The sequence below is a fragment of the Cimex lectularius genome, unplaced genomic scaffold (genome assembly GCF_000648675.2).
Source record: "Cimex lectularius strain Harlan isolate CLEC.00 unplaced genomic scaffold, Clec_2.1 scaffold44, whole genome shotgun sequence".
Lineage (NCBI taxonomy): Eukaryota > Metazoa > Arthropoda > Insecta > Hemiptera > Cimicidae > Cimex > Cimex lectularius.
The window spans coordinates 167,182-311,360 of record NW_019392639.1 but is presented as its reverse complement, the minus strand read 5'-3'; the positions used below and the strand labels follow the sequence as shown (position 1 = coordinate 311,360).

The following is a 144,179-nucleotide window of genomic DNA, read 5'->3' as shown; positions in this document are numbered from 1 at the left end:
GCAGGTGACATAGTACGTGCAAAAAACGGAAAAACGATCCTCGTCGAGGATACCGATTTCGATGCAAGACTGGCACTGGCTGACACCATGTCCTACGCTGGCAACTACAATCCAAAGGCCATAGTCGACATCGGTAAATAATAATTTTCAACAGAAATATCACTTTGTTAATATTTTTAATGTTTTTTAGGAACTACATCGAGCAACACGATTCACGGTTTAGGGCGTGGTGCGACTATCGGTTTCTCAAACAACGACATCATGTTCGAGTCGATGAGAATATCCGGAATGCACACTGGAGATCGAGTCTGGAGGTTCCCCCTCTGGAAATTCTACCAGTACAAACTGCAGAATCCTTTCGCCGATACGGCCGACACCTGGGTGAGCAGGAACTACAGCGATCCGTGCGCGGCGGCCGCCTTCCTAGGCGAATTCTTGCCGCTGGGCACAGACTGGATCCACCTCGATATTTTCGGCACGTTCACGACCGATAACGAAATCCCCTATTTGAGAAAAGGCATGTCAGGTCGTCCAGTCAGGACGATCGTGGAATTCTTAGCTCAACAGGCTTGCCAGCACAACGAGGCTGAAGTCCAGGCCACGGGCGGTGGTCATATGACTCTCTCTTGTGCTGGTGGTGAGAGTGAATCTAAAAAGAAGTAAAGTCAATCTACTCGACTCTTAATTGACCATCCCTTATACATCCTTTAGTTTTTGTGTCCCCTGCAAGATTTTGTAGCTTTGCTGTGTTTGGTAGCATTTTCATACTTAATAAATACAATAACAAACAATATCAGTTGAATTATTTAAATATTAAGAAAGACACAGAGTGTTTAAACTCACCAAAAAATATACTAAAATGAATACAACTATAAAACCTACCATTTGAAGAATGCAATCTTTTTTAAAGTGTGTGAGAAATTCTGTTACAAATAAATAAATTAAAATAAAAAATTAAAAAATAAAACCATAAATGCACTTATCCGGAGGTTGATTAACTTTCCGCCCTGATGAGAGGTTGAGAGGGCCTCTTCAAACCATTTCAATTAATCTCTCGCTAATTAATCGGCCGAATTTGGTGAAACTTGGCACAATTATTGGCCAGCCGTGGCGTAAATAGCTGGTTGAAATCAGTGGAGAGGAATCGACCAAAAGCCCTTGCATCACACTTTTCACTGGTATTACGGGGGCCTTTAACCACTGAGCGATCTAGCAGAACAGCCACACAAAAGGACTTAGTGCAATTGGGGTTTTCACTCTTGGAACTCTTGTTTTGCACTAAGAAAAAATATCAGTGCCAGAAAAGATCAGGTTTTTTTTATATTTGACGCACTTTCCCACTTTTCATCCCTTTTGGAGTAATAATCAGGGCTGTGTATTATACAGTACATTAAATCTAGAATATTTATCCACAGTACCAACGAAGTCAAAACGAGAGTCTTTGGTGGCATATAGAGTTATTCAAAAGTTAACGGAAAAAAAAATCAGTGAAAATAAAATATACTATAATAAAATGATAAAACAACTAAATGTTTTAAAATTCTTTGATTTTTTTTTACATTTTTGCGACACTGTGCGCCGATCCTGTCTAGGAACTATAGCTTTTTCCTTCAAAATAATCATTTTTAACTTCAAATTTAACCCTTTTAAATTTCAAATTAACCCTTATTTACTTAAAATTAACAGGTTTTTGTTTCAAGTTAATCTTTGTAACGTTAAATTAAACTTTTTTTTAAAGATAATTCTTTTTAACTTCAAATTAACCTTTTTTTTATATTTCAAATTTCCCTTTTTATCTTCAAATTCACCATTTCAACTTCGAAATTAACAGTTGGGGTAAGAAAGTCAGTGTCACGAGCGGAATTCGACCCAGGATCTTCTCGGACACATTTTTCAAATTTCGTGTAAAAATGTGTTGAAAAAGGGCAAAAAGGAGGGAAAGTTCAAAAGGTGGGGTTGAGATGGGAAGTTAGTGTCCGAGGTCACGATAGCTCAAGTGGTAGATCAGCGGCGTATCAAGCCGAAGATCTTGGGTTCGAATCCCGCTCGTGCCATTAACTTTTTTATTTCAACTAAAAACCTTAATTAATTGTAATATATTAATTGGTCAAGCGGACCACAAAATTAATGAATCTAACTAAAATATAGAATAGGTATTTGGGGGGGGGGGCTTCCGGGGTAGATAAGGGAGGAATGTGATTAATGGAAGGGATAATCTTTAGAGGAGATAGATTAAAAAATAAATAATTTTCACTTATAAGTTTGTACGAAATAAATTAAATCGATTTTGAATGAAAATAAATATTAATTTAAAAAAAACAACGTAAAAGTTGGTATGAAATATAAGTATTTGAGATTTTCATTTTATAGGTATAGAGGTCATATGATATAAAAACAAATGATTCTTCCATAAAGTTCAAGATTTTAAAATAATCTTTTTTTAGTTTTTTTTTAAATCTGGAATTAATAGATCCATTTTGTATATATTAATTCCATATGAGTTCATTTTAATTGTAATTAATTGAAAGATATTAATCGGTCAACGGATCACGAAAACTAGTGAATTTAATAAGATAAAATGAAGTATACCTTCACTAAAGCTCTCCGTGGCCATTTCATTTGTCGCCGAGAATCAAATAGATTACACGACATTTGAAAAATGGCAAAAATGGAAAATTCAAAAGGTGGGGTTGAGATGAGAAGTTAGTGTCCGAGTGGATCGAGGTCACGATAGCTCGAGTGGTAGAGCAGCGGCGTATTTAGCCGAACGTCGTGGGTTCGAATCCCGCTCGTGACACTGACTTTTTTATCTCAACTAAAAACCTTAATTAATTGAAAGATATCAATTGGTCAAGCGGACCACGAAAACTAGTGAATTTAATATTGTAATTAATTTTCACGTGCTATTTTAAGGAAGAACACATTTTATATTTTAAAAAATTCTGTAATAAAATATATTTTAAAATAATCTCGCATTTATAGAAGAATCCTTTATTTTTATCCTATATAATTTTAAATTTTAATTTTCTTATTGTCTTCTGAGGGTTCAATTATTTTATATTTAAGAACCATACGCAAATATACAGGAATTTTATTTTACATGTTGATATTTCATACCATCTCCTAAGTTATTTAACGATTTAAATAATGGGGTAATTTGTAATAAAAAATGGTTTAGTTGAAGATAAAAAGGGTTAATTTAACGAAAATCGATGTATGGTGTTTCTGGGTGCTTCGGGCGCTTTAAGTATGGCCTTTTCGCCATCAATTTAATTGTTGAAATTTTTTTTAAACGTGCCACTTTTAACACATCCATAACAAGAATGAGGGATCTCTATAAGGAGAGTGCCTGGTGCTTGTTGTTACACTGCTATTTCTCGAAAAGCACTCATCTGTAAACCAAATGGATTGTTCAGCGTGAAATCTGTAAATGCTAAGTGTACTATTAGTTTCGAGCTTTATCCATTTAACACGTTTAGAACAGTATGAGGAAAATATCACTTATTTATTCTGTCCAACCTAGACCTTTCTTAATCTCAAGGAAATATCAGGAGATATTAATTAATTCTAAGTAATAATATTTATAAAAAAGAGTTTTATTTACAATAAATTATTAATAAATTATTTTAGTAAATTATGGATTTGTTTCTTTGTCTTCTGCGTTTTCGTCCTTCCAGTCGCCAGTCCCGCCGGTGACGGTGCCTCCGTGGATGCTACCGGCAACAGGAGCTCCGTGCTCCAATTCACCTTCTGGCCCGTGGTCATCAGGATGACTGTGTTCTTCAGCCACTATTTCATGATGAACCGGGGGAGAAATATGACTGGCAGGGACCGGGGCCGGTTGGCCGGCGAACAGGCCTCCGTAGTAACCGCCGTCGTCGATCGGACCCGAGAATCGGTTCGGCTCCGTGTGGATGGGTCCGCAAAGCGGGATCTTGGGGTCGGTTGGAAAACAATTTTTAGCAACCAGTGTCGCAGTCACGGCGTGATCGTAAATCTTTTCGATCTTGGTGACCCAGATGGTTTGGGTTATATGATGAGTTGCTTTCAGAAGTCCCTTGAGGAGCTTCTCTTTTTCACTGTCTACCAGACGGTAGTCGGGCTCGCTTCGGACCTCCATCGCCATCATGGGAATCGGGTGTCTCACTATGTACCGTCCTTGTCTATGGTTAGTTTCTTCATTTTTCGGAACTTCTTTCGCTTCTTCCATAGTTACTTCACTTTCCGTTATACTACCAAGTACCCTTGTTGCTCTGGAAAAAATAAATAAAAAGAACGTAAGCAAAACAATAACAATTATAAGAGTAGTATTGGCTTCTTGCCATTTTGAAGTAAATGGGATCTGAAGGTCTTTGTGGATAGTAAAGTTAGATACGAAGAAGTGAGCTTGTGGAAAGGTTTTTGAACTGGATTGCCAGATTCTTTGGTGTTGAAACATTTAGGTAAATCTCACCGTCCAATTCCGCATGCACAGAAGTGGGTAGGTTTGCTACATGCAAGAGAAACATAGTAGTACATTTGAAAAGACGGGAAAGGATGAAAGATATTTACTGTGATTTGGTTTCTTTGAGCCTGATTTCTTGAATCTCTCTTCCAAATAGATCTTGGCGTTTTATTAAGCCCAGTACTGAGTTTGCCAAACGGTGGAGGTAAAATTTCAGATTAACTTATTTAACGAAAAATTAACCTTTTTTAAAATTTTAAATTAACCATTCTAGCATCAAATTAACAGTTTTAATTTAAAAATAATTCCTTTTGAATAAAATTAAGAATTTGAACTTCAAATTTAACTTTTTATTATATTTTCAAATTAATTCAAATGAACCATTATGGACTTTAAAATTAATCCTTTTTAACATCAAGATAACCTTTTCATTAAACTGAGGAGATATTATCAAATAAAAGCATATAAAGCAAAATTTCTGTTATTTTTTAATGTAAGAAAATTGCGCTTACCATATAAAAATTTATTTAATTTAAAATTGAAGATTCTTTTTAAATTTAAGATTTAAAAATAAATAAAATAATTGGCCAAAATATATAATGTATATTTTGAAAAAATCTCGAATTTAATTTTTTATATTTATTTTAATTGTAGTAAATTTTCATGTATTCAAATTTACATACGAATGCATTTTCTATTTTTTTAAGTTTTGATATTAAAAGGAAAATTTAATTTAATTTAATATAATTTTTAATTCTAATTATAATTAATTTTCAAATGGCCTTCTGAGAGCCAAATCATTTTGTAGTTGAGTAAAATCGCATGCATACAGGATTTTTACTTTTTATGTTTATATTGCGTACCATCTTCTAAGTGCTTAATACTTAAAAGAAAGGGCAAATTTGAAATTAAAAAGGGTTAACAAATTTAACTTTTTATTATATTGTCAAATTAATTCAAATTAACTATTATGGACTTTAAAATTAATCCTTTTTAACATCAAGATAACCTTTTCATTAAACTGAGGAGATATTATCAAATAAAAGCATTTATAGCAAAATTTCTGTTATTTTTTAATGTAAGAAAATTGCGGTCTTACCATATAAAAATTTATTTAATTTAAAATTGAAGATTCTTTTTAAATTTAAGATTTAAAAATAAATAAAATAATTGGCCGAAATATATAATTTATATTTTGAAAAAATCTCGAATTAATGGAAGAATTTATTTTTTATATTTAATTTTATATATCTTTTTATTTTAATTGTAGTAAATTTTCATGTATTCAAATTTACATACGAACGCATTTTCTATTTTTTTAAGTTATGATATTAAAAGGAAAATTTAATTTAATTTAATTTTTAATTCTAATTAATTTTCGAATGGCCTGAGAGCCAAATCATTTTGTAGTTGAATAAAATCGCATGCATGCAGGATTTTTACTTTTTATGTTTATATTGCGTACCATCTTCTAAGTGCTTAATACTTAAAAGAAAGGGCAAATTTGAAATTAAAAAGGGTTAACCTGGAGTAAAAAAGGTTAATTTAATATGAAGGTTTAACGTTTAGATTAAAATAGGTTAATTTAAAATTTTAAAAAAGGCTAATTTGACTGAAAAAGCTACAGCGTTAAGAAAGCACCCAACCTGCTTACACTCAAGTAAAGGGTTGATGATGTTTGACACTGATGAACCATATTTATTGAAATTTAAAATAGAGAAACCTTATATATCTTTGTCCTGAAAACATAATCCAACACCATGATCGAACACCTTTGGGACGAGATGTCAAACAGGGTAAAAAGTCGACCAGTGATGCCAAAGAATTTGCAAGAAGGAATGGCACTGTTGGAGGAGTTTGAAAACATTCCACAGCTCTACAATCAAAACTTCATAAAATCAATGTCGAATGCAATAGGTGATCAACGCAAGAGGAAGAAATACTGAGCTGAATTGAATATTTTCTTTATCAATATTTTTATGTAAGGTTTTGGCTGAAATAAAAAAGCTAGTGCCACGAGCGGGATTCGAACCCACGACCTTTGGCTGAATACGCCACTGTTCTACCACTTGAGCTATCGATCCACTCTAACTAACTTGAAAAATGGCAAAAAGGAGGGAAAATTCAAAAGGTGGGGTTGAGATGGGAAGTTAGTGTCCGAGTGGATCGAGGTCACGATAGCTCAAGTGGTAGAACCGCGGCGTATTCAGCCAAAGGTCGTGGGTTCGAATCCCGCTCGTGGCACTTGCTTTTTCATTTCAACCAAAACCTTATATAAAAATATTAATTAATTGAAAGAAGTAATTTGGTCAATATACAACTAAATATAATGAATTTTCTTTATCGATTCCTTATCAACATTTGGTTGAAATTGTTTTACTCAGTTTAATTTGTTTTGTGTAGTTATATTTTATGGTTTTCTTTACAAATCATTACTAAACAACCAAAAATAAAATTTATAACGATAATAAATATTTATTTTTAAAAAAACCCAGGGTGGCTACTATTTTTGCTTCTCAGTGTTGTTTATGTTCAATTATATTAGATGTATATATATATGTACTTACGGTACATGAATAGACGGTACTGGAGTCGGGGTTATTTGGTGTTTTCGTAGCTGATCCATGTTTTCTTCGAAATCATCCAACACCTCCCTTTCATACGACTCCCCGAGGCAGGGCGGTTGGATGCCGTAGGCCGTCACGCATATCGGGTGTCTCGTTACCCTTTTCGTCAGCTGAGAGGGGAAGAAAAATACATTATGTACGAATTATTCAGAAATCCAGTCTCCGGATTGGTTAAGAGAGGAGATTGAAAAGATTGAAGGAAGGAAGCACCTTTAAGCGGGAGCTCTGTTGAATATTTGATATAAAAGGGGGATGGATACCTTCATAAATACCTACAAGTGGTTAACCTCTTAAGTTCCCACGTATTTTCCTCCTTTCCTTCAAACCCTCTTTATACCATGCTTATTTTTATAGTCAATATTAATAACAACCAAATGCCAAGCCAGGCACTTTAATAAAAATAAAATCAAGGTAAGTTACTGTCGTTTTTTCAATTCGTTCTTTAAACATCAATTTTTAAAAAAAATATATTGGCCTTATGATCTTGCATATTAGCCTTAGTACGAATTCTTGTGTGTTCAAATTGGGGGTTATCGGGAAAAAAGGGCCAGGGGTCGACGGTGGGAATCGAACCCACGACCGCGGCGTGAGAGTCTCTCATGCTAACTACTTTCTTTAGTGTTTCTATTTAATCAATTTTGTACTGGTATTTTGTTCGTACGCTGCGTATTTTTGTGGTACCATACCTGGAATCTGTAACTGAACTGTGATACGGTCGACCAAATGTCCAATTTTTCTAATTTTTTACTATTAATTTAAAAAGAAATTACGAGTAACTTTATTTTGATGTAAAATGCAATGTAAATATTGCGCAAATCCGTGCCCCTTGCTTCTCCCTGCTTATAACCCTGAACCAGCACTGAAAATGGCGTCCAACTCTACTTTTTTCGTATTGATTCGATTGCAATTTTGAAAAACAAATATTACTGTTACAAATATTACGGCTGACATTTGAATGAATGAAAATTTTCAATTAATTAAGGTTTTTAGTTGAGTTGTGTGGTGATTAGTGACCGTTAATCGATATTTATTTAGAAATCGTGAGATGCGGTCTGGTGTGATGTAGGTTTCAGAAAAACATTTTCTTTATCTTGCCAACGTTTCGATCTTTATTGAGATCATCTTCAGGCCCTGGGATTTACAAACATTGTACGTTATGTAATTAGTACATCATATATGTAAACAATGTTTGTAAATCCCAAGCCCTGAAGATGATCTCAATAAAGATCGAAACGTTGGCGCGATATAGAAAATATTTTTCTGAAACCTACATCAGACCAGACCGCATCTCACGATTTCTAAATAAATGTTTTTAGTTGAGATAAAAAAAGTCAGTGTCACAAGCGGGATTCGAACCCGCGACCTTCGAATGGCAAAAAGGAGGGAAAATTCTAAAAGTGAGGTTGAGATGGGAAGTTAGTGTCCGAGTGGATCGAAGCCACAATAGCTCAAGTGGTAGAGCAGCGGCGTATCTAGCCGAAGGTCGTGGGTTCGAATCTCGCTTGTGGCACTGACTTTTTATCTCAACTAAAAACCTTAATTAATTGAAAGATATTAATTGATCAAGCGGACGACAAAAACTAGTGAATTTAATGAATGAAATGTTTAAGTTGTGTTCCTGAACCCAAACTTCTTTGACTCTCACGTTAAAAAGAAAACAACTACATATTTTTCGAAATTTCAAAATTGCTCGAAAAAGCTGTTTAAAACGCGTTTGTAGGTTCACATACTAACTATTGAACTTTTAAAAAGTATGTTTTGTTCAAATTGTATACGCCATAGAAGTGATTTTTTTTGTGTTGTGAAATATTGAATAAAGGAAATTCAAATGAAGTTGAAAGTGGTTTATTTTTTAAGGAAAGAGTTTGAAGTTCACTAGCTCCAGTAATTTCTGTCAAATAATTTGCCCGCCCCTTATGAAAAATTCCGTCTTGTAAAATAGGAACTCCCAAAGTTTCAAACAGTAATTTAAAAGTAAGGATAAAAACTTACCTCGACGTAAACCGTCTTGGTCGCTGTGACTGTTTCCTTTTTGAAATGGGCCGGGAGCTTGGTGAAGGTAGGTAGATGCGGCAGAGCCGGAAGATGAGGAAGATGTAATTGCGGAAATGAGACGGAAGGCAGCAGATGCTGGAAAGTCGGAAGATACGGGAATGTAAAGAACGGCTTGTACTTCTTCGGCGGTTCGTGGGCTTCCTCCTTCACGGGCTCGTTTGACGTCTTTTCCCCAGAAACGACGGCAACCAATATAAGAAAAAACACAGCCTTCATCCTGAAGAAGCGAAACAACCAGGTGAAAGAAAAAATCGAACGAAAATCCAGGACAATTGATGTGCCAACGTGGCGATTCGACGTTGAACTAAACCTTCCGTTTCTAAATCAACCCTTATATATAGACACAGGGGATAATCCGGTCGACAACCCTATGTCCAATCTCCACCGTTCACTCCGCCAGGTAGTCTCTCCCCAATTAAGTCCCCCGACTCAAATACCCTTGTTCATAGAACTAGCAAAATATTTGCAACCTTTCTGGAAAAAACAGGCCGACAGCCAGGGACCCGAAACCCCATGTCTCAGAGAGAAACGTTAATTTATGACTAACCTATTTTAAAAGTGAATGTCTCAAATAAAACCCAGAAAATCAGAATGCCAACAATTATTTATGGTATATCCTTGCTATTTTAATATCGATTTTGGGTCTGCAGCAGAGTACAAGAAAATTAGTTTCTCTTCGCAGAGTTTATGGTATAAATTATTTAAAAGCAAATGGTTTAATCGACATAGATTAAAAAAAATCCTTACAAAATCCCTACGAAAATAATTCGCGTTTATTATTCAGAAATCGTGAGATGCGGTCTGGTGTGACGTAGGTTTCAGAAAAACATTTTTTTATCGTTCCAACGTTTCGATCATTATTGAGATCATCTTCAGGGCCTGTGATTTACAAACATTGTTTACATTTTACAAATACGTATAGGAGTGGAAAAAATGAATTAATTACGTTACGCAGAAAACAAACACTTTAAGTGAGTACAAATACTTTGATTGAATATAAAATTTTCTAGCATTGTATAAAATCATTTTTTTCCACATCCTACATGAATTTGTTAAATTTAAACAATGTTTGTAAATCCCAGGCCCTGAAGATGATCTCAATAATATAGATCGAAACGTTGGCACGATAAAGAAAATATTTTTCTAAAACTACGTCACACCAGACCGCATCTCACGATCTCCAAATAATCATCAGTCACTAAACACCCCACATAAATTCAAAAGTTTGTTTTAGGCTTCATCTAACTTGCTCGTTATCATTTACTGAAACATTTCTTGAAACATGACAAACTCCTTCCAAAGATAAACAAACTTGAATTTTTCGTTCTGATACACCTGCGTTTTCTTTTTTTCGACAAGACAAATCATTAAGGAACCGATTAACTGAAATTTGTTAAATTAAATATTTCCATAACTCACAATGCAAGCAGTACGGATTAAAAACATCGACGATCCGCGTTTTCCAGTTTTTTACTCTTTCATTGAATTTCCCTAAATACTATGTACAAAAGAATATCGTATAAAATGTATTAAATAGAAAAGTTAAACTACGTTTAACTTCGACCATTTACCAAGGTTTGCGTATAAGTACAAGCTTTAATTAGATTAATTAGAATTAAATAAAAATATTAAATAATAAAGGATATGTCGTATGTTTTTACTTACATCATTTAACCAAGTATTCTGCCATTTTAACGAGTTACCAAATTGAAAACTACATACATTGAAGGTGACTTAATAAATAACGCAATTCGTTTTCAAAGTATCGTAGTAAAGTATGATTACTCTTACAATTAACAAAGGGAAAATTAAAAAACACTGATTTTTCCGTCTTTAACATTAAAACTACATAACAGCAAAACCTCTAAGAAAAAGTATGCGTCAATTTTTATCTAAATTAAAATTGACCGAGTAGTCTTGCTGTTGAATCGTAATTGCCTCAGTGAGCGTACAGTAGTTTATCCGGCGGACAGTGTCGCAATGCATAATAAATTATATAAATTATTCAAATTCCAATATTACCCTATAAAGGATTCATAATTTGCTTATACGATCAACGGAATAATATTTTTTTATTGTTTATTAGCACGATGTATAATATACAACACACCAATTATCTAACCGTAATAATTTACAAATAATGATTTACTTTAGAAGCTTAAATTAATGAGACAAATGGGAGGGGGAGAAAGGGTAAAAGTAAACTCGTCAGCTTTGGAGGGTTGTGTGAGAGGGGAGGGAGAAAGAATAGGAGAAAGATATCGATTGAATGATTAAGCTATTTATTTAATGTCGCAGGCTTAGGCCAAGTTTGGTCGGCGCCAGAGAAAAAAAGATAGGTACATAGAGGGAGAAAGAGAGAGAGAGAGAGAGAGAGAGAGAGAGAGAGTGCGGAAGGCATGAAAAGAAAGAAAGAGCGAGGGAAAAAGAGAGATGGAAAAAGAGAACAGAAAGAATAACGGAGAGAGTGTGAGAGAAAGAAGGAGAAACAGAGGGAAAAAGAGAGATGAAAAAAAAGGAACAGAAAGAATAACAGAGTGAGAAGGAGAGAGAGAGAGAGAGAGAGAGAGAGAGAGAGAGAGAGAGAGAGAGAGATGGAGAGAGAGAAGTGAGTGAGTGCGGAAGTCATCGAAAGAAAGAAAGAGCGAGGGGGAGAAACAGAGGGAAAAAGAGAGATGGAAAAGAGAACAGAAAGAATAACGGAGAGAGAATGGGAGAAAGAAGGACAAAGAGGAAGAGAGAAAGAGAGAGAGAGAGCGGAAGTCATGGAAAGAAAGAAAGAGCGAGGGGGAGAAACAGAGGGAAAAGGAGAGATGAAAAAAGGAAGAGAAAGAATAATAGAGAGAGAGAGAGAGCGAGAGCGAGAGAGAGAGCGAGAGAGAGAGAGAGAGAGAGAGCGAAAGGTATGGAAAGAAAGAGCGAGGGGGAGAAATAGAGGGAAAAAGAGAGATGGAAAAAGAGAACAGAAAGAATAACGGAGAGAGAATGAGAGAAAGAAGGAGAAAGAGGAAGAGAGAGAGAGAGAGAGAGAGAGAGAGAGAGAGAGAGAGAGAGAGAGAGAGAGAGAGAGAGAGTGAGTGAGAGGGATATTGTATTGAATTGGAGAATAGCGAAAATTAAGTAAATTTCAGCAGAAAACTATTGGAAGGGAACAAAGACATACAGACAGAGACTAGACTTCTAGACTTAGACTTCTTCAATTTAACTTTAGCTCTCTAATTAATATTATTGTAACTCGTGATGCATTCCTCTTCCGTGAGCACGTTCGCCAGGAGGCCATTTTGGTCTAAACCTCAGGACAATTATCCTGAAACGTGCGAGATCAGATCTATTTTGGTTAGGTTGATGAATTATTGAGTTTAACTGTTTATAATGGTTGATTCAAACAAGGATTAATCTATTTTGGACAATAGAAGAAGAAGTTTGGTGCCTTTGGGTGACAAAACCTTAAAAATCCACGATAATCCTTTGAAAAAATTTCATAGACTATGCAAAAATGTTACCATATAAATTATGCAATACTATCATTACTTTCTACACATTATAACTGGAATAATAATGTTAATTGTGCTTGTTCTTAAGTTAAACGCGTCTGGTTAAACAACTGCACTGTCTGTGGAAACAGGAATTACTATTAACGAAGGAGATATGAGAAGATATCATGGGAAAAGGACTTGCAACAACACAATACTAACAAGACTTCCTACAAACAGTTCTGATGTAAAAGAAATCCCAGAAAACATTCACCGTTGGTCATTTTGTTATGACACCCGCCGCAGAATCATTTATTGACTCGTATTGTCAAATAATAACAATGTATCTAGTCCAAAATACAGCGGGAGAACAATTTTTAAATAGTGAACAGAAGCTGCAAGGATTTGAAAGTATAATTGAACTGATGCCGTCAGTGGGTTCAATCAAGCGAGGTCCGACTAGATCACTGGCTGGAAAACCATACATCAAAACCAGCAAATCGGAAAATCCATATGATGGAACGAAGGTAAACTAAAAGTAATACAATCAGTCAATCGGTTATATTTATATTATAAGGAATTTGTCCAACTCACTCACTCTCTCAATGTCACTTAATCTCTCTCTCTCTCTCTCTCCCTCTCTCTCTCTCTCTCTCTCTCTCTCTTTCTCTCTCTCTCTCTCTCTCTACATCTCAATGTATATAGATTTTAATGCTCAATTGCAATGCGCGCGTTAGAAAGAAACCTACTGCCAAAAATCTTTTGGTAGATATTCTGCTAACGCCATAAGATTAGTCCAAGATAAAGAACAAAAACGTGCATCCAGAGCAAAATACAAAACCCTTTGGGATCTCGATGCGATGCCCAAATATATTAAAGCCTGACTAATTTAATTAATTATTTTTTGTATATTATTTATTCGTGTATTTATGTACCTATTTATTATTATCCATTTGTTCCAAGTTTTGATATGTGATATATATATATATATAAGTATTACACACAGGTTCTCCAAGCTGCGCCCACCCCATTTTTTTGCGGTTCTAGATAGGAAAAAAGATTATTCGAAGATCGTGAGATGCGGTCTGGTGTGACGTAGGTTATAGAAAAATATTTTCTTTATCGTGCAAACGTTTCGATCTTTATTAAGATCATCTTCAGGGCCTTGTATTGTCTGCATTTCAACAAAAACTTTCTCTGATTGATAGCTGATGCAAGTTTCTTCTAATTCAGTTCATTAAGGTTTTTAACTGAGATAAAAAGTCAGTGTCATGAGCGGGATTCGAGCCCAGGATCTTCGGCCAGTTACGCTGCTACGCTACCACTTGAGCTATCGTGACTTCGATCCACTCGGACACTAACTTCCCATCTCAACTCCACCTTTTGAATTCTCCCTCTTTTTGCCATTTTTATCCGCCATTTTTTAATAAAATTTTCCACCTTTTTTATTTCAACCTAAACCTTAATAAATTGAAAATAAGACCACGAAACCTAATAAAATGTAATAAGCAAAATAAAGCATACCTCAGTAAAGCTCTCTATGGCCATTTCATTTGTCGCCGAGAATCAAACAGAGTACACGACATTTGAAAAATGGCAAAAAGGAGGGAAAATTCAAAAGGTGGAGTTGGGATGGAAGTTAGTGTCCGATTGGATAGAGGTCCCGATAGCTCAGGTGGTAGAGCAGCGGCGTATTTAGCTGAAGTTCGTGGGCTCGAATCCCGCTCGTGACACAGAGTTTTTTATCTCAACCAAAACCTCAATCAATTGAAAAGAAAAAACAATTTTAATCTAGAGAATCTAGAAGGAATAAAAAACATGGAAAGCTTGGCGTAGTTTCAACACCAGAATTTTCTTTGGATCACATCCCCGATTCTACAAAACAAATTTTTGAATAACAGCTGGTCGATCACCAATAAAATCGTCGATCATCAATAAGAAATATTAGTGCTAGGGTTTTTTTCAGGTTTTTTTAGTACCGGTAGTGTAATATATATGTGTATAACTAAGTTGCCAATTAATTGTGTGGTGAATAATTAATTCCTGGGGACACTGTGCTTACACTTGTACTTGTTTCTTAAAATAAAAGAAATAAAATTAAACTCTCTCTCTCTCTCTCTCTCTCTCTCTCTCTCTCTCTCTCTCTCTCTCTATCTGACTTGCCTCACCCTGCTTCCGCCCCTTACCAACCACCAAAGTAACAAGTGGACAAAGTATGTAAATTAGCTAGAAAACGAAATGAAATAATCGATTTTAAATGAAACTAATTAACGCTCAAATAAAAGTCATTTCTCGCCCAATTTTGCATCTCTTTTGATGGAAATTGATTTAACAGAACTAGTCGGACGTACAAATACCAAATGCGGAAATGAAAGGACAGTCTCTCCGGTGGAAGTGATTCTCTTTGGGCCAGGAAGAGAAAAACAGAATCCAGCGGAAACAAATTGAAAATCGTTACAGATTTTGCCGAACGGCATGATGTTTAAGGAAATTGTTCGAGCGACAGCAACAATACAAATATCTATTCACACCAATTCGGTAAAACCATTCGACTATTATATAATAACTTTTCGTTTGAATAGCTAAAATGTTAGATAATTGTGCCGGAAAAACTAAGAAACATGTAACTCTAAGGCCTGAGTATCATAATCCATCACGATCAATTTTTTTTGTGAGAATTCTTAGTATCTTTTTGCTCTTTTTATTACTTATGTACTATAGTTGTTTTATAATCAAATTTTTAATTTTACATTAACTCTTTCTTTAGAAAACTACAAAAAAAAAACTTAGATGGTATGAAATATAAACATGGAAAATAAAATTCTTCTATATTTGAGGGTTTTTTTAATAATAAAAAATCTGGAATTTACAGAAGAAAATTTAGTTTAACATGTAATTTTATATAACTTTCAATTTTAAATAATATTCTTTAAAAAAATTCTTATGGTCTTATAAATATAAAAATGTAAAGTAAAATTCTTGCATATTTGCAATTTTTTTTTCATATGGGTTTTTGAAAGACCATATCAAAATCAATTAATATTATAATTAAAGGTTATATTAACCTGAATATAAAATTAAATGATTCTTCTATTAGATAAAGATTTTTTTACAATTGACTTATAAAATAATTTTTTACATTAAAAAATCTGGAATTAATAGAAGATAAATTTAGTTTTACATTTAATTTTATATAACTTTTAATTGTAAATAATTCAATTAATTAAGGTTTTAAGTTGAGATAAAAAAATCAGTGTCACGAGCGGGATTCGAACCCACGACCTTCGGCTAAATACGCCGCTGCTCTACCACTTGAGCTATCGTGACCTCGATCCACTCGGACACTAACTTCCCATCTCAACCCCACTTTTTGAATTTCCCTCCTTTTTGCTATTTTTCAAATGTCGTGTCATCTATTTGATTCTCGGCGACAAGTGAAATGGCCACCTAGAGCTTTAGTGAAGTATATTTCAGTTTAATTATTAAATCCATTACAGTTTGTGGTCCGATTGACCAATTAACATTTTTTAATTAATTAAGGTTTTAAGTTGAGATAAAAAAGTCAGTTTCAGGAGCGGGATTCGAACCCACGATCTTCGGCTTGATAAGCCGCTACTCTACCACTTGAGCTATCGTGACTTTGTGAGCTCGTGACAATGACTTTTTTATTTCAACTTAAAACCTTAATTAATTGAATGATATTAATTGGTCAAGCGGACCACGAAAAATAGTGGATTTTAAATAATATTCTTTAAAAAAATTCTTATGGTTTTATGAGAGCCAAGTACAAGATAATTTTATATTTAAAAATAAACTCGCAAATAAAATAGAATTTTGCTTTTCAAGCTTATATTTCACGTCATCTGTTAAGTATTTTACGGTAAAAATAGTTAATTTAAAATTCAAAAAGAGTTAATTTGAAGGTAAAAATGGTTAATTTAAAATTAAATAAAAGGTTACTTTTATGTTGAAAAGTATAAATTTGACGGAAAAGTTCAAAGTTTCATTTTAATCATTCTTTTTGTAAATTGTGTCACAAGATTTCGTGAATTTCAAGTTAATTTGGTTGATATAAAAAATATGAATTTAAAATGAAAAAAGGTTGATTTAAAATAAGAAAAGTTAATTAAAATGTTTATTAGGTTTAAAAGGAGATGGAGGGAAATGAGCATATAAATTAACATTACTGTGTATTTGAAATTTTTAAAGTAAAATAATTGTGCTATTAGAAGAACATATGAAAATCAATTACAATTCAAATTAAAAATTATACAAAATTAACTATAAAAATAAAATATTTTGGCCTTAATTTAAGAATTATTAAGTTAATGTGAAATTATTACTATTAATCTGTTATATAACTTCATGATATTCGTAAGGAGGTGCCGGGGCCATCTCCGTTCAATCGTCTTACTAGTTTTTAGGGTTGGGTCTTGTTGTACATGGATCGGGCTAATGGTTAGAATGTGAGGATAGTTTTTCATGGAATGTGGAAAATTTTGCGGGGCTTCATTTATTTATAAAGGGTATGAGGTCGTTGTGAAATGTGGTATTGGAGACAGTAGGGAGAGTTGACTGTGACTCTGAAGACTTCGGATTGAAAGAACTGAATTCGTCCGATGTTGGTAGATTTAGTAGTGTCTCACAGTTCTGGTCCATATATTCAAATCGTTTGACATGCTAGATTTCCGCCCAAGCAGTTTATCGATAAGTCCGAAGCAATCAGGTCCTGTCTTTGGGTATGTGTCGCTCCGAGGTTAAGCGTGTGTCATAAAACCCAAAATCGTTTTTGGAAGATCCTAATTTTTGACGGTAAAGTCCCTCCTTCCACCATAACTTATTTAAAGCGGTTTGCTGTTCAATTGTGTGCTATGGTGCCCAGTGCGGGGGTTTCAACGACAGGAGTTGGTGGAAAAATTTCAATGTTTCTTTATCAAGAAGTTGTTTGGGCTCCACTTCATAACCTCAAATTGCATGGTTTCTATTGAGACTTCACCCTATCTAGTTCATATTTTCACCTTCGGTCTCCATGTTAGATACTGCATCAAGACGTTGAATCTGCCTGGTCTCTACCTTTCTCGTTCTCTGGCCTTTGGGGTTATCAAGAAAAAAAATTCTGGTTCAAGCACTAGGTTAATTGGGCGGAAAGGTACTCATGCCATTTTGATTCTTACTTCCAGGATCGGGATAAATGGTGTTCCCAGTTGATGGTCATATGACGAATATTACCGAGAAGAGTGTATGCGGTCGGCTCGGCAGTCCAACCGTTTTCTTTTATATAAAGATCTGCAGTAACTCCCTACTTTGCTGTCTCTTAATTCAAGAAATACAGAACTTTCGCCCACGGAGCTGAGCTGGATTTTTAAATTGAGAGGCGAGTTGGTTTTTCTTAACTCCGTGGCGAGAAAGAGATTTATTCCTCTGTGCTCTCAAAGAAAGGGAGGAGGTGATCAATTTCTTGGGTATATGTCCCATCCTCTCGGAATTTAGGTATCCCCATACAGGTCACAGCAGGCCCAGAAGAACCCAGATAATTGAATTCCTTAATGGCAGGAACTGTTTGCGATTGATCGGATTGCACGACAAGCTTGGTCGTATCGTCATGATCTAATTAGGGAATTCAATTATGATCAATAGTCCTTTTCCTTTTGAAATTATTATTATATTATTATTATTTTATTTTTATAATTTAGTGTATTAAGAAAGATCCTAAATTTAAAATTGTTAAAATCAGTTTATTATGCTTTGGTTCAGTCTATAATTTGCTATGGTATTGTTACATGGGGTGAAACCATTAATTGTTATGGATTTAATACCAATCAACTATATGACATCTTTCAGGTTCTAAAATTTAAACAATTGTTTTTAAAATATTCTTGTATGTCTAATATTGTCTAAATATTGTTGTATGTCTTTAAAAATAACATTTTTGCTGAATCAAACTTTGAGTATCAAACAAGACAAACAGCAGTGACTAATATTTTTATATCCAAAGTAAACACTAATTTTTACTTTAATTTTTAATTAAATGTTGTTTTTAGGTTTCTTTACAATTATAAAATTAATATCTTTCAATTAATTAAGGTTTTTAGTTGAGATAAAAAAGTCATTGCCACGAGTGGGATTCGAACCCACGATCTTTGGCTAGATACGCTAGAAAACTAGAGAATTTAATAAGTTAAATAAAGTATACCTTCCCTAAAGCTCTCCGTATCCATTTCAATTGTCGCTTAGAATCAAACAGATTACACGACGTTTGAAAAATGGCAAAAAGGAAGGAAAATTCAAAAAGTGGGGTTGAGATGGGCCGAGTGGATCGAGGTCGCGATAGCTCAAGTGGTAGAGCAGCGGCATATTTAACTGAAGGTCGTGGGTTCGAATCCCGCTCGTGACACTGACTTTTTTATCTCTACTAAAAATCTTAATTAATTGAAAGATACTAATTTTTACTTCAATTTTTCATTACATGTTGTTTTTAGATTTCTTTATAATTATAAAATTAATTTTTATAAATTTAATTCTTATTATGATTTCAAAAAATTTATTACTGTAAAATTTTTAAATTTATAATTTGAACTTTCTTTGTGTATATTTGGCATCATATGGCAATTATGGTATTCTTTAATTTATATTTTATCTTTATTTGAATTTATTGCATTCTATTTTTTTCTCTCTTCATTATTTTTGTTTTTTCTTTCATTTATTTGGTCTTATACACCTTCTCAGTCCTTTTGATTTAATTTTTAGAAATTTTGTTCACTGATATAACTCCTGCCACTTGTTACAAGCACTGCTTTTAGGTGACAGGCGAAAATGTGCAGATTGGTTAAATGACTTACTTTTACTTATGTTTTTATTATTTTATCCTTAAATTTTTTCTCTCTGTAGCGTACTCTTCTACGTTGTACTAGTATAGTACTGTACTATACTGTAGTATTGTATATATACTCTACTGTAGTACTGTACTTTTCGCAAATAAATTTATTATTATTATTTGGTATGTCTTAGTCCATTGTAAAGTAACGTTTATGGGTTCGAATCCAGCGGACCTGAATTCCAACCCGACATACTTAAAAACTAGACCATTTCTTCATCGGTGATGCTGTAAAGCCGAAACGCAGACAAACCTTTATAGTGATTAAACGTAAGATCAGATTGAGAATTTGACCATTTTGGTCGGTAAATGCTTTTTATGTATGTATTAATGAAGGATTGTTCATGATGTAGCCTTGTAAAATTGGAGACTAATTGAATTTCTAACGTTGTTTAATTTTATGCCATTTTACCCAAGAATCGATGTGAATTCGTAATAATTGTTCAAACGAATTTCATTGTTAAAATAATGGACAGATTTAGGTAGAATGTGAGGATTATCGTCGGATTTTATACAGCCCTTGTGGTCCATTTGTCGAATGCAATCTATTTCCTATTCCGGTTGAAAACATTCAATTCAAACACCGGACCGAGTTGAAAAGCTGTAAATACCGGAAAATTTTTATTGATTTATTGTAAAAATGTAATAATACAAATATCGTCTCGTTCGATTTTAAATATGCCTGGACTTAACATCCAAGTTTTGCAACAAACTTTTATGAACAGATTCACTATTTTTCGTAGTCCGCTTGACCAAATAAATTCTTTTCAATTAATTAAGGTTTTGGTTGAGTTAAAAAAGTCAGTGTCACAAGCAGGATTCAAACTCACTACCTTCGGCTAAATACGCAGCTGCTCTACCACTTGAGCTAACGTGACTTCGATCCACTCGGACACTAACTTCCCATCTCAACCCCACATTTTGAATTTTCCCTCCTTTTTGCCATTTTTCAAATGTCGTGTAATCGGATTGGATTCTCGGCGACACATGAAATGGCCACGGAGAGCTTTAGTGAAGTGTACTTCATTTTAACTGATTAAATTCACTAGTTTTCATGGTCCGCTTGACCAATTAATATCCTTCAATTAATCAAGGTTTTTAGTTAGGATAAAAAAGAGCAGGTTAAGGATTACGAAATGTTGGTTTTGAGAAGGTCTTCGTAGTAAAAAAAAATAACCTTGTACTTACGAAGAAAGAATTTCTTTTTAATAAATCTTTATTTAAACAGATGATCGTGCATACAAAACGGATTTACAGACGACGTCAAACTAAGAAACATATCCTTGTCATATCTCGTATAAATAATACTTCCAGGCGAAGGTATTATACGGAAAATTCCTGTGACAGTTGAGCGGTTTAAATAAAGCTATGAAAAACGATCTGACTGTAAAATTGGCCTATAAATGCAATAAGCCTCGGTAAAAGGCTTGTCCCAGGTCCGAATGAGTTGCCATTTAAGAGATTAGGGAACGGCAGGGGTTCCCAAGGTATTTGGACGATAAACTTTAAATGCTTTAAACCTTAAAGCAAGCGGAAAAGGTGGATGATGTATAAAAAGAATATTGTTTTAATTAAAATGTGCTGTCATGGTAGTTTTTTTTCTTGTATACAAGCATAACATGATATAAAATTCATACTACTATACTAAGTAAAAGTAGTTAAATCTAGTGCCACTTTAGCTTGTGTGACAATTAAATTGATTTACATTGATATACTTTAAAAACGTTTAATTTAAAAAATAATCTAAAATGATTATTCGGAAATCATGACATGTGGTCTGGTGTGACTTAGGTTTCATAAAAATATTTTCTTTATCGTGCCAACGTTTCGATCTTTATTGAGATCATCGTCAGGGCAGGGTTACAAACCTTGTTTAAATTTAACAAATACACGTAGGATTTGGAAAAAAGTGAATTTATACACTGAAAAAAATATTTTTTATATACAATCAAAGTATTTCTACTCGCTCAAAGAAATACTTTGATTGAATATAAAAAATATTAAATCCAGTCCGATAGACCAATTGACATTTTTCAATTAATTAATATTTATGAACGGTATTGGTTAAGATAAAAAAGTCAGTGTCACGAGCGGGATTCGAACCCACGACCTTCGGCTAAATACGCCGCTGCTCTACCAATTGAGCCATCGTGCCCTCGATCCGTTCCGACACTAACTTCCCATCTCAACCCCACTTTTTGAATTTTCCCTCCTTTTTGCCATTTTTCAAATGTCGTGTAATCTATTTAATTCTCGGCGACAAATGAAATGGCCACGGAGAGCTTTCGTGAAGATATAATTCATTTTTATTATTAAATCCATTAAAGTTCGTGTTCCGATTGACCAATTAACATTTTTCAATTAATTAATATTTATAAAAGGTATTGGTTAAGATAAAAAAGTTAGTGTCACGAGCGGGATTCGAACTCACGACCTTCGTCTAAATACGCCGCTGCTCTACCACCTGAGCCATCAAACGACAATAAATTTTTTTTTTGCATTGTATAAATTCACTTTTCTCCACATCCTACATGTATTTGTTAAATTTAAACAATGTTTGCAAATCCCAGGTCCTGAAGATGATCTCAATAAAGATCGAAACGTTGGCACGATAAAGAAAATATTTTTCTGAAACTACGTCACATCTCACGATATCCGAATAATCATCGACTAACGATCACTAACCACCGTACATAATCTAAAATATTACTTAAAATGTATGTCTCATTTAACATAAACTTTTGAAAGGTAAATTTTTTTGGAATCTTCTTTTTTTCACCATTTTTAAATTTTTAAACAGGTTGAGGTGTATGAGCGTTGTGTCAAACTGGAATGATGTACATGAGTGTTTGTTACTGCAGCATTCCTTTGTTCTCGTGGATCAAAGAGTTTTTTCACTCAATATAATTCATCAAGGTGTTAAGTATAATGTTCAGAGTCGACGGGCTGTCATCTGTAATAAGCTTTGGGTGCAAAGCTCCACGCAACGCAAACTTCCCTCTGCTAACAGTTTACTTGAGTTATGACTTCTTGCTATGTCATTTGATACCACCAGACAGTGTTCAAATTCAAATAAAAAAAAGCAGGTCTTTGTTAGAAACTTTAGTCTAAAATTTCCACTTATTTTTGCCTTTATGTTTAGCTGTTTTCGTTTAAATTAACCTTTTTTAACTTCAAATTACCTTTTTTTTAAACTTTTTTAACCTTAAATTGACCCTGTTTAATTTTAAATTAACCCTTTTTTTTAAACCACTAAAAAAATTTAGAACATATATGGAAATATAAGAATGTAACGAAAAACCTTTCTATTTGCGATTTTTTAAAATTTAAATTTATCAGCCTTCTAGAAGACTGTTTCAAAATTAATTAAAATTAAAAATTATATAAAATTGAATAAAAAATAAAGGAATTTTTTTAAATTGATATAACGTGATATACAATTTAACATAACAACAAATGATTTTTCTATTAACTTGATATTATTAAATGTAAAATAATTTATTTATTACACAATTAAACCCATTCTACGATTTAAAAACTCTCAAAATAATATTAAAATTTGATATTTTTATATTAATTTATATAATTTTAATTGACATTGTAATTTATTTTTCTATCTTCTAGGAATTATTTCCAATTATTTTCTCTTGGAAGCACCCCGAGAATCAAATAGATTACACGACATTGGAAAAATTGAAAAATGGCAAAAAGGAGAGAAAATTCAAAAGGTGGGGTTGAGATGGGAAGTTAGTGTCCGAGTGGATCGAAGTCACGATAGCTCAAGTGGTAGAGGAGCAGCGTACCTAGCCGAAGGTCGTGGGTTGGAATCCCGCTCATGACACTGACTTTTTATTTCAACCAAAGCGTTAATTAATTTAAATTAATAATTAGTATTGTCCGGTAGTACTTTTAGTATCATTTATATTAGTACTTTTTACGTTAAAAGGTGAACGATTGTTTTCTTTGGTTCAATCCCATTGAAAAGGCCCCTTCAGACGAAACCGTTTTTAGAACTAGTCGATAGTTGATTTTCGGACACCGAAATAAGAGACTTTTGAATTACTGTTGTTACGGCTGAAAGGACCAAGGGATAAAGGATGGCTTTTACAGTTAGTTTTTCTTTTCTGATGAATGAAAGCGTGAAAGTCAGCCAATTTTAAGATGTGACATTTTTTAATGGGTTAAACTAGCATTAGAAAGTTGTAAACGGTAAAGTTATAACGTTCAAGCTAAAAAAAAATTTGAAAAAGTTTTAAGGTTTTGTTTGTTTTATTGAATAATACATCTGCCACCTGTGAGCATACAGAAATAATTTATAATTTTCTCACAAGGAATTCTCACGCAAATTAAGAAAAGAAGACACGAACCAACTCCTATTTATTTTTTTATAAACCAGACTTGTTTTTCTGCTAAACGGAATTTTTGTCAATCTGAACAGAGATAGTACAAATTCGTACTAGCCGACTGTATTCCGAAATAAGGTAGGCGAATTTTAAAAGGCAAAAATGTTGAGCTCATCGTTTCACGTCCCATAAAATATATGGTTATCAAAGGGTTTATATAAGTGAATCCACTTGGAAGACAGCTCTTATACCTCGGCTTTCCCGGATATATGGGAAATGAGAGAAGACGTCTGTCTCAAAAGGGCACTGAAACCTGTTTATTGGCCCTCAACATCCTCACTCCTTCGACACCGCTAGGGAAATAATTCAAGAAAATCCAATTCCTCAGGGAGGTGAAATTTACTATCTTCGGGTGAGAAAACGAAACGCTTTATTAAGCAAGTTTAAATTTAATGAATTGCCCTGCTTCAAGAATAATCAGACAATTAGACCGGTGACGTCAGGAGAGACTTAAGCGAATTAAAAAAAAATATTACGAGATTTCACCGTATAGTCTTTAGGGTAATGAACCTGAAATTTGATCGTTTTCGATCATCCTGGTCTGCCTATATTCGCTGGGTTGGCCCGTCAGACGCGTTTCGTAATTTTAACCATCTTGGTTGCTCGCAAAAGACGGATGCACTCACGTCTATTATGACCCATGCCGGTGCACTTGACATTTATATGGTTCATTTCACAAGGAAGGAATTTTGCCATCTTCAGTGAGGAAATCAGGAAGATCACACTATCCAAAATCTAAACGAGTCCAAGTAAAATAAAAACCTCGAGGGTAGACGGACTCAGTGCTTTGTATATTTATTTCGATCACTAATTAGTCCACATGATCACATATCTTGAGAGACAGATAAAGATAGCTACATAAGCATTTAATAACTTTGCACTTCTAATAATTCATCTTTTTATTGTAAATGAGGAATTTGTTTACTATCTATTTGCTGTCATATTGCACCGTGAGGCATCATTTAAACAAAAATAAACCGTATGCCTTATTCCAATGGATCGTTAAATATATTTTTTATCGATTTTATCATGTTGTGTTTTTTTAGAAATAGCATCATTAATACAATAAAAGAAGATAGATTTCACAAACTACGAACTGCGGTATTTTTGTTCTAATAAAAGATAAAAACGAAGTACAACAGTTTTTTCGACAGTCAACTAAAGGAGTGGTGCAATTGTGGCATTGTCCACTCCCACTGGCGAAAGTTATTAAGATTATTAATAAGTTCACTACTTTTCCTGGTCCGCTTGGACAATTAATTTTCAATTTAATTTCAATTAATTAAGGTTTTTAGTTGAGATAAAGAAGTCAGTGTCACGAGCGGGATTCGAACCCACGACTTTCGGGTAGATACGCCGCTGCTCTACCACTTGAGCTATCGTAACCTTGATCCACTCGGACACTAACTTCCCATCTCAACCCCACCTTTTCAATTTTCCCTCCTTTTTGCCTTTTTTCAAATGTCGTGTAATCTATTTGATTCTCGGCGACAAATGAAATGGCTTGACCAATTAATATCTTTCAATTAATTAAGGTTTTTAGTTGAGATAAAAAGTCAGTAATTTGTCGCCTAGAATCAGATAGATTTCACGACATTAGAAAAATGGCAAAAAGGAGGGAAAATTCAAAAATGTGGGGTTGAGCTGGGAAGTTAGTGTCCGAGTGGATCGAGGTCACTCTAGCTCAAGTGGTAGATCAGCGGTGTATCTAGCCGAAGATCGTGGGTTCGAATGCCGCTCGTGACACTGACTTTTTTATCTCAACTAAAAACCTTAATTAATTGGAAATTATTAATAAGAAATTATTGTGGATCCCAACAAGGAGGTCCACTAGCACTTCATCAATTCTATCAAACAAACGAACCAACATACATTTTTATTCCATTCGTTCACGGCCTATCGCACAAATTAAACACATTTGTGTCTTCTGATAATTTAAAATTGCATTCAAAATCTATGAAATTATTCACCTTCTTTTTTCCAAAATTAAACATCCTACCCTTGTTACAAATAAACCTGACGTGATTTACAAAATCAATTTTATAAATTGTCTGGCAACGTATATCGGAATTACATCCCAATATCTGGATAAGAGGGTAAAACAACATGTAAATTATTGAAAAAAATCTAAACAATATACAGCACCTGCTACCCACCGTTTTGAACACCAACACAATTTCAACTTCAACAATCCAAAAATATTAAACACAGAACAAAACAAACATAAACGTACCTTTCTAGAAATGGTTTAAATCAACAGAGATAAACACAGCATCAATTACAGAGCAGACAGATTTAAACTCAGTCGCAGCTACGCTAATATCATTAATCAAATTCAATATCCATAACGTACACCATCACACAAAAATATAATGTAACATATAAAACACTCATTACATTCCTCACATCAAACAATTTCTACATAGTCTAAATCTTTTCCCTAAAAATCTCGTCTATAATAATCCTGAAAGGCTAACCAGACCTGGACGATAAACTGTTACCCGTTTTTTCCATTTTCGCTCCCCTTCATTTTAAAAAAGCCGACTCCATAGAAAAATCACTTCTTCGTTATCCTCTCCTTCACAATCAAACTTATATAAACAAAAACATTAATATTTCACTAACACTTTCAACAGGACGCACAACAGTGACACATCTACACAGAAAACACACATTTTAAGAGAGTGCAAATACTTTGAATAAACCTAAAATTTCTATATTGCTTACATCATTATATAAATATAATCCAAACAATGTTTGTAAATCCCAGACCCTGAAGGTGATCTAAATAAAGATCGAAACGTTGTCACAATAAAGAAAATGTTTTTCTGAAACCTATGCACACCTGACCGCATCTCACGATCTCCAAATAATAATTAATTATTTAGTAAACAAACACTTTTTGTGGTCTTTTCTCCAATTTTAATCCAGTGAATTTATAAAATGCAAAATATATTTTATATATTCAATCAAAGTATTTTCAAAGTATCAACCCCAGGCCCTGAAGATGATCTCAATAAAGATCGAAACGTTGGCACGATAAAGAAAATGTTTTTATTTTCTATCTCACGATTTGTAAATAAATATCGATTAACGGTCACTAATCACCACACATTTTTCGGTATGTAGGATATGATGAAAAACGGTAATGAATAAAATATTTTTTTGTGTTGAAAGAGAGACCCATTGAAAAAGGAAAAAACATAATAGTTTCTAATAAATTTTATTGCAATTGATAATAAAAATTCTAGGGAAAGTAATACTACAAAATTGGGAATATCTCTATTCATTTTTGAGCAGTTTATTTATAGATATTTCTCTGTCTTGAAAAACTGTCTGTATTTAGGATGTGATGAAAAAAGGTAATGAATAAAATATTTTTTGTGTTGAAAGTGAGACTCATTGAAAAAGGATAAAACATAATAGTTTCTAATAAATTATAATGCACACTATTATAAAAATTCTAGCGAAAATAAATTTTATAAAATTGGAAATGTCCTTATTCATTTTTGAGCGGTATATTTATAGATATTTCTTTGTCTTGAAAGACTTTCTGCATTTAGGATGTGATGAAAAAAGGTAATGAATAAAATATTTTTTCTGTTGAAAGAGAGATTCATTGGCAGGGATTTTTGATTTCCAGATGACAATGCCAAACCTCACAAAAAAAAAAAAAAAAAAAAAAAATATTGCGTCCAAATGAATGTAAATACTACAAAATGGTAGATATCCCTATTCAGTTTTCAGCAGTTTATTTATAGATATTTCTTTGTCTTGAAAAACTTTCTGCATTTAGGATGTGATGACAAAAAGTAATGAATAAAATATTTTTTGTGTTGAAAAAGAGATTCATTGGCAGGGATTTTCGATTTCTGGATGACAATGTCAGACCTCACAAAACAAAATTATTGTGTCCAAATGAAAGTAAATACTACAAAATTGGAATTATCCCTATTCATTTTTGAGCAGTTTATTTATAGATATTTCACTGTCTTGAAAAACTGTCTGCATTTAGGATGGGATGAAAAAAGATAATGAATAAAAGATTTTTTGTGTTGAAAGAGAGATTCATTGGCAGGGATTTTCGATTTCTAGATGACAATGCCAGACCTCACAAAAAAAAAAATTATTGTGTCCAAATGAAAGTAAATACTACAAAATTGGAATTATCCCTATTCATTTTTGAGCAGTTTATTTATAGATATTTCTCTGTCTTGAAAAACTGTCTGCATTTAGAATGTGATGTAAAATGGTAATGAATAAAAGATTTTTTGTGTTGAAAGAGAGATTCATTGGCAGGGATTTTCGATTTCTGGATGACAATGCCAGACCTCTCAAAAAACTTATTTTGTCCAATAAACAAAATTACGAAATTAAAACCTTGTTTTTTGTTATTTTTCAAAATCCCTGAAAAAAATGCCTTTCACATAAAACACACTCATTCGAGTGTACATAATGAAGACATTTTCTTCAGGAAAAAACATAATAGTTTCTGATAAATTATAATGCACACTATAATAGAAATTCTAGCGAAAATAAATTTTATAAAATTGGAAATGTCTTTAATCATTTTTGAGCGGTTTATTTATAGATATTTATTTATCTTGAAAGACTTTCTGCATTTAAGATGTGATGAAAAAAGGTAATGAATAAAATATTTTTTCTGTTGAAAGAGAGACTCATTGGCAGGGATTTTCGATTTCTAGATGACATCGCCAGACTCACAAAAAAAATTATTGTGTCCAAATGGAAGTAAATTCTACAAAATTGGAAATATCCCTATTCATTTTTGAGCAGTTTATTTATAGATATTTCTCTGTCTTGAAAAACTGTCTGCATTTAGGATGTGATGAAAAAAGATAATGAATAAAATATTTTTGTGTTGAAAGAGAGACTCATTGGGAGGGATTTTTGATTTCTAGATGACAATGCCAGACCTCACAAAAAAAAAAAAAAATAATAATAATTGCGTACAAATGAATGTAAATACTACAAAATTGTAGATATCCCTGTTCAGTTTTCAGCAGTTTATTTATAGATATTTCTTTGTCTTGAAAAACTTTCTGCATTTAGGATGTGATGAAAAAAGGTAATGAATAAAATATTTCTTGTGTTGAAAGAGAGACTCATTGGCAGGGATTTTCGATTTCTAGATGACAACGCCAGGCTCACAAAAAAAATTATTGTGTCCAAATGGAAGTAAATTCTACAAAACTGGAAATATCCCTATTCATTTTTGAGCAGTTTATTTATAGATATTTATTTATTTTGAAAAACGTTCTGCATTTAGCATGTGATGAAAAAAGGTAATGAATAAAATATTTTTTCTGTTGAAAGAGAGACTCATTGGCAGGGATTTTCGATTTCTAGATGACATCGCCAGACTCACAAAAAAAATTATTGTGTCCAAATGGAAGTAAATTCTACAAAATTGGAAATATCCCTATTCATTTTTGAGCAGTTTATTTATAGATATTTCTTTGTCTTGAAAAACTGTCTGCATTTAGGATGTGATGAAAAAAGATAATGAATAAAATATTTTTGTGTTGAAAGAGAGACTCATTGGGAGGGATTTTTGATTTCTAGATGACAATGCCAGACCTCACAAAAAAAAAAAAAAATAATAATAATTGCGTACAAATGAATGTAAATACTACAAAATTGTAGATATCCCTGTTCAGTTTTCAGCAGTTTATTTATAGATATTTCTTTGTCTTGAAAAACTTTCTGCATTTAGGATGTGATGAAAAAAGGTAATGAATAAAAGATTTTTTGTGTTGAAAGCGTTATTACCAAATTGTTCTAATATCACTTTCTACGTTAATAACGAAACGTATTTACACACAAGCCTTTCACATAAAAACACACTCATTCGAGTGTACATAATATAACCATTATATTCAAGGGAAAGCGCTAATTTGTAGCTGATCCATGGAAATCATTTCCATTTCACTGTAAGTACATCTGACAGATGTATTTTAACTTGAAGATTCTGGGCGGCCTATTTACTTTGTTTGGCACAAAGAAACAGGATGTTCCACTACAAAAGTGCGGTAATGGATTCTCAAGGAAAAAGTATTGGTTAATGAGGCGCCGTTAAAAGGGGGAGAAAAAAAGTGCATTTCGCCCTGACGCCTTCCAGGGCGTCGGCAGTGGCGGAACGAGGGTTCCTTTTTACGGGCTCACGTGCCTTGGCTCCTCAATCAAGGTTTTGTCCTCTCTATTTAAAAATCCCAGCCGCCTCCGGGTTATAAAAATGGGGACTCTTAGCGTCTCGGTTTAGCGGGAACGTGACACTTTGCCGCCAGGCAGGTGATACAGTCTTGCATATGGCAATCAGAAGAAGGTCTTTCAACCAGAATTCGACCGATGATAAAGCAGAAAACCGAAACAAAACTTTTCTATTTTGCTATGCCTGTTACTTTCTGTACTGAATTTTAAAGTATACAAATTATTTCATCATAGCTTGAAATTTTTCTCACTGAAAACTCAATTGAACCTTAGTTTCCTTTATTTCTTCACATAATTCTTGACACTTGTAAAGGAAGACAAATACATTTATCTTTCTAAGTTGAATTTTTTAGTCAAATAAAAAAAAATTGAAATTTTGACTAACAATTTTTTCCTGAAATGTGTGGTGATTTGTGACCGTTAGTCGATAATTATTCGGAAACCGTGAGATGCGGTCTGGTGTGACTTACGTTTTAGAAAAACATTTTCTTTATCGTGACAACGTTTCGAACTTTATTGAGATCATCTTCAGGGCTCAAAGTGTTTGTTTTCTGCGTAATTATGCCATTCTTGTGTGTCGTGTTGAGAGTTTCAATTACGCTGAAAACAAACTCTTTGCGCTCTGAAGATGATCTCAATAAAGATCGAAACGTTGGTACGATAAAGAAAATGTTTTTCTGAAACCTACATCACACCAGACCGCTTCTCACGATTTATCCTGAAAGTTGTTAGTATAGCGTTACTACATTTATTCTTTAAAAAAAAAAAGAAATCTAATTTTAACCGTTCCAATGCCTAATTAATTGAGCATATCAGGAAAGTAATGTAATGAATTGATTAATTTCGTTTTCGTTTATAATTCATTGCGAAGAATGCATGTAGTTCCATGTTTTCTATTATTCACTACCTCCTAGTTTTTCTTAGTCGGTTTGTCGGTCCCCTTTCTTTTCTTTCCCTTTTTTCTTTCACACACTCCCTTATTTTTTCCTTTTCCTACCTTTCCTCAAACACAGTCTCAGTCATCGTTCTATCTGACTCATTTTCTATATCAATCTCTCTCCTCTTTTTTTTCTGTTTCTTTTTCTCTCTCAATCTCGTTTTCTAACGTTCTTTTCTCGCTCTCTCTTTTCTCTTTCTTTCTCCAATTTTTCTTATTTTTTCCTTCATTCTTTCTCTCTTCTTACTCTCACTTATTCTGTTTTTCTTTCTTTCTCTTAATTTTTTCATCTCTTTCTCTTTCTATCTTCTCTTCGTTCTTTTACTTTCTAACTCTCACTCTTAATTGCAAGATTTTTTTCTTCAATAAAACGATAATTATTCATCATTCTTTCTTGCGATTTTTCTCTCTTTCCTTGAATCTTTTGAATATTTCTCTCTAGTTTTCCCACTCTGTTACTATCTTTCTTTTACTTTCTCTCTCTCTCTCTCTCTCTCTCTATATATATATATATATATATATATATATATATATATATAGTCCTTTTTAACTTTCTCTTTCTCTAGCTTTTCTTCCTTTTTTCCTACGCGTTCCTCAAACAATCTGTCTCACTCTTCTTATCTATCTCTTTTTTTCTGTCTCTTTTCTCTCTCCCATTATCTCTCTGTCTTTTCCTCTCTGACGCTCATGCTGATAACTATCAGTCTCTGTTGCATTTTTTAAATATGTCGCTTTTAATGTTTATATCTATGCTTATCAACCTATTTTCTACCTTTTAAAGGTACACACTTTATATGTACCTCTAAAATAATGAAAATATATTATTTTATTAAATTGAATCAATGAAAGAGAATTTGAAATAGTAGGAAAATGTTTTTTTTTTAAACCTATTTAGCCTAGTATCTATTTATAGGTAAAATAGCCTTGTACATTTTCCAGTTAATTATAGACAAATTACATTGTAATTTATGCCATAAACTATGCTTAGTGTCATGTTTTTCAGAAAATCGCCTTTGGCAGGCCTCCCAAGCAGGATTTTTTAGAAACATTTCGTTATACTCAAATGAAAGGATAATTATTCTTTTCAAATAAGGGCCACTATTTGCCGCAATAGCCTAGGTACCCGGTCAAACAAAGGATCCACCTTTCTAAATCCCACCAAATTCGCAGCACGGCCATCTTCAGGTGAAGCCCACCTTCATTCTTTAAATTAAGGCTTATTTGGCTTTACAGGCAAAACGGCAATTTAATATAAGCTTTCAATCTCGTCGTATATTTACCCAAAATAAAAAAAAAGATACATTTTCATACGGAAAAATATTGGCAAACCAAATCTGGAAACTTTTCTTAATTTCATGCCTGGCGTATTGCTATGTATGGAAAATAACTTGTAAAAATAGACTCATTTGAGCTCAATATTTAATAAATTTATTAAGAATAAATCAAAACTGATTAAGAATTAAGGTGTATTAAAGTAAATTTAATTAATGCCAGTAATTCTTTTGAAATATTTTAAAATTTATTGTAAAATTCTTATATTTGTTGTAATATTTTGTTACTATTTTTCTCCGTAATTAGTTTTATTCTGGGCTTGTACAAATAAAACAACATTAATCTTCAAAAATCATTATTTTTGTTTAGTTTTTTTTTATAAAAATAATTAAGTTTGGAAAAAAATTCTAGTAGGCATTGCATTAAGGTTAAAAGCAGTTTTAATCAGGTTTCGTAGTCCGCTTGACCAAATAAATTTTTTTCAATTAATTAAGTTTTGGTTGAGATAAAAAAGTCAGTGTCACAAGCGGGATTCGAACTCACTACCTTCGGCTAAATACGCAGCTGCTCTACCACTTGAGCTATCTTGATCTCGATTCACTCGGACACTAACTTCCCACCTCAACCCCACCTTTTGAATTTTTCCTCCTTTTTGCCATTTTTTTATCTCAACCGAAAGCTTAATTAATTGAAACGAATTTATTTGGCCAAGCGGACCACGAAACCTAATAAATTATATTAAGAAAAATGAAATATTCTTCACTAAAGCTCTCCGTGAACATTTAATTTGTCGCCGAGAATCAAATAGTTTACGCGACATTTGAAAAATGGCAAAAAGGAGGGAAAATTCAAAAGGTAGGGTTGAGATGGGAAATTAGTGTCCGAGTGGATCGAAGTCACGATAGCTCAAGTGGTAGAGTAGCGGCGTATTTAGCCGAAGGTCGTGGGTTCGAATCCCGTTTGTGACACTGATTTTTTTATCTCAACCAAAAAACCTTAATTAATTGAAAAGTTATAAGCAGTTGTAACAACACCGAATCGTTTTATAATAATGCAAATCGTGCACATCATATGATTGATTTTTGTTGATAAAAGTCGAGATCTTTTGCTCGTAAAGCGCTTTGTTCATTATTGACCTATTTAGAAAGCTCCGAGTCAACAGGCTGAAAGAAGCCTTGAGTGCAAAACACGTTCTTAATTCGACCAAACCTAAAAGGTATTTTCCTCCGAACCGATTCCAGTATTTGTGGTTTTCAAAGCTTGATATGATCTTCAAAAATATCCGCTTTTCACTGTTGTAATTTTGTTTTAATCTGTCGTTTTTTCAATTTCTTCCTTTCAAAATGAAGCTTGCATTCAATGTTGCTTTTCAGGCCCATTATTTCGAAAATGTACCACGATCGTAGTCAATGTTTAAGGATATTATCATGGTCGGACACAAATAATCTAATTGTTTATTTTCATACAGAAATATATTTCTAAGAATTTCTCCTTTTGGTAATTAACAAGCTGAAAATATATCTTCAGAATTTCACGCAACCTAAATTGTTAGCTTGTTTTAGATTCTAACGTATAACTCTGACAACTGATGATCTGTCAACAAAATTTTTTTTTCATCTCTTTTAATTTTACTAACCTAAACATGAACAATTTTTATATTTATTTTAGTCAAAATTTGTAGCGAATTAAAAATGAGTGGAACAACATCGGGTTTTGATCACCGGCCCTCTGTGCTTTAAACGAAAATTGTTTGTTCGTGTGTTTTTATCATTCACTCTTTCATTACTTAAAGCTGTAATTTATGTGTAGTAAGAAAATACTGTAAAAGTATGTAGTGAAGTCCACGAGGTGATTAAACACTTTGTATTTGAGTACCATTTTAAACTTGAGTTAACTATGTAGTTAAATGTAACATTAATCTGTTTTCCATTTGTAGGGCTTTTTTAGTCAAAAGGAACTATAAGTTCCTTCATTTTTTTTTAGCATATAATTAGCAGGATATTATCAAAACGGCGTTTTTCTTTAATAATTTACACTAGTGTTTGCAAAGTGTTTTTTGTAAAAAGAATATTCGGAATATATCGACGAAATCGTTTTTGCCTTCAAAGTTAAATTGTATTGTTGTTTGCTTTCCTCTTTGTGTTTAAATTTTATATAATTTTTAGTGCCACTATTCGTTATGATCTGAATCTTACTTCATAGGCTAGCTTCGTAGCTTTTTTTGCTGATAATAATACAAACGTGTCCGACATTCTCGCCAATATCAGCGAAGAAAACTGGCTGTGCCGAACAGGGTGTGCCGAAGAAATAGAAATAACCCTGCCAGACCGTGGCAGGTTAAGAAAGAAGTCGGTCTCTGGTACGCTAAGAACGGTTCGAAAAGGGAAAAGGCCATACCGACAAGACTACGCATAGGTCATACAAGAATAACGCACGGGCACCTTCTGGCCGGAAAGCGACCGCGTAGGTGCCCGTTATGTAAGGATAGGATAACGGTCGAGCACCTCTTCAATTGTAGAAGGCTTGATGTACAATATATAGACAATATTTTGGCATATCATCGGACCTGTGCGTAGTCTTGGGGCACGTCAGTGGGCACAGATCGCTGTTCCGGTACCTCAGGGCTATAAGGATTTTTAAATATATATAGATTTGTTATGTGTGTTTGTATTGTGCCTGTGTTTGACTTTATGTAAATTTATTGGAATGAATGTAATTTATTAGCGTGAAAAGAAGGGGTGATTTAACCCCGCCTCGAGGAATAACGAGTACTCTGGGGTGAGTTTATGACGTCTGGAGAGTAAAAGTAATTTATTAGGGTGAAAGGAATGGAGCAGCTCATTACCCCGCCCCGAGGAATAACGAGTACCCTGGGGTGGGTATGACGTCTAGAGAGTGAAAGTAATTTATTAGCGTGAAAGGAATGAGGCAGCTTATTACCCCGCCCCGAGGAATAACGAGTACTCTGGGGTGGGTGTTTGACGTCTAGAGAGTGAAAGTAATTTATTAGCGTGAAAGGAATGGGGCAGCTTATTACACCGCCCCGAGGTCTGGGGTGAATGTATAACGTCTGGAGAGTAAAAGAAATTTATTAGCGTGAAAGGTAGGGGTTGCTTTTCACCCCGCCCCGAGAAATATCNACACTGGAGTGAGTGTATGACGTCTGGGGAGTAAAAGTAATTTATTAGAGTGAAAGGAAGGAGTTGCTTACAACCCCGCTCCGAAGAATATCAAGTACTCTGGGGGAGTGAATGTGACCTGACATCTATGTTTGTCGTGATGTATATATATGTATTGCATGTTTTGTTTCTATTCTGTACTTGACAACCTGAGGTACAAACGAGAGACTAGCATTCTAGGATATCAACGTAGTTTATATTTGAAATCAGGGAGTCAATGCCAGATCGAGACGCTCAAATGGCTGTAGTTTAAAAAAAATAAGCGCAAAAGAAGAGAAAAAGAAAGAAAACATGCAGAGGGCCTCAGCTGTTTGTCGGCCCATAAACTTCTCACTTTATTATTATTAGAACGATAGTCGAACTGCTGACTTCATTCTGCGGACCCAGCCGGCAAATGTGTAGACTCGAAGCAGCATAAACAAGCATTTTCAGACATTGAAGGAACAAGAATCAGCTGAACATGTCCTCTGTTGTGTGAAGGCCTATGCAAGTTGGTCATGGGAGAGGAAAAACCATTATTTGAATGATACACAGAGGAGACGTTAGCAGAATTTTGGGATCTGGTAAAAAGCTTCAAGCTCAGCAGAGAGTTCTAGATAATAGTGGCGTATGTACAATAGATGAATATTGGTCGCTGTACACAAGGTCGTAATGAAGCGTTTCATGTCATTTTTCCACAAAAACACTATTACAACTTTAAGAAAAGATTGAAACTGTGAACAGGACGATACCGCGGATGTTCGTACTTGCACAAAAACAAATACTAGCGCGGTGGTTTAAAGGGCAAGATTTGTAAGGTGTGCAATCAACTGTCTGTATTTTAATCGATGAATAATTTATTTTCAGTCTGGTTTTGCATATTCCATAGCAAAGGGTTGAGTGTATGACGTCTGGAGAGTAAAAGTAATTTATTAGCGTGAAAGGAAGGGGCTGCCTCGAGGAATATCGAGTACTCTGGAGGAGTGAATGTCATCAGACATCTATGTTTGTGGTATATATGACATATTGTATTTTTGTTTCTATTCTGTATTTGACAACCTGAGGTACAAACGAGAGACTAGCATTCTAGATAGAATATAAAGTAGTATATATTCGAAATCAGAGAGTCAGTAACTAGATCGAGACGCTCAAATGGCTGCAGTTTAAAACCAAATATGCGCGAAAGAAGAGAAAAGAAGGAAAACACACAGAGGGCCGGTGATGACTCAGCTGTTTGTCGGCCCATAAACTTTATTATTATTATCACCCAAGAAATATTTTTTTATATAGTTAATTAAATGTTTTGCCATTTCTGTAAATTAAAATACGGTCAATTATGACTACAAAATGTGTATTGGTTATTACAAATATTAGAAAAGGGAGTATTTGTATGTTTAAGCTACATATATTGAAAATTCAATTTGACCACTAAACATAAATGGATTTATACTGAGCTTTTTAGATTGATTTGATGTTGATTATGAAAGTCATCACTCTCCTTATATGAAAAATAAGCAGAGTAGGGCATAAATAAACTAATCTATTGTTTTGCATTTCTTTGATGAATAACAACTTAAAATAAATCTTCATATCAGCTTTTTTGTTATCTGGAGTTAGCAGTTTTGGTTTTTCAAGTTTAATTGATTCATTAGGATCTTTTCTGTTATTTTTTCCTTATCGTAATTTACATTTGTGTCCAAAGGTGTTTTTGTAAAAAGAATATTCAGAATTTATCGACCGGATCTTTTTGCCTTCAATGAAAAACCTGGAACACCGAAATGGAAAATAAGTTACCATTATCATTATAAATTGTGCTTTTTAATAAAGCGGTTCGAATGAACACACACAAAAAAAGGATCCCAACGCAATATTTCCACTTCCAAGTCATTGGCACGCAAATAATTCCGTGAGAGGTCGGTTTGCTTTTTTAACTCAAAAAGAGACTAGCGTTTATTTAGGAGACCGCGCTCAATAAAGATATAAAATCCTTAAAAGGGTAGAAATGAAAAGAACTTTTTAATAATTCACCTATTCCCTTTCATCAGACGTTTGCGGGCTATCAAATCTGACATCACCTCCCTGTCTATTCATGCTCCTCGCCCTCATTAGGACAGCAGATCCTTTGATATCCTTTGAAAATATTCCAGACAGTTTTTTGTTTGTTTTTCTACGTTTAGAATGATATTTATTATTCTTTACCCACGCCTTCGTTTCTTCAAAACCATCAAAATAGAATAGGTATAGAAATGTGCTTATTTATTCCATTGAATTAATATCTCAATTATCTGTATTAATTCAAAATATACTTCGGAAAACAATAATTGGGTTCAATAAATCAACTATACAAAATAAAGAAAAAGAACAAAAAAATAATGAAGAAGAAGAAGAAATGAGTTTATATTTGCAAAACTCATAAGAGTCAGGAAAGAAGCATTGGGCAAACAGGTTGAATTTTTTTCTTTAAATTTGCTATTCTACTTCCTTCCTTATTTATTTACAGGTGACTTAACAATTTAATTAGATTGTTACAGTTTCTACTTCTAGCTTGATAATCTTCGCATTCCTTTTCACTCGCTGCTAAGACTGAAAATCCTATCGTAAATAAAATTTGCTCGATATTATTTCAATTTTTTCAAAGGGTATGAACTTTTAAAGGACAAAATTAATTGTACCCGGCTTTGTTATAAGTTGCCGAAGAACTTTGAAGTAATTAATAAGGCCAGAGTAAGCCAGAAGGGAAATAGGGTTCACGCTAAGCTCAAGTTGTAGGGTCAATCTCTCCTTAATTAAGTCGGCGAATATTTCAATTTTCCTACTTATGCTAAACGTGCTAAAGCTAGATTTTTCGTGACGGCAATATATCATTTAGGATGTTATGGCACACACTATATATCCTACGAAACTTCCCAAATATATCTATACATGAATCAACTTTTTATCGTTGTTAATTGAAAATTGAAAGAAGACTTAAATAACTCTAAATTTAAAAAAANCCTGAAGATGATCTCAATAAAGATCGAAACGTAGGCAAGATAAAGAAAATGTTTTTCTGAAACCTACATCACACCCGACCGCATCTCACGATTTCTAAATAAATATCGATTAAGGGTCACTAATAACCACACACGTAAGAAATAATCAAACTATCAAATAGCGTTTTTTCGTCAAATTAGCCTTTTTTCCCCGTTAAATTAACACATGTTTTGTTCAAATTAACTCTTTTAAATGTCAAACTTTTTACATTTCCAATTAACACATTTTGCTTACAAATCAATTACTCAAATCATTTAAAAATTAACTACTTTTACATTCAAAGTAATAGTTTCTAACTTTAAATTAACTGAATTTAATTTCAAATTACAAAAAAAAAAAAGAAAAAACCTACGAGATGGTAGGAAAGAACTCTAGATTGTATGAAATGTAAGCAGATAAATTAAAACCCCTGCATTTGAAAAAGTTAAAATAATTGGGTCTTAAATATCGTATAAAAGTTAATTGGGATTAAAATTAAAAATTATATAATTGGTCAAGCGGACCACGAAATTAGTGAATTAAAAATTATATAAAAATAACTCAAATTCTTTAAATTTGCGGTAGATTCGATACCAAACGAGTCTAGTTTACTAGGCTAGAGTCTCATTCGTTATCAGAACTAACCAGACAAATCGTTCCACAAACTAAGTTCCATGCACCCACTGAATCAATCTGTCAATCATTCCAATGTCCTGTTCAGGTTTCCCGTTTTGAGTCAAATTAAGCCCCAGGCTTCATATCTGGTGGTGCACATCCATCAATTCCTTCAAGTTTCAGCTTTGCAACCATACTTTCCCAGGAAACTGAAAGCTTTGGTTCATCAAAGGATCATCAGCGGATTTCTTGATGGAATCATTTATGATTAGAACTGGTCCTGGGCGTTCGTTCCGTTACCTTGCCACCCCTGCCCCCTGGACACTGGATCTGCCATCCCTCGGATCGGTAGACATCACTTAAGAGTTGTTAGTCCAAAATAACTATTCCTGATAATTTCATTGCCTCCACAACCCATGGTTTTCTGCCTTAATAAAAACCTAATAACATTTATCAAATAATACATTACAATTAATTAAGGTTTTTAGTTGAGACAAAAAAGTCAGTGTCACGAGCGGGATTCGAACCCACGATCTTCGGCTAGATACGCCGTTGCTCTACCACCTGAGCTATCGTGACCTCGATCCACTCGGACATCAACTTCCCATCTCAACCCCACCTTATGAATGGCAAAAAGGAGGGAAAACTCATAAGGTGGGGTTGAGATAGTGTTGATCGTGGGTTCGAATCCTGCTCGTGCCATTAACTTTTTTTCATCTCAATTAAAAACCTTAATTAATTGTAATGTATTAATTGGTCAAGCGGACCACGAAATTAGTGAATTTAATTTATCAAATTAATTTATTTATTAACATTCAATTAATTAAGGTTTTTAGTTGAGATAAACAGTGTCACGAGCGAGATTCGAACCCACGATCTTCGGCTAGATACGCCGCTGTTCTACCACTTGAGCTATCGTGACGTCGATCCACTCGGACACTAACTTCCCAGCTCAACCCCACCTTTTGAATTTAGTCAGAACAGGTCAGAAATTAACGACAGAAATGTATTGGTCTGATTTAATTAATGCGTATTTAAGAATAAAAACACGTGTAAACAAAAAACAGGTGTTAAATGGTGGTTACCATGCTGCCATATTGGTTACCTACGCCCTAACGGATAGCATCGTGACTACATTTTCGACCTTACATCTAACATTGGCTTTGGCCTGTTAGATCGAGCAGTGTTAACTAGCCGATTCTTACAAGTCTAAGCCATTTTTCTCGATCTAGCACGACTTAACAGTTAACAGGGTTAACAAAAAGATCGTGAATACCCTTAATATTGGTGAAATATTGCTTTTGTTGTCATACAAGCTGTCATACCCTTAAAATATTGTTTTATTTTTCACAAATTGTTCTTAAATAAAAGTTGAATAGTCGAAATGATGTTAGTTGAAAAGTTGGTTTTGTTAAAAAGCTGTCATACCTTTAAAAAATTGTTTTATTTTTCACTTTTTTCTTAAATAAAATCTGAATATACCTATTAGTGTTCAAGATTAGGATAAACGATTTATAAAATCATTTATATTATTATAGAACTAGTAGACACCCGTCTGTAATTGATTAAACTGTGCACTCTGGGTCGTTCATCCATTTTCTACAACGTGTCATGCTTGTTTGTTGAGGTTATTGTGAAAGAAAGTTGATTGTTTGTCATGGTCTCCGAAAGGTCTTATATGTCTTTTTTTGCCTGTCTGACCTATGTATTTGTTAATTTTTTAGTATTTCTCTCTTTTCACTATATTTTGTATTTTAATTTGTAATTATGTACTTTTCCATGTTTAATCAGTAACAAATTGAATTTTAACATGTTGCATGATGTATCTATTATGAATGAGAGTGTAAGGACAATTCAGAAATTAACAAAAGAAATGTATTGATCTGATTTAATTAAGGCGTATTTATGAATAAAAATACGTGTAAACAAAAAAAAAGCTGTTAAATTCATGGCTGCCATTTTGGTTACCTACGCCCTAACGGATAGCAATGTGACTACATTTTCGACCTAACATCTAACATTGGCCCCTGCCTGTTAGATCGAGCAATGTTAACTATCTGATTCTTACAAGTCTACGTCATCATTTTTCTCGATCTTAAAGGACCTAACAGACTTAACAGGGTTAACACAAAGATCGTGAATACCCCTAATTCCCCCCCCCCCAAGATTGTTATCCGTTTTTATCGCATTAGGGTGAAACATCCTTCACAGTAATCATTCTTCTTGTAATTCCGAAAAATCGTCCCTATACAAATTTTATTGAAGTTAATTTAACTTAAAATCCGAGCGAAGTGTCGTATAAAAAGCCATTAGCCGACAACGGCTCTTGTTGAATAATGAATCTCAACGTTTGTAATGCCTAATTGCCGAGTCGTCGTTGCCCATTTCGCCCCCCCCGTCTGATGGGCAAAGTCTTGCATTACCTAAGCAATAATAAAGAAAAGACAATAAAGGCGTTTTATTTAATCTTAAACAAAGTGGTACAGCGCCTTAAGAAGGCAATGGACAGATATTTAAAGAAGATAACATTTATCGCCAACCTCGTTTCGCCTCTCTTCAGTCAACACCACCGCTTTCCTAATCTCAGCGCGGAATTACGCCCGTGTTTGTTGAACACTGACTAAGGGATCGCAAACATAAAAGGGCGAATAAAAACGACGAGGAATTTTTATGCCCTGCTATTTCAATCTATGGTTTTAATAAGTTCCGGAGATAAGAGGCATAATTGAGCAATTATCTTGCTTTTTAAGCTCACTTCTCGACAACGAACGTGGTTTAAACTGTTCGATTTTTTATGAGATGCTATTTCTACATTTATTTATTAAATAAATTTTGTATGTTTATTATGCATTTTTAATCGCAACAAGCAAATGTGATAATTGAAACAAGAAGACTATACCTTGTTACACATGATGGAAAAAAGATAATAATCGATTTTTGGACAAAGGTTATTAATAGCCCTATCTGTCGGTTTCTGAGGTAAACTGTCTATATTTAAAAATAATAAGATGGAATAATTTTGGAGGGAAAAAAGATGATAGAATGAATAATCCAATCTATTGTTTTCTGAGGTACGATTCCGAGACTATACAGGTTCACCTACGATTATTTTGGATGCGAATTCTGACGAAATTTTGTTCTGATGAGTTTGTCTGAACCAAAAAATACTTGTTTTTCAATGAGAGTGTTTATTTTGGCAGCGAAGTGCATGTCAGAACACGCGCGATGTAGTCATAACCATTCGAAAGTTCATACCAGTTTGATTTTTTCGTGCGTTCTGGCGTTCAATTTAGACAGTGTTGGTATTTCACCATGGATAAACTGATTAGTCTAGAGAATCCGTGTTTGTGGGACATGAACGACAAAAAATATCACAATAGAGATATTTCTAGGCAAAAGTGGGAGAAAATTTCATGAAATGTATTAATTAACTAACTGTATTAAATATTCTAATGAATAATTCCTTTTATCTAATGTTTTTTGTTGATATGAAAAATGAGTGACTCGAGCGGGATTCGTACCCACGACCGTACCGCTGCTCTAACCACTTGAGACCATCAGCCAACTTATAACCAAGCTTGACCAACTTCCCATCTCAAAAAATGGAATTCCATTGAAAAATGGCAAAAAGGAGGGAAAATTCAAAAGGTGGGGTTGAGATGGGAAGTTAGTGTCCGAGTGGATCGAAGTCACGATAGCTCAGGTGGTGGAGTAGTCGCGTATCTAGCCGAAGATCGTGGGTTCGAATCCCGCTTGTGACACATTTTTTATCTCAGCCAAAAACCTTAATTAACTGAAAAGAATTTATTTGGTCCCGCGGACCACGAAACCTAATAAAACTTAACCATATGCTGCTAAATACGCCGTTGCTCTACCACTTGTGCTATCGTGACTGCGATCCACTCGGACACTAAGTTCCCATCTCAACCCCACCTTTTGAATTTTGGCAAAAAGGAGGGAAAATTGAAAAGGTGGGGTTGAGGTGGGAAGTTAGTGTCCGAGTGGATCGAAGTCACGATAGCTCAAGTGGTAGAGCAACGGCGTAACTAGCCGTAGTTCGTGGGTTCGAATCCCGCTCGTGACACTGACTTTTTTAATCTCAACCAATACCTAAGATCAGATTAATTAATTGAAATTTTTTGTTTTTTTAAAATTAAGCTTTCACATTGGCTTCGATGGAATTATTGGATGTTTTTTGTTTTTAAAAGACATATATTTATTATTTTTATAAGTGATTATTACGATGATTTAACAAAAGAAAAATGACCAAAAGGAGGGAAAATTCAAAAGTTGGGGTTGAGATGGGAAGTTAGTGTCCTAGTGGATTTAGTCGAGCAGCGGCGTATCTAACCGAAGATTGGGTTCGAATCCCGCTCGTGACACTGACTCTTTTATCTCGACTAAAAACCTTAACTAATTGTAAAATATGTAATAACAATTTATTTCGATATAATCCAAAATTATGAATTTTTAAGAGAACAAAACAGTTATAAGAGAAAAGCTTTATGCTAATTGAATTCAAATTGTGTATTTTTTATCATAAAAATTCTTATTTAGCGGTTCAAAAGGTGCTTAAAATGATTGTGAATAACGTTTTAGATAAAATTCAAAAGGTGGGGTTGAGATGGGAAGTTAGTGTCCCAGTGGATCCATATAATCTATATTTTTAAATGTTTAAGTTAGCTAGAACAGAGATGGATTGTATTTTGTAAGACACGTTCTTGAATGGAATGCCGTAAGAAAAGAATTTTTTCGTTATTACAATTCTTGTGTTTTTACCGTTTCAAACGGGAGTAAAATATTTCCGTTCTGTAATGAAATCGAATCAGCGGAAAAATATTAGACGGTCAAAAAACCTATGCGGTCTGAAAATTGGAATACCAAATTAAAAATAGACGGACCGCATCACCGTTTCTCGACACCGATACACGACGGAATCGGAAAGAAAAGGAACAAGTGGCCTAATTTTTCGTAAGAGAGTAAATCACCGTGACGTCCATTTTCTAAATAGACAGACATTCCAGATGACATTTCTTGAATGGAAATGTATATAACATTACGTACTGAAACGTGCAATGTTCTTTCTCCAGTCGAATGTAATTAACGAAAAATAAATTAATTATACAGTAAAGAGACTTTTTATTATATATTCAGTGCACTGATTCGTTGTTATTCGGTCTTCATTTAGGAAGAAAAGGAATTAATTGCGTTCTAAACAAAGCATTATTTTTATTTAATTATGATGTATAAACTCAAAATAATAAGTTAACTATTGAAATATAAAATAATAATAATCAGACAATATAACGCCCAGAAAAATAATAATAAAAAAGCTTCCCCATCATGTACGTGAAGAAAATAACACGTTTTCATATTTTTAATCATTCCTTGTTTTTTTCTATTAGAAGTAATAAGGCTGTCTTTAAATTCTTCTGGGTCATCGATTTTAATGAAACCGGGGAAATACCTAGGCCAAAAATTATTGGACTTGTTTCCAAGCGTTCTTGCCACAGAGCCGTAGGAGCCTAGAAAAAAATATTTTAAATATATTTGTTGTGCAGGTACATCAAGGTTATTTGTTTCATAAAACGTAGGATAAGAAAAAAATATGTTGTACCGTATTAAATAAGATTAGCTANCCTTTAGCCATTTTTTCATTCTCATTTATTTGTTCAAAGATAAACCAAAAAGTTGTTATTTTTTAGTACTATTTCCTCAAATTTTATTTGGCTTATTGTTACAAATCAAATTATGTTTTACATAGTTGAGAAAAAGGATATTTTTAAATTAGGAGATTTTTAATTATAGGGATTTGATAAGATTTGCAAAATATAATTTTTTGATCAAATTTTACCCCTTTAAAAAAGTATTTCTTTATTCAATTAATTAAGGTTTTAAGTTGAGATAAAAAAGTCAGTGTCAGGAGCGGGATTCGAACCCACGATCTTCGGCTAGATATGCCGCTGCTCTACCACTTGAGCCATCGTGACCTCAATCCACTCGGACACTAACTTTCCATCTCAACCCCACCTTTTGAATTTTCCCTCCTTTTTATCATTTTTCAAGCGGACCTCGAAACTCGTGAATTTGAAGTTATTACATATGTTGGAAAGCTGTATTTTTAGAAATAATTTGATTTTATGTTGTCATATTTCTAATTTTAGGTTAGAAAAATAATAACGAAATCAACAAATCATCTCATAAGTTTTACTTTTATCTCAAGTTTATATTTATTTAGGGAGATTTCATGTGTTACTTCTAGACTATAAAAGTTTTTTCAAAATCACACGACATGTTTCAAAGTTATCACTATTTTTGTGATTTTCAATAAAATTGGGGGCCGAAAATAGGAGAACCAAAAAAGTGTTGTTATTAAAAAATAATTCCATTTCTTTTAATTCTCTGAAAATATGAATTTTTATAGTGAACAGAAAATATTCACATTTTTGGTATCAATCGTCTAGGTTTTTGTCTCCTGTCTTCTTTTTCACTGAAAAATCCATATTTTATTCAAACTTATTATATTGGTTGGGAAACTGTATTTTTCTTATTAGACTGTGTTAGGAATAGTTCCATTTAATCTTTCTGTAAGAGTGAAAAATAATGATTCAACCAACAAAAATTATCAAACGTTGTATTTTTTATCTCATGTTTACATTTATTTACGAAAATTCTGTCATTACTCGCAGTTTATAAGCTTATAATCTCCTGTAATGTTTCTTGAAAATCACATGACTTGTTTCAAAGTTAACACTATTTTTGTGATTTAAAAAAAAATTACAGGCCAAAAACAGGACAACCAAAAAACACATTCCGTAATCTAGGGCAAAAAAGTGTTGTAATAACAAAATAATTCGATTCCCTTTTTAAATCCCTTAAATATGAATTTTCATTGAAAAAAAATATCATTTTTGGGATCAATCGTCTAGATTTTTGTCTCGTGTCTTTTTTTTTTATTAAAAAATTCATAACTTCTCAGGATTTTATTCAAAATCAACGTTATTGTATTGGTTGAGAGGCTGTATTTTTCTTATTAGACTGTGTTAGGAATAGTTCGATTTTATCTCACTCCAAGAGAGAAAAATAATGATTCAACCAACGAAAACTGTCAAACGTTGTATTTTATTTCTTAAATTCACTAATTTCGTGGTCCGCTTGACCAATTAATACATTACAATTAATTACGGTTTTTAGTTGAGTTGAAAAAAAGTTAATGGCACGAGTGGGATTCGAACCCACGATCTTCGGGATTACACCCGATTACACGATATTTGAAAAATGGCAAAAAGGAGGGAAAATTCAAAAGGTGGGGTTGAGATGGGAAGTTAGTGTCCGAGTGGATCGAAGTTACGATAGCTCAAGTGGTAGAGCAGCGGCGTATCTGGCCGAAGGTCGTGTGTTCGAATCCCGCTCGTGCCATTAACTTTTTTTCAACTCAACTAAAAACCTTAATTAATTGTAATTTATTTCTTAAGTTTATATTTATTTACAAAAATTCTGTGTATGTCATTACTTGTAGTTTATAAGCTTCTAACCTCCTGTAAGGTTTCTTGAAATTTATCATTTTTTGTGATCTCAGAAGAAAAATCGGAGACATTTAGAAGGAGAAAATTGGTAGAGACAAATATTTTTTATTTTCGCCAAAATTTGTATACAGTGATTTTTTTTGTCTTCATTTATTTTTATCTTCAATCAGAGAATGGATTCCAATTTATGATTGTGGCATTACGGGGCGTTATAGAGAAAGCTACCCATTAATAAAATTATATTAATCATTTAAGAGGTCTCTTATTCATATTCTTTTCAGTCGCTTACGTGGTAATTGTGGGGAATGAAGTAATCGTATTTGTGTGTTGGTGTGATTTTGTAATTTACTATGAAAACCGTAATATATTTGAAAAAACTGTTGGCATATGAAGAATATATTTGAAAAAACTGTTGGCATATGAAGATCTCTGTGAAGTGTGTTATTGTTTATATAAAAAAGGGCAAAAATAATTAGCCTTAAATTTTGGATTGGAAACTTTGCAATCTTTGAATTTTGGATTATTTGGCCGATCCATAAACTTGGCATCCGTACAGCCAAATAGGTTTGAATAATTATATGTATGTTGAAAGTTTTGATTTTAATGGTAATTTTGATTGCCGGTTAAGTAGGTAATAAAGCATTTTAAATTGTTTTTTGAATGTCTGTCTTTTTAATTCTGTGTGTGCATTCCAAGTTAATCTTCTATCAGATGTAAGAACTGAATAGTTAACTTTGTCGGATTGTAGAACAGGTTCATTGTGAATTAGATGCTAGGACAAATCTCACGATGGAGTGTAAAGGTGATATGTTCTCACTTCGAGGAGTTAAACTTTATTTTCCAAAAATCCAATTTTTTATATATGGTTTTGTAACACGAGTGAAGCTTGTGTAGAAGAGAGATGACTTGTTAATATGGCGGTGCCATCTGCGTATGTAGCAGTAAGTGCATTCTTATTTATGGACATAGAATAAATAGAAGTAAAATTGTGTACAATAGCGGAGCAAGTATTGACCCTTGTGGCACACCTGCAAGCACTTCTTCCATCTCAGAAGCCTCTGATCCCTGGTTTACTGAGAAAAATCTCTCCTTAAGGTATGATTATATAATTAGTTATTACATCTGTGGTAAAAATAATTTTAATTTGTATAATAATCCCTCATGCTAAACTTTGTCGAAGGTCTGAGAAATATCTACTAACAATCCAGATGCGTACAATTTCTGCTCGAGACATGAAGTAACGAAATTTGTAACTATGTGAAGTTGATGAGTTGTGGAAAGGTGTGAACTGATTATATGGAAAGATGTTTGAACTAGTAATAAAGATAATTCTTTTGTAAATTAATTTGTTGAATAATCCCGCTCGTGATATTGACTTTTTTATCACAACTAAAAACTTTAATTAATTGAAAGATATTAATTGGCCAAGCGGACCACGAAAACTAGTGAATTTTTGAGCAATGTAGAAGTGTAATAAATAGGACGATAAGATGATGAGTAGCTAGATAGACTCTATCATCATTATATTCTATCCTGATTTTGATAATAAACTTTTTGCCTCGATCTCCGCTGGGCGGTTTGGATAAGGATTTTGGAATGGATCGCTATACGACGAACTAAAATTGAAGGGACTATGTCTTTTTTCCTCATAATTAATTCGATTTTAGGGATTTCCTCTATAATTTTTTAACTGTATTAATATGGATTTGTCTCTTAATAACTCTTCATTAGAGTATGGCTAAAAAAGAAGTTTAGACTTAAGCTGAATAGCTTGTTGTGGTATATGGTACCGGAAAAAGGAATCTTAACGTTTTATACGAAATATTTTTTTGCCTAGCCTAGTTTTCAAAATCTGAGACGCGCTTCGCGTTCTGAGATATTACAAATAGTATTTTCGAGGTTAGGGATTTGTATTGACTTAAAAGCGGTCGGATTGCCCCTAAGAATTTCAATATAGATTCTGGGTTATTTAGTTTTAATGTTGGTAGTCGGTTAATTTTATGTACAGATGATTTATGTAGTTTTGTCACTCTGATGAATTTTTCTTGTAACTGCTCGTTACGATGCCTTTTTTAATTTAATTTTTCAGAAATCGTGAGATGCGGTCTGGTGCGATGTAGGTTTTAGAAAAACATTTTCTCTATCGTGCCAACGTTTCGATCTTTATTGAGATCATCTTCAGGGCTCAAAGTGTTTGTCTTTTGTGTAATTGTGCCATTCCTGCGTATCGTGTTGAGAGTTTCTTTATTTATTTCAAAGCCATATTCTCTAGAAGAAAATTTAGGGATAAGTTGTACTCCGTATTTATGAGTTTCATTTTCTGATCTAGATCCTTTTTTTTACGGTAAACAACCTTTTAAGGGCAAGTTCTAAATCCTGCTTCTTTTCTTCCTGCTCTTCCTCTGAACTTGCGATATTTGTCCCTATCCTTTCCTTGTTTTTGATCGGGGTGGCTTTTACGATCGCGTAAGTTTTATTTGTTTTAATCGCCGGTAATATTTCTGATGACATGTCGGCGAATCGGTGTGTTTCTTAGGGAATTTTCCCAGACTTGACGAAATTACATGTTTGACCTTCGTCTTAATTAAATTTACAAATTCCTCAGATGGGAAACCGCGATTTTCGGCCGGCGTTACATTTTCTGTTTCTTTCTGAATCACTATCACCGTGAGAAGACATTTTAAACAATAGTAGTAAAAGTCTTTAAGGAGATTTTTTTTGTAACAAATTATGCAATAACGGAATTATGGCCGGAACCACGCTCTGATACGTACTTCGCCGTAGTTTGTAATTTATTGGTGTTAAACGAAGTTAATAATGAAAAAAAGAAGAATGAAACGAAATAATCTAATGTTACATTTTTTAAAACAAACAACTTAAAATGATCTCTTTTTATATAAAAACAGAATGAAATCTAAAATAGTAAAATTTGTAATTAAAAATAGGAAAATAGAAAGTAACCTCCGGGCCTAGAACGCCTATTGAAATTATTTCACTTCACTTTTTAAATTTTTTTTTGGGTTTATTCTCTCACGAACCAAATCGCATTCTCCAATCTTCCCGCTTTGGGCCCTTCCTCTGTAAGACCCGTGGCACAGTACTACCAACTTTACTCTTGTAACTGAACTTTGTGACTGGCCACATAATGGGTATGTAACACTTGTTTTGGAAGGATTTTTAAGATGAAAAACAAAAATCAATTTGGTCTTTACTAAAATAATATTTCACCTATTTCAGAAGAGTATTTCTTGCTGTTTTGTTGCTTCAGTTCTTCAGGAACCTCTATGGGACGACTTAATACCTCATAAACAAATGTGTGCGTAATATTTCCACATAATTTGCAAAACGTAATAGAAATAACATTTCTGGTTGTTTGGGTTAAAGGAGAACTTGAGAACTTCCGGGTTTTTTGGCGAGAGAGTAAACAAAAAGGCTAAATCGTTTTGGAGGGCGTAGCCGGCAGAGAAATCGGTGCGATGGGCGTCTGCCAAACGTGTCCCAGTTCCGGGCGGGACAGCCGGAGGTTCAAGGACGGGTTCTTCCTCTCCGGAAGCTGGGAGGCCAAAACATCCCGAACGAGGAGGAGGAGGTGCGAAGGAAGAGGAGTGGGAATCAGACCGCGACTCCCACTACAACAGGTGTTCCAGTCTTATCTCAGTACCAACTTGTGTTTATGCAAGGAATGATTGGATTAAACTGAGGTAAGAAATTTTTGAATTTAATAACATATTTATTTATTTTTTAAAATAAATTTCCATCCCGGATGATACTTAGCGCGATATGTTGCGACACTATCGTTCTCTCCTTTATTTCTGTACATTTTGACAAATGGCGCCAAAAAACCACGCCTTGAAGATTGATTTTATTTCTTTCTACTTAATAATCTCACAAAATCTGTAAAGTTTCAATTTTACTTCTTGCTACATAATCTCACAAAATTTGTAAATTTTCGGGTTTACTTCTTGCTACATAATCTCACAAATTTTGTACATTTTCGATTTTTATTTCTTGTTACATAATAATCTCACAACATTTGTAAATTTTCAATTATATGTATAGCTACATAATCTCACAAAATTTGAAAATTTTCGATTTTTATTTCTTGTTACATAATCTCACAAAATTTGTAGATTTTCGATTTTACTTCTTGCTACATAATCTCACAAAATGTGTAAATTTTCAATTTTACTTCTTGCTACATAATCTCACAAAAAATTTGTAAATTTTCGAGTTTACTTCTTGCTACATATTCTCACAAAATTCGAAAATTTTCGATTTTACTTCTTGCTACGTAATCTTAAAAAATTTGTAAATTTTCTCCTTTTGCTTCGTCCTCCGCTAAATTCTGTTTTATCTCAATGAAAAGCAGATTTCTGTTTCTCGTGAATTCTCAAGGAAAAGTGGGTCTGTGAACGACAATCACGAAACTTATAGGTAAAAAAATTTAATTACACGCATGCGCACTGCGGATAAAGGTTTTGGGTGTATTTTCATTTAAATACAGTCGAATATATCTACTGATAAGGGTTCAAAATTAATCATATATCGCATGTTTCAAGTGCCATTATCACTTGGTTTTTACAGACTGAACCCCTAGAGAAATAATATTTTCTACTTCATTTATCTATTTAATTATTTGTAATTTGTTTATTCATAGAGGAACAATCTGAATGAGGTACAATATAGACCACATAGCACATCGAAATAAATTATAATAAAATAAACAATAAATCGACTGAAGTAGCTATCGGTCCTTAATGTCCTTTTAGACGTCGAGGAAATTTCATTGGGATAGGATCGGGAGGAAAATTCTCGTAAGAGGTGATTCGAGTGGGATTGAAGGTTAGTGCAGAATTTTGCGTAGCTGGATCTAGGAACTTTTTTTTCAAAGGGAACATTTAAGTGGTGGGATGGTACAGTTGGAATTTAGATTTAAGGATTCGTGATTCAAGGGTTTGTTTCCTGCAAAGGGGCAGGTTTAGCCGTACTCCATGTGCCGTTTTTTAATTAATCGGTATCGACGTTTCAGTTCTTTCATTTTAAGTCGTGTATGTGGATCCAAGGTCAGTCCCGATACTGCTCAAGAAAGCAGATGGCGTCTTCGTTAGGTGAGGTTATAGTAGATCAGAGTTAGAGTGTGCGACGGAGGTCGTGTTTTGAATTTTGGTGGTTTGAGTTTGATTTGGCACTTTTTGAACAATTGTTCTTTCTGATGACACCAATGAGCTAAAACGGAGAAGGATTGAAGGGAAATTATATACTGCGAACAGAAGGTAGGACGTGAGGGACGCCTGTGCCTAATACAAAATAGTAAGATTATCCGACACATACCCTAAGCATCTGTCACCTAGGTAGAACTTAAAACCTAGGAAGTGTGATGGGTAGGATGCCAAGTTTTCAGGGTAAATCCAGGTACCATATTTGAAAGAAAGCCTGTATGACTTCTAGGGAGAATCGGACTGCATTTCTTTTTATCAAGATAGGAGACGATGATGTTCACACCACGAATGCGTGCAATTTTAATCCCAAATGTGTTTATAAAGGAGTTTTTCAAAAGGCTTACCAAGAATTTTCAATAAATTGATGGGGCTGTAGGAATACCAAGGTGGTGAGTTTTGTCTGGTTTAGGGATTGCGCGACCCTTGGTAAACTTTCATGGCGACTAGAACAGAGTGGTACGTAGAGTTGTATTTTAAAGGGTAGTTAGGAAAAGTTGGTTGGGTGTTTACGAGACAATGAGGTCAAATCAAGGAGATTTCTGACTTTTAATTGCCTCAGAAATCAGAAGGAGTAGTATCTTGTAAGGATTCTTAAAGTTAGGAGTCGGCCATGCCATGATGACGAGTCAATACTAAAGACAGGTCAGATGAAGATCTGTATAAGCGAAATATTTTTTGTATTGATTTATACGTTTTGGCACTGAATGCAACAAGTTTCATAAAATTCGAGCTTCATAAGTGCTTCTAAAAATGTTGGCACTCACGTATTCAGGTATTATTAACTTAGTAATACTCCATCCTTAACGTTCTTTGAGGATTATCAGCTTTTGCATTGTTTTAACTAGAACATCGTCTAGTAACTTTCTATGAGACATTCGAGCTCGATCTGCAAATCGCTTCTCCAGAAAATTTTTACTTTTTCAACTTTCGGTATACTTATATTATATTGATATTATATTATATTGAAACGTATTTTGCGTTTTATAGGGTAATAATAAGCAAAGAATCGTAGAGACACGTTTTTAAAACCTAAGCAGGACCTTAGGTGTAAGTTGGTTAGTGGTTGTTGCCAAAAGTTTTTTTATTTTATTTTATTTTTTTTATTTTTTATTTTTTTTATCATTTTTTTACGAGGGTTCGCAACAGCAGAGGTCATAAAAACCCTCACGATGCCGGTGTTTTTGAAAAAAAAACAAACATTTGTAAGTATGTTGAGTTCGAATGCAGAACCGCTGGATTCGAACCCGGGACCTTTACCTTACAGTGATGAGCGCCGTGTCAACGACTAAACCTTGCGGCCACCGACGCCCCCTTAAAAGTTTTTTATTAAAATCCAAACTGCTGATTGGTAGATTACCAAGAATAATATTAATTAGGAAAAATATTGTTTGTAATAAACCAAATAATTTTATGAATACTGTACAAAAAATTGGCAAATTGTTCCTGTGACGTTTTGATCTTGAAAAATTGCTGAAATAAAAGAGATTTCGGAGTTGGATACTTGCAAAAGAAAGTAAAATTTCTCCTGAACAGAAAACACGTATCAAAATTGAAGTCTAGGAAGTAAAAGTAGAATTTAAAAAATTAGGAAAGAAAAACGCTTGCTACCAAATAAATTCATCTAAAACTTGAAATATGATTTACTTTGCGTTATTAAGCATCTATCAATCATTTCATTTGAAAAAAAAAATTATGCAGGCTCCTTTGTTAGCGGTCGTTGTGTTGTTGTTGGCATGAATTTTGTAACATTACGTAGTATTTGTAGGTTTTGTATATTTAAAACTAAATGGTAGTTCACTAGTTTTCGTGGTCCGCTTGACCAATTAATATCTTTCAAATAATTAAGGTTTTTAGTTGAAATAAAAAAGTCAGTGTCACGAGCGGGATTCAAACCCACGATCTTCGGCTAAATACGCCGCTGCTCTACCACTTGAGCTATCGTGACCTCGATCCACTCGGACACTAACTTCCCATCTCAACCCCACCTTTTGAACTTTCCCTCCTTTTTGCCCTTTTTCAAATGTCGTGTAATCTATTTGATTCTCGGTGACAAATGAGATGATTTTTATCTCAACTAAAAACCTTAATTAACTAAATGGTAGTGTTTGTTGATGAAGCGATGGCAAAGACGTTAGAATAATTGAAAAGGATGGACTGACTAATAGAAATAAAACAGTCTACTCAAATCATAATTTACACAGTACTATTTCTTCAATTGTGGTCAACTAGATCATGAAATGGTGGTTATTGATTTATAAGCTGAGATTTAACATTTAACAAAATTGAGCAGTCCAGTTGATGCAAGATCTTTGGCTTTGTGATATACACAATTTTTTTAGCGTAATGTCGGATTTACAGGCCTGCAGTAATTTTTAATTTTGTTCCACCTTATTGCAAGAATACTATAGTAAGCTTAGGCGTGACTTAATTAACGAAGTAGCCTGTGATTGTCCCGGGATGTTATTCCACCTGGTCTGGATTTTTAATATTTTCCATTTGGCAATTGCGGTTTTAAGAAGGCAGTTGGGAATTGTTCAGAACGGTTTCTAGTCTTACTGTTGAGGACACCTACCTGGGTAGTAGCCTCAGCCTCTCCCAAGACATTTTGCTTGCATTACGCTTACATTTAAGTTCAACATGGTTTTACTTCCTGATTAACATTTGGCAGAAAAGGGGGAAGGTAGGTCTGAATATGCGTCACGAAACCTTTCGAACCGCGTTTATCAAATTTCTGTATTTTATCTCCATAACCGTGATTTTGGATTTTCTGTAAAATTCTTCGCTGTATGTGCAATTCTTCGGTTTTGAGAATAAAACTTTTTCTTGTCGCATTCATAATACCATGTATGTACATGGGTTTCTTCTTCTTATTCCGACAACCTATAAAGGTAGTTTTCTGCAACTCCTAATATTTGTGCCAGATGAGTCGGTGAGCAAACCTTCAATAATCCAGAATTTTGTTCGGTCTTGGTACAGCGGGCGTGTAGTAAGTTTATGACTTGAGGTTTGAACTGATAGCGAGTAGTCCTACGATCAAGTCCATTGAAAGTTGTGCGAACGACAAAATACCTACCTAGTCGATTCCAGAGTGATAGAAGCAGGTTTTATTCTCCATACAACAAAGTTTCGAGAGCATATGGTAATGAGGTAAATATATATTTTTAAAAGAATGAAATGTTTGGTTTAGGTTATCTTTGTAACGGATCGAAATCGTATAGTGCCTTACAATCTACATATTCACAAAATAAAATTCTTTATAGTTTTTATTAACTATTAGGATTGCGTTTTTTATTTAAAGACCCTGCACCATAATGGCGCCACATACCCTTTTGAAGAGTATTTTGCCGTTTAATAGGATCAGATTATTCCTTTCTGAAGAGGTCAGATCAATGGATTTTCCGTAAATCTTATAAAAATACTTACTCAGTTATATATGAATACAGTTTTGTAAATATAAAGTTGTAAGGAGATGGAATGTTTTTTAATAAAGATTTGAATGGAGGTGTGGGGGAATAAATCCAAATCAAGTTATGGCTGCACAGTTTCTCAGAAATTACATTAATAGGTAGAAACATATTTTTATTAGTTTGGGTTAGGCAGTATTTGTAATAGGGTGTCACATCCTCTAACGTCTTCTTCTGCTTTCTGAATTTCACTCGTTCCGATATTTCCAATCTCACGCTCTGGGCGACGGGCCCAAGTTTCCCCGGAGAATTCACCGCGTTGAAAAATCCCTAAGTTCTCCTCAGATAATCCACCGGAGAGCCGAGTAGAAAATCTAGTAGAGTGTTACCACTGGTTACGGAATTCGGCCTTTTTCCCATCGTATGCATATTTCCCACGATCGGGGTTATATAAGCCGGCGGGAAGGGCTAAAAAAGATCCCGTCCCGTTTGTCCTCCCGCCATTTCCTCTCGGATAGATTTTTTTTTGTTTTTCGAATTTTTCGTTATTTCAAAAGCCCGTAGACCTTGCCGGGGCAACAGGCCCACCGGGCAAACAACGGTTATGTAACGCGATAGCGAGGATAGGAGAAGATCGTAAACCCGACCGTATTTTTGGCCGGCGAAAATAGAAATCTCTTTTGTTACACAACTGAAAAAATTCCGCAGGCTGTTGAAAAATTTTTCAAAATGAATTAAGTGAAACGATTAAGACAATCGGTAAAAACACGTCAAGCTAACAATAGATCGGTTCTATTTAATATTTGAAGTGCAACCTTCCCACACACATGCCTTTAGATTTTCGCTTCATCAGCGGTAATTAGTTCACCGAAACAGTGACCTTAGAGAGACTAAAATTCCAGTCATAATGACATACAGTTAGAGGTACATCAGGCCGCAAACATCTGAACACATTTGATAGGGACAGAGGAAACTGTTTTGCAAAAAAGTTGGCGGATTAATAGACACAGAATAAAAAATAATTACGTTTATTTTAGAAGAACTGGATCGGGTTTGGTACCATGGTATGTAGAGATAAGAATGGATAGGATGATAGCTGATAGGGCCAAGGAAGCGTAGAGCGTGCGAGGATGCCAAGACTATGCCTACCTAGTATTTCGAGATGCGTTAAGGGAGTTGTTGGCTTCAGAGCTGACCTCGGACGTCAAGTGCTGCATCAGAAGCATCCTGTCTATACATATTTGTATATACGGACGGGGAGGGTGCATAACCATCTGAACTGCGGGGCAGCGTACTTACATTCCAAGTTCAAGTCCAGCGACATTACATCGCAGTGGATGAGCGGTCCCTAGCGTGTACCTAGAGAAGACACTGTGTTTCATTCATTGGCGTGGACCAGAGACCTTGCGTAAGACCTCTGAATTACCTCCCGACCTCGCGGGATTCGAAGCGATCGGACTGCCGAAGCGTACAGCCTACTAGGAGGCTAAGGCTAGGCTGACGGAGTCCCTCGAATTCGTCAGGGATGGTGGACGGGGACGGATGTTTTTCGGTGGTGCCTGCCTGGCTTCCTTTTGGCCGAAGGCATAGTCTCTTCTAGAGGGTGGTTAGAAATTCCACTAAAATCGAAATCTAGGCCGGAACGGATCCAAAGGTTTCGACGCCAGCGGAGCTTTAGTGGTTATAGTTTATTTTAACTTATTAAATTCACTAGTTTTCTTGGTCCGCTCGTTTTATCTTAACTAAAAACCTTAATTAATTGAAAGATATTAATTGGTCAAGCGGACCACAAAAAGTAGTGAATTTTTAATTTAAAATGAAGTATATCTTCACTAACGCTTTCCGTTTCATTTGTCGCCGAGAATCAAATAGATTACACGACATTTGAAAAATGGCAAAAAGGAGGGAAAATTCAAAAGGGGGGTTGAGATGGGAAGTTAGTGTCCGAGTGNGTATGAATTATGTGTTTTGACTGCTTATCGGTTCAACAATACAAATATTTCATAGATTCTTTATCGTGACAATTTACAAGTAACTATTTTTCACAAGCCTTGTAACGCGACAGACAAAACAACAATTCCCGCGGTGGGACGGCTCAACAAGGTCAACAGGGAACCATCAATCGGTTAAAAAAAGGAAGTAGAGCGGCTTTTGTCAAATGACAAACGCTGTTTGAACAATTTGCCGATAAAGTTTGAGAGGGTGTATTTATATGTGTGCTTTTGTATATACAAGTGTTAAAGGGTAATTTTTTCTATTTTTTGTTTAGCTTCCATTCTGTACGATTTGAACTTCGTCAAAGAATAAATAACTTTAAAAGGACAATTTTTTAAAGAACCGTTGGGTCACATCTCTAAATTTATAGATAAAGAATGAAAGTGAGTGAAAAATAGGTAGGGGGAAAAAGAAATTTTATCAGTCTTTACATGAGCTCTATTTCGTTATGAAAGGTTTTAAAGATATCAGCTCAGGAGATTTTCTTCAACGTGAAACGACCTCAAATGCTCCCCGACTTACATGTAGATTGAATAATTTTATCGCCTTGCTTTATAGTTTATTTCACACAGGGGATTTTATTGCGAATTTAAATATCTATAAAACAGAACCGAGAATGAGCTTATCTCCGAAGCCGTTTGGGCTTTACAGCCTGATTCAAATCGGTGAAATTTGTCCTTCTAGGGGGCTTTTAATGGATATTACCAATTGGGAGGAAATTTTATTTGCAATATGTTTCAAATGGGCTGTATTTACACGTTGAAATGAGGGCAATATATTAATGATAACTTTGGAATCAGAAGTTTCACTCTTCCCTTAACACCTTTTCAAAATATACGCCCTTCGTACATGAAGGATGTAAGGATTATTACAGGCGGTATTACAGAAACCATAAAAATAGAACGAGTTCAACCACGATTTATTTTTCTTTCCCCTAAAAGTTTTTTATCCTTCACAAATACATTTTTTCATCAAAAACCAAAAGCTTTTGGTTGCCGCTTTATAACCTCGACATCTCCCTAAAACGTTTCTGGCAAACCTTTATAACGGTGTCCTAGGTATACCGAGTCACATAAAATTGCGACGGAATCTTTAGAGACCGCACCCAACCCTAGGGTCATATTGGTCTATGATTGTTTATAGTGTAGGTCGTAGGACATTCACCACACCACCACAAGTTGTTTGGCTTCCGACCTCTGATTCAGTCCTGACCAATCGAATTTATATCTGCATAGTCAAACTGCACCTGGACTTCGATTGAATGATTTGATGCTGTAGGTATCAACACTAATCCTCTAGTGCCTCTCAGTCATCTTTGCTGCCAACAGTACGCCAAGATCATGGGTAATACAGCATGAGGTAACATCGCTCGAAACCAAAGTCCTAACGAGAAAGTACTATTGTGCCTCGATGTAGCAACTGTATAGTCGAAAAGCACAGAATAAGCTATAACACCGAAACTTGGTGGATTAATAGACAGAATAAAAAAATAATTACATTTATTTTAGAAGAACTGGCCGGGTTTCGTACCATGGTATGTAGAGATAAGAATGGATAGGATGGTAGCTGATAGGGCCAAGGAAGCGTAGAGCGTGCGAGGATGCCAAGACTTTGCTTACCTGGTACTTCGAGTTGCGTTAAGGGAGTTGTTGGTTTCAGAGCTGACCTCGGACGTCGAGTGCTGCATCAGAAGGGGGGTTAGGGTATTAGATCCTGTCTATATATTTGTATATATGGACGGGGAGGGTGCATAACCATCTGAACTGCGGGGCAGCGTAGTTATGTGCCAAGTTCAAGCTCAGCTACATTACTTGGCAGTGGATGAGGTCACCTTCATACCAGAGGAACTGTTTCTCTGGGTGGATGTAATAGGCAGGGTAACCCAGTTTAAGAAGCCGAGCATTTTCTGCTCATCCTCTTACAAAAATCGCAGGACTGTAATGCTCACCTCTTCAGAATACCCTGGGCTACTCCATTCTCCACATTTAAGATTTCGTTGAGCAGTGCCAAGTCACTTGTCCTAAAAAGCTATTATCATGGTTAACATGTGTGCGTGCGTAGGTTTATTTATTCTCATAGACACAATAGTACCACAATAGACAGCAACGCTGGTCAATTTGAGAATTTAAGCGGTCTTAAACGTTCTTTTAGGTGACGTGGGCAGTTCTCGGGATTGAAAAGTGAAAAAAGGGCTTAGGCAGTACGATTACGATGGATCAATAATTGATCATTTGATTGAAATTATTGATTGCATTGATATATCCAAAGTAGTTGCAGTGATGTCTTGTATATAATTTGCTGTGTTTTGATAGTCAATTATGGTTCTCTTTGTCTCCGCAATTGCCCAAATCTGCTATTAAGATGTCTGTTAAGTTTTATGTGGAAATTTCATACCTCTGCAGGCATAGTCCTGTCTTACGTATATGACGGTTGTTGATGTACATTCGAGGGCAAGTGGGGCCTACTTTGGTCTGTTTACATCGACAAAATGGATTTTAGGTGGAGTCGACATAATACTGGAAAAAACATTAACTGTCTAGACGTAACAAAACACTCAGGACTTCTTTTTATTTATTATTATTATTATTTATTTTTATTACAATCTGTAATTATTATTTACAATATGTAATTTGCGGATACATGAACTTATGTACAACTATTTACATTGAGGGGAGAAAATAATCAATGTTATCCTCCCTCTTCACTTTGTTTATGTTTTTTTTTTTACAGTTTACTCGGAAAGGAGGTCGCGGGGCCATTTCCTCTTAAGATGCCTTATGGGGTTGTAGGGATGGGTTCTATCGGACAGGGCAAGACTATTTGGATGGTGGGAGAGTTTTTTGTGAAACTTGGTAAATTTTTGGATATAAGGAATTTGAAGGTCGTTGTGGAGGGTAGCATTTGAGACATAATAAGGAGCATTTACAATGGATCTGAGGACTTTAGATTGAAAGGATTGGAGACGTTGGATATTGGAAAGTTTAGCGGTTCCCCACAGTTCTATTCCGTACGTCCAAATCGGTTGTAGTAGTGTTTTGTAAATTGTAAGTTTGTTTTATGTCGATAATTTAGACTGTCGTCCTATAAGTCTGTGCAGTAGACCATACCGTCTGTTTAGGTTTTGTCGTGTCAGTCGTATATGTTGATTCCACGTTAGTCGTGAGTCTAGGAGGAACCCAAGGTAGCGAACGCAGTCGGATTTGGGGATAGGAACGTTGTTGTAGTATATATTGAGAGGAGGTTTGCTTCGGAGTGTAAATGTGACATGGACGCTCTTGCTTTCGTTTATCTTCATTTTACATTGCCTGGACTAATCTGCTATAGATGTTCCTGCAGATCTTCCGAAGCAACCGCAGGATCGGAATTGGAGGAGAAGTATCATCGGTGAAGATGCAAGTAGGGTGGTAGGTTTAATGGGAATATCTGCAGTATAAAGGATGTAGAGGATTGGTCCGAGCACACTGCCCTGCGGTACTCCCGCAGCCAGAGAGCAGTATTCGCAGTAATCTGATCCTTGTCGGACCCGAAAGAACCGCTCTGTTAGCTAAGAGCGGAGGATTAAATAAAGAGATTTGGAAGGACACACTTTAATTTGTACAAGAGTCCCCTGTGCCCCAGGCGGTCAAACGCTTGTGCCGTATCAAGGAAAGCTCCCATACAATATTCTTTGCGCTCGAGGGGGGAGGATATACGGTCAACAACGCGAAACACCTGCTGGACTGTGGAATGGTGGGGGCGGAAGCCAAACTGATGATCGGGGAGGAGGTTAGACTTTAATTGTGTCAATAGCCGTTTAAGGAGAATTTTTTCAAATACTTTGGACATGATGGGAAGTAAACTAATTGGTCGATAAGATGAGGATTTTTGAGCTGGTATGCCAGGATTCAGGAAGAGGATATGTTACAATATTTCCAAATTAAGGGAAAATGGGTAGTGCGGAGTATACAATTGTAGAGGTATGTGAGGAATATAATGGCTTTTTTAGGCAGTTTTTGGAGAATTTGGGATGTTATCAGGTCAAAACCAGGAGCTCTGCGGTTCAGTAAATGAGACAGGATATAATCACGACTTCTAAGGATAATGGTTAAACCGACTTCACAACTATGAACTGGTATGCAAAATATGAACTTCCCTTATGGCTCATAGAAAATTAACCGTTAAACTTATATTTAAGTGTACATTTGCGTTATAGCTTTATGACTTAACTTTTAGAAAAAAGAAAACGACAAAGTATATGATATTTTTAACAAAAATTCTTCTAATACTACATAATATTGGCTTAAGAAAATACATATATCCAGGTTTCGTGTTATTCTTGATATTTACCAGTCATTCTCGCGAAGAATAAAATCTAGACGTGTTATCATATCGTCAGATAAGCAGATATTTTTTCTCAATATAGGCTAAAGATGACAATTTCTGTGCATAACGTGGGGGAATAGTTTTGGATATGTTATCCAAAGTGTCACCGGCCAGGCCACCTGTAAACGTCAGCGTCGACGTTTCGATAATGGAACAACACGGGAAAACGTATTGGGTTTTTGTTAACGCTGCGGCAACCCATTAATATAACAAATTGAATTTTAATGGGCCCGACGTCGCAGTGAGCCAGCCTTGGAATTATGAACAAGGGAAATTAATATTATTGACGTGGGCGTACGGACAAACAGTAAACAATGTGCATCATCATTTTGTTATTTAACTAACATCAATAAACACTATAAATTAATAAAGACTATATTTACCATTATTTACTTGGACAGTAGAATGTATTTAATTATTATTATCGATTATTTATAAAAAGTTTATTTTTCATATTTTTACAGCATCTGATATATTACATACCTGTTCGTTCTGATTCTTAGCCTTTCATCGTATTCGGAGTCAAAGGGCAGCGGTTTATGCTCTGAAAGTCTTTTTTACAATGCGTCCCACATTTGACCATTAAAGTTGAGGGCTGGAGAGCGTGGGCGATGGAATATGGGAGGTCGTAGAAAAATCGCAGAAAAATCGTCATACGAGGCCGCCTAAGAAAAAAAAATCAGTAAATATTCTTACGGGATGTAAATATGGGACAGGTATTTAAAAATTTCTCAAACCCGCTAATAAAAGTGCTAAATGGCCTTTATTGTTACAATGCTGGCCTTCTTTTCAATTTTCAACGCATCTCAATGATTTCTAGTGAAAGTAAAAATACAAGTCACTTCTTGTCATATCGGCATATTCTTTGGCAAGTCCCTTAACTTAATGTAATACAACATCACTTCTTCCAAACGATATTAAATTATGTCAAAATGTGACACATGTGATAAATAATTTATTGAAAATATTCAAAAATTTTCCCTGTACACATTTACTGATGACGACTGCTTACCTAGGTAAAGAACCTGTGAACAGGTAACTAACGATTTGTAAATATTGTACAATGAATTAAAAACGTTTAAAATAAAGAATATCATTACCTAGACTGTTTAAAAAAAATAGGCGATACAAGATTTAAATCGAATCAGAGAGAAAATAAAAAAGAAAGAAATGTGTGCACGCACGAATGAAAGATAGTGAAAGATAATAATTATAATAATGAATTCTGTAAAAAGAAAGGAGTGTGTAACTAAATGAATTGTCAAGCAGATTTATTTTTAATTAAAATTATTTTATAAATATGTACATATGTTTTTTCAAATAGATGTAGGATAATGACCAACAACCATGAAAACAATAATGTTCTGAGAGAGGGGGAGAATGAGTGAGTGAGTGAGTGAGAGAGAGGAGAGAGAGAGAGAGAGAGAGAGAGAGAGAGAGAGAGAGAGAGAGGGAGAGAGAATGCAACTGTAAAACTATAGAGAGATGGAATCAAAGAAACAGCGAGGCAGAGAAAGAAGAGTGAGATAGTGAGCGAACGAGGAAGAGAGAAAGAGAGAGAGAGAGAGAGAGAGAGAGAGAGAGAGAGAGAGAGAGAGAGTGATTGCACGTTTTATTTCTCGTGGACCTTTCTTCCATGTAACATGCCATGCATTTTCCGTTACAAATAGAATACAATTTATGCAGACTCTAGGGGTATTCACGATCTTTGTGTTAACCCTATTAAGTCTGCTAGGTCCTGTTAGATCGAGAAAAATGATGACTTAGACTTGTAAAAATCGGCTAGTTAACAATGCTCGATCTAACAGGCCAGGACCAATGTTAGATGTTACGACGAAATGTAGTCACATTGCTGTCCGTTAGGGCGTAGGTAACCAACATGGCAGCCTTTAACAGCTGTTTTTTGTTTACACGTATTTCTATTGTTAAATACGCATTAATTAAATCAGACCATAGGGAGGGGGCGTCGATAGCCGCAACGGTTTAAGCGTTGACACGGCGCTCATGACTATAAGGTAAAGGTCCCGGGTTCGAATCCAGGGCCGCATACTTACAAATGGGCTTTTTTTCAAAAGAACGACACCCTAAGGGCTTGTATGAGATCTGCTGTTGCGAACTCTCTGGGAAAAAAATATATGTTAATTTCTGACCGGCCTTATATTCTCATCCATAGTAGATACATCCCCTATCGTATAAATTTAGACGTTATGATAGGAATGTCGGCAAGAATTGTATCTTTTGTTAGTACTTTTCGAGTGCATAGATAGCATTTTGAAAGAAAGAGTTTATTAATTTTCCCTTTTTATCAACTTCTGGCATCTTACAATTTAACACAAAGGAAAACCAAAACAAAGAAGAACATGCCTTCAAGGCTCGTTATTGCTTTATTTTTGGTTCTACCAATCGCCACGCGCAGCATTGCGAAAAAATTAACTTCACTAGTTTCGTGGTCCTCTTGAACAATTAATATCTCTAAAGTAATTAAGGTTTTTAGTCGAGATAAAACGGACTCGAACCCACGATCTTCGGCTAGATACGCCGCTACTCAACCACTTGAGCTATCGTGACCTCGATTCACTCGGACACTAACTTCCCATCTCAACCCAATCATTTGAAAAATGGCAAAAAGGTTGGAAAATTCAAAAGGTGGGGTTGAGATGGGAAGTTAGTGTCCGAGTGGATCAAGGTCACGATAGATCAAGTGGTTGAGAAGCGGCGTATCGAGCCGAAGATCGTGGGTTCGAGTCCCGCTCGTGACACTGAATTTTTTATCTCAAATAAAAACCTTAATTAATGGAAAAATTATCGTTTAACGTACTAAGAAAAGACGGGGGCGTTCACGATCTTACTGGCCATTTCTCTATTCGAGTTAACACGAGTTAACATCTTCCAAATGTCGTGAATACGCATTCTTTGGTGTTGTCAATTTATTTTACAAATAGAATACAAGAAAATGCTTTGTACACATATTTTACTGAATAGTTCGTAGTACAAAAAATTTTTTATTTGAAATTTTTTTTCTTTATCTACGTAGAATACAATGAATAACAATCAAAGAAAAGCTTAACAATAAAAACGTTAACTCGAATTTAAAAAAACCGTATTTAATGCGCTTGAACTATTACGAAAAAGATCAACGTTTTCCCGGACTGATTACATTGCTAATAGATTCAACCGTTAGCTTTTTCACATCGTGCTTATTAAACCGATCAGGGATGCTTACTCGTTCGCTTTCGTTACTTTGGGCGTAACCTTAAACATTCATGAAAGTTTATCCGGCGGCATTCTTATCTGGAGAGCGAGGGAGAGATTAACAAATATACAGATTCCGTACGGTTTTACTTTCATACGTGTGTGTACAGCGTCCGGTCGGCTCTTCTCCAGCTTCAACCATTAAAAAAGTGATTAATTAATTATTGAACAGGTATTTTAAATCGATATGCAATTGTAAAAGTCAGTATTATTTAGTGCTTTTTTAAACATTTTTAAAATTCGAATTTTCTTAGAGCCTTTTAACTCGCCTAACTTTTCTATGTTTTAATTTTAATAACAGTTAAATTCAGAAATATCTAAAAATCAGAAAGAATTATTACTTTAGGAAATCAAGTTGACATTTTGTGCAGTTGAGGCCAAGTATACACCATTTTCCTAACACCTGGTTGTGAAATGTAACAAGGCCTAAAACAGTTTAAGCTCGAGTTTAGAGTTAAGTTGACAATAAATGTTTCTCTGGTAAAGTTTAGATTGTTTAACACGGCCATGAGGACTTTTCTACTGCCCTTTTTTTAAATTAGAACATTAAAAAATTAAATTCGTCCAAACACTAAATTTATGTGTATCTTAAAATTAACTTTTCCGCCTCAGTGACAAAGAAAATCGATGGTACAGTAAGTACATTTTCAAATCATAATATCTGTCAAAACTGATTAATTAATCAAGTCAAAGTACGCTAATTTTTGGAATATAAAAAAAAATAAAATATATGGATAGTTTCAATTAATTATTATTTTTATGTGAGGTCTTGGTAGAGATGAAATATTTAGTGTATTAGGTCTCATTGACCAAATTATTTCTTTCCATTAATTATTCTTTTTATTTAGGTCTCGGTTGAGATGAAAAAGTTAGTATCACGAGCGGGATTCGAACCCACGACCTTCGGCTCAATACGCCGCTGCTCTACCACTTCAGATATCGTGATTTCGATCCACTTGGACACCAACTCCCCATCGGTAATAATGTTTATTTAGAGATCGTGAGATGCGGTCTTGTGTCCTGTGAGTTTAGAAAAATATTTTCTTTATCGTGCCAACGTTTCGATCTTTATTGATATCATCTTCAGGGCCCTGTTTTGCCTTTCAACAAAAAAAGGTTCTCTGATTGATTGCAAATGCAAGTTGTTTTTCTTTGCTATTGATGTCCTTGAGAATACTCTTGGCTTGGTGTCTATGTGTAGTTGAAATCTGTTCATAGAATCCCATGTTGTTGTTCGTTCTTCTCGTGTAGAAATGATTATTATGATAATTAAATGGTTCCAATTCACTCCTAAAATTTAAACAGACGTCTGCCTTGGAAAATGATTAATTTTGACTTTCCCCACGATCACTACCGAACAGTTTATGTATTTTAGTTTCATACACCTACATACATTAATTACGATCAAATGGACTTTTGGACATTTTGAAAGCAAAACAGATTAATTCAACTTAACAAATAGAACAAAAAAGTATGTACAGTATTTACATCTTTTTCAATTGTTGTGATTATTTAGAGATTTTTAGACGCACAAAAAAGTTAATGTAACGTGCGGGATTTTACTACACTAACTTTTTCATCTCAACCAAAATCTTGCATAAAAATAATAATTAATTGAAATAATTAATATGGTCAATTCGACCACTAAACATAATTGGATTAATATATGTACTTCCCAGAAAAATGGCAAAAAGGAGGGAAAATTCAAAAGGTGGGGTTGAGATGGGAAGTTAGTGTCCGAGTGGATCGAGGACACGATAGCTCAAGTGGTGGAGCAGCGGCGTATCTAGCCGAAGGTCGTGGGTTCGAATCCCTCACGTGACACTGACTTTTTTTATCTCAACTAAAAACCTTAATTAATTGAAAGATACTGATCTACATTGTATCACAGAAATCATAAAAGAAATTAGGTTCTCGCCTACGATGGCAAAAAACCTAATAAAAAACGAATTTGTTTAAAAATGAAAATGAATAAAAAAAAAATAAGAAACCAATAAAGACAGAATAGTTAAAGATAAATTTTAGTCATTAGTGTTTTATTTTTGGTGTACTGTTTTTTCCAATTATTGCAAAAATTGAAGCGGCCGGGTAGCGAGGGATCGCTGTTTGTTTCTCATCGCCTATTAACATAGGATTTTTGTGAGTAACTATTTAGTAACTAATGTAACTAGTTATTGAGTCTTGTGTAATTTTCCGTTTTTGCAAAAGAAACAAAAAACATGAAAATATTTTATATGTGAACAATATGATAATAAACATTTCCTAGAATATGTTTTTATTGTCGTAGTAGATAGGAGATATATACAATAAATTTTTCTTTTAGTTACACCGCAAAAAATATCAGAGAGATATAAACCGATTCGCACAAACAAGTATGACCTCGTTGGAAAAAAAGACCAGCTTCTAACATTGATCGACTCCACAGAGGTTACCGATACCCACCGAACGATAATGGCCACATAAATGCCAATTTCTATTCTAAAACTGTGTTTCAACACCCACCAAAGTATTCACAAATCTCTTTCCTCTCGTCTTTACTCTCTTTCAAAGCGTATTCATTACAGCTCTCGAGATCGTGCGCGATATGAATGAGGACGTGTTGGAAAGAATGCCGTTAACCCGTTTTCGTTGATTTACGCCCGGACGTCTCGTCCTGATTCGAAAGTGTTCCGATTCACTTTTTGAATTTTTGATTTAAACGTAGGGCCAAATTTGCCAATGACCCAGATTAACGGTTCGACGGTCAGAAGCCGGTGCATACTTTCGCCGCGTACACAAATAAATTAAATCATTAACAATCACATTCCTGCGTACTTTCACAATTGTTGTGTTAGTTCAGCTACAAAGTGCTCTGCACTTCGGGATTAAAATACATTTTAGAAAAATAACTGAACTGTTGTTTCGTTACCGATAATTTTTTTATTAGCCTATCCTCGCTGATTTGGCCTATCAGGCTTTTCCACATATCGCAGTGTTGTGTCTGGCTCTGACAGACAAATCAGAAAGGATAGGTTGACCAAAACTGACCGGTAACGACCAAATTAAAGGTTCATCACCCCTCAGACCGCACTGAGAAATGTCACAATGTTAACAACTGCTCGACTTTTCCCGATCGTAATGGTCCAGTTATTCTCGCTTTTTTATGTATCACTTTCATAACCACCTACATTACACAACTATTGGAAAAAATTAATTTACAAACTGCTTAATTAATTACCAATCGAATGGTTCCAATTCACTCCTAAAATTTGGAGTCGTCTGCCTTGGAAAATGATTAATTTTGACTTTCCCCCCGATCACTACCGAACAGTTTATGTATTTTACTTTCATACACCTACATACATTAATGAAGGTCAAATGGATTTCTGGGCATTTTGAAAGCAAAACGGATTCTTTGAACTTAACAAATAGAACAAACACGTATGTACATTATTTACATCTTTTTTGAATTAGTTAAATTTTTGGTTGAGATAGAAAAGTCAGTGTCACTCCACCACTTCAGCTATCGTGACTTCGATCCACCCTCGAGGGAAGTTAGTGTCCGAGTGGATCGAAGTCACGATAGCTCAAGTGGTAGAGCAGCGGCGTATTTAGCCGAAGGTCGTGGGTTCGAATCCCGCTTGTGACAAAAACTTTTTTATCTCAACCAAAACCTTAATTAATTAAAAAGAATTTATTTGGCCAAGCGGACCACGAAACCTAATAAATATAAAAATAAATTATTTACATCCCATATTTCGTATGAAGAGAGACCCCGAATTTAACCCTTTTTATAGAAAAATCAGCTCATAGTATAAATGTAAAAATTATTTACAACTAAATCTGTCTATAAATATGCAAAGACCACTTATACAACTAAGCCTGCCTAGTGCTAATTTTATGACCATTTTACCAAAAAAATCGACGCGAATTCACAATAATTGTTCAAACGAATTTCATTGTTAAAATAATGGACAGATTTAGGTGCAGAATGTGAGGATTATCGTCGGATTTTATACGGCCCTTCTGGTCCATTTGTCGGATGCAATCTATTTCCTATTCCGGTTGGAAACATTCAATTCAAACACCGGTCCGAATTGAAAAGCTGTAAATACCGGAAAATTTTTATTGGTTTGTTGTTAAAAAGTAATAATACAAATACCGTCTCGTCCGAGAATATGCCTGGATTTAATATCCAGCTCATGCAACAAACCTTAATTAGTAGGTTATGAATTACGAAATGTTGGTTTTGAGGTCTCCATAATAATAAATAACTTTTAATTAATTACTCTGTATTTAATGTATTTGTTGAAATAAAAAAGTCAGTGTCATTCGAACCCACGATCATCGGCTAAATACGCCGCTGCTTTACCCCTTGAGCTATCGTGACTTCGATCCACTCGAGAGAGAGGTTAGTGTCCAAGTGGATCAAAGTCACGATAGCTCAAGTGGTAGAGCAGCGGCGAATTTAGCCGAAGGTCGTGGGTTCGAATCCCGCTTGTGGCACTGACTTTTTTATCTCAACCAAAACCTTAATTAATTGAAAAGAATTGATTTGGTCAAGCGGACCATGAAACTTAACAATATGTAATATGCAAAATGAAGTATATTTCACTAAAGCTCTCCGTGACCGTTTCATTTGTCGCCAAGAATCAAATAGATTACACGACATTTGAAAAAAGAAAGGAAAATTCAAAAGGTGGGGTTGAGATGGGAAGTAGTGTCCGAATGGATCGAAGTCACGATAAGTCAAATGGTAGAGCAGCGGGGTATTTAGCCGAAGGTCGTGGGTTCGAATCCTGCTCACACTGATTTTTTTTTCTCAACCAAAACCTTAATTAATCGAAAAGAATTTATTTGGTCAAGCTGATCACGAAACCTAATAATTATAAAAATAAATTATTTACATCCCATATTTTGTTATGAAGAGAGAGACCCGAATTTAACCCTTTTTACAGAAAAATCAACTCCTTGTATAAACGAAAACCATTTACAACTAAATTAGTCTATAAATGAGCAAAACTACTTATACAACTAACGCTGTTTAGTGCTAAGGAAATCAGATTGTTTATAAATCGTCTCAAAAATGTAATTGACACATAATCAATGTGCTCTGTGTGTAAATTGTTTGACGAGGAGAACTTGGAACATATATTTTTAAATTATCCAATTTACCAACCTCAAAGATCCTTTTATTTCAAGAAACACTTAGATACTTGCGTAAATAGTAACAATTTAGACAAACTTGAATTCTTGCTTAAATTTGAAGCAAACAACCAGGCAATTGATATGTTCAATTTTATTTACGAAGCACATAAATTAAGGGTTTTTATTGTCAATGAATGATGTTTTATTGTTGCGTCATGTAATTATTGATTTTAAGAAGCGCCATGTATTTAATGATGTATTTTGATGTGTGGTGATTTGTGACCGTTAGTCAATGATTATTCGAAAATGGTGAAATCCCAGGCCCTGAAGATGATCTCAATAAAGATTGAAACGTTGGCACGATAAAATTTTTTTCTGAAACCTACATCACACCAGACCGCATCTCACGGTGTATTTTGATTAGTTCTTACACGCTTTTATTATTATTGATTGCTTTTGTAAATAGTGTCGTCAAATTTAAGTTGGAAGATATCTTTAATGATGTGTATATATTTATTTTGCCATTTGGCTCCTCCCTGTAATAGCTATTGCAGAAATACAGTATTAATCTATCAATCTACCTATCTACATCCCATATTTCTTGGAAAAAATATTAGATATGATTAATAAGTCTTAGAAAATATGATTTTTTCTTCTATAATGAGTTGTGTTAATTTTCTGTTGATTATTGACAGAAAGACCTACATATTTTGATCTTCCCAGCCCAAATCTTTTCCGAATGGAAAGAAAAATTTAAGCTAGTCTCAGTCAGATGTCTTGAGAATACTTGACAAAATATGTAAAATATCAATTTTAGAAAGAATGTTCGCCAGCTTTAAGCCAACATTAGATCATCAACATTGATGAATGCCTGAACTGTACTGATTTCAGAATTAATCATTTTTGAAGTTGATATTTAATCTTATCCGTCCAATTTCCTTATAAGTCTAAAGTCTGATCGGTATGTATTTTTAGTTCCGACTGCAGTCCCATTCGCTCGAGAAAATAAAGCGAAATAAAAGTTGTGGCCTGAGGGCATCGGACGGTCGGTGGCTCTATTAGCGAGCAGGGGGAGCCAATTAATGGCAACTAGATAAAAGAAGGCCCTAATTCTTCGCTTGTTGTTTGTTACAAAAAAAAAAAAAAAACCTCGACAGCGGCTGATAGCACGGACGGGAATTGCATAACAGACATGAGCCAACCTTGGGTGCCATCTTAATTTAAATTTTGAAACGTTTTCACCAGTAAAGGCTATGGCGAACAGGACACATTTGGCGTTTTGACGATTTTCAGATAATTTGATAATATGCTATCATTTCATTATATATTTTAAAACTTACGTTATGGTAACATTTTGTTTTTACGGCAAACGACGTGTTTTAGTTTTGTCTCAGAAAAAAATCAATATTTTAGAGATAATAACAAGACTGCTCTTCAAAAGCATAGAATGTAAAAACAACAATAATTTAGCACCATAAGTAATCTTAAATTAATTGTTGAAAAGGGTGTAAAAATAATTATATTAGGACAATTACCAATTGTTTTTTAGAAATAACATTTTTTTCTTCTTTTTTTTTTTACAAATATAAAATAGCTCTCCTGTAGGAAGTCTGGCGATCTTTCTGGTAAAGTTTCTGGGACATTATTTCTAAAGGATAATCTAAATTCTAAAAGGATCTAAAACTCTAACTAAAAGGACCCAAATAGTCAATAATTTCCCAGCCTAACGTAAGGGTTTCAAAGTACTCTATATTCCGCTGAAAACCCGCCCTCATTCACGCTAATAAATACATTCATACTTGATGTACAATTAAAATTTACATTTGCACAATGAGTCTAAAATACTAACCTAGATTGGCGGGTTTATGGTGCACTTGATATTCCACGACAGAGGGAACCAAGCATAGACTACAGTCACTCTAATAAATACATTCACTCAAGCGGTACCCACTCATTCTATTCACAGCTAAGAATGGAGAGCCACTGGCGCATTTAATATTGCCACAGTGCCTTCGCCCATTCTTCTATAAACACCTAGCCTAATACTAACCTAAATCGGTGGAACTGTGGAGTACTCTATATTCCTGCACTACCCACCCATATAGCCTCTTTATTTTATTTAAAAGATTCATTTTAATTGGAAAAAACACTGAATCAGTCATTAGTTTGAAAAAGTTTTATTTTGTGATCTATTTAGTTTAACTTTTTTTAAAAACTGTATTTAAGGTATTGGTTAAGATAAAAAAGTCAGTGCCACAAGCTGGATTCGAACCCACGACCTTCGGCTAAATATGGCGCTACTCAACCACTTGAGCGATCGTAACTTCGATCCGCTCGGACACCAACTTCCCATTTCAACTCAACCTTTCGCATTTTCCCTCCTTTTTTCCATTTTTCAAATGTTGTGTACTCTATTTGATTCTCGGCGACAAATGAAATGGCCACGGAGAGCTTTAGTGAGCTTCATTTTAATTCATTAAATTCACTAGTTTTCGTGGTCCTCTTGACAAATTAAATCTTTCAATTAATTAAGGTTTTTAGTTGAGATAAATAAGTTAGTGTCACGAGCGGGATTCGAACCCACGATCCTTGGCTAGATACGCCGCTGCTCTACCACTTGAGCTATCGTGACTTCGATCCACTCGGACACTAACTTCCCATCTCAACCTCGCCTTTTTAATTTTCCCTCCTTTTTGCCATTTTTCAAATGTCGCGTAATCTATTTGATTCTCGGCGACAAATGAAATAGCCACGGAGACCTCTAGTATAAATATACTTCATTTAACTTATTTGTCTTTTTTATCTCAACCAATACCTTAAATGCAGATTAATTAATTGAAAGATATTATTTAGGCCACTTTTGTGGTCAACTCCACAAATACATGCAATATTGGACAAATTTGAAACCAAAAAGGTTTCTGTCTTTGTGTTTTTATCGATACTGGACAAGAGTTTGTCAAATTCTACAAGGTGTGTGGAAATCAAATCTATCAAAACAGAATAAAAGGGTGTTCATTTCAAAAACGTTTCATACATACTACATATCTTATTTATTAGGGAAAAATAAACTTGCGTTTTGACGAGAAGATTCTCTTTTTCTGACGGCTATCAACCCTAACGGTTAATTAAGCCATATCGATTAGGCTATTTTCTTTCAACATTCTATTTTTTACTTTATTCTTTTTTTCAAACACTAAATAATATTTTGTTTGAGTTTAAACTTCTCTTATAAATAATTGATATTGTTGAAATATTATCTTCATTTGCGTGGGTTTTTCGTATTTATTTGTTTACACGTGTAGCATAATATGCTTATACATGTTGAACGGCAACATGATGGTCAATCCCAACATCGTTAGGGATATAATGAGGGGTTTCTGTTCCGTGTCGAATTGCAATAAGACTCATTTGAAAACGGGCTCATCTCGTATACCTTTTCATTTCTCATTGCTTCAATTGATAACAAAAAACTTGCAAGCGTGTACGAGTACATATATATTTTAAAAGATTTATCGGCTTAGACTTTTTAAAGAAAATTTTAGAAAGGATTAGAAAGAAAAATAAGCCGGAGATGAGAAGAATTGGTGTATATATTGACGTAAACAGCACAGAAATTTAATAAGTTGAAAGTAATTCAACAATTTTGTACAAGGTAAAATCTGAAATTATATTACATATTTAGATCCACACATTATGGTTTTTTTATTATACATTGCATATGTTATACATACATACAATAATTTAAACGAATTCTAAGGAAGAAATTAAATTAAGTTGGAGCACATTACAAAAATTAAGACTCTATGAAAACAATTGTAAAATTAATTTTCCAATTAATAAAGGTTTTTAGTTGAGATGAAAAAAGTCAATGTCACGAGCGGGATTCGAACCCACGATCTTTGGCTAGATACGCCGCTGCTCTACCACTTGAGCTATCGTGGCTTCGATCCACCCGGGCATTAACTTCCCATCTCAACCCCACCTGTTGAATTTTCCCTTCTTTTTGCCATTTTTTCAAATGTCGTGTAATCTATCTGATTCTCAACGACAATTGAATTGGCCACGGAGAGCTTTAGTGAAGTGCACTTCATATTAATTCTTTAAATTCCCTAATTTCGTGGTCCGCTTGACCAATTAAATCATTACAATTAATTAAGGTTTTTAGTTGAGATGAAAAAAAGTTAATGGCACGAGCGGGATTCGAACCCACGATCTTCGGCTCGGACACTAACTTCCCATCTCAACCCCAACTTTTGAATTTTCCCTCCTTTTTGCCATTTTTCAAAATTCAAAGACCGTATCTCTCGATATCCGAATAATCATCGACTAACGGTCACTAATCACCACACATTTAAAATTAATAATTAACGGTTTAAATAATTTATACTGTCAGGTATCTGAATCTTTTATAATAACGTATCCAAATGCGGGTTGGTTTGAAAATAGTTCAAAATGGAAAACTAGAAAAAAATAAAAAAATACACAACTTTATTATTCTTTATTGGATATTAGCATAAGTAAAAAGGGTATATCTATGATTTAATACAACGCTCTGAGTAGAGACTTACCTGGTCACAAAGTTCCTCTTTGAAAAATGTCCACCGCACTGCTCAAAGTTTATAAACGGATCCCGTTATCTAATCAATTTCTAATGCTGTGCCATTCAAAAGAGAGCAGTGCCGGAGCGGAGAAGTCGATTAACAAAAGGAAATTTCAGTTATGGCCAACCGACCCTCCTAAGGCTTACCCTCGAGAGAAGCTTGCTCCAAGTTTCCTTGACACCACGGTTGATAAAGTGGACTAGACGTGTTTTCCCTTTAAAGCGGATCCAATATATCGGGGCGAGTGTTCATTTGGGAAAAGCTGTAAATTACAATGCTTTTAAATCAAATCCGAAAACAAATTTTCGGCTTATCTGACGTTTCTTTTCTAATCCGATTTCTCCCACCTTTTTGTAAAATAGAAAGGAATTCAATTTTTTGTTAATAAATTGTTCATTTCTAAAGAATATATACCTGACATAATACCCTTTGATAGAGTAAATATGAATACAAGTAAATATTTTAATGCCTTAATTGATCTGCGTTACTACAAGATGACATCGAAGAAAAATAAAGTGGATTCCCAAAGTATTATTTAATGCTTCATTTATAGAAAAATAAATATCTGACTATATTAAGGTTTTCAGTTGAGATAAAAAGCTCAGTGTCACAAGCGGGATTCGAACCCACGCCCTTCGCCTAGATACGCCACTACTCTACCACTTGAGCTATCGTGACTTCGATCCTCTCGGACACTAACTTCCCATCTCAACCCCATCTTTTGAATTTTCCCTCCTTTTTGCCATTTTTCAAATGTAGTGGGTTCGAATCCCGCTCGTGACACTAACTTTTTCATCCCACCCGAGACCTTAATAAAAAGAATAATTATCTAAAAGAATTAATTTGGTCAAGCGGACCACGAAAACTAGTGAATTTTTTTAATTGTTATCTTTTCAAAATATACCTTGAAAGATTAGTAATGAGCGTGTAATTTTTTCAGTCCACATATTTTTTCAGTCAATTTATCCCTCTTTAATTTCAAATTAACAATTTCTAATTTCAAATGAAACCTACCCTAATTAGAACTAACCTGTTTGAATTTCAAATTAATATTTTAAAACTTCAAATTTGAATTAGCTCTTTTTAATTAAAATTACCTTTCCAAACCTTTCTTTAAAGATACCCTTTTTTAAACTGTGTTTAATCTGAAATTAAACTTTCTTAATTCGAAATTAACAGTTTTCACTTCAAAATAACTCTTTTTAATTTCAAATTAACCATTTCTTTAAAATAGTAAAAAAATTAACATACGGTATGAAGTAAAAGCATGTAAAGTAAAATTATTTGTGAATTTTTTAAATATAAAATAACAGTGTTAATGCAAAATTAAAAATAAATTATTAATCCATTTATGTTTAGTGATCTAATTTACCAAATTACCTTTTTCAATTAATTATTTTTTTTTCTGTAAGGTCTCGGTTGAGATGAAAAAGTTAGTGTCACGAGCGGGATTCGAACCCACGACCTTCGGCTCAACCACTTGAGCTATCGTGACTTCGAACCACTTGGACACCAACTCCCCATCGGTAATGATTATTTAGAGATCGTGAGATGCGGTCTGGTGTCCTGTGTGTTTAGAAAAATATTTTCTTTATCGTGCCAGCGTTTCGATCTTTATTGAGATCATCTTCAGGCCCAGTTTTTTAACCCACGACCTTCGGCTATAAATATAAAGGCTCCTTTTTTGACATTTTGTATGAATTACTACATGAAAATTAATTACAATTACAATAAAAAAATAGAGAAAATTAAATGTTTCTTATATTAATTTGAGATTTTTGAAATATAAAATAATTATTACATTTATGATATGACTCCATTGTATATTTTAAAAAAATCTCAATTTAAAAGAAGTATCTTTAATTTTTAACTGCAAACTATTGAGCCCTTAAAAATCCACATGAAAACTGATTACAATTAAAATTCTATAAAATTAAGTATGAAAAAATTGTACCTATATTCTTTCAGTTATGAAAGTTTTGAAAAAATATTAAATTAGATTAATTCAATAAGAATTAGAAGGAATTGGAAAATATAGTGAAAAAAGCTGTTTTGGATAACTACCTAATTAGGACTAGTTAAAAATGGCAAATTTGTTTTTCGAAAACGATTCTTTTTATGAAGTCCTTCCTGGGTAATATAGATAAATAGGATCCTTTGTAGTAGTAAGTTTAGAATAGCAGTTCACCTTAAAATACAGCTATTTGCCTTTAAACATTGTCTTTTATAGAAGAGACTTCTTAAAAACGATAAATTTGCTATATCGTTAGTTTATACTTCGATGATTGTGATTTATGGCCAAATCCTATACTATAGTAAATCTTTATATCTTATATATGATAATTTATTTTTATATGTTTTACACCAATGGACTCAAATTTTTAAATTTTGTTAGAAAAAAGGGTCTATTTTGTTCCCATTAAGCAATCAATAATTAAATTAATCAATGAATTCTGCCCTTAGAACTAGTTATTCATGTACTATTGACATCTCTTCAACAACCCTTCACTGAGGTTATGCTTGTTATTCTTTTTTTCACTGAAGTTTGGATAAGAACAGTAATAAACAGACGTTTTAGTCTATAAAAATGGTTCTTACGTTATTCTGCCATCATAAGATTTGATTGTAAATAATACAATTTTAGGCTGTTTTCCACCAGAAAAACATATCGATTTTTTCACGATTTGTTCGGATATTTTAAAGACAAAAGACAAAACGAAAATGAATTATTTTGCAGTACATTGAATACATTATTCTGAGAAGAAAGTAAATGATCACGTAGAACAAAATAATGTAAAATTCACTAGTTTTCGTGGTCCACTGGACCAAATAATATCTTTCAGTTAATTAATCTGTATTTAAGGTATTGGTTGAGATAAAAAAGTCAGTGTCACAAGCGGGATTCGAACCCACGACCTTCAAAACCACGACATTTGAAGAACGGCAAAAAGGACGGAAAATTCAAGAGGTGGGGTTGAGATGGGAAGTTAGTGTCCGAGTGGATCGAAGTCACGATAAGTCAAGTGGTAGAACAGCGGCGTATTTAGCCGAAGGTCGTGGGTTTGAATCCCGCTTGTAACACTGACTTTTTTATCCCCACCAAAACCTTAATTAATTGAAAAGAATTTGTACAAGAATGGAATCCTATGTTTTCATAAAAGTTGTTTTGTTTAAATTGAACATCTCAGGATAAAAGTTCGTAGCCAATCGTTTTTACAGTTTTCATTGAAACTTTTGGATTTTTCTATTTTTTCACTGCATTTTTCAGCTTTAATTTTCTTAGAGGAGCAGAACTGTTCTTTCAGTGCATTACCTTATAACTATAAGAACATCCTGACATATTCTTAAATAGCACATTGGGATCACAAAAAATATCAATCGAAAACAAATTCGTACGATGATAAAAGGAAAAAAATCAAAGGCGTCAAAAAATCACTGTGTTTGATGATATAATAAAAGGTTAAGCGCAATAATAAATTTGCCACGACTTTAATATATCCTGATGCCTCCAGTCGTAAATCCAGATTATCACATTAAACCAAGGGGGGACTGGTCGATCGTTTCGAGGAATTGTACGGATCCATAACAGATGGCATTTAACAAATTTCGAGAGGAAAAAAAGGTATACATCGATTTATTTTTCACAACAATTTGATAGCGTAGTAAACAATTTGAGATAGTTTAAGAACTCGCCTATATTACGTCATTGTTTAATGCAGACAATTATCTTTTATCTACAAATTCCTACGCAAACGGCCTACAAAACTCCAAAATTAGTCCTAACGGAATAAAATAAACGTTCCTGGTATAGTTAAAAACAATAATTAAGAAAATTTGCTCGCAAATAAGAAAGTTGTACGGAAGTATGTAAAAACCTATCACAAATGTAATTGTAAAAGAGAATATTAACGATTTTATTCCTGAACTTTGTCAACTTTGATGGGTTTGACTATGTAAACTATGTTATCTCAGGTCGATGCCCTTGAGTAACAATTAACCAGTATAATTACATTAGGAACACATTCTCTATATAAGGAGTATTAGATTTTGGAAGAACCAACTTGATTATAAAAGAAAATAGTTTAATTTTGTGATTAAATAACACCTTGTTGAAAAGTTTTGTCTTTATATTTATTTCAAAGTCTCCCTTCCCAATTTCCTCTTATTTAAACTTTAAATGTTGTTAGCAAGTTTAAATTGTAAAATGAAAATTTATGGCGTTGAAGTTGATTTTAACCGGAATATAAGCCTTTAGAGGAGAAGTGACCACATATGCAATGACTATTTTCTCTTTCAATCAGTACATTCAATTATATATTTTGTATCTCATGAAAAATTGTATTATTTTGCGCAATATAAATTTGCATCTTTTGTGTTTACCAAAATTTCAATACTAAGTCATTAAGTTATATCGTAAATTGATAACCAATATGATGTGATAGAAAATCACCATTATACTCTCAAGGAAAGTCAGTAAAAAAAAAAATACTGTAAAAAGTCATTATTTTCTTGCTAACCCAATATATAAAAAATATGTTAATCATAATGTACGGTGTTCAGTGACCATTAGCCAATGATTATTTGGAGATCGTGAGATGCGTTCTGGTCTGACGTAGGTTTCAGAAAAACATTTTATTTATAGTGCCAACGTTTCGATCTTTATTGAGATCATCATCAGGGCTCAAGTGTTTGTTTTCCGTGTAGATGTGCCATTCTTGTGTGTCGTGTTGTGAATGCCACGGCAGAGAAGAATGACACATCAACATGGAAAACAAACACTTTGAACACTGAAGATGATCTCAATAAAGATCGAAACGTTGGCACGATAAAGAAAATGTTTTTCTAAAACCTACGTCACTCGAGACCTCATCTGACGATCTCCAAATAGTTAATTATTATATTAAAAAAATCGTTATGTCTATATTTAATCGTACGTTTTAATTTTTCTTGAAATTATTTCACATGGTTTTTTTACTCTAATTATTTATACATATTATTAAAATAGGAATTTGTTTTGATCCTTAATTTTATATAATATGTAATTTTTTATTTCAATTTTGGTGCAAAAATGATTAATTTTAAATTAAAGGTTCATTAGGCTTGACCAAATAAATTCTTTTCAATTAATTAATCTTTAATTAAGGTTTGGGTTGAGATCAAAAAGTCAGTGTCACAAGCGGGATTCCAACCCACGACCTTAGGCTAAATACGCCACTGCGATACCATTTGAGCTATCGTGACTTCGATCCACTCAGACACTAACTTCCCATCTCAACCCCACCTTCCTAGCTCAAGTAGTAGAGCAGCGGCGTATTTAGCCAAAGGTCGTGGGTTCGAATCCCCCTTGTGACACTGACTTTTTTATCTCAACCAAAAACCTTAATTAAAAATTAATTAATTGACCAGGGAATTAAATTGCAAGGCTTACTTGTATATGAAAATGGGTTAATTTGGCGCAAAATATTTAAATTCTCTATAAATTTGTAATGTGAACATAATAATAATTTGATCGGTTCTGATTTTCTTGTTTTGCCATCATCATTGTGAAGACTTTGAACGGTTTCTGTGATCAACTTGCAGCTTCAATTACTTGCACTTAATTATTTGAATTTGTATATTTTAAGAAAATGTGAAGAAATTAAAGAATATTTTAGATAAATGTACATCATTTCCGAAAAGAAAGGAGCGAAGAGGAAAAATTAATTTTACCAGGAAATTTGCCAAATATATAAAGGGACTGTTAAATTTATGTCTAAAAAAATTGGATATACCACCCATTTGGATAATTGGGTTATAACCCCATTATGTTAGAAAATTGACGATACCACATTTTTTGTAATTAACTAATAATTTTGTAAAATATGAGATATAATGAAAAAACAATCCCGTACATTTATAAACGAAAATGTTTCCTTTTCTTAAGAAAATATCTTAATATTATGTCTAAATTGAAAATAACCCACGTGTAAACAGATATTTATATTTTTAGGAGGCATTATGTCTGCTTATACTGTTGTGGTCTTTGAACCGCTTCTCTCTGTTCCTATATTTCTTTATAAAATGTGCTCGACTAAACATAACACACAGTCCAACCGCGAGACGAAAATATCGGACAGAACAAAATGATCGGAAACGACATATCTAAATTGTGGATGTTTTTGTCGTTTTCAAATTTACGTTTCGTTTTCCAAAAAAAAAAAAAAAATCACTTTTTAATGCAAAATTAAAATAGTTTCGGCACTGAAGATGGCAAGAAGCCCAAACGAATCTGAATCACAAAAATAGCATAGAAAGATAGTCCAAACTGATCATACAAAACTATATGTAAATAAACTAATTTACATAAGTGATCCTACATATTTATATTTCTTAATAACAAGATAAAAAATAATTCAAGGTATATCGATTAGGAAATGGACGAGACTCTCGTATTACAACTAAATATTATTCCTTTAACAGAAGCAAGGATATAATTGCCGTTCCGATGTTTGGCGTAACCCAATCGTTATGAAATTCATGAGACCGCTTTTGTGTTTGCGGTTTGCTTTGAAAGCATCCCGGGAACGATTAATTTTCTAGAAGATTAGGTGGCGAGGAGTTTACCGCTCAAAGAAATGATTGTATAAAGGATATGGTGATCACATAGAAAATAATTTAACGAGTTGGCATCCTTCTGACGATGTGCAATGTCACTCCGCAATCTCCGCCTACTTTTTTACGTTTTTCTTGTGAGATTTTTAAACAATTAAATATGAACATTGTGAGATTTCTGCCAGGTGATTTGTAAAGTAAAGGAATTTATGTAATCGCAGGCGGACGTCTGACTATCCGTCGGGTGTCATGGACGATAGGGTCAGAATCACCTTTGGTACTTTTGTATAATATTCTAAGTTAAAATTAAAAAAAAAAAAAAAACCGTTAAAAACCCGAACCGATTGATATAAAAACGGACAGAATGCACATGGCACAGTACATCCACTACCTTCACATTCCGCGTAATTTCTCATGAACTTAACCATAAGCAAAAAGTAGGGAAAATTCAAAAGGTAGGGTTGAGTGGGAAGTTAGTGTCCAAGAGGATCGAAGTCACGATAGCTCAAGTGGAAGAGCAGCGGCGTATTTAGCCGAAGGTCGTGGGTTCGAATCCCGCTTGTGACACTGTATTTTTTTATCTCAACCAAAACCTTAATTTACAGAAAAGAATTTATTTGGTCAAGCGGACCAGGAAACCTAATAAAATGTTAATAATTTTGAAGCGAATATATTTACCTACAGCAATTTAACTTTAACTGTAAAACTCAACAGAAATTTGGAACTTTTCAACGCGAATCGTGTTAAATGAGATTAAATATAAATATAAAGGTAAAAACCCAAAAATCAGTTTAACAAAAGAGGTAAAGGTTTTGTTATGAAAAACAGACACAAGGTTGGTCACTAAAAATAGTTTAATAGTACTAACTTTTTTTTTACGAGGGTTCGCAACAGCAGAGGTTATATCAACCCTCGGGGGCCGGTGTGTTTGAAAATAAGCCCATTTGTAAGTATGTCGGGTTCGTATGCAAGGCCGCTGGATTCGAACCTAGGACCTTTGCCTTACATAGCACTAACTTCCTTTCAAAAAAGCTTTGTGAGTTTTAATTCTTTGGATAATCGATTCTTTTTAATACCAAAAATAGAAGAGACAGCTATACAGTAATTTAAGCATTCTTTAAAATCCTTAAATTCGAATGGCAATATTGAAATTTTTTGACTGAATTACCAGCAATTTTTTGTAGTTTTTCTGCAAGCATAAAGTTTTGTTTAACAAAACATATACATTCCGCATAATTTCTCATGAACTTAACCATTAACAAAAAGGAGGGAAAATTCAAAAAGGTGGTGTTGAGCTAGGAAGTTAGTGTCCGAGTGGATCGAAGTCACAATAGCTCAAGTGGTAGAGCAGCGGCGTATTAAGCCGAAGGTCGTGGGTTCGAATCCCGCTTGTGACACATTTTTTATCTCAAGCAAAAACCTTAATTAACTGAAAAGAATTTATTTGGTCACGCGGACCACGAAACCTAACAAAACTTAACCATATGCTGTAACCTGACAACCTTATTTGTTGTGCTTTGCTTTTTAAAATTTCCTAATAAATGGTTAAGATGTTTGAATTTGGCAATATCTATGTGAAACTTCTAATTTCCTCGCTTCTTTGCCTGCGAATGATAAGCATTACTGCAGCGGCCTCGTCAAGTTCGAGGACGCGTTACGTAACTGCGGTGCCAATTAGCCGCATTTTTTAAACGCTTTTTATCACATAAAATCCAAAAAGGTATAATTTCATATTTTAATTCTTTAAAAATATTTTAAAGATTAACAGAAACAAGTGGCATTTGACACAAGTCGAAAATTCCTTTCGGCCTAACAGTAGGCACCGTAAACCGGGACAAGACGAGGTCAGGCGCTCCTCAAAATTTGCATCCCATTAGAAATTCTTATTAGTAATTTAACACTGGCTTCTGTGGGTGGACAACCGACGAAAATTAATTCATAATCAATAAGATGGAAATTGTTTTTATTAAGTATTCACCAAAACGTCTAAATTTAACATTCATTTTGTCCGTTGTTTTATTGGGATTTCTAACTTGCAAATCGGCTTTTTAATAGAGAATTATACAAATCTTGGCTGAAGTCTGTTCGATTTTTTTCAAAATTGCCGTGATCCAGGACGATATATAAATATGGGGAATAATTTTATGGAGGAAACGTGTTGACAAACAACCTTCTCAGCTGCCTGGGAGTATTCTCTTACTTACTTATTATTCTTTATAACCTTGAAACAACGAGTAACCTTGATATTTAATATTTAACAACCTGCCTTTATAATTTTGAACGGGCCAAGTACGTACAATCTTTAAGGAAATCACTTGGGAATAACCATTGTTTTAAACACCATTGAGTAATATTAGTAGAATTACAGAAAACAAGAATGAATTTTTGAATGAAACTCAAGTGTACTGTGCTATTTTTTAATAGAAATCTACACAAAAGAGCAAAAAGTGATCAAACATGATAAAAATCAATTTCATTCAAAACAATTTCTTACCCTTTTAACCGTATAAATACTGTATATCTGCTTCCTCTCCTATCTTTGGCATTAAAAAAAATCAATTATTCAAAAAATTAAAACTCACAAAGCTTTTTTGAGAGGAAGCTGCTGGGCCGAAGTTAGAACATACTTTTAGTGAGTACAATAATCTTTTAGCACATCGATGAATGAAATCTTTTTGTTCGTATAAATGTTTAACATAACATGCATTATCGAAAATCAAATTATCGTTGATTTTCTAAGCAATTGTTTAGAAAACAAAAACAATTTGTTTTGTTAAATAAAACTTGATGCTTGTAGAAAAACTACAAAAAATTGCTGGCAATTCAGCCCAAAAATTTCAATATTGCCAGTCGAATTTAAGGATTTTAAAGACTGCTTAAATTACTCTATATCTGTCTCTTCTATCTTTGGCATTAAAAAGAATCAATTATTCAAAGAATTAAAACTCACAAAGCTTTTTGAAAAGATGTTGCTGGAACAGGATTAGTACTGTCAAACTATTTTTAGTGATCAACCTTGTGTCTGTTTTTCATAACAAAACCTTTACCTCTTTTGTTAAACTGATTTTTGGGTTTTCAACTTTATGTGTTCATTTAATCGTATTTAATTTAATACGATTCGCGTTAGAAAGTTCGAAATCTCTGTGGAGTTTGATGTTGGTAAATAGACTCGCTTTAAAGTTATTAACATTGTATTAGGATTCGTGGTCCGCTTGACCAAATAAATTCTTTTCAATCAATTAAGGTTTTGGTTGAGATAAAAAAGTCAGTGTCACAAGAGGGATTCGAACCCACGACCTTCGACTTCCCATCTCAACCCCACCTTTTGAATTTTCCCTCCTTTTTGCCATTTTTCAAATGATTGGATGAGATGGGAAGTTAGTGTCCGAGTGGATCGAAGTCGCGATAGTTGGTAGTGGTTGAGTAGCGGTGTATTTAGCCCAAGGTTGTGGGTTCGTATCCGGCTCGTGTCACTAACTTTTTCATTGTAACCAAAACCTTACATAAAAACGATTAATTAATTAATATAATAATAATTCTTTTGAATTAATTAACCTTTAATTAAGGTTTTTAGTTGAGATAAAAAAGTCAGTGTCACGAGCGTGATTGAACCCACGACCTTCGGCTAAATACGCCGATGCTCTACCACTTGAGCTATCGTGACCTCGATCCTCTCGGGCACTAACTTCCATCTCAACCCAACCTCTTGAATTTTCCCTCCTGTTTGCAATTTTTCAAATGACGTGTAATCTATTTGATTCTCGGCGATAAATGAAATGGCCACGGTGAGCTTTAGTGAAGTATACTTGATTTTGCTTATTACATTTTATTATGTTTCGTGGTCCGCTTGACCAAGTAATTTCTTTTCATTAATTAAGGTTTTGGTTGAGCTAAAAATTGGTAAAATAAGCGGCGTATATAGCCGAAGGTCGTGGGTTCGAATCCCGCTTGTGACACTGACTTTTTTTATCTCAACCAAAACCTTAATTAATTGAAAAGAGGTTATTAACATTTTTGTGAATTTCGGACAAAAAAAAGTTTGGAATGCGAAAAATTCACAAAAACATGTTCGTTGAATTTTCCATAAAATAATAATCGGGGGGTTTTTTGGTGCAAAAATATCAATTTTATTTCACAGGTAAGGAATATTTTGACCTATTTTGCCAAAACACGAAAATAATCAATAATGATCAAAGAATCTAATTGCTCCGATTTTGTTTCCAAAACTCGCTAAAATGGAAACATTTTTAATGTCCCCACCAATCTAAAGAAAACGTCACAGGGAGAAAAATTGCTAGAATTGTGGATAACATTTTAGTTTTTCTCACCTACTCAAACAAACAAACCAAATTTTGTTGATGTAGGCTCAAAGAAGAACAAAACTGTTTTCCAATAGAAGTAATGACGTGAAAAACCTGTTACATTCAACGAAATTAGTCATCAAAGAAAAAAGTTTCATCCAGATAAAACGTATATTTTGTCGGCTGTCACTATTCATACTTTAAGACTCTTAGGGTGCTTCAGACGAATCTGATAAATAAGTTTTTTGTGGAAATTAATGATCAACTCTCTTTTCATAACTAATTTGTTATCGCCAGACCATAGGTAATAGAAGTGTTATGACTTTTCAAGCGAAACCACAGGACGAAAAATGTCAATTTTTAAGTTTCCAATAAAAAAAGCTTAGTTAAGTACGCCAACCGTCAATTCTTTTACATTCTTTCTCGCGTTTTAGCTCCTATAATTTCTTTTCCTGTTTTATTAAATCAATAATAAATTTTACGAATGAAAGGATTACCAATGGGGTCTCCATTATCCCCACTTTGTGCTGAAATATTCATGGATAATTTCGAAAAAAATCGTTTCAAATCAAAGAAGAAAATTAATTAAATCTGTTCATTTCTGGAAACGCTATGTAGACGATATTTTATGCATATGATCGGGAACATTAGAGGCTCTCAAAGAATTCCTCCAACTAATTAATTTTCTGCACCGTAATATAAATTTTACATTGGAAATTGGTGAAGATGGTTGTTTGAACTTTTAGACCTAAAACTGTCCATAATAAACAACCTAATAGAAATAGACGTATATAGAAAACCCACAACTACAGACTCTATGATACCAGCGGATTCTTCCCACCCATCGTCCCAAAAGGCTGCTGGTTTCATTTGGCTCATAGACCGGATGTTAAAACTTCCGCTAACACCTGATAACTATAAAAAATAATTAAAAACTATTAAAACCTTAGCAAAAAACAACGGGTATCAAGAAATATTTATTGATAGGTTGCTAGTTAAAAGAATAAAAAAATTAACTTTAAACGAATCAACAATAGGACTCAGCCACCCCACCACAAATGAATCATTAGGTTTCCGTTGTTTGCCATACATTGGTGAATTATCGGAAAAAGTTAGTAAAATTTTTAAACAAGGAGGTTTTAGAAGTACGGGTTCACTTAAAAACATTCTCTCAAAACCTAAAGACAAAGTAGACAACTTGGCAAAAAGCGGGGTTTACCAACTCAATTGGACTGATTGTGATATTAAATATATAGGACAAAGCAGTAGAGAAATAAAAACAAGAAGAAAAGAACACTTGCCTAAATCGAGCAAATTTTCGGAATTTACGGACCCTCTAAAAGAAACAAAATATAATTTCAATTCAAATCTAAATGCAAGAAAGAGTGTTACATAGTTTCAACAAAGGGAAAGAATTAAATTGATTTGAGACATTTGAAATTAAAAAATGTAAAATTGAACATGGTGATAAATGGAATAATAATAATATAACATATTTTGATCTACCTCCCATTTTAAATATGTACATAAATAATATCAAACATCCAAATAAATAATCTAATTATTTTAATTGTTATTATTTTTATAGTAATATTAAGTATTTATAATTCTAATATTTATTTGTGTTATAATTTCCGCGTTTCGCACGTTCAAATTGAGCGTCATTAAAAAAATCAGCTGATAATTGGAACGTCGCGTTGGCGGAGGCATCAGCGGGTTCACTTTGGCAAATTAATGTCGAAAGACGTGGTTGTAGAAGACCTTCAACCTGATGATGAGCTAAAAGGCTCGAAATCCGGATCGTTGCAAAACAACTTACTGTGAGTAGGAACTATCTTTTTAAAAAGGATTGAACACCACACTCACTCCATCATTTATCATTTCTATTTCTTTTCCTGTTTCTCATGTTAAGTTATGATATACGGGGACGGGCTCTCATTCGCGCTAATAAATTATATTCCGTTTGTATTCGTACTAATAAGTAACTTCCACTCGTCGTTTTTCATTCTCATTCCCCCAAAATACTCTATATTCCTTTATAAGATATTATTTTCTAATCCTAGCAAAAAACCAATCTCATATATACAATAATTTCGAAATACATGCGCAACATAGGCAGAAAAGAAGATTAAAACATGTGTAAATGACTTTTTTTCAGTTCTTAAAACTTATTGGGGAAGAACGGGCAAACACGTCTATTATTTTTCCATTTTTTTAGTGTCACGAAATTTTTTTAATTAAAATTGGTAAGCCCTTGCCGAAAAACCACCCTTTGTAAATTGTAAAATAGTCGTACTATATATCGTATTATTATCGTATAAAACTCGCAGTAATATTTATTAATTAACATGATTGCATAATTAATCAAATTCATCTATTTCTAATTGTAGCAATAATCTATATCTAATATTTATATACTCTTGTATAAATGTAACTTAAAAGTTATAAAACTGTAAACTCAACAGCAAGGCTAAATACAGTCCATAAAATAAAAATTTCTTTAAACATGTTTATTATTAATAACTTTTGTATATGTGCAAGAGGGGTTGCGGTTATGGTGTGAAACCGGATTCTGCTTGATAAACAAACAGGAACGCATTCGGACAAACATTCAACACGGGTCTCGCTTGCTTGTCAACCATCCAGCGAATCCAAATATTCACGCTCGGGAAATAAAATGTATGTTGTTTTACCCGTTGAAAAATTCCTGTTTTTAAATTGAAATGTTAAAATTAAAACAGATTTATCACATGATAATGCGTTTCATAAATCCCCCAATATTGCTTCAAAGGCTAAGAAGAGTTTACTTCCTTTTGACTTTATTTACTTTGATTTCACTGAAAGATTTTGCACAAAAAAATAGTTGAAAAGTTCTTGTTGATTGTAAACGAAATTTTCAAAGTAATATATGACGTTATAATGGATTTTTATAAAATTTTGTAAGTCAAACAATATTTATTCGAATGTAACAAGTGTTTGTTTAAGGTTATCAGTATTTTTTTAATACATAAAACATGAACCAATATTTTGGAAATCGAGAATTTTTAAGATAACATGTCTCCCATTATTAAAATAATTTGAATTGTCAATATAATTCAACTTTTCATGAAAATATTATTCTTTGTGAATGAAAGGCAAATAAAAATATTTTATTTTCATAAATTGATAAAAATACACTAGTTTCGTGACCAATTATTATATTTCAATTAATTAAGGTTTTTAGTTGAGATAAAAATTCAGTGTCATGAGCGGGATTCGAACCCACGACCTTCGACTAAGTATGCCGCTGCTCTACCACTTGAGCTGGTATATTTTATTTAAGTAAATGTAAATTTAAGTAAAGTAACTAAGTATACCTTCTTTAAACCTCACCGTGGCCATTTCAATTGTCGCCGAGAATCAAATAGATTACACGACATTTGAAAAATGACAAAAAGGAGGGAAAATTCAAAAGGTGGGGTTGAGATGGGAAGTTAGTGCACGATAACTCAAGTGGTAGAGCAGCGGCTTATCAAGCCGAAGGTCGTGGGTCCGATCCCGCTCGTGACACTGACTTTTTTATCTCAACTAAAAACCTTAATTAATTTATTGATAAAAATTATTATTTAATAAGTATACATAATAGACTAAGACAATTATACAATGTGTTCGGCTACTTGGGTTGCAAACTTTGCCAGTAGATTCTACATTCAAAATGGACCAAAAGGTACTAATTAATTTTGGCCCGAATCTCAACAGTTTCGGAGTTATTTCACTTTTTCTGATTTTTTAATATTTCATGACTTTGCTTCACATAAACAATGATAACTCCAAAACTAACAGGTTTTAGACAAATCCGTTGAGACCATTGAAAAGTACGTTAAATTTCTAATAAGATGTAATCAATATTTAACTTGTAAACGTTAGTGAAATAAGCGTTTTAATAGCGAGAACTTTCAATAACTATTTTTCAAAATTTACAAACAACTATGGTGATTCTAAACTACTATTTACAAACCTAAAGACCAGCCAATTTAAAAAAACGTACTCCATTCAATATCCTTCTTAGTGGTGAAATTGCTTTACTTTTTCAAAGATGAAGAAATTGATGAACGAAAAGAAAAAACTGTGGTCGAAAGATGGTAAGGTGCAAAATTAAAAAAAATTTCCACCTCACCAATTTTTCGACCACAGTTTTTTCTTTTCCTTCATCACTTTCTTCACCTTTGAAAAAATTAATTAAATATCCTTTGTATGTATATAATATTTTTTTAGTGGTGGATTGCTTTTTTAATTACCTTTTCAAAGATGAAGAAATTGATGAAGGAAAAGAAAAAACTGTGGTCGAAAGACTGGTGTGGTGGAAATTTTTTTAATTTTCCACCTTATCAATCTTTCGACCACAATTTTTTCTTTTCCTTCATCAATTTCTTCATCTTTGAAAAAAGTAATTAAATATCCTTTATATGTATATAATATTTTTTTAGTGGTGGAATAGCTTTTTTAATTACTTTTTCAAAGATGAAGAAATTGATGAAGGAAAAGAAAAAAATGTGATTAAAGGATTAGTAAGGTGGAAAATTAACAAAAAAATTTCCACCTTACCAATCTTTTGACCACAGTTTTTCTTTTCCTTCATCAATTTCTTCATCTTTGAAAAAAGTATTTAAAAAGCGATTGTGCCACTAAAAAGGATATTAAATGAAATGTAACACGAGTAGCCGAATACTATGTATACAGAGTGAGAGGCGATAAGTGTCAAACATTTCAGGAGGTATTTCTACTCACCATATGTAACAAAAATATCCTATAGGTATAGAAACTAGCCAAGTGCTAACCAATAAAACAATTAAAAAAGTACGAGTGAAGTGAGGCTGGCCAAAATGTAGAGATCACTACTTCGATAGGATGACTTTTCTGAGAGGGAATCTGGAACTTTTACTTCTTCTTTGGAGTTCTCTCAGGTTATGGAGTAAAAAAAAGAACGACCACAGTGTAGATATCATTACATTGATAGGCTAATGTTTTTGGATGGGGGCTGGAACTTCGCCCTTTTTTCACGGTTAGGTTGTTGTTGGGAGAGCTTTTTACTGTTACAAATTCCCTGTAGTTTTCAGAAGAGGCGATTTTCTAGCGATTAGTTATACATGGGTGAGCCTAAAGTGTCCTATTCTCAGTTGAATTAAGATTATCTCTTCCTGACTTGTCGCTCCGAAGAAAAAGATGCAGTATTCAGCATTATTTCACGTAATACATTGTATGTGGGATGTAGTAGTTAGTAATGTAGCACGTGTTCATCAATAACACGTTTGGCGGTAATGCGAGAGAAATACCGCCTAACCAGTTTCGAATTTCAAGGTTTGAAGCAAAAATCACTGATTTTGTTTAATGTCAAGACTTGGTTGTTGTCATGTATTTCACCAGCTATTTTCTTTAAACATCATTGATCAGGTTTGAGATGAACGACCCCGACGAGGTAACGGAAGAAGAGAGGGCATGCCTAGCGGCGAAAATAAATGTAAAAAGGGAAAACAGAGGGAAAAGGAGACGAGCCGAAAGTGAGCCGCCCTTTCAGCCCCGACGTACGAACAATGCTCCCACCGGGGCCATTATGATTCTGGGACAAATATAGTTATGAATAAGGGCCCAGGATTAGGAGGCGGGGCCCTTTCGTTAATGGCGATTCCAGGCCAACGTGAACAACTCCAAAACTCCGGGATTTTTCCATTATTCTCAATTGAAAAGTGAATCACTTGACAAATTTCGTAATTTAAATGTGAAACTTAAAGACAATTTTTACGCTTAATGTTAAACCTTGGAAGGTTTGCATATTTAGCCAATTTTTCCTGCCTTCTTTTTTAAGGCTGTTTTGCTTACAAGTCAAAAAATTAGTTTTCGAGCATTCTTGCCATTGGGTCTTAGGAGCCGAGAATATAAAAATTAAATTTTTGGCTTTGTGAAGTATGTATTTCAAGATATATATATTTTTTTTTTAAAGAAAATTTTAATATGAGGCAGATAGGTTTTTGCAGCTGTTTGATCATTGTGGCAGCATGTGCCCTATATAGTGCAGAATTATGGTGACTAGGTGAACTTGATAAAATCCAAATACGGTTTTTTTTAAAACTGAATCATTTACCCCGAAACACCCCTCGTTACTCAATAAATGTTGAATTTGGTATTGAGACTTCTAGTATTCAAATACTGCCAAAAATCTTAAATTGGTTTATAAGATTAAAGCTAGGCGGCGAGTGGTATCGGCGTATCTAGCCGAAGGTCGTGGGTTCGAATCCCTCTCGTGCCATTAACTTTTTTTCAACTCAACTAAAAACCTTAATTAATTGTCATGTATTAATTGGNCTATCTACAAATTTGCCGTGTATTTTTTTTAAATGTATTATAAACGAAAAAGAAACATTGGTTCATTTAATTATTATTTGCCCTGTTTACAAATTTTTGAGCTACTTTGAAATAATTGTCAAATTCATGACTTACTTTATTATATTAAGGAAATATTAACGGTCAAATCATTAGCGTTAAAAGAATAATGTTCTATATGGTGTATTTATTTATTTTACATTTTATTGCTGTATGGTAATAGTTATTTTGTATATTTATTACATTTTTGAGTGGTCATGAGGTTAATCTCTTATTTATAGTTTTTTAAATTTATTTTTGTTACAATTTTGTAAATTTTTTTTTTAGTTTGGAAAAATGTAATAGAAAGCCTAATGTATTCCCCCCCTTATACCTATTGTATTTACAATGATACATTGTAAAAATATAGTATACAACTATCTATCAATCCAGAAACAAGGTTGATAGTAGTTTTTTGCATTCATTTAATGGTTTGATTCAGTAGAGATAATGAATCCTATTCGAACCTTATACTTAAATTTAGATTTTGCCTGTCAAGATTCATCTTGCATTTTCGACTATAAGACAAGATTTATTTAGAAATCGTGAGATGCGGTCTGGTGTGATGTAGGTTTCAGAAAAACATTTTCTTTATCGTGCCAACGTTTCGATCTTTTATGAGATCATCTTCAGGGCCTGGGATTTACAAACGATGTTTACATTTAACAATTACATTTAGGATGTGGAAAAGTGAATTTATACAATGCAAAATCTATTTTATATTCAATCAAAGTATTTCTACTCACTCAAAGTGATTGTCTTCTGTGTAATTGTACCATTCTTGCGAGAGTGCCAGTGAGATTTTGCTGTTTTTTGTTTATATACGTTGGATTTTGAAGGGGTGGGGAAGGANCGAAGGTCGTGGGTTCGAATCTCTCTCGTGCCATTAACTTTTTTTCATCTCAATTAAAAACCTTAATTAATTGTCTGTTTTTACTTATTGTCCTAATGCTGAACTATTGTTCAAACACAAATATCAAATTACTGAAAAGAAGAAAAATCATATTTTTGCTTTACACAATGAGTTATGTTTAAATTTACAATATAACTCTTTTTATTTTTTGAAAATATTTTAATTATTCTCGGTGAAAACTACTTGCTCCAAAATGTACCTATTTTGAAACAAACATATTGGCTCAATTAAGACCTTCAGCAAATATAGAATTAAGGTTTGAAACCGAAGGGACTTTGTATATATAAAACTATCTACAAATTTGCCGTGTATTTTTTTTAAATGTATTATAAACGAAAAAGAAACATTGGTTCATTTAATTATTATTTGCCCTGTTTACAAATTTTTGAGCTACTTTGAAATAATTGTCAAATTCATGACTTACTTTATTATATTAAGGAAATATTAACGGTCAAATCATTAGCGTTAAAAGAATAATGTTCTATATGGTGTATTTATTTATTTTACATTTTATTGCTGTATGGTAATAGTTATTTTGTATATTTATTACATTTTTGAGTGGTCATGAGGTTAATCTCTTATTNTAAACTCGCGTAAATGTTTCCCATAATCGTGTTTATTTTTCTAACAAAAAAACAAGCAATAGACGTTGTCAGGAATCCTAAGGTAAATACGTGCCACACTTTAAAAAAAGTTGAATAATTATTTCAAAAGTAATGTAATTAATTACAAAACCCACGTTTTGTAATTATTTGCTTGATAGTAGTTTTTTAGAAGGTTGATAGTAGTTTTTTGCATTCATTTAATGTTTTGATTCAGTAGAGATAATGAATAATCCTATTCGAACCTTATACTTAAATTTAGATTTGCCTGTCAAGATTCATCTTGCATTTTCGACGATAAGACAAGATTTCACTTGATAAATTAAATTAAAATTAGTTTATTTTTTTGGTTGTGTCTGTGAACAGAATTGCCACCGTTGAGGGCGTAAACTTTACACTGTAACAGGAAAACTAATAATAGAGAGGTGGAAAATTAACCCTTGGGAAACTCCGACCGTTTGTCGGCCTCTTTGTTCGATATTTGCAAGAATGAAAACTCTTTAAAAAATTATTTCTACACTTTTTACAAACAAGTATAATAATTTGAAATGAAATNAATTAGTTTATTTTTGGTTATTCTGGTGAACAGAATTGCCACTTTTGAGGGCGTAAACTTTACACTGTAACGGAAAAACTAATAATGGAGAGGTGGAAAATTAACCCTTGGGAAACTCCGACCGTTCGTCGGCCTCTTTGTTCGATATTTGCAAGAATGAAAACTCTTTAAAAAATTATTTCTACACTTTTTACAAACAAGTATAATAATTTGAAATGAAATAAAATGCTCTTCATAATAAACTCGCGTAAATGTTTCCCATAATCGTGTTTATTTTCTAACAAAAAAACAAGCAATAGACGTTGTCAGGAATCCTAAGGTAAATACGTGCCACACTTTACAAAAAATTGAATAATTATTTTAAAAGTAATTTAAATAATTCAAAACCCACGTTTTGTAATTGTCTGCTTGTCTTCATTGTAAACCGGCCGGTTTTGTTCATCTGCGTTATACGTGCTACGAACAAGACGGGACCGCGGTAGCCGAGGGTCAGCTTGATAAAACTTTCGGCTCTAGACCCCGCGGTCGTGGGTTCGATTCCCACCGTCTTGGTCTTTTTTGTTGTACTGTTTCTAAGCCGTCGCCGGCTCTTTACAGTTTCTTTGGCTTGCTTTGTCTTGCTTTTTTATTATAGACGGAAGCTATAAGAACTTGTGGGACAGAAAGAAGGAACAGCAGAGGAAAGAAGAAAAAAAAATAAATAAAAATAATAATAATAAAAACGAAATAAAATAAATACTAATAATAAAATAAAGAAAGAAATCGCCCCATCGCCACGGGTCCCCCCGGGATACTGTTCCTTCAGCCTTTTCGGCTCCTTACAGCGCCCGGGTGGTCGTTGCGAAAGGGCAACGGAAGGCAAAAAAAAAACAAAAAAAACGATATAAAATAAATAATAATAATAAAATAAAGAAGGAAATCGCCCCATTCGGTTCGATTCCCACCGTCTTCCCAGTCTCATTTGTTCACGCATTATGATCGATGTCTGGTGAAGAATCTAATTTATTAGCGGGAATGTGAGGCATATCCCCGAATTCATTGAGGAACATAGAAAATTCTAGAGTAGAAGGAATAATAACTAGACAAATATGTTTTATTTATTAAGATTTTTGTATGTGTTTGTTATTTGTGTTATTTTATCCTGAGGTACTGAGAGGCTAGCAATAAAATAAAGAAAAGAGAGTCAGTTATCGTTACATAATGCAACGTTATATAATAAAATTGACTGAAGAAACATTGGAAAAAATTAGAAGGATGAAAACGCGAGAACGACGGGAAAAGAATTACTGAACAATGAAGTTTATCGGCGCTAAAAAATAAAATCAAAAATTAACGCATGTATAAATAAAAATATTGTAAGTTTATGGTCTATTTTAATCTATTGAAAACAAGGGAGATTTGAGAAAAGCGTAAAATTATTTGGCCGTTAAGATAATTTTTTTATATTTCTGTTTACTTAAGGTTAGATCGTATTTCTTAAGATCTTATTAGCACAGTGAATACAAATGAAGTACACAAATCAACATCAGATTTTAGCATATGTTATGTATTAGGGTTAGGGGTTAGGTTAGATTAGGCATGGATTAGATTAGTTAGGGTTAGCGTTAGTATTAACGTATCGAAGTCACGATAGCTCAAGTGGTAGAGTAGCGGCTTATTTAGCCGAAGGTCGTAGGTTCGAATCCCGCTCGTGACACTGACTTTTTAATCTCAACCAATAACTTTCATAAATATTAATTAATTGAAAAATGCTAATTGGTCAATCGGACCACGAACTGTAATGGAGTTAGTATTAGCGTTTGGGACTGGTCAGCTTAAATATTTATAAATTAATCAAGAAAAATCATCCAACCAATCACGAAAAGTCCTTATCAGTGAATCAATTCAAGAAGCGTAGAAAATATCTGTTAGAATTTTTTTATGTCAATTTTGTTATCAATAATTTCAATACGTTTACTACGTTCATTGACATGGTTCTGATTACTACCGATTATATTGACTTTTTTATACTTCACAGGACCACTTGAATTGTTAACTGTTGTATTGTGTGTCTTAAACGTGATGAAACTGATATTTTCTTAAGTAATACAATGGACCGACGGCATTTTGCCTTATCTTTTGAGTTGTTCAGCAAATTAATAAAAATATACAGTAAACACTCAAAGTTCAAGTCATAAAGTGGTTGGGTGTTCGACTCGTATTTACTGTTCTGAGTAAATAACTATACTTAGAGGTAAAATATGTAGTCACCCTCGTTTTTTTAGAACATACTTGCAATTGCTAAAATTGTTATGTTTTGTTGTTTACTGGATATTTAAAAAAATATACGATATAGCTAAATAATAAAAAATTAAAATGAGTAAAACAATTTTACCAAATATCACAATTAATTAAGGTTTTTAGTTGAGATAAAAAAGTCAATGGCACGAGCGGGATTCGAACCCACAATCTTCGGCTAGATACGCCGCTGCTCAACCACTTGAGCTATCGTGACCTCGATCCACTCGGACACTAACTTCCCATCTCAACCCCACTTTTGAATTTTCCCTCCTTTTTGCCATTTTTCAAATGTCGTGTAATCAATTTGATTCTCGGCGACAAATGAAATGGACACGGAGAGCATTAGTGAAGGATACTTCATTTTAAACTTATTAAATTTACTAATTTCGTGGTCCACTTGACCAATTAATATCATACAATTAATTAAGCTTTTTAGTTGAGATAAAAAAAATGGCAAAAAGGAGGGAAATTCAAAAGGTTTGGTTGAGATGGGAAGTTGGTGTCCGAGTGGATCGAGGTCACGATAGCTCAAGTGGTAGAGCTGCGGCGTATCTAGCCGAAGATCGTGGATTCGAATACCGCTCGTGCCATTGACTTTTTTATCTCAACTAAAAACCTTAATTAATTGTAATATAGTAATTGGCCAAGCGGACCACGAAATTAGTGAATTTAGTAAATATGTTCTTTTTGCCATTTTTCAAGGGAAAATTCAAAAAGGTGTGGTTGAGATGGGAAGTTAGTGTCGGAACGGATCGATGTCACGATGTGGTAGAGCAGCGGCGTATTTAGCCGTTTAAGGTGGTGGTTCGAACCAGCTTGTGACACTGACTTTTTTATCTCAACCAAAACCTTAATTCATTGAAAAGAATTTATTTGGTCAAGCGGACCAGGAAACATAATAAAATGAATAAAATATTCAATTAAGTTCTGAGTATTTCCTCCTCGTACGTCGTTTACCGCTAGCATTCGACGTGGAATTGATCTTATGACGTTTTGAATGTACAGCTGACGAATTCTTCAATTCAATTCGTACTCTTAATTCCTGCAAATTCTCTGGCATCACTGGGCGACGTTCACCCTCTTTGGCAACTCGTCCCAAAGGCTTTCGATAAATCGGGTTTACTTCCTGGCCATTGCAAACTTATTGAATTGAACCCAGTTCAAAGTACTCACCAAAAATCCTAGCTTGTGAGTACTTGCACAAAAATAAAACCGTCGCCAATTAGAGGTATATAAGGAACTTCTGATAACACATTTTCAGTGTATCGCGCAGATATTAGGGCACCCTCGATGAAGATCAACTTCGTGCGACCGTCCATAGAAATGCCTGCCCAAACCAAGACACACCCGTGCATAGCTTCTCCGAAGAGAAAATGTTGCGGGGGATATCGCTCTCCTGTGCTTCTGTCAGTAGTTGAACAAGGATGAAGCGCCAAAACAGTCCCCGAAACCAAATCTGCACCCATAAAAGTTTATGGTGGCTGTTTGTTGGTGTACTGCTGGGTTTATTCACTATAATTTCCTGAATTATGGTGATATTACAGTAGAGAAATATTGACAAGAAATTGACAAATTACACGAGAAACTGTAACTTCATTGTCCAGAATTGGTAAACCGTAAGGGACCGATAGTTCTTCACGATAACGCCAGGCCACATGTCGCAATGCCAACCCTGCGGAAACTTAAGTAATTAGAATATGAAACTTTGGTGGCGTCGGTGGCGGCAACGGTTTAGGCGTTGACACGTTGCTCATCACTGTAAGGTGAAGGTCCCGGGTTCGAATCCAGCGGCCCTGCAAACACCGGAACCCTGAGGGTTTTTTACACAACCTCTGCTGTTGCGAACCCTCGTAAAAAAGTTTTTAGAGAACGCGGTGAAGCCAAAACCTCCTTTTAAGTCTTTATTGTGAGTCGAAATAAATATTTTTATGCCAGCGGAATATAAGCTTATTACTCGTTGACAAAGATGTACCGATTGGGATGGAAAATATTTCGAATTATTTTCTATATTTTATAAAAATTATAATACTTTTGACTGTCTTTGTAAAACCTGAATTAGTTTTGCACCAGCCCAATATTTGTCATTTTTATTCAAAGGAAATGAGGCAGCCAGAGTCGATTGTCGAATATTTTTAGGTCTAATGAAAACACAGAGGCAAAGTTTTGTATTTTAAGCAAAGCTATAAAACCCTAGGTAGAAACATGAAGAGAGCACGAAATCCTCCTTTATTTCAAATCAAAGAGATATGTTTCTCTTTTTACCGAATTTCCAAAAATAATAACACACAGGTTTATCCAAGGCCTCGATCCATCGGACGAATTCCGGTGCAAACACGGGCCCGGAGAACGGATGCGGCCCGAATTGTTCAAATACAATGCTTTTCAACTTCCCGTCAAAACTCGATTCATAAGGAAATCGAACCGACGTCCTGTTCAATACGGCGCATCTCTTGTTTTTCAGCAGAAACAGAACTTCATAAATGATTATTGCTGACGATATGATCCTGCACCGTTAATCTTCAAGATTACTTTTTTCAACTGAAAAACTGAGATTTTTTTAATTATGGAAGAAATCAACGGAGGTTTTATGTTGAAAAAGCAAACTAAGCCTGAAGAGATTAGCCGCGTTCTGTGGAATATTCCTTAAAAATATTTAATCTGGATTAATTTTTTACCTATCTCACTCTCGTTTAGGATACACAAAAACATTTTCCTTTTCGGCGATTATTATGTAAAAGAAAGACAACAAAGCGTGTTTCAAGAAAAATAATCCAAGAAAACTGATTTACTCTAAGATGTGCTTGAGTAAAATTAAATCATGGTTAGATTTTGTCCTATTATACCCTTCAAATTTTAAAAAATACTACTATTTAATAAAATTTTTTTGTTGATAAAACAGATGGCAATTAGAGAATTAATAACTTATAGAACATGCAGGCTTTACGACCGGCTATTCCACTATTGACCATATACACATAATAAATTAAAAAAAGTCCAGAAATGCAGAAAACCCTGAAACTGAGCTGAATCGTGGAATGACGAAGTTGAAAGCCAAATTCTAGACCAGGAATTTGAATTTAATGTACCATTGACCGNAGGGAAATGATGACGGTGCCATCCGCATATGAGATAAGGATATTTTTGAAATGAGTCTGAAATTCTGATGTCTGGAATGTCTGAAATTAGGATGGAAACCTTCAGGTACCTCTACATTTTGTGATACCTGGCTGATAGTCAAGAGCCACTTATGCTTTGATAGTATCGGCCAGTCAAGTTGGATTTGAGGATGTGGTAGTAGGTAGAAAGAAAGACACGAATTTGCTGGTTTCGGCTGAAATGATGGGATGTTTGTAAAACAAAGGATCGCGGCATCATCAGCATAAGAGGTACGGATAGTTTTAGAAATGGTAACGTCTGGGGTGTATACTATGTGAAAGGTGGGCCCAAATATATTTCCTTGTGCTACATCTTTGTCTGTCTGATATCCGACTAATAAAGAAGAGCCACTGATTACTTGATATAATCTATCCGTTCAGTAAGATTTGAGGATGTGGTAGTAACTAAAAGGGAATACACTTTTACTCTTCAAATCAAAAATGGCTTCTCATTTAGGAATTCACAGAGAAATCCTTCTGAACGACTGTGAGCAGTGGAATGAGATTGTCTGAACCAAAACTGATGGTTGTGAGAATGAAGGATGGAAAAATATGCATAGGATTTTGCTTATTCCAGTCAATTGACTAATTAGACAGTATGTGATGATGTGTATGTAATTTCATGTCTAATTTGATCTGTGTAGTACTCATTATTTCGCCATGAACCAATTCACACATAGTCAAAACATTCAAGCTAGTAACTCTATTCCTGCAATAAGAAATAACCAATCTTACAGTTTCGGAAGTTACCATGTACAATCTGCTTATACCTAATCAATTTAACACTGCAATCGTAGCTGTTTTAGAAGTTTTTATACGCGTGAATAGCCACATCTTGTCCTGTGAAGGCAGATTTTTTACATTTAAATTTAATGCGCTGTACAAAGGGCATCTCCGTGGTTCTTTGTTAGTTAGAATATGCCCATTCGTCATCCTGGTGTGGCTTATTTATCTTATTCGAGACATGTTCATTCTTTTCTGTTCACTCACTCGATGGCCCTCGGTTTGACCAATAATTTTTTCAAATAATTTGTACATTATTCCTAAATTTTTATTTTTGTGTAAAATGGCATTGTTATTGCTCTTTTGGCAGCTCGTTCGGCTTTCATAATTATTTGTTAAATGTACACATACTATAATATATAAATTCTCATAAAAATCAATAAAAAGATTATTTATTAACTTTCAATTAATTAAGGTTTTTAGTTGAAATAAAAAAGTCAGTGCCACGACCGGGATTCGAACCCACGATCTTTGGCTTGATACGCCGCTGCTCTACCACTTGAGCTATCGTGACTTCGATCCACTCGGACACTAACTTCCCATCACAACTCCACCTTTTGAATTTTTCTTTCTTTGTGCCGTTTTCAAATGTCGTGTAATCTATTTGATTCTCGGCGACAAATGAAATGGCCATGGAGAGCTTTAGTGAAGGTATACTTCATTTTTACTTATTAAATTAATTAATAATAATTAATATCTTGGATCTCAACCGCACGGACACCAACTTCCGATTACACGTCATTTGAAAAATGGCAAAAAGGAGGGAAAATTCAAAAAGTGCGGTTGAGATGGGAAGTTGGTGTCCGAGTGGATCGAGGTCACGATAGCTCAAGTGGTAGAGCAGCGGCGTATCAAGCCGAAGATCGTGGGTTCGAATCCCGCTCGTGCCATTGACTTTTTATCTCAACTAAAAACCTTAATTAATTGTAATTACTGATTTTGTTTAATCTCAAGACTTGGTTGTTTTCATGTATAGTTCACCAGGTATTTTCTTTAAACATCATTGATCAGGTTTGAGATGATCGACCCCGACGGAAGAAGAGAGGGCATACCTAGCGGCGAAAATAAATGTAAAAAGGGAAAACCGACCTCGATCCACTCGGACACTAACTTCCCATATCAACCCCACCTTTTGAATTTTCCCTCCTTTTTGCCATTTTTTAAATCCTGCTCGTGACACTGACTTTTTTATCTCAACTAAAAACCTTAATTGATTGAAAGATTGGTCAAGCGGACCACGCAAACTAGTGAATTATTTATTAACATTTTGAATACTAATCCTGACATAAATGATGCTTATATTTTTTTAAAGAGTTTAAATCGATAAAACTATTTTATAACGCTGATTTTTAATTCTTAGCTTTAAGTTTGAAACTTTTTCAATTTTTCCCCATTCATATGCGTTTTCTCTTTTTCCGAAGTTTAAAAGTTTGCTTTTATTTCACGTTATCGGAACAATCCATAAATTACTTGTTTTATGGGAGAATCTTTGCTTATTTTAACAGCCCAATTGAAAGGAAAAGTACTACAAATTTGATGTATTTTTTGTTCATTTTACTTACAGCGAGAATGAATTGAAACTGAAAACCTTTCTCATAATAGATAAAAATAAATCGCAATGACAGTCATGTTCCATTTTAACTGGAAGTTTAATTCAACGCGACCATACGCGCTTTTTCTATTGTTATTACAAATTGTCTTCGTAAAGTTTTTAGACTGACTTTTGTTTATAACTTTTGATTGTCCCACACTGCTAAAGGGGATAAAATGACTAGTATTTATAGAACTTTATATTTACCACGTGTGTATTATACACATTGAGGTTATATGAGATCGTAAAATAAGAGTCTTGGGCCGCAATATTTCGCGACCTCAATGTTTTTACAAAACCACGAGAAATAAACGAAAACTATGTATATTTTATATTATCTTGTTGAAGTTTAATAATTTATTTTTCCTTTCAGATCTTTAATAAAAACGATCAGTCTAATTTATTTAACACCAAAGAAAAACGGGAAATTATTAAGTTGTTTAGAAACTAACATCTAAACGTTGTTAGATAACTTAGAAAACATTAAAAACTTAGAAACTAACAACTTGTTTTAATTTTTTTATTGATAAAAATTTCAACTTCCTAATTGTACCAATTGAAAATTTTAATTAATTATTATTTTTAAATCCATTGCAGTTTGTGGTTCGATTGACCAATAATTTTTTCTTTCAATTAATTAAATTTTATAAAAAGGTATTAGTCGAGATAAAAATTAATTAATTAAAAAAAGTTAATTGGTCAATCGGACCACGAACTGCAATGGATTTAATACCTAAACTGAAGTATATCTTCAGGAAAGCTATCCGTGGTCATTTCATTTGGCGCCGAGAATCAAGTAGATTCGACTACATTTGAAAAATGGCAAAAAGGATGGAAAATTCGAAAGGTGGGGTTGAGATGGGAAGTTAGTGTCCGAGTGGATCGAAGTCACGATTGCTCAAGTGGTAGAGGAGCGGCGTATTTAGCCGAAAGTCGTGGGTTCGTATCCCGCTCGTGACACTAACTTTTTTATCTCACCCAATATCTTTCATAAAAATTAAACCCAACTACTTGAATAATACTAATAAAAGCTTCGCTAGAGTAAAATGTTGGTGGTATATGTCAGAGGTCCCGTTTTTCTTCACACTATCTCACTCTGGGCTGTCAAAAAACCTCAAACACAACCTTGACTCATTCGAAAACGAAATTTTAGTTCAATTTTGCTCAGACTAATTGATGTGATTTCTTGTAAAGCTAGATCGAGCTGTTCTGTGCCTTGTCGGAATTTCCGGACCAAGGACAGGCGTTGTCGCACTTAATCAAGCTTCTGAAAGTAAACCGACACGTTTCTTCAGAGGTAGAATGTCGATAACGGAATATATTCGAAACAATAAAACGATCATCTCCCTGACGTGTGGCGACCTGATCCATACCATCTTGAAAAACCTCCAGTATCTTGGTAGCGATGGAAGTCCATTCGATCAGTTGTTCCGGGAATGTTAAGCACCCTGGCCACATACACAAATGCTACGATTTCAGCCGAATCTGTATCACTTAAAACGATCACTCAAACAAATTTGAAACTTAAAATTTTAAAACGTAAAAGAATTAAACCACAGAAACGTTAGAAAGAAGCTTTTCATAAAAACCAGCAAAGAAGAGATCGACTATTAAAAGATTTATTGACGAAATCCAACTGTACACAAGTAGGAGATTGTATCTATGTTTAATTGATCTCTAATATCTTTCAATTAATTAAGGTTTTTAGTTGAGATAAAAAAGTCAGTGACACTAACGGATTTCGAACCTACGACCTTCGGCTAAATACGCCGTTGCTCTACCACTTGAGTTATCGTGACTTCGATCCACTCGGACACTAACTTCCCATCTAAACCCCACCTTTGAATTATCCCTCTTTTTTGCCATTTTTCAAATGTAGTCTAATCAGGATTCGATTCTCTGAGACTTATGAAGTGGCGGGGAGCTGTTAGTGAAGTGATACTTCTTTTACTTATCAAATATTAATCCAGTTATGTTTAGTAGTCTAATTGACCAAATTACTACTTTCAATTAATGATTCTTTGTATGGTCTTGGTTGAGATGAAAAAGCTAGTGTCACGAGTGGGATTCGAACCCTTCTGCCTCAAAATTATCTTCTTTTTGCTAAGCTACAACACTAAAGCCATGCTGAGTACAAGGACAAAGATGAAAACCGAATTGATGACAAGGAGTTTGAATTTCATGTATCGTCGGTCGAAATATCCACAGAAAGAATCCTGTAAGGTTATAAGCAGGTCGGTTGGTCAAATCCTTCCAGCGTCATCGTCAAACCCGAACTATATTCCTAAATTACTTTATTAGCTGTTGGTTGTTTCTTTGTAATCTCTTGTTCATAGTTGTCATTTATGTACCAACTGCCATTGAAAACACAAATGAACCTTTTTTAAATTTGCAATATATTTGATGAATAATAACCATTTTGGAATTTGTAGCAAATTGTTTGGTAGAATCGAAACGACTGAGCCAACAATCAACAGCTCATGATTAGCTTTTGCTACTGACTTTCTAACAAGGTATTGAAGATCACTATTTATTATTCTATGTGTAATTTTTAATAGAAAGTTTGCAAAATAGAATACTGCTCAGAGTTTTTGTACCATGGTTCTGCTTGTTGTGGAAAACAGCTAACCAGATGAAAACAGCAGTTTTAAACAACTCCTCTTCCGTTTTTAGGCAGTTTAGATCGTTAGAAATAAGAGGAACGTGACTGTCTTGTATGAATTTATTTGGGAGATTTATTCGACCATGATATTAAACAAAAGATAAATTGTTGTAATTGAGGGTGGCTAGAAATGGTTTGTTAGCATAAAACACCCATTTCACGTCGTTTTTTTCCTTTTTCGTTTCCCATATGGACATTTTTTTTAGGTTAATTTGCTTGTCAATGGGCCAATCAGTATCAAATTCTAACCATTCAACACTCGTTCAATTGCTCGTTGAGGATGAGGAGGGGGAGACAAGCGAGGCTGGAGTTCAAATATTGATTTCTCTAGAAATCGCCGAGGCAAGAAAGGCCCTCCAACTCGGTTTGCAACTATTAGACGTTGCAGATATATGAGAAAAGTTGGCCGCTTAGATCTAACACTTCCTTTCTTCATCCAATTTCATTCTGTACGCGTCTTGCGCCATCCCTCCGCAATCTGTTCCTTTTCAAAGCCACACGTTTTTTTACCACCTAGACTTCGGCTTTTATTGCCGACGGTTATATCGCAAATGAAAATATGAAGAAATATTTTATATTTTATTGCCCGTCGATTCTAAACATTTTCTCGTTTTTCTAGGAAGGAAGATATGGGGTCGACTTGTTGCAAGCGCTTCCAAAGCCCCTACAGCCCGAAGATACCGGATTTCAACCAGATTTTCATCAACTGCGCTGAGCAGGTACGTGGAATATATTTTATACTTGTTTTTTGAGACTTTTATATTTTTTTCTCTACATAACAGAAATATCTCTTAACCAATAGTATAATTCACCACCAGTTTATATTCATTTTAACATAATGTTTGGTATTTATTGTATTATTGTATTGTATTCTATTAGGCATTTATTACATTATAAAAAAAACCGCTTTAACTGGGAGGATTTGAAAAATATTTTGTAACGAAATATTATTGGATACCCAATTTTTATAGAATAGAAAAGAAATGATTTTTATTTCTTTTCCTCACAATAACAACATACAAATATGAACTGTACAAAAAGCTATACACATTTGAGATATCATCTGTCTGCGGAAGTTGGCACCCATAATATATACATAATATCCAGGGTGACTGGCGATTATGGTCAAATTTCAGGAGGTTTTTCTACTCACCTGAACAAAAAACTTTCTATAGACCCTTGTCCAAATCTCAACGGAAATGAAGTAATTTCAGGTTTTGGGAGAACCAGTTTCCCTCAGTATCTGATTAAGTCGTTGAAAGTGCGATCTGCTGGAACGTCTCAATGTGAAAAACGAGCTTCGTGTTCTCCCCTTGCAGCAGTAGCATTACCATTGCAGTAACCGTGAATGAGTGCATATCAGTGTGCAAAAACCCAAAACCTGAAATTACTTCTTTACCGTTGAGATTTGGACAGGGGTTTTATAGGAAGTTTTTATGTTGCACATGGTGAGTAAAAAAACCTGAATTTTCTACACTTATCGCCAGTCACCTGTATGTAAGAGGAATTGAATCATATATTAATTCAATTACAGAAAATATAACAATAAAATAAACAAGCGTTTATTACAATTTCTCAAAATGTAAGAAATCATTTAGTTTAATATATATCCATAGCCCATTTATAGCCCATAACAACTATTAATAAATACATAAATATTGTATGCAGTTTTCAATTAATTAATATTTATAAAGGTATTGGTTGAGATTAAAAAGTCAGTGTCACGAGGGGGATTCGAACCTACGATCTTCAGCTAAATACGCCGCTGCTCTACCACTGGAGCTATCGTGATATCGATCCACTCGGACACTAACTTCCCATCTCAACCAACATTGAAAAATGGCAAAACAGGAGGTAAAATTCGAGAACTGAGGTTGAGACGACCATCGACGCCGTCCCCCTTTTGTCGTAGTTGTCTGAACTTTCAATTTACTTTCAATTAATTAATCTGTATTTAAGGTATTGGTCGAGATAAAAAAAAGTCAGTGTCACAAGCGGGATTCGAAAGGTGGGGATTGAGATGGGAAGTTAGTGTCCGAGTGGATCGAAGTCGCGATAGCTCAAGTGGCTGAGTAGCGGCGTATTTAGCCGAAGGTCGTGGGTTCGAATCCCGCTCGTGATGCTGACTTTTTTATCTCAGCCAATACCTTTCACAAATATTAATTAATTGAAGAATTGGTCAATCGGACCACGAACTGTAATGGATTGTATACAGTACTCAATTTAACATTCACAAAATAAATAGCCTTTGAATAGCATTAACAATCACACACATTAATAAGTTATAGATTCAAATAGTAAAACACGAGAATAAATAAATCAACAGATGAATAAACAAATAAATAAATACTTACTTATATTAATTTAATAATTAAATTCTTGTGTCTATTGATTTCTATATTTTAATCCATAATTTTATAGTTCCTGCGAATTTCGTCCATTTAAATATTGGAGAAATGTATTCCAATTTAATTCGAATGCACGTAAAAAAGTTGTTCTTTAGTTCCGCAGAATTGGGCAGATACATGCAAAACGGAAGACAGTTTCATCTGCTAACATATTGCCTAACACTTATGCCTCTCCTCGTTTCTAGTGTATGAACAATTTAAATTTAACATTTCACTCCTAGTTTCATTTTTATAGACATAAAACACCTTCCTGAACTGTCTTTAAATACGTGTTTTCTTCTAAGTCGGTGTTGATAGCTTTGTATAGTGAATGAAAACGCGTGCGCTCTCTCCTACAAATGAGACCCTGTCTGAAATTTATTAAATAGATAGATATATAAATAGATAAAACGATAAATAGGTAAATAGGTAAATAAGTATATAAGTAAATAGATAAATAGGTAAATATATGAATAGGTAAATAGATAAATAGATAAATATATAAATAGAATAATGGATAAATGGATAGATGGATAAATAGATAAATAGATTTAAATCTTCTAGAAAGTTATCTACATATATGCTATTTTTTATTAATATAATTTTTTAATATCATCTAATTTTTACACATTTGTTAACTAACGAATCATACCAAAAGATTTTTTTTGTCATTATCTCTTCTATTAATTTCTTCCTACGCAATTTTTATGTTTGCAACAGGAAAGATGAAAAATCGTCATTATGGCAGTCAGCCAGAATCCCTTGCTTGAGCTAACATTATCCCACAGGGTTTAAATTCTCGTAAAGTGTGAACTTTTATTGTGAGTTTTCATCTTGTGGTCTGCGGGGTGATAAATCGATTGTCTGATAGTTATCTATCATCTTGGTCTGCTTGTCCTCGCTGATTTTTGTTGGTTTAGAGGCGTTTCGGAATTTCACCATCTTCGGTGTTTGGACGATGTCTATAAAGTGAAGTTTTAAGTGTTTGATGGTATAGTCGAAGTTTTTTGATTGTTCTAGGTAGTCTTTCTGACCTTCGGTCCTTTGACTTTTCATTTAGTGTAATGTTTTAAATGTGTAACTCATTTTTGTGAATTATTGTTAATTTGATATTTAAGAGTTTTTTTTAACGTTTTGTTTCTAGATTTCTAATTTTTCCGGCATTTCATTTTTCGTCCTTTTTATACGCTGTGTAGTAGTTTCGTACTTGTTAGTATTTATTTAGAAATCGTGAGATGCGGTCTGGTGTGATGTAGGTTTCAGAAAAACATTTTCTTTATCGTGCCAACGTTTCGATCTTTATTGAGGTCATCTTCAGGGCTCAAAGTATTTGTCTTCTGTGTACTTGTGCCATTCTTGCGTGTCGTGTCGAGAGTGCCATTAGTGTTGTCGATGGTTCGTGGTTGTTTCCTGTTAGGTGTGTGGAGTAATTAAATTTTCCGTCGTTGTACATAAACGATTTGATTTATTCATCTGTTTACTTTTTGTCTTCCTGTTAGATGTATTTCACTCCACATTTGCATGTTAGTGTGTATATTTCGTTTTATTGTACTTGCTCCATCTTGTTTATGTTTTGTCTTAGCAATTTGCCTAATATGTTTGTGGTTTTGAGTGATGTTTTTATGCCTAATTTCTTGAATAAATAAGCCCTTTTGTACGTTTCGTTCCCAGTAAAGTTGAAAATGGTTTATTTTTTATTTATTTTTTAACGGGGTTTCTAAATATCAACACTCGGAGTGCCGGTCTTTCAGAAAAACAATCACCTCACAGAGATGAGCGGCTAAACCGTTGCGGCCATCGACGCCGTCCCCCTTTTGTCGTAGTGGTCTGAACTTTCAATTTACTTTCAATTAATTAATCTTTATTTAAGGTATTGGTGGAGATAAAAAAAGTCAGTGTCACAAGCGGGATTCAAAAGGTGGGGTTGAGATGGGAAGTAAGTGTCCGAGCGGATCGAAGCTCAAGTGGTAGAGCAGGGGCGTATTTAGCCGAAGGTCGTGGGTTCGAATCCCCACGACGCTGATTTTTTTATCTCAACCAATACCTTTCATAAATATTAATTAATTGAAATATGTTAATTGGAACTGTAATGGATTTAATAATTCCTTACTTCACTCTGGGCATTTCTAGAATTTTAACTGTTGGTAATAATTAATATTTTCAACACAAACAAACTTTCAATAAAGAAATATTTTTTCCCTCTGTACAAATATTAATATTTTTTATCTCTCTTCTTATAAAGATATATGCTATGATATATGTTTATGATGTATATGTTAAAAGTATATACTTGTGTTTTTTCTTTATTTTATATGAACTGTATTTGTCTTGGTATTTTTATAATTTGAGATTTGTTATTGTTGCCGTATCTCTTTAAATGGGATGCTTACATTAATAAATTATTTTATAATCACTCATTTAATTGTACACAATTTTTTTGAAGTGAAAAATTTGTGTCACTCTCTCTCTCTCTCTCTCTCTCTCTCTCTCTCTCTCGCCCCTTCTCTTTCTCTCTTGCTCTCTCTCTCCTTCTCTTTCTCTCTTGCTCTCTCTCTCTCTCCCCTTCTCTTTCTCTCTTGCTCTCTCTCTCACTCTCTCTCCTTCTCTCTCTCTCTCTCTCTCTCTCTCTCTCTCTCTCTATCTTGCTTTCTCTCTCTCTCTTTCTCTCTGTCCTTGCTTTTTTTCACTCTCTCACCCAATTTCTTCGTTTTTTGCAAAAATTTTATCTCACCCCATTATCTCCAATTTTTTACCTATTTGTACTTTTATAGATTTTACCAAATAACTGTCAGTGAAAATGAAAAGTGACTTCACCAGTGAAATATGTTGGTCTTGAATAATGGCAAAATTGTAATAACAAACCCTTTTCTATTTTTAATACATGTTTGAAAATTAGATTCTTAAAGTAAAAAATGATACCAAGATGAAATTAGATTTATTGCTTATTATATTTCTATTTAAATATGACAGGCTATTTACTAATTTTAATCTACTGTAAATATTTTGTAACTTTTTATCTCATCTTATCAAATAATTATCATAGAATTAGTATAATGTTTTATACATCACATTTTTTTGTCCAAGTTCTTATTTGCTTACATTAGGAAGCACATATTCATTTCGAGAAAATTGCGGCTATTTTGATGATTATTTTTAACTTCAGACTCAAATTCAAATTCAATTCTTGTTTGTTTTGCCGGTTCCATTTCACTCGTAATTCTATTGCGTTGTAAGGTGTAAACCGGTTTTCCTCTCTGAGATATATATATCCAATTGTTTTTGTTTTCTTTGAATTGGGTAAAACTCGATGTCGGTTACGTAAGAAGCCTTGGGACTCTTGCTGATCTCTGTAAGACATTTTTTCAAAATTATTTATCAAATAAATGGGGAGTCTAAATGAGAACTTTGTAGCATGAGCAATTGAAGTCACGGTAGCTCAAGTGGTAGAGCAGCGGCGTATTTAGCCGAAGGTCGTGGGTTCGAATCCCGTTCGTGACACTGACTTTTTTATCTCAACTAAAACCCTTAATTAATTGAAAGATATTAGAGATAAATTAAACATAGATACAATCTCCTACTTGTGTGTATAGTTGGATTTCGTAAATAAATCTTTTAATAGTCGATCTCTTCTTTGCTGGTTTTTATGAAAAGCTTCTTTCTAACGTTTCTGTGGTTTAATTCTTTTAAGTTTTAAAAATTTCAAGCTTCAAATTTGTTTGAGTGATCGTTTTAAGTGGTACAGATTCGGCTGAAATCATTGCATTGTTGGAAGATGGAGGAAGCCAAGTGTATGTGGCCAGGGTGCTTAACATTCCCGGAACAACTGACCGAATGGACTTCCATCGCTACCAAGATACTGGAGGTTATTCAAGATGGCATGGATCAGGTCGCCACACGTCAGGGGGATGATCGTTTTATTGTTTCGAATATATTCCGTTATCGACATTCTACCGCTATTTAGATCAAGCAACGGCTTCAACAAGTTAGAAACATATCGGTTTACGCAAAGTATAGCGAAGACTTTCAGAAGCTTGATTAAGTGCGACAAGAAATCACATCAATTAGTCTGAGCAAAATTGAACTAAAATTTTGTTTTCGAATGAGTCAAGGCTGTGTTTGAGGTTTTTTGCCAGCCCAGGGTGAGATAGTGTGAAGAAAAACAGGACCTCTGACATATACCACCAACATTTTCACTCCGGCGAAGCTATGTAGGTAGTTGGGTTATAATTTAAAAATAATTAATTTTTATGAAAGGTATTGGTTGAGATTAAAAAGTCAGTGTCACGAGCGAGATACGAACCCACGACCTTCGGCTAAATACGCCGCTACTCTACCACTTGAGAAATCGTGACTTCGATCCACTCGGACACTAACTTCCCATCTCAACCCCACCTTTCGAACTTTCCCTTCTTTTTGCCATTTTTCAAATGTAGTCTAATCTATTTGATTCTCGGCGCCAAATGAAATGACCACGGATAGCTTTCGTGAAGATATATTTCAGTTTAAATATTATATCTATTGCAGCTCGTGGTCCGATTGACCAATTAACTTGTTTAAAATTAAATAATGTATATCTCAGCCAACACCTTCCATAAAATTAATTAATTGAAAGAAAAAATTATTGGTCAATCGGACCACGAACTGCAATGGATTTGAAAATTAGGAAGTTGAAATTTTTATCAATAAAAAATTAAAACAAGTTGTTAGTTTCTAAGTTTTTAATGTTTTCTAAGTTATCTAACAACGTTTACGTGTTAGTTTCTAAACAACTTAATAATTTCCCGTTTTTCTTTCGGTGTTAAATAAATTAGACTGATTGTTTTTATTAAAGTTCTGAAAAGACAAATAAGTTAATAAACATCAACATGATAATTAATTGAAAGAAGTAACTTGGTCATTGACCACTAAAACATAAATGGATTAATAATTAAAATAAACTATGTGTAGTAAGTATTTTATATATATATATATACACACACGCAGAGGAAACGAACATGGCTAAGCAGGGAAAAATTGCCAGAAACGACAAACTTGATTGATAAATAATAATAATAATATTATTACTGTCGTCAAAATTTATTCATTTTATAAAACGATATTTTTTCTATACTTTATTAGTTAGGCTGATTTACTTGTAAGAAACGTATGTTGGCAATAATTTATGACGTTTAGCTACTGCTGTAAAACCACACTTTCGGTCAGACGGAAATATAAAGTATCATGAAAATGTCATATATATATTTCCCATTAAAAAAAATATTTATATTCAGTAAGCGGGTTTATGCTTTTCAAGTCTATTTAATATTTTACCCTGAACCTCTCATAAAACCGGACCGGTTTATCCTAATCGGATGAAATATAAGGAGAGATCATATCGTCGTGATCCACTTGTGATGATTCCGTTTTCCGTCGAGTGCGACTCTTCAGTGAATCCTTTCTTTTTACCTTTCTGTCATTCATTTTGAAGGCTTTTACATCGAAAACGGACAATTGATTAACTGACTTCGGTGTCGAATCCTCCTTTGGTGACGAGCGAGGCCCCCGACCACTTTCCTTCCACAACTGCTGAATAATGCAGAGTCGAGGTTTGCTACGGAACGTGCAAAACGAGACTGAAAATAAATTATTCATCGATTAAAATACAGACAGTTGATTTCACACCTTACAAATCTTGCCCTTTAAACCACCGCGCTGGTATTTGTTTTTGTGCAAGTATGAACATCCGCGGTATCGTTCTGTTCACAGTTTCCTTCTTTTCTTAAGGTTTTAACAGTGTTTTTGTGGAAAAATGACATGAAACGCTTCATTACGACCTTGTGTAAAGCGATCAATATTCATCTATTGTACATACGCCACTATTATCTAGAACTCTCTGCTGAGCTTGAAGCTTTTTACCAGATCCCAAAGTTCTGCTAACGTCTCCTATGTGTATCCTTCAAATAGTGGCTTTTCCTCTCCCATGACCAACTTGCATAGGCCTTCACACAATAGAGGACATGTTCAGCTGATTCTTGTTCCTTCAATGTCTGAACATGCTTGTATATGCTGCTTCGAGTCCTACACGTTTGCCGGCTGGGTATGCAGAACCAAGTTAGCAGTTCGACTATCGTTCTAATAATAATAAAGAGGGAAGTTTATAGGCCGACAAACAGCTGAGGTCATCGCCGGCCCTCTGCATGTTTTCTTTCTTTTTCTCTTCTTTTGCGCATATGCTGTTTTAAACTGCAGCCATTTGAGCGTCTCGATCTGGCATTGACTCCCTGATTTCAAATATAAACTACTTTGATATCCTAGAATGCTAGTCTCTCGTTTGTTCCTCAGGTTGTCAAATACAGAATAGAAACAAAATATGCAATACATATACATACATCACGACAAACATAGATTTCTGGTCACATTCACTCCTCCAGAGTACTCGATATTCCTCGGGGCGGTGTTATAAGCAACCCCTTCCTTTCACGCTAATAAATTACTTTTACTTTCCAGACGTCATCCACTCACCCCAGAGTACTCGATATTCCTCGAGGCGGAGTTATAAGCAACCTCTTCCTTTCACGCTAATAAATTACATTCATTACAATAAATGAACACAAACAACATTCGATAGAAACCCTATAGTTCTTATTTAGTGTTTTAACCTGTTCTAGGTTTAGGAGTTTTATTGTTATTTTCTGCTGTGTTCTTTTTTTCAATTGGAATACATTCCCATATGTCCTAAAATCGTCCAGGGCTGCTAGGCTTCTTCATCAAATTTTCCTTAGCTGTTTTATCCGCATCCACGTTGCTCTTCTGCCCAATATGCTCTGGTACCCAAACGATGGTAATTTTGTAGTTTTCTCCAATATTTGACGGGGTTGATGTAATTCCAAAAAGCTCTGGACGTTACTATTGATGAGGAGTTGGTTTTAATACAGTCTAGCTCTGTGGGTAGATGGCTATTGGTTTGTTTGGAAGAACCAGACTGGATTTTCCTAACGGTGTTTAATAGCCGCAGTCAGAAAAACAGTAGCATATTTTCTGGACTGTGTGAATTATATTGCTTGATAACTTCATAGATCTTGCTTCTGACCCGAACTCGATCTAGCCATCTTTATAACTGACACAGTTGGCTTAATTAGGATCCTTTTCTCCTAGTCTAATCCGAAAAAAACCCCCAGAATTTTGGGATCATAGCGTAAACAGACTTCCCCAGAACGTTATCTGCCTGAAGTGCCAACCGAAGCGTTAATTGTATTTTTTTATGCGAGTAGGCTACTGGAGTTTTTAGCAGTAATTTCTCCTGGATGAAAATATACAGTGGTTGATAGCTTTAGGTGTGTTTTGAAGTGTCCTGAGTGATACTGAAAAACACTAATTTCCCTTGGCTCTAGGGAAGCAGTAGTGGTCGTCATTTTCTTAGCAGTTCGGAGGATCCTGCCAGCCCTCCACTGTAACATCTTCCACTACTAAACCACAAATTCGTCGATTATCATGTTCGTTGTTCAATGCTTAACAATCTTTATTTAATTTGAAACGAGATTATTTTACAATATACTTGTTTATCATTCTAACCTTTCACTTTTGTAATACATTCTTTTCAATTTAATTATGGTTTTGGTTGAGATAAAAACGTCAGTGTCTAAAGCAGGATTCGAACCCACGACCTTTGGCTAAATACGCCTCTGCTCTACCACTTGAGAGGAAGGAAAAAAGGAAGGAAAATTAAAAAAAGGTGGGGTTGAGATGGGAAGTTAGTGTCCAAGTGGATCGAAATCACGATAGCTCAAGTGGTAGAGCAGTGGTAATTATCCGAAGGTCGTCCCGCTTGTGACGCTGACCTTTATATCTCAACCAAAACTTTAATTAAATTGAAAATAATTTATTTGGCCAGGCGGACCACGAAACCTAATAAATATTTGTAATAAATGTTTGTAAGTGGAATGTTTATAAGTTCAAACAGGTTTTCTTCGTCTAATTTTCAATATAGAATTTCCTAGAATAATGTATTAAAATGTTTCCGAACAGATAAAATTGATGATATATAAAAATATACTTATTTTTTATATACCGTAAATCAATCCATGTACATACCAGTTTTTAAGATATGGAAATATTTATACAAAAGAAATTTAAACTTCGGAAAGATTTAAAAGTATATTAAACGTTTACGGCCATATAATGCCGTTTATAGCGAGATTACAAACGCAGCGTCAATCGTAAAAAACCCTCAAAGCATAAACCGACATAACAGAATTCCTTTCGTTTTAATTGCGAACAGTGTGATATTAACAAAATTGATGTACAGTTAATAATTAGAGTAGAAATAACGTTAATAACGTAGTAAGATTTTAATCTGCCCGGCGAGTTAAAACTTCACTAGCTTCAAGCAGTTTGATAGTTTCATGATTATTATGATGATACTCGGAAGGTTTGATATTCCCCGAGTACCCGGTTTTATGGTTGATTTATCATACTTTTCCTTAGGTTTGAAATCACAATTTCCATTTTTTTATTGAAAATGGTATGTTCGTGTAACTTAACATTTTTTCAGTAATACTTCTGTCTGGTGTGACGTAGGTTTTAGAAAAACATTTTCTTTACCGTGCCGACGTTTCGATCTTTATTGAGATCATCTTCAGGGCCTGGGATTTACAAACATTGTTTAAATTTAACAAAAACATGTAGGATGTGGAAAAAAGTGAATTTATGCAATGCTATGTTTTTGTTAAATTTAAACAATGTTTGTAAATCCCAGGCTCTGAAGATGATCTCAATAAAGATCGGAACGTTGGCACGATAAAGAATGTGTTTTTCTGAAAACTGCATCACACCAGATCGCATCTCACGATTTCTGAATAATCATCGAATAACGGTCAATAATCATCACACATATATAAATAATTATTAATCATTTTCACATAATATAGTACAATCAATAATGTATCGTATATTTATTAAGAATATTTGATAATTTATTCTTTAACATTTGCACAATTATTTCTTCTTCAAGTTATTTTCTGTCAATGGAACAAGCGTGTTGTGCAATTAAGGACAAATGGAAAGATTGAATAATTTAGTAGAAGAATAGCAATTAGTGATACGAATATTCACAAGGCATTCCATTTTTTCCCAACTGGCTTTTCAAAAAATTATGCAATTTACTTCTCTAGGTAAATTTAAGTTTAGATTTCCACATTTAGAATTGATTTTTAAAATTTGATTATGTATTTTACCATGTTATGATAGTTTTTCCACTTCTTTATCCTGTCATGTTGGGCTTTATAGAAATTTGGTCTAGCCCACAATCTTGTCAAAAATTTTAAAAGCTAAAGTTAATTCTTGATTCACTAGTTTTCGTGGTCCGCTTGAACCAATTAAATCTTTCCATTAATTAACGTTTTTAGTTTAGATAAAAAAGTCAGTGTCATGAACGGGATTCGAACCCACGATCTTCTAGATACGCCGCTACTCCACTATACGCCACTAACAAACTTGAAAAATGGCAAAAAGGAGGAAAAATTCAAAAGGTGGGGTTGAGATGGGAAGTTAGTGTCCATAGTTAGTGGTAGTTATGGACACAATGTGGTTGATTTTTTTAAATCTCGTAAACGACGGTAAAGTAACCAAAGGGATATTACAACCGTTCACGATGTGATAAACCTGGTGGTCCAACAACACCGGCGATTTTTCGGACGACACGACTTTTGTCGGTCAGTGTGAGCCCATTGATACAACGATACATATCGTCCGACTATTATCGCACGACAAAAGTCGTCCAGTGTGAAAGGCTTCTGACACCGCTTCGATTAAAAAAATACACCCAACATGCTTACGGTTTTTTCTAGAAAAGGTGCGTCGTTCCGGAACGACGGCCGTAAGGAATTTGATTTTACAGACTCAGGATTAAAATGTATCTTTTGTTTTCGGGAGGTCGTTTGTTATACTTTAGTCAAAGCTATGCATAGAGGAAGGACATTATTTTTTCTAATTAATCATGGTTCCTCAACTCGAAATTTACTCAAACTTTGTAATTGTATAGTTAGTTTAAACCAGGGGTTGACGAACGTTTTTTTTACAAAAAGTTCAAACCATAATCCAAATTATGTTGGTCCAGGTTGAAACTTATCTTAACTGTATATTTTTCAAATAATTACATATATTCATAAAACAAATAATAATTATAGGGGTGATAATTTACATTTAAATAAACATTATTTTTCACACTTATAAAAATTTATGATGCCACAAAATGGAACATTTTTACTAATTTACTATTTTTCGTGGTCCGCTTGACCAATTAATATCAATCAATTAATTAAGGTTTTAAGTTGAGATAAAAAATTCAGTGTCACGAGCGGGATTTGAACCCACGATCTCCGGCTAGATACGCCGCTACTCTATCACTTGAGCTATCGTGACTTGGAAGTTGGTGTCAGAGTGGATCGAAGTCACGATGGCTCAAGTAGTAGAACAGCAGCGTATCTAGCCGAAGATCTTGGGTTCGAATCCCGCTCATGACACTGACTTTTTTATCTAAACTAAAAACCTTAATTCTTTATTTTATTTTCAGTATTTGAGGAATTCAGTCATATTAACCTTTTGTATTATTTTTTCAGTTTCACATTTGCATGAAGGACGGAAGGAATCCCAAGCAGGCCGAACCACCTGTGAGGTGAGTGGTGTAAATAATTTCAATCCTAATCTAATTTTCATCATTTTAGACCAGATTTTGAATTTCTTTAAATATCCGGAATTTTCCCGAACCGCGCTTCAGAGGTAGAAAGCGTATCCTTTTTCGTTCCGAGCGTGTAATGTCCAAACCAAAAGAGAGAGAGAAAGAAAAAAAAAGATAAACGGTGCAAGAACATGTACAGTTATGCTTTTAATAAAGGTTCTTACACTCTACAGTGCCGTCGTTGTTATGACTTTATACTGTGAACCGTATAAATTAGATCCAGAACAGAATGTTCTTAATTACTTTAAAAAATAACATTATACTTTTATGCTGCTATCAGCCATCAAGAACGTTTGAATTAAGGTAGAAACTTTGTCCGAAAATAGAATTATGATAAATTTATTCCATCATGTTTCTTTTACAATTCAAGATTGTTGCTTTTTTTGTAACCGAAAACGATAATTTTTTGATATTTGAGTCTCCTTCTTTTTTATATTTCGAGCATAATAACAAAGTCCTTGGTCGTTTCGATTCGGCTATTCAGCTTGTATGTTAAAAGCGTCAACATGTTTCTTTATGTTGACCGAAAATATTTTTCTGTTTAGCGATCAAACAATTCCAATTTCTGAGAAATCTCTTTACGGGAAGTACAATATTTCCTTAATAATGCCGTAAGTACAACGCGTTGCACGTTAACGGCCAATAAACAGGAACTGAAAGCCGTTTTAGGGACGTGTTGTGTTTATTAAAAAAATAATGGAAACCTTTAATAAAAATTTTAACGTTTTATTGATGTCGTGTGACAAATATCCATTCATCGACGAAAAGTCCTACAGGTGAAATTATTCAATTAAATTCATAATTTTCTATGTGAATCTTGAATAATTATTTTTTCCAAATGCAATTTGTTATAAAACTGATTTCAAAAGGATGAGTGGTGATAAGTGACCGTCCATGATTATTTGGAGATCGTGAGATGCGCTCTGGTGACGTAGATTTTGGAGAAACATTTTCTTTATCGTGCCAACGTTTCGATCTTTATTGAGGTCATCTTCAGTGCCTTGAATTTACAAACATTGGTTAAATTTAACAATTACATGTAGCATTGTATAAATCCTTTTTTTCATATCCTACAAGTAATTGTAAAATGTAAACAATGTTGATAAATCCCAGGCTCTGAAGATGATCTTATTGATCGAAACGTTGGCACGATAAAGAAAATGTTTTTCTAAAACCTACGTCACACCAGACCGCATTTCACGATCTCTATTTCAATAAAAAAATAATTGGCTTTTCGATGATTATCTTTCGACCTGTTATTGTGATTAATAAATCTAATTAATTTATTTTTGAGTTAAGCAAGTTATATAAAACAAGCGCCAAACACTACACCATTTCATTTTCAAGTTGTGCTTAGTAAAAATTTGTTATTTAATGTTAAGTTATTTAAGTAAGTTTTTAATGAGCTGTTCATGCATTATTTATTTCAGAGACGAAAAGTTTTTGTTTTGTTTTGTCTAAGTCTACATACTTTTATGCTTGTCTAACTTGAACGTTTTCATTTGGCGTAACACCAAAATTTTATTAATGGACGACAAATTCTGATTATTTAGTGGGAATAATTAACCCCCACATAAAATCACAGAAGGTTTACTTATTTAAAACTATATTAATTTTAGTTCACCTTACTTTATAGTTCTGCCATTAAAAATTGATGATTTATTTTATGGTATTTTATAAACATCAATTTGGGGGGGCGTCGGTGGCCGCAACGGTTTAGGCGTTGATACGGCGCTCATCACAGTAAGGTAAAGGTCCCGGGTTCGAATCCAACGGTTTTTGACACTTTGACACCGACACCCCGAGGGTTGATATGCTTCTGTTGTTGCGAACATTCGTAAAAAAAAAAAAAAAAAAGTATAGTTATTATTGTAATTAAATATTCTTTGTAAGTAAGGTCTTGGTTGAAATGAAAAACTTAGATCCTTTTTAAAAAGATAGTTCCTACTCATAAAGTTGCCTTGCAACGATCCGGATCCCCTTAGCTCATCCTCAGGTTGACGGACTTCTACAAACTGATGATGAGCTAAAGAGCTCGAAATCCGTATCGTTGCAAGGCAACTTACTGTGACTAGAAACTATCTTTTTAAAAGGGATTGAACACCACACTCACTCCATCATTCATCATTTCTATGAAAAAGTTAGTGTCACGAGCGGGATTCGAACCCACGACCTTCGGCTTCGAATTCCGGTCGTGACACTTTTTCGTTTCAACCAAGACCTTACATAAAAAGAATAATTAATTGAAAGAAGTAATTTTGTCAATCAGACCACTAAATCTAATGGATTTAATTGTAATTAAAATCCATCTTTTCCTACATGCATCCTGCAGTTTCAGAACTACCCCAAGCGCAAATAACACCTCGGATATTTTATGAATACGAAACCCCAACCGGATTCAGGCCGTCACATACGCGTTTGCAATTGCTAAACATCGTACTTTGGAAGGTGAAACGGGATATTAAATCACCGTAATAAGGGCGTGAAGATCTAGATTGTGCTTGAAACGGACAGGGGGAAACTGATTACGATGATTGCTTCCACTGATGTTATTACACAGACGTGTGATTAAAACAATTGGCCCTGTTTGTAAGTTGAATTGCATTTTCTAATTGAATTTGTTACAATTACATACGAGTTTCGCCCGTTTTTCCCGGAGGAGGGTGAGCCCGAATCGATCTACACCGTCTGCTTGTGGTTTCTCAAATATTATCACAGCTGAATGACTAATATAACATGGAAGAGTTTCTTTCAAATAAAAGTAATTTTTTACAAAATTGTTACAAGACTTTTTATTTACACGGCTAATGAAATTTTTTATTTAATTTTTATTGTTTAAAAAACACTAAAGAATATTTCGTGAAAAGATCATTGTCTAACTTGAAAACTAGTTTAATACTTTGAATTGGTTGAATTTTCATTTTTGAATAAATAAAAAAATCTGCCATGCCGTTTACCTCATTTAAAACAAATTCATAACTTATGAACAAACAATTCAATTTTCATGAAACAAAACTCTTTTACTTGAAAATAATATGCTTCTTTAAAAAAGTAGGCTGTTTTAAAAATTAAGTGAAATTTTATTTAGTTTTATTTGAAATCCACAAAAACATGGAAAGGGAGTTGCAATTATATTGTTGTTTTATCAGTTATCTAAATTTATCTAATTTTTTTTAAAATTTCAAATAAATTTTTATCACAATGTCTCGTGTCAGGTTGACACTTGGGACTTGGATGACAGTTGATCTGTGATCCTTGCTGGCGAAATTGTTTATGCCCTTGGTTGGTGGTGGATCCTTAGACCTTGCTGACGAGGTCGTGTATGAGGACTGGGATGATATCACTGAATTTTAGGACCTTTCTGACGAGGTTGTGTATGTGACCTGGAATCGACCATCATCCCTGGTCATTGCTTATGAGATTGTGTTTGTAACCTGAGATGATAGTAGATCTCAAGTCCTTGCTGAAGAGATTGTCATAAATAATTTACACGGGATAATGTTTGATGGCTTTTCTTTGCTAATGAGATGGTCCTGAAATGATGATGGATCTTTGCTGTCGACGTTGTATGAGTGATGATGGTGTATCCTTGGTCCATGCTGACGAGGCTGTCTTCGAGAGCGCTTACGACAAAAAACGATTTTTTTAGCAATATACGATTTGATTGTCTTAGTTTGCATTAGGGAGTGGGATAGGGATAAAAGAGGTGGCCACAAGGCCTTCTGCAGCTCGACCTGAATAGATCTATTGTGTTTCCATGTTATTAATAACTCACAGGCCAGATTCAGGTCAATCAGCCTCCATAGCTTTGCCAGCAGCTCCTTGGTGTAGGATCTTGCTTGTGGTTTCTCTGGTCCTAGTTACAAGAACCTGTACCTACATAGAAATTCACAGAAATATAAAATGTGTTCTGCGGCCCTCCTCCTCTACCTAGCAGTATCTGCCCAATGTTTCTTCTGTCTGTATTCCTATTCGGTGCATATGCTTTCTTAAGTGACAGTGCCCTGTCAGGACGCGATGACCGGTGGTACAATCCGGTTAAGGCTCGGGGCCAGGAAAGGTGTACCTCGTCTCCTCATCCACGTCCCTTTCTCAATCCAGGTTCGTTCATTCTATCCTGTGACCCCCTCCCAACCCTTGTCTACTAGTAGGGTGTCTGGGCGTAAAATAATGGTGTAACCTTGAGGACTTGGCAACCTCTCTTAAGCACAAGCTGTACTCGTGTCGGCCTCGGGTCGGCATGGGGCGACGGGTGTCTTATCATAGGCACACGAGGGTTAGGGCACCAGATTCTGTCGGCATAGACGGGGGAGAGTGCATAACCATCTGTACTACGGGGTAACAGAAATGTTCCACGGTTCAGCCTCTGTTACAATGGGAATGGCCTCGTAGTTGGCCGTGGTGAGACCCCTGGTTAGAGAAGAGGCTGTCTTCTATCTGTGACCTTCACACGAAACATGCTCATGACCATCGTTATACACCCGGCCTCGAATCCAGGAGTAGTGGCGGATGGGAACGGGTAGTGAATCGTAACGTAGGTGTAGGCTGAGCTCGATTGGAGGCTTTTACCGTAGGCGGTCTCCTCTCCTCTAGGGGGTGGTTAGCAATTCCACTTTAAACAAAACCGCGGCCGGATCGGATCCGGTAGTTTCTACGCTAGGGAAGACCCACTACTCTGGGAGGTAGAGTGGCCTTCTCTATCAAGGGAGTGCGCGAGAGACCAGGCTGATGTATTTAGGCTCAGGTAACCCTTTGAGCACGACATACGGTTCGATGCTTAATGAGGACCGACCACTCGGAATGGGCAAGCGGACAACCAGGTTGTCTTGGCCTCTCGGGGCTGAGCTGCCTCTACACCAACGCTGCTGCAACACACTTATATGTCGTATGCGGAGGTGCGTTAGCTCTTATCTTCAGAATCAAAACGTCCGATAAGGACGAATAGGCTAGGTGCGGACGTTAAAGATTCTCATTGTCCTTTTAAGGACGACCGAGTATTTTGGAACCAAATGCCCTGTCAGGAGTCCTACGAGAGTCCTTCTATGAATCTCTTCGCGTGCCTCATATCTGCGGTATTGTCCCACCAGGTTTTGCATTAATTAAGGATTCATTTTAAGATGTATCCTCTTTGTGGCAGGATACTACACCACAGTAGGGTTCAGGACCAGTGGGTAGGGTGGCCCACACTTTGGCCAGTTCAACTGTTCGTTGCCTCTACCGAGTGCCCCGGGACCCATGTCAGGGTCAGATCATTAATGTCGCTGACTGCAGTTCCAAACACTGCCTTCGCCTCGTATGAGGCTATAGTTTGCATTATCAAACCTTGAGAACCGATGTTTAGAGGGTTTTTGTGATCGAATCAATAGATCGATTTGTGATTTCATAACATCATTAATTGCACGCATTTAAAACACGCATATTTCTGTCTCCACTCCCTTTTACCGTCTTTAAAAAAAAATTAAAAAAAAAACAGACAGGGATAGTTTTGGGCAAATATACTAGTTATTATGAATTTCTACTAAACTGCCGACAATTGTTTAATTGAAAATGAAAGCCTGCTGGTCTGCCGGTTGACGAACCGCTGACAGCTCTTTAATTGAACCACCAGGGAGACAAAGCGTTCGGCCGAATTGGTTTCGAACACTCAAAACTTTACCCCAGGACGAATAAACCGCTTTAAAAAAGTTACAAGTACCTTTTTGTCGGCGTTAATTCAATGTTGTTGATTAAATGTAAAACCATGTAGATTTCGGGTGTGTGTAATCATACTTCGCCCTCCCAGAGCTATCGTATTCCCCCTGCTATACTTTCAGTACACCGTTGTGGATTAATTCGTTTATGCATTTTATTACTTAACCCGGTTGTATTTCTCGAAGAGTTGTACAAGAAAATCAAAAATATTTTCTCTTCCGGAAGTAAGTATTTACCTCAGTCTGTTGGCGCATTTCTTGGGGTTTGTTTTTCTTTCATCGCAGAATTTACATATTTCTCGTTCATTGAAGCTTTACTTAGTTCAGACCATTAATTCTTTGATGTATTATGGTGTGGTTGAGATGGGAAGTTAGTGTCCGAGTGGATCGAGGTCACGATAGTTCAAGTGGTAGAGCAGCGGCGTATCTAGCCGAAAATCGTTGGTTCGAAACCCGCTCGTGACACTGACTTTTTTATCTCAACTAAAAACCTAAATTAAAGAAATTTGGTCAAGCGGACCACCAAAACTAGTGAATATTATGGTAGTTCTTCTCCTAGCTCCAGTTAAGAGGGTAGATTTTGATTAAACAAATAATGTAAATCTTTATCAACAATTAATTTTAAATGAGATAAATATTGTTATTCACTATTGTTATTGTGGCTGTCAATTTTGTCATGTTTAATTTGCTAGTTTCGACGCCCCTTTCAATTATGCTTTGTAATAATATTTTACTGTTCTTTATTATTTTATTGTTCTCTTTTTCGAATTTGTTTGACGGTAGATTGAATTACTCTACGGCTGTAGAACGTTGCTTATTTAAGTGAAATTAATATTTGTTTTACGAACTAAAAGAAGAAAGTCCAAACATAGTTTACATGCATACCGTCTTTGCAAAATATTTATTTTATATTAATGACATCCTTTAACATCTTTACACGATAGTGTGGCTCGAAAATACACTGACGGGAAAAAATTCCACCCAATTGATTATTTTTTTTGCATTTTCTCGGTAAAATCAAATCTGCCCTTAATTTGTCTCATTGTTTTGTACCCATAAATATTTGTTTATGCTATATTTTAAATTAGGATTATCAAGTAGAGGTAAACACACTTAATCCTTAGTAAATTCAGTAGTTTTCGTGGTCCGCTTGACCAATAAAATCTTTCAATTGATTAAGGTTTTTAGTTGAAATAAAAAAGTCAGTGTCACGAGCGGGATTCGAACCCACGATCTTCTGCTTGATACGCCGCTGCTCTACCACTTGAGCTATCGTGACCTCGATCCGCTCGGGCACTAACTTCCCATCTCAACCCCACCTTTTGAATTTTCCGTCCTTTTTGCCTTTTTTAAATCGCTCTCGCGTCATTAATTTTTTTATCTCACAAAAATTAGTGAAGGTAATTAAAATCTAAGACAAATTTTATCTTTCTTTTTCATTTTCCTTAGTAATTTACATTACTGTTCATTTTTTTAGACAAAGACTCAATTATTAAACGTTAAAAAACGTGAAACTTTGATTAATATATAACAATACATGCAAATCAAGTTATAATACGAGTGGCGGAATTTTTTGTCCCTCAGTGTATTGTATATGATAATGAAACCAGTTTGATAAAACAAAACAGATTTATTAAGTGAAAATCACTTTCTGACAATATTGATGGCTATATTGTAGGCTTTCCAGTTGGCGATTATGGTAAGGAGGGGTACTGGGAAAAACGATAAACGATATTGCGTAGGCTGCGATAAAGATTGTCTCTACTTACGCCGATGGAAAGCTCTGATCGGTGGTCCGTCGTAATGACAGGCAGTCGTCTCGCTCCTAAGCTCTTTCTCAAGAAACGGTAAAATTTCAGAGGTATGCGTTTCATCTTTATGGCGTCCGGAATTCAACGTACAATGGGTGATAAAAGTAATTGTAACTGCTGACCAGAAAGGTTTCGACAATTAATTTCAACACTTTTGGATCCGTATTATGAAATAAGTATTTGTTTCTGACAATCCTGGCTGCATTCGTCTGTAAGCCGCTTGGCGTTTTTAAGTTTGAAGCAATAGTTTATATCAGAACTTTTTTGTTATGTGCGTGGTTTTATTTGATTGAATTGGTTTTAACATTTGTTACGGCCAATGCCGTGTAAGAAAAAAAATAATTAAAAAAATGAAACGTTAATCAAATAAATTTAAGAAAATTTTAAATTAAAATAAAATAAGGGAGAAATTCATAGGGACGTACCACCTTCCTACAGATGCCGGCTGCAAGAAGCGTAGGGAGCTCGGGCCCGATTCCTCTGACTTCGTCGAAGAATATCCGATGAATTCAGGTGGAAGAGATCGATGCAGCAGCACAGAGGGTTTTTCGTGGTCGCGTGATTAAAGACTTTTTAATTAATACGGGAGAAAAGCATGAGAAAAGAGAGACGTGAGGACCTTTCTATCATAGGAGTAGAACAGGACTGGGATTGCAAGGAGCGTAGGAGTAGGATTAGGGATTGCAATAATCCAAAACAAAGTATATTTAAAAATGAGATGGCTGGCGCCAACAACATTTAATATATTTTAGGGTTAGATAAAAAAATAATAAAATAGGGTAAAATTATATTAAAAAGCTTCAATTTTGCATGAAAAAACCTTACTTAGAGGTTTACTAGTTTTCGTGGTCCGCTTGACCAATTGATATGTTTCAATTAATTAAGGTTTTTAGTTGATATAAAAAAGTCAGTGTCATGAGCGGGATTCGAACCCGAGATCTTTGGCTAAATACGCCTCTGCTCTACCACTTGAGCTATCGTGACTTTGATCCAGTCGGACACTAACTTCCCATCTCAACTCCACCTTTTGAATTTTCTCTCCTTTTTGCCATTTTTTAAACCCCGCTCGTGACACTGTCTTTTTTATCTCAACTAAAACCCTTAATTAATTGGTCTAGCGGACCACGAAAACTAGTGAATTATTTATTAACATTTTGAATACTAATCCCGACATAAATGATGCTTATATATTTTTTTAAAGAGTTTAAATCGATAAAACTCTTTTATAATGCTGATTTTTACTCCTTAGCTTTAAGTTTGAAACTTTTTCCATTTTCCCCATTCATATGCGTTTTCTCTTTTTCCGATGTTTAAAAATTTGCTTTTATTTCACGTTATCGGAACAATCCATAACTTGTTTTTACTTTTTTTTTGCCATTTTTCAAATGTCGTGTAATCTATTTGATTCTCGGCGACAAATGAAATGGCCACGGAGAGCTTTAGTGAAGGTATACTTCATTTTTACTTATTAAATTCATTAGTTTTCGTGGTCCGCTTGAACAATTAATATCTTTTCTTAATTAATTAAGATATTTAGTTGAGACAAAAATGTCAATGACACGAGCGGGATTGAAAAATGGCAAAAAGGACGGAAAATTCAAAAGGTGGGGTTGAGATGGGAAGTTAGTGTCCGAGTGGATCGAAGTCACGATAGCTCAAGTGGTAGAGTAGCGGCGTGTCTAGCCTTAGGTCGTGGTTTCGAATCCCGCTTGTGACACTGACTTTTTATCTCAACTAAAAACCTTAATTAATTGAAAGACATTAATTGGTCAAGCGGACTACGAAAACTAGTGAATTTACTAAAGAATAAGTGTGTTAACTTCTAATTGATATTCCCAATTGAAAATAACATGAACAAATATTTATTGGTAAAAACAATGAGACAAATTAAAATGTCCCAACGTCCAATACTGACAAAAATGACAAAATGAAACGAGTCCTATTTGTTTTTCTATCTGCCGGATAGTTTTTCTGTTTGACTGTGTTTTTTTCTAATATAGAATACATTTTGTAGTACATTACTGGTTTATATAAGATAGTATACTTTAAATATTATAATAATTTATTTACTTCTATTTCAGGAAATACACTTTGGCAGATATAAGCGGTCCTTTACCTCTTGGTATAGTAGAGCCGAAACGTCCACCCAGGAAGAAAAGATGCAAACTCACAAGGTGCAGATCCCTCGCCTTAAATAACCGAGAAGCGCCCCAACTGAACAGGTTAATCAATAATTATTAATATTTCAATTAATTATTCTGTAAAGTCTTGGTTGAGATGAAAAAGTTAGTCACGAGCGTGATTCAAACCCACGACCTTCTGCTCAATACGCCGCTGCTCTAACCCTCACTTGAGCTATCTTAACTTCGATCTCGGGGTTTGAATTCCGCTCGTGACACTAACTTTTTCATCGCAAGCAAAACCTTACATAAAAAGAATAATTAATTGAAAGAATTAATTTGGTCAATTAGACCACTAAACATAATGGGATTATTAATACTGTTGAATAGTAAAAATTTAATAGTTGCTTTTTAATGTTTTGATTTGTCAAAATATTGTTGTTTACTGTTGGATAGTTACTTGGCACACTAAGTTTTTTCACGAACATGACAGGGGCTATGTAGACAACTTTGAACGCTGGGTCTTGGCTCATCGAGCTTATTCCATTAAGTGCCCCCAGTTTTCCTCCTTTATCGCCGGCCAACAAATTATTCCGCATAGTTGGAATTTTCAGCATCATCCGACCCATCATCTGATGAAAATAAATGCTTTATTAACCCTCACTGAAGTGCACATGATGGAGAAAGAGAACAAATTGAATATGAAAACCACCAACAATATTGTGACTGTATGAGTGTTTTACCCATCACCCGGAGTGATCTAAATCGGGGAAGTTGTTCCATTTGTTAGCCGGCGAATAATAAAATGACGATTCAGCTTGGCTTATCTGATATTTCACAAAAATCACCGAATCTAAGGATAAATCCCTTCTCAATATGGCTTTATTCGTTTTGTCATGTGATTTGACGTTCTTGTATTCCTTTTCTTCTACAGTGCATTTGTTTATCTATGAATCAGGCATTTAAAATATCGTCATTTTATGAACCCCTACACTGAGATATAAATTAACCACATCATAATAATTCTTAATATGAGTATCCCAAAAATACTTTCACAAATTATAAGAACATGATGTATTAGAGTGTAAAATTTCTTCCTTATTTTCAACCTTTATCGTTATTGGTATTACTTTAATACTTTATCTATCTTGAATCATTTAGTCATTTAGAAGCCATTACATCCTTGGTTATTACCATTATGTGTTTGATAATCGAACGATAATGACTGGGTAGTATGAAATTTTTTTATAATGAGCTCTCCTGGATGTTTACAGCTGCTCAAACCACACGATCTATGGTTAAAATGGAAGGGGAGGAAACTCCAAATGAAGAGATTATTCAAGGTGTGTGTGGTGATTAGTGACCGTTAATCGATGATTATTCAGAAATCGTGAGATGCGGTCTGGTGTGATGTAGGTTTCAGAAAAATATTTTCTTTATCGTGCCAACGTTTCGATCTTTATTATATCATCTTCAGGGCCTGGAATTTACAAATATTGTTTACCTTTAACCTACATGTATTTGTTAAATGTAAACAATGTTTGTAAATCCCAGGCCCTGAAGATGATCTTGATAAAGATCGAAACGTTGGCACGATAAAGAAAATGATTTTCTAAAACCTACATCACACCAGACCGCATCTCACGATTTTTGAATAAAAATTGTTCAAGGTTCATTCTATTTAGGCAAACCTCAACCTTACATGTTCCGGATTAAGTGGCAAACATTTGACAAAATCGTGGGGTCGATCTTTTACTGTAGCCAACACATAGACCAGACCTAGCCCCTTCGGGCTATCATATTTACCAGCCAATGTTTTTTTAGACAAAACTTTCCCTATGTCGGAAGAAGTGAAAATCGTAGTCTATGAATTTCTGCTGTAGCCGCCCACTTATACTCCAAATTGGATGAAAACTCCGAATGAACAGACTGAGGACGTGGTGAACATTAAAATGAACAGTTCATTCGGCGGTTAAGATAGTATTCAAACAATTAATTAAGGTTTTTTAGTTGAGATAAAAAAGTCAGTGGCACGAGCGGGATTCGAACCTACGATCTTCGGCTAGATACGCCCCTGCTCTACCACTTGAGCTATCGTGACCTCGATCCACTCGGACACTAACTTCCCATCTCAACCCCACCTTTTGAATTTTNACGTAATATATTAATTGGTCAAGCGGACCACGAAATTAGTGAATTAAATAGTATTCAAAATTTTACTCCCAAATATGACAATTGATACAGTATACATCTCCTGCCACTTTTCAACAGAAATCTATCAGTCAGCAGTATTTCAGCACCTACGTGACATTGGAAAGGAGAGAAGATCGACTAGAGAAGGGGCTGAACTTCCCCTTATGCTCCCTTCAAATCTTTACGATGATCGTTTTATTAGATGGATTATTTCATGTGATGAGAAGTGGATATATTGTCGCAATCCAAAGAAATGATATGACCAAGGTCAATCGAACTTTTGGTTGCAAACTTGTTTAATTTTTGTAAAAAGGCCATGCGTTTTGCACTTTGGATGATAGGATCTTTCAATCTGAGCTCTATTCAGATGGCTCCTAACTTTTCCGTGAACAAACGAGGTTTTCAAGCAACGATACTAAGCTTTATTTAACAGAAACTTAGTATAATTCCTCAACATAATGCTCGGCCTTACAAGTTACACGGGGCAAACATTCGAAAAAATGGATGGGAACAAACTTTTACAGTACCTAACCTATAACCCAGACCTCCTTCAGATTTGCATTTATTTTGGGAAAGTACTTATTTTTGCAAGTCGAAATATTCTTTTTATTGAAAGTAGTGAAAAAAGGAGCCCAAGCTATAGCACCGTCAGGGGACACACAATTTTTCGCTATTTTATTTCATTTAAGATTAAAATATTTTAAATAATCTAACAATAAATATGAAGGTGATTATGTGGTTATTCTATATTTATTATATATGTCGTGAGTGTAATATAATTTCCCTGGATTAACGAGTGGATTATGTTGGACATGGATTGGGCTAATTTGTTTGGTGAGAAGGATTTATCGTGGAACCTTCAAAATATGGTGCGGTTAATTTAATTACGTTATTGTTGACTATGATTATGAGTTATGAAGAAGTACTGAATGTTTGGATATTGGAAGGTCTAACTGTGCTTAAAAGTTCCAAATCTGCCGGATCACAGCAATGCACGGCCGTGTTCCCGGCAAAGGATGCAAGGAGGGTAGAAGGTTTAATTGGGAAAACTGTAGTGTAGAAAAGAAATAGCATTGGACCGAGTATACTGCCCTGTGGCACGCCCGCTCCTACAGGCCAGTTGTTGGAATCTCCAAACTTTGGCGAATTCGGATTTACAAAAAGAAACAAAAATGCTTTGATAATATCAAATAACAAGGTACATTATGTTGTTTGACGATGTTTATGCTATTGTTCTGCTAATGTAAAGCAACTTGGACAAATTACTGGTTAATCGGAATCAAATGGCTAAACATTCGTACGGAATGAAGAAGCAGATAAAAAAGCAAAGGAAACAGTTCTGGAGGACTCCTTCCCTCTGACATAAAATAACCTCTGACCGCGAACAAACAATTATTGCATGAAGACGATGAAATCTTGGGAAACTATTTGGAAAAATCCTACAGGCGAACATACACAGAACTTTTTCCCTGCCTGAGTTCTAGACGTTTTTTTCTATCAGATGATAGTTGGCAATGGCGTTAACCAACCAATAAAAACATAAAGCCTACGAGGTTCATTAGTCACAAACTTGGGAACACCTAATCTTCAGTTGGCCTTTCCATAATTCAACGCGTAGCAAACTCCTTTTAATACAAAAAACATTAAGCAAAGCCCAAATATTGCTGTTAATATTTGAAAAGGAGACAAAAAAACCGATCAAAATTAATTGGGTGAGTCTCAAAGAGAAAGAGTTAAATTCATTCCTCCGTACAAACAAACAGGCTAAGTAGAAATGATGAACGAGGTATGAATCTTTCTAAAAGATAGTTCTTTCTCGCAGTTTTTTGTTTTCGACGATTCGGATTTCGAACTATGGAGAACCTCTTTCCACGAAGTAACGTATAGCAGTAAAAAACGTGCACACACTCATAAAACCTCTTGAAACACTATCAAAAATATACTCTCGTGTAGTTTCTACAGTCTCCACTTTCTTGAGACATTTCATTCCATTCTTGCATCACTTCGTCTCGCCCATCCAAGTAGGTGGTAACATCCTAGAAATCTTCTTTTAAGGAGATCCCCTCGTGTATATGTGGGCCTAACGATTCAGGAATTCTCGAGGTAATTGGCCCCGGTTGTTGGACGACCCAGATCGTACTGATCGTTGTGTATTTTCACTTGACGAGCCTGTGCGCTATTTTCGCGTCTTTTCCTTTTCTTTGTTCTGTTTGTATTGTCATCTTTTGTCTGACGAGTTTCTCTGTTATCTGTCTTACTTTGGGTTTAGTATTTTAATGGTGAAATTAAGAAAGTTTCATAGTGCATGATAGTAGATGAAGATATGATATTTCTCGAACTTAAAAGATGTGACTCTTTTCTTTCTATTTTTTTAAATCCCTATTTTGCTTTTCTAACAAGTAATTGTTTTTATTATTAATTTTTAAGGTCGTTTTAACGGCTAAGGTCATTTCACGACCTAAAATTTAAACCTTCTATCTTCTTAAACTTTACATCCTTTGGATTAGCTTTATCCGTTCTGAGTGCTATAAAGCTCTGACTCCAAACATGCACATATAAACTAATCTATCCTATTGCCATCCAAGGTCCAAATGTATGCAAAACATCCATTTTAAATTATAAAATTTATTCCTGTTATTTAAATAGAATTTTGTTCCATAATTTAAACATTTCCTGTAGGCTTTTACGGCCAATAATAATAATCCATTATATTTAGCGGACAGATTGATCAGATTTCCTCTTTCAATTAACTGATCTTTTTATGTAAGTATTTCGGTTGAAATGAAAAAGTTAGTGTCACGAGCGGGATTCGAACCCACGACCTTCGGCTTGAAAGAAGTAATTTGGTCAATAGACCACTAATTTTTTTTGTCTAACTACCAGGGTCATCACCGGCGCCCGATATATACATCCTGCTCACATTTGTCTTCCTAGCTATTTTATGTGCACATTTTTTTCTGAGTCTTCTTATGCCCCAACTAAACGAATTGCGTTCCGATTCACCTAATTCGAGATTCGTTATCTTGTTTGTCCCCCCACATGTGACAAATTAACATAAATATAATATTTATACACATTTTCATAATTCACATTCATGCTAATTTACTAACCTACACTACAAAGTTGAGGCGGAAGATTAATGTGATCTTGCGGCCTCCTTTCTTTCACACTAATAAATACATTCAAACGTTATTTACAAATTCCGCACATACACTAAACTATCCTAATCTAAATTGTTTGACGGGCCTGTGGAGTACTCGATATTCCTCGACAGCCACGTTTTTCACGCATCACCACTCACGCTAATAAATACATTCATTCTGGACACTACACTTCGGAAGTGAAACGAAATGCAAATGACTTGTCCCTCACATCATACTACAAATATATATATATACATACCTACTTATATTCCTATACTAATTTGGTGGGCCTGTGAGTACTTGATTTTCCGTCACATGCATACTTCGACATTCACACTAATAAATACATTCATTCTGGCCAGGCCACTACACTTCGGAAGTATAGTACCAACGAAATGCAAATAACCTGTCCCTCACATCATACTACAAATATGTATAAATACCTATACTAATTTGGTAGGCCTGTGAGTACTTGATATTCCGTCACATGCAAAGTTTGACATTCACGCAAATAAATACATTCATTTCATACAAATAGGGGGATATACCACGTGTGGTGGTTATGTATTGCCATACACTAGACCACTAAATATTAAGTTTGCTTAAACTGTCAAGATATAAATATATATTCGAACGAGTTTAACAAATTTCTTTTTCTTGGTATAAAACTCAATTTGGCATAATTAGTTCAATGGCATTCATTGGAGAATGTTATTTGACTTCTGGAATGATGAGACGGAATATGAAATTTAATTCGGGTTAAGCATTGATGGTCAATTAGTTAAAGAATGGGAAAATTTATACAATCAAATAAATTCCTTCTGTACAGAACAGTCGTCAATTTCAGATCCGACATTATCGATGAGTATGATGTGTCTCTGTGTTCTCCGATTGTTTTGTAACGTATCAGGCGTAAAAATATTTTTTGAACCGCTTCTATGCAACTGATATTGGTGGATTGGCCCAAGGTCGTGGGTTCGTATCCCGCTCGTGTCACTAACTTTTTCATTTTAACCAAAACCTAACATAAAACGATTAATTAATTAATATAATAATAATTCTTTTCAATTAATTAACCTTTAATTAAGGTTTTTAGTTGAGATAAAAAAGTCAGTGTCACGATCGTGATTGAACCCACCACCTTCTGCTAAATACGCCGATGCTCTACCACTTGAGCTATCGTGACCTCGATCCGCTCGGGCACTAACTTCTATCTCAACCTCACCTTTTGAATTTTCCATCCTTTTTGCCATTTTTCAAATGTCGTGTAATCTATTTGATTCTCGGTGACTTTCTATATTCTCTTTTTTAGAGGGAGCTACCTTTTCTCATCGAAATTGAAATTTTAGGCATTGTAGTTTAATTAAAAAGTAGATACTCTTTTTTTTAATTTATTATTTTCCTTTAAATTAATATAAAATGGTTTACATGTACAATGTATGAATAATTCTTTATATTGTATTTTCAATTTTACTTGAGCTTCTCTCGTAGTACATACAAAATTAATTTTTTGTCTGTTTACTGTTAGTTAAAATGATTTAAATTTTTATTGCAGCTCTTAAAATAAAAAAAAATGTGTTTGACTATATTTATTATTTCCCTCTTTGAACTATTTCAATTTTAACTAAATGTAATTTTCTATAAGTTCTTAAAGATGAAGGACTGAATTTAAGCATTTATTTTTGTTCAATAAGGTAAATGAAACTAACCAGAATTTTAAATTATTTTTATCTGCTTATGGTTAATTATATAAATACTCAATTAATTATAGACAATTATTTACAATTGGAACAAAACGGGGAGTCGAAATGAGAGCGGGATTTAAAAATGGGAAAAAGGAAGGAAAATTCAAAAGGTGGGGTTGAGATGGGAAGTTAGTGCCCGAGTGGATCGAGGTCACGATAGCTCAAGTGGTAGAGCAGCGGCGTATTTAGCCGAAAGTCATGAGTTCGAATCCGGCCTATGACACAAATTTTTCATTTTGAAAAAATTATGTTTAATTAATTGACTAACCAGAATTATTAATTAATATGTTGACAGATGTTTGTAAGTGTGGCATTATTTTTATGAAAGTTTTGTCGTTTGTAAACGTTCTTTAGATCTTTAGTGCAGAAAGCTAAACTAGTTTTGTATAATTATCTTTCAGTAATTGTACGTTGTGTCAAAAGTTTGCAATTTCCTCTTTTGTTTTAGGTCCAACTCGATCCACGAAATATACTACGTCCCGAAGGAAGTTGCGGTAGAACCCCTGGCCCCGGTTGAGATCTCGGTTCCGCCGGACACACCTGACCAGACGGACCAGCCGTCGCCCTCTTCGGCGTCGATAGTGGAAAGCAAGCGGACCTTCCTAGCAGGCCTCCTGGCCACCGACCAGAACAGCAACGTCAGCAAAACGCCTTCACGGCAGATTTCTAGAAACCCGTCCTTCTCGGAGAGCCTACAGGACTTCGCGAACTCCCTGTGCGACGAAGTAGCGGAGGAGGAGATACAGAAGACCGACTACGAAGAAAGGAGCTGGAGGCCACAAATACCCGTCATGAGTTACCAATAATCCAACTATCTCTACGAAATCTGGATTGTTTAATTTTATAAATAGCTTGCTCAAGAAAATTAAGTTTTTATGTAAATTTTCTAATGAGAACAATAAGGAATAGCTAACTTTTTCCAAGCAAAGTTTTCGATTTTATTACATAGCTTTACTCAGATTAGTTTTATCTTTTATGTATACAAATCGCACATGGATTATGATTTTCATTAAGAAAACCTTAATTAACTTATTAATTATAAATTAAATAATATCTTTATTATCATGTGATAGTAGATGATAACCGATTATCACAGAGTCCTAATAAAAATAAATTTGGTCGTAAGATTCTTCTATTTTAAACTTCTCACGCGTCTGGTGTTCAGACTTTTCTGGTTAAAACTCCAGGCAAAAATATACGAAGATTTATAAATAACAACATACTTGAATCTGGTGCTAAATTTTAAGTGATTTTTATTTTTAAATTTTAAAACTGGTTTTATTTTATTTATTCTCAAATTGGAACGAGATAACAAGACTGTCTTTTAGCCAAGATAGACTATGAAACGTTGGGCTAAGTCAGGAGATGAGAAAATTAAAACTTATCGAAGAATATTTCAAGTGCAACATTCAATGCTTATTTCATCTGAAAGGATTTCCTTCTTTTGACGTTCATTCTATTATTGAAAATCTCAAATCAATAAAAACTCCAGGTTTTGATATTATTTTTCAACATTTCCTCCACCTTCCCACAAAAGCCATCATATTCAATACATATTTATGCGTAACATGCATTGTTTAGAAATAAAAAAAATATTAAATTTAGAAAAGTTTAAACCACAAATAACTCAAGGCCTAATCAAAAAGTATAAAAATATTAATGTAAAAAAATGTATAAATGTAGTAAGACAACTTCAAATCATTCAATGTATATACATAAATAGCATAAAACAATCCTTTTCTCTCCATATTTAGCTTGTAATTAATTTAGATCTAGACTGTACTGAGTAGATTTTGGTAATGTAATATTTGTAAACGAAATTCCTGCTGTAATCCAAATAGTTCGTACGTTTTGTAAATCTATTTCGTACAAGAATTTATTCAAAATTGGCAAATATTAAATTCACTAATTTCGTGGTCCGCTTGACCAATTAATATATTACAAATAATTAAGGTTTTTAGTTGAGATAAATTTGTAAAAAAAATTCTAAAGGACATTTTTTTAAAACATTTTTTATCTAAACTAAAAACCTTAATTAATTGCAATGTATTAATTGGTGAAGCGGACCACGAAATTAGTGAATTTAATGATTTAAAATGAAGTACACTTCACTAAAGCTCTCCGTGGCCATTTCATTTGTCGCCGAGAATCAAATCTGATTACACGACATTTGAAAAATGGGAAAAAGGAGGGAAAATTCAAAAAGGTGGGGTTGAGATGGGAAGTTAGTGTCCGAGTGGATCGAGCTCAAGTGGTAGAGCAGCGGCGTATCTAGCCGAAGATTGTGGGTTCGAATCCTGCTCGTGCCATTGACTTTTTTATATCAACTAAAAACCTTAATTAATTGTAATTGTCAAATATTTTATTTTAATTGTTGAATTGTCAAAAAATGAACGTTTAGTCATTATGTTAATCTTGTACATATGTCAATGTATTTAAATTAAAATGAAAAATAAAGAATACACAAATGACAGTTTTATTTATTACAAAGATCTCATGGAAAAGATTGAGTTAATGAATTTGATTTTATTTAATCAACATTTTGTAGACAGGTATGTGGATAAAAATTGTTTTAAATGAAATACCTAAGTAAATTCCCAATAGATAATTATTAATTTATCAACGTTGAAGTTACGATTGAAATTATTAAATTCGATGTCAAGTATATATTGCCTTAAAATACAACAATTTTATTTTTCACATTAGTAACTAGTTCACTTCAACTCAACTTAACTTAATTCAACTTAACTCACTAGTTTTCGTGGTCCGCTTGACCAATTAATATCTTTCAATTAATTAAGGTTGTTACTTGAGATAAAAAAGTCAATGTCACAAGAGGGATTCGAACGAACGATCTTTGGCTAGATACGCCACTGCTCTACCACGTGAGCTTTCGTGACTTCGATCCTCTCGGACACCAACTTCCAAGTCACGATAGCTCAAATAGTAGAGTAGTGGGGTATCAAGCCGAAGGTCGTGGGTTCGAATCCCGCTCGCGACACTGACTTTTTTTATCTCAACTTAAAACCTTATTTAATTGATTGATATTAATTGGTCAAGCGGACCACGAAAAATAGTAAATTAGTAAAAATTTCCACCATTTTGTGGCTTCATTAATTTTTAGAAGTGTGAAAAATAATGTTTATTTAAATGTAAATTATCACCCTTACAATTATTATTTGTTTTATGAATATATGTAAATATTTGAAAAATATACAGTTAAGATAAATTTCAACCTGGACCGTCGAACATAAATTGGATTATGGTTTGAACTTTTTGTAAAAAAAGTTCGTCAACCCCTGGTTTAAACTAACAATAAAATTACAAAGTTTGAGTAAATTTCGAGTTGAGGAACTATGATTAATTAGAAAAAACAATGTCCTTCCTCTAGGCAGAGCCTTTGCTAAAGTATAACAAACGACCTTCTGAAAACAAAGCACACATTCAGTGGAAATGATAGAAAGGGGTGTTATAGTTATACACTGGATACTTTTGAAGGTCCGACTCTTTGTGTAGCCAAGGCCTAAAATCCTAATATTAATGTTGTCCCTTCAGCCCGAATAAATAGAGGACATCTGTGAAATTTTAATCCCGAGTCTGTGAAATCAAATTCCTTACGGCCGTCGTTCCGGAACGACGCAGCTTTTCTATAAAAACCCGTATGCTTGTTGGGAGTATTTTTGGAATCGAAGTGGTGTCACAAGCCTTTCACACTGGACGACTGTTGTCGTGCGATAATAGTCGGACGATATGTATCGTTGTATCAATGGGCTCACACTGGCCGACAAAAGTCGTGTCGTCCGAAAAATCGCCGGTGTTGTTGGACCACCACGTTTATCGCATCGTGGACCGTTGTAATATCCCTTTGGTTACTTTACCGTCGTTTACGAGATCGACAAAAGTCAATCAAGTACATTGTCTCCATCCCATAAATCAAAGGAGCGATGAATTAATTGTCCAATGTCCATTTCATCGTTTTCCCTCCAACAAAAACTTCGTCACGCTATTTTTGTGGCATTCTTATCCTTATATATTTATTTAGTCTTGTCCCATAAGACTGGTCTCTCTTCAATGAGAGATATCATAATTTCCATTGCAATTTCTAGATCCATGATGCCTATAAATAATAAAATAATTCTTTCAACGCGCCAAACCACATAAAATTATCTTTGTAGTAATCGAAATAAATATACAAACCTGTTGCTTCGTTGGACGCCTGTCGAATAAAATTCGTGTAGTGTGAAACTTCCCATTAGTTTCTGCGGACTACTGCAAGTCGAACACGATAAAATATCATTTCGATATCGATCTTTACCAGTGGTTGTGACGATATTCATACGTCGATCGTACGATAAATGTCGTCACCCGGTTAGTGTGTCCATTGGAATATTCGATTTACTAAAAATTATTCACGATAACATATCGTCCGATTTTTTATCGCACGACAAAAGTCGTCCAGTGTGAAAGGGGCCTTTTAACATCGCTTTGGCAACGTTAAGCCGGGAACACACTTACCCGATGCAACACCCTGCGACGCTACCCGATGCTACCCGATGCCATGCCACGTTTTAGTAGCGCGTGCACATCTATGTTAAGTCAAGCGCACGCCACGTACAGTCACGCAGTGTGTATCACAAATCAGTATCACAATCGCCTCTTTTGTTCTTAATGCATTATTTTGAGCAAAACCATGTAATAAATTGTTAGTAAAATTTTGTGAGCACAACCATGTAATAAAATGTTATATTTAATTGTTTAAATAAAGTTTTTCCGGTGTTTTGATAAATTGTCCTACCTAAACATCATAATTAAATAATTTTGTTAAAAACTTGTGAATTTTTGATGTCGTTTAATTTGGCTTAGATTAAAATAAGAATGCTGTAATGAATATAACGACAAAATTACATGTACATAGTTTGAAATAAATCACAAAAAATATGAGTGTCCTGTTCTGACGCTACTCGACGAAAATGGTGTAATTGTATGAGCAAAACCATTAAATAAATTGTTAATTAAATTTTATGAGCAAAACAATGTAATAAATTGTTAATAAAATTTTATGAACACAACCATGTAATAAATTTTTTGTTAAATGTAATTGTTTAAATAAAGTTATTCCTGTGTTTTGATAAATTGTCTACCTAACCATCATAAATAAATAATTTTGATAAAAACTCATGAACTTTTGATCTCGTTCAATTTGGTTTATATTAAAATAAGAATGTTGTAATTAATACAACGACAAAATTACATGTACAAAGTTTGAAATAAATTACAAAAAATATGAGTGTCCTGTTCTGACGCTACTCGACGAATATGGTGTAATTGTATGAGCAAAACTATTAAATAAATTCTTAGTTAAATTTTATGAGCAAAACAATGTAATAAATTGTTAATAAAATTTTATGAGCACAACCATGTAATAAATTGTTAAATGTAATTTTTTAAATAAAGTTATTCCTGTGTTTTGATAAATTGTCTACCTAACCATCATAGTTAAATAATTTTGATAAAAACTCATGAATTTTTGATCTCGTTTAATTTGGTTTATATTAAAATAAGAATGTTGAAATTAATACAACGACAAAATTACATGTACATAGTTTGAATTAAATTACAAAAAATATGAGTGTCCTGTTCTGACGCTACTCGACGAAAACGGTGTAATTGTTTAAGCAAAACAATGAAATAAATTGTTAGTTAAATTTTATGAGCAAAATCGTGTAATAAATTTTTAGTTAAATTCATTATATCAAAAAATGGTATTCCAGTGTTTTGATTAATTTTCTACAAAACCATTAAAATTAATTTTTTAAAATAAAAACTAATGAACTTTTGATCTCGGTAAATTTGGTTTTTATTAAAATAAGTTTGTTGTAATTAATATAACAATAATACATGTAGTTTGAATAAAAGAATGAGAGTCCGGTTTTGTCTTCGACTGTACTCGATGCGACCCGACGAAAATCTGGACAGTGGGGATAGCGTAGCATAGAGTAGGGTAGCGTTGCGTGGCATTGGGCAGATATGCACAGGGTAATGCAACCTTATGGAAAATTGGACCTTGGATTTGCGTCGGGTAGGGTCGCATGGCGTTGCATCGGGTAAGTCCCCGGCTACTATGAAGGTCGTTTTTCGATTTGATCTTTTGGAATATATTTTGAAAAAAAAATTTCCGTATCTCCGGATAGTCTTTCAAAATCAGTGTCGTAACAAAGATTGTTAATAGTTAGACAAAAATCTGGTCCTTCCAGTAGCCATAAATAGGTTGCAATCTTATTTCTAAATCATATTGATATTTTGTTAAATTTTTGAACAGTAATAATGTAATTAGACGTTTCGAAGAGTTAAAACATTTAAACTATTTTTTTTTTAATACTTTCCTTCTTAAAGTAATCAAAAATATTATATTATTAAATCAATTATGATTTGTCTTTGTCATTATATTCATTAATTTCGTGGTCCGGTTGACCAATTAATACATTACAATTAATTAAGGTTTTTAGTCGAGATGAAAAAAAGCTAATGGCACGAGAGGGATTCGAACCCACGACCTTCGGCTTGATACGCCGCTGCTCTACCACCTGAGCTATCGTGACCTCGATCCACTCGGACATCAACTCCCCATCTAAACCCCACCTTATGAGTTTTCATTCCTTTTGCCATTTTTCAAGAAGGTCGTGGGTTCGAATCCCTCTCGTGCCATTAGCTTTTTTTCATCTCGACTAAAAACCTTAATTAATTGTAATATTCATTAATATTTTTGTAATTTGACTTATCTAAAAAAATTTAAAAATAAGCAGTCTCTCATCATAAAATGCAATTTTCCAGGCTGGTTTTTTTTTACTGGATGAATATATTTTTTCATGTGGAGTGGATCTGCATCGGTGAAACGTGTGATTGGGATTTTTTTTCAAAGGTTCAAAATGAAACGAGTCTGATTAATGTTGCTTCGTCATCAAGCTGCCCGCGGTATCGTTTTATGAGGATTTGTCGTAATGAACCTATTGCAAATGTTTGACGTACTTTATTAGGGCTCATTTATGTTTCACAACTTACGGTGTTTGCCGACACTCGGGCAAACATAATTCTGAGCCTATTTGCCGGATAGTGCAGCATCCATGGTTACAAAATTCGCCGACTGCAATCTCGCTTCGAATACGAAATAAATAGACGGAACTAGAAAGGTTACTAGAGCGAATCCGTTTAACTATATTATACAATTTTCAGTTAAACTGGTTTATTTCCTGGGAAAACTTGATAAAATATTCTGAAAAGAAAAACTTATCCCTGTAGTGGAGTAGAAAAATGTTAAACGAACCCATGGCAGAAAACAATTTTCACACCATTTTAAAAACTTCTTAAACAAAAGTTAATTAATAATGGATAGATAATAGCAGATAGAATTTGTTTACAACAAGCCTAAGCCATATTTAAACACGTAAAAATTATCAAAATGTTCAAAAATCAAAGCTGTATCCTACCCAGTAATTTAATTTTTTTTTAAATTCATAAAATTCTCAATCTGAAAAATATTCAGCATAGAACGAACAAATTATCAATCTGGCCGTAACGAAAATACAAACAATCTAAACATTTCAACAAAGGTTCATCGTATAGTACACATTTATTTACATATTTATGTCTTCCGTGTTTATTTATTATTGAAAAAAATAGGTAAAACAACAGGCGAGGGAATTGTTAATCAACACTGTATTTTGATCGAAAAACTAAGAAGATACAGAGATATCAATTATTTTATTTTTATTTTTGTACGTGTTTTTTCCTCTCACTAACAATTTTTCCTATGGTTTTCTCTCTCTCACCCTCTCTCGTTTTCTTTCTTTCTGCGTGTGTCTCTTTAATTCTCGCCCTTCACATCCTTCTTTTTCTCTGTCCCTTATTTTTTTTGTCACTTCCCGAAACTTCACTATAAAAAATGTGAAATACCCTTAAAATATTTTTCCATATTTTATCTCTCTCTCGCTTTGCTTTCTCTTCTATCTCTCTCTCCCTCCCTTTCTCCCTTCATTCATCCCACTATTTCTCTCTCTTTTACTTTCTTTGTGTATCTCTCTCTCTCTCTCTCACCCTGTTTCTCTTTCTTTCTTTCTGCGTGTGTCTCTTTAATTCTCTCCCTTCATATCTGTCTTTTTCTCTGTCTCTTATTTTTTGTCACTTCCCTAAACTTCAGTATAAAAACTGTGAAATACCATTTAACTATTTTTCCACTTTTTATCTATCTCTCACACATTCTTTGTTTTCTCATGTGTCTCTTCTCTCTCTCTCTCTCTCTCTCTCTCTCTCTCTCTCTCTCTCTCTTTCACTCCCCTATTCTCCTTTTCTCCATCCATCTAAAATAAAAAAACGTAATTGCTATAAAGTTAACAAAATATATATATATATATATATATACAGGGTGAGTCATTTTTTGACGCACCATTGGAAAATCAACGCGGGTGCGTTTAAATCTGACTCGAGCCTTATTTCCTTTGATTAATACACTAATAAAAGAAAATGAGTCAATTTTCGGTGCACCATAGGAAAATCAAGGTTGGTGCGTCTAATTATGACTCGGCATATTTTATTTTGTTAGTCTCGTACCAAAAAATAGGCGAGTCACTTTTCGACGCACCATTCCTTACATTCGTTATTAGTTTTAGAAGGTAGGAAGGAAAATAAACAAAACCAATATTATTAAAACATTATTCAAACACATTGTAAAAATAAGAAAACAAAATTCTTCAAAAATTAATCTGATTAATGTTTAAGAGTATTTTTTTCGTCCGATCATCGTTTTACGATACACTAGGCTACTGTGTTGCAGCAAATGGAGGTCTGTTCGAACAATTATTATAATGATTTTGAACATTTTTTATTTGCTAAAAAGTAGATTGTTACATTTTTTTTTACTTTACCAGAAAAAAGGATATTGTTATATTTATTTAATTTTTTTACTTTACCAAAAAAAATACTCTTAAACCTTAATCAGATTAATGTGTGAAGAATTTTTTTTTAAATTTTTACATTGTGTTTGAATAATGCTTTAATAATATTGGTTTTGTTTATTTTCCTTCCAATCTACTAAAATTAATTTGTAATGGTGCGTCGAAAATTGGCTCGCCTATTTTTTGGTACGAGACTAACAAAATAAAATGTGACGAGTCATAATTAGACGCACCAACGTTGATTTCCCAATGGTGCACCGAAAATTGACTCACTTCCGTTTTATTATGTAAAATGAAAAGAAATTGGCCTTGAGTCAGATTTAAACGCACCAACGTTGATTTTCCAATGGTACACCGAAAATTGACTCACTTCCGTTTTTTAATGTTAAAATCAAAAGAAATAGGCCTTGAGTCAGATTTAAACGCACGAACGTTGATCTTCCAATGGTGCACCTAAAATTGACTCACTTCCGTTTTTTAATGTTAAAATCAAAAGAAATTGGCCTTGAGTCAGATTTAAACGCACTAACGTTGATTTTCCAATGGTACACCGAAAATTGACTCACTTCCGTTTTTTAATGTTAAAATCAAAAGAAATAGGCCTTGAGTCAGATTTAAACGCACCAAGGTTGATTTTCCAATGGTACACTTAAAATTGACTCACTTCCGTTTTTTAATGTTAAAATCAAAAGAAATAGGCCTTGAGTTAGATTTAAACGCACCAACGTTGATTTTCCAATGGTGCACCGAAAATTGATTCACTTTCTTTTATTAACGTATTAATAAAAAAATAAATTAAATAAACAAAATAAATAAGCCTCGAGTCAGATTTAAACGCACCCGCGTTGATTTTCCAAGGTGCGTCAAAAAATGACTCACCCTGTATATTTCATAAACATGTAGTTGTGATAATCGGTTTAACAGTCATAAAAAGTAATAAGGTAAAATGACAAGTATGTTATTTTGTGGTACCATCCTCCGATATTTTTTCCAACGTCGCGGCGAGTTACG

General features: G+C 34.2%; 3 protein-coding genes and 2 non-coding genes across 5 annotated transcripts in view; 4 read left to right on the top strand and 1 right to left on the bottom strand.

Annotated features, from left to right (window-relative positions):
- The window catches only part of LOC106664164 (cytosol aminopeptidase-like), an 8,333-nt gene extending 7,540 nt beyond the window's left edge, over positions 1 to 793 (top strand). Inside the window, exons 5-6 of the mRNA XM_014389621.2 lie at positions 1 to 133; positions 191 to 793. The exon at positions 1 to 133 is cut by the window's left edge and continues 167 nt beyond it. Coding sequence (XP_014245107.1) covers positions 1 to 133; positions 191 to 663 — 606 coding nt within the window. The 3' untranslated portion in view covers positions 664 to 793. The remainder of the gene's footprint in view (positions 134 to 190) is intronic.
- Positions 794 to 3,629: 2,836 nt separating this feature from the next.
- LOC106664738 lies at positions 3,630 to 9,455 on the bottom strand. The gene is made up of 3 exons (XM_014390756.2): positions 9,064 to 9,455; positions 7,012 to 7,181; positions 3,630 to 4,253 (listed from the first exon to the last, which is right to left on the bottom strand). The coding sequence occupies exons 1-3, from the start codon at positions 9,340 to 9,342 to the stop codon at positions 3,635 to 3,637; spliced, it is 1,068 nt and encodes a 355-aa protein (XP_014246242.1). The 5' UTR covers positions 9,343 to 9,455; the 3' UTR covers positions 3,630 to 3,634.
- A 33,657-nt stretch (positions 9,456 to 43,112) lies between these two features.
- On the top strand, positions 43,113 to 43,185 carry Trnav-aac. Its single transcript has one exon. It is a non-coding gene; the product is annotated as a tRNA-Val (tRNA).
- Positions 43,186 to 50,215: 7,030 nt separating this feature from the next.
- On the top strand, positions 50,216 to 136,168 carry LOC106665412. Its single transcript, XM_014391829.2, has 5 exons — positions 50,216 to 50,328; positions 105,037 to 105,136; positions 117,400 to 117,455; positions 127,101 to 127,241; positions 134,669 to 136,168. The coding sequence occupies exons 2-5, from the start codon at positions 105,047 to 105,049 to the stop codon at positions 135,024 to 135,026; spliced, it is 645 nt and encodes a 214-aa protein (XP_014247315.1). The 5' UTR covers positions 50,216 to 50,328; positions 105,037 to 105,046; the 3' UTR covers positions 135,027 to 136,168.
- Trnan-auu lies at positions 82,503 to 82,575 on the top strand. Its single transcript has one exon. It is a non-coding gene; the product is annotated as a tRNA-Asn (tRNA).
- Positions 136,169 to 144,179: the final 8,011 nt, after the last annotated feature.

Excerpts from the sequence above, each read along its gene's own strand:
- LOC106664738 (XM_014390756.2), bottom strand. The coding sequence starts at position 9,342 with ATGAAGGCTGTGTTTTTTCTTATATTGGTTGCCGTCGTTTCTGGGGAA. Across the intron at positions 7,182-9,063 it reads CCAAGACGGTTTACGTCGAG|CTGACGAAAAGGGTAACGAG; the intron begins GTAAGTTTTTAT and ends TTCCCCTCTCAG. Across the intron at positions 4,254-7,011 it reads GTACCGTCTATTCATGTACC|AGCAACAAGGGTACTTGGTA; the intron begins GTAAGTACATAT and ends TATTTTTTCCAG.
- LOC106665412 (XM_014391829.2), top strand. The coding sequence starts at position 105,047 with ATGGGGTCGACTTGTTGCAAGCGCTTCCAAAGCCCCTACAGCCCGAAG. Across the intron at positions 105,137-117,399 it reads TCATCAACTGCGCTGAGCAG|TTTCACATTTGCATGAAGGA; the intron begins GTACGTGGAATA and ends TTATTTTTTCAG. Across the intron at positions 127,242-134,668 it reads GAAGCGCCCCAACTGAACAG|GTCCAACTCGATCCACGAAA; the intron begins GTTAATCAATAA and ends CTTTTGTTTTAG.